The sequence below is a fragment of the Mustela lutreola genome, chromosome 8, assembly GCF_030435805.1.
Source record: "Mustela lutreola isolate mMusLut2 chromosome 8, mMusLut2.pri, whole genome shotgun sequence".
NCBI lineage: Eukaryota > Metazoa > Chordata > Mammalia > Carnivora > Mustelidae > Mustela > Mustela lutreola.
Genome location: NC_081297.1, coordinates 9,788,736 through 9,932,914, shown reverse-complemented (window position 1 = coordinate 9,932,914; position 144,179 = coordinate 9,788,736).

The window sequence follows — 144,179 nt, the reverse complement described above, 5'->3', positions numbered from 1 at the left end:
GTGAAGAAGAGAGACAACTCATACATTTTGTATGAACTACATATGGGCATGTGACATTCTGAGGAGGAAAGATATTCTCCTAGCTGGTCTCCAGGTTTCTAGAACACTAAACTTCCAAAATAATGCAAATCACAGAAAGAGAAGAAATCCTGTTGCTTCAAAACAAATTTGCCCTTCGACAAACTGTTTTTGCACAACCATTACTTGAACACTAAGGATTGGAAAGCCCTTTTTAAGCTTAATCCGTTGAGATTCAAACCATTCACTCGAAGCACAGCTGCTTATTTTAAAGTCCAAAGACTGGGACATCTGGATGACTTAGTCAGTTAAGCATCTGCCTTTGACTCAGGTCATGGTCCCAGGATCCTGGGATCAAGTCCGGCTCCCTGCTCAGCGGGGGTCTGCTTTTCTCTCTCCCTCTGCCTGCCACTCCCCCTGCTTGGGCTCTCTCTCTCTCTTTCAAATAAATAAATAAAATATTTAAAAAGATAAAAATAAATAAATAACTAAAGTCCAAAGACAAGTCTAATCTTTATTCTTTTAGAAGTATTCTCCACAATGATACAAAGTAGAGGAAGGCAGTCTTTCAACTTACTAAGTTGAGTTCTTAAAGTTATTTCGTGCATTATGATTCAAATTGGCACAAATTTTCTCATAAAATATTTTTTTCCATAGAAAATAATTAGAAAGAATAATACAGTTATCTACATTTATTATCTTTTAAGAGTAAAACAAGTAATAGACACCAAAACTAAGTGGAAAAACTGTGATGGACATTTTCTTTGGCATTTTTCACACATCTACCATCTCTACTAAATGTGAAAAATAATCAAGATTTGGCATTAGATATTGGGTGTTTGACATTAAAAGGCACACCATGAATATATTTTTTTTAAGTTTAAATTTTCTTTGCATGAGTCACAGAATTAAATAAAACAGTAGTATTTTCGAAAGGACAGTAAAAAAAAAAAAAACTAACGGTAGCCAAGAACCTAGCAGACAGTAGTAGTTAGACACCCTAAATGTACAGACCAAGTCAAAAGAGAACATAGAGATTTCCATTCTCATTTTTTCTCACATCATAGATCTGCCTCTCCTACCAAGAAACACTGTTAATAAAAATGAGGCTTTGATGAGGCACCTGGTTTGCTCAGTTGCTTAAGCATCTGTCTCTGATTTCAGCTCAGTTCATGATCTCAGGGTTGTGAGATCAAGGCCCACATGGACCTCCATACTTAGGAGGGAATCTGCTCTCTCTTCCTCGCCCTCTGCCCACACCTCAGACCCCTGCTCAGGCATGCCCCCCCCCCCACTCTCTCAAATAAATAAATAAATAAATATTTTTAAAATAAGGCTTTAACTAATAATATAAATGGCAATATCCTTCTTGATTATTATTTATTGAATTCACATGCTTATTTCAGCTCATAACTAATGGGAAAAGAGAGAAACAATACAACAATGGTTCATCCATATAAAGAGATTTCTGTTTCCTATTGAGAATGACACATTGGGTACATGATTCACAAACCATGTTTCTTTTCTTTTTCTTTTTTTTTTTTTTTTAGGATTTTTATTTATTTATTTGAGAAAGAGAGAGAGCACAAGCAGGGACAGACAGCAGAGGGAGAGGGAGAAGCAGGCTCCCCACTGAGTAAGGAGATTAAAATGGAACTCAATCCCAGGACCCTGAGATCGTGACTGAGCTGAAGGCAGACACTTGACCCACTGAGCCTCCCCGGCACCCCTGAAACCATGTTTCCTTTTTATTTTCCTTTTTTTTTTTTAAATATAACCTTATAATTTTTCATAGGCACAACCTTACAATACAAAATTTTTGGAATCTCCAAGTTGGGCAGGGTAAAACCATGTATCCTTCCAAATAAATGCAGAGTTGATGCCTTCATTTGTTTTAAAATCGATTGTTAATTGTTTACTTATATCTGTGGGATGGAAGACTTTCCAGAAGCTCCTGGTATAACTTTTCAAACTGAGGTTCCGTTATACAACTTTAGCTTCATATATAAATGTAAAACAATTAAAAGAAACAAAAACAATTGTGGCAGAATCTCAAGAAGCATAAATCGCACAATAGAATGGAGAAAAAAATAGGCTTTTTACAGCATTAATGTATAAAATATAAAACCAGCCTCTCTAAACAGGCACTAATTAAAAACCTGAGGAATTGTTAATGAAAGTACATTCCATTTATTAAGATTCTATTATCTAAGAATCCAAACTACATTTTTCTTTAACACCTAAGAGTGAGCTACAGCCATTACCCAAAACATATTTCACCCTAGAAACAAATCCATCTACAGCTCGGCTTTGTCACAATTATCATGCTAATGGATTGATAGAAATTTCCCCTTCTAACAGTAAGTGAAAGAAACTGAATGAGCCGACCGTAATACTACAAGCACATGCACTGAAATGTTTATGATGATACACCAACAAAATAAGCAAACTCTACTGATCCCGTGTCTTGTCTAATGAACGTCCCTGAGCCCTTCCAATATATCCATCTCTATCAATGTAGACCTGAATCTGTCCCTCCCTCTCTCCCCATCTATGGACACGCATCTGAAGATTCAGATTTATCTTAGTTTTTACAATGAAGTTGGCCCTCAACAAAGGGAATATAAAGAGACTTGAAGCTTACATTGGGGAACGGTCCATCAACATTTTTAGCTCAGTTCTTCACCTGACTGACTCCAGTCAATTGCGTTTTGACCTTTATTTAATACTTCTTTGATTCCCTGGCAAGCGACAGCCATAATCTAGAAGTAATATTACTGCTTCTTACTTTTCCCCAGCTCTTTCAAAGTCTGAAATCTGAGCTGGATCTCTACTCGATGATGCTAACTCTCTGGTTGGCTTTGCCTGGACAATGCAAGGACAGCCAATCAGTACCATGTTATTAAATCTGATAGCGCCGTGCCCACTTGAGCCTCCACCTATTATCCGTCACACACCATCCTCTCCCCTCCCCTTTGCTACCAATGCTGTGGTTACAGCAGGGGATGTTTTGTGAATCTCAGTGGGCCTTTCTTGTCCCTGAATCTCAGTCATCATTAATTTGGCACATTTACCTCTGATAAAATAGCTATGCTAATGGCTAGTATGTTCATGAAATATGGCCAGAAACTGAAAAACAACACTGTGACAGTCTGAATAGATTCCTTTACCAATTTGGTTTCACAGCAATTACAAAGAATAGCCCATTCCATACTATTTAGAGCACCAGGATCTTGATATTCAACATGTTCTTAACTTTTCTTTCAGCAGTAATACACTTAGCATTAATAATTTGGGTGGCATTTCTAAAAAAAAATGTCAAAAGACATATTGAATCACTACACAGAAGTTGTGTTATAAATGTACTTCTCTGAATTTCAGATGAAGAAAATAAAAGGTTTTATTTATTTTTTTTAATTTTTTTAAAGATTTTATCTATTTATTTGACAGAGAGAAATCACAAGTAGACGGAGAGGCAGGCAGAGAGAGAAAGAGGGAAGCAGGCTCCCTGCTGAGCAGAGAGGCCGATGCGGGACTCCATCTCAGGACCCTGAGATCATGACCTGAGCCAAAGACAGAGGCTTTAACCCACTGAGCCACCCAGGCGCCCCAGAAAATAAAAGGTTTTAAATCAGATATCATACAAATTTCCAACCATCCAAATGTAGTATGTTAATGAAAAAACTCAATTTTCATGTTTATTAAAGCTGTACTCCTTTTGTTATGTCTGTGGATGCAGCAATCACATCCACAGATGCTACATTTTTTTAATGGACTCAAGTTTTACTACAGATAAGAAAAAAAAATCTCTACCATAGAGTAATAGTGTACATATTTCCTGGAGCCAAAAAGGGTGGTATTTTAAAAGATAAGATGACTAATGGGAACATCGGTCTATTAAAAGCTAAGTATGTAAGTGTAATATTAGAATATGCTTAGTAAATGATATATTCTTATTTACGATGATGTATTATACCATATAACTTTAATTACAAAGCAAAGAGAAAATATGAATAAATATAACAAACATTAAGAAGCATATTTAAGCTCTCACAAACTTAAGGGGAAACTATAGGGTAAAAACCTAAAAGTAGAGAGCAAAATGGGTTGACCAAGAGATTGCTAGGGAAGATTCCAGGTCTTGATAACCAATGAGAGTTTGAAAGCCCATCAGGAACAGAAGAGTATTTTGACCTAGGACAGTTAAGTTGACATTTAGATCTCCCACGTAAAGCCAGGGTTTTGGTGGCTACATCTTTGTTGAGAAGACAGACCAGCAAAGTCGGCCACTGGTCCAGGAGATACAGACAACAGAGAAACTTGATTATATTGGTTTGTTCTTTTGGTGGGAATAATATGGTCTGTCTTGAGAATTCATGGTCTTAGAGCTACTATCAAGAAGTTTGTGGTTCCGGTGTGTGCTTCCATCAACATAAAGATTTTATCCTTACAGCAGGGAATTATACATCAAAATTAACAGCAAAAAGCAGTCCCAGCCTGAATTAATTGGTAAAAACAAATAATTTTTTATAAGGGAAACACTTTCAATGAAAGTCTCATAGTTAGTTAAAGTTGATCTCACATAGGATATAACACGATTATACCCCCAAGAACCTCATACATACAACCACTCAATAAAGATCATAAATATAAAAATTATAAATAAATATTTCAATGGCAAAGATATAAATACAGTATCATGATATGAGAAAAAAAGAAGCCACACATCAAAAGACCATAATTATTTCAGAAAAGAACACATAGACACAAAAAATGAAAATAGATCTGATGAAACCAGAATGCATACAGTAACAAAATTCTAGTATACAGGGGAAAAAGTGTATCATTCACTGAAGGAATAAGAATCCTTCTACTCATCAAAATCATAGACTGCCTAGCGGCATCATCATACAGCTATCTATAAGTTCAAATGTGCCCAGCTCTAGTGTTATGCAGTAAATTTTTCAGTATAAGATGCCAAAACACTGGGGCGCCTGGGTGGCTCAGTGGGTTAAAGCCTCTGCTTTCGGCTCAGGTCATGATCCCAGGCTCTTTGCTCGGCGGGGAGCCTGCTTCCCCCTCTCTCTCTCTCTCTGCCTGCCTCTCTGCCTACTTGTGATCTCTGTCTGTCAAATAAATAAATAAAATCTTTAAAAAAAAAAAGATGCCAAAACACTGACAGTATTAAATCTAAAACTAATTGACAGTGACATTTGTTTCTGAAATGACGTTTAACGTCAGACAGTATCTACGTAATAATTATCAATTATCACTCCAATTTTAACATATACAACTAAAATTCTAGACAGACATAAGAGGTAAGGAAAAAAGTATATGAGAATGGAAAGACCATTTCTTAGGAACTTGGGGTCATTATACAACATAAGAGTCAACTTGCAAGGCCTCTGTCTATGCATGAACACACAATTTAGCAAGTGGTCATGTTAGTCTACTTTAGTATAAATGCCACGTAACATTTTTAACCAATAAATAGAGCAAATATATATGTTCTTATTTATCATAATGGCAGTAAGGCTGAAGTAGCAAATCTTACAGTGGTGTTACAATTTTTTTAGTTTAAGGGAAAAAAATGAACCTATGAAAACAAAACCATTATTCTTTACCTCTTTGACATAAATTAGAAATTCCCCAGAGGGGAAGCCTCACAGCCTTATGGGATAAAAGAGGATATAAGTCATTTGTTATGAATCTGTGATAAATATGTTCTCCTCCGGCCCACTTATTCACTGAGACATACATTGGTATACATTCGTTTAACTTATTCCATTAAAATAGACATTTCCCCAAAAATAATGACCCAAGGCCAATCTTCCTCTTAATGCAATCATGTCTTTCCTGTAAAAATTGAAAACAAGTGTAGTTTCTGGGGAAGCTTTTAATTACTAGGAAATACCCTGACCCTTCTCACCCTCTATGATCCAGCCAAAGTAAGGCCCTTGTCTTTTTTATCCGGGTTTACTGAGACACACCTGATAAATTAAATTATAAGACATTTAAAGTGTTTGACGTAATGATTTGAGATCTGTATACATTGTGAAGAGATTCCCACATTGAGTTAATAATACATCCAACATCTCACATGTTTTACCTTTGTGTGAGAGAACATTTGAGTTGTATTTTTTTAGTATGTATTCCATGTTATACATTAGGTCCTCGGATCTTATTTATCATGTGACTGAAAGTTTGTACCTTTTTCCAGCCTCTCCCTATTTTTCCAACTCCGTAGGCCCTGGAAACCTCCATTGCACTCTGTTTCTTTAAGTTCAACTACATGATATATGGCTGCGTGTATATGATTACATAATACCCCAGGGTTTTTGTCTTTTTCTGTTTGTCTTATTGAACTTGGCAGAGTATCCTACAGGTTCATTCACGTTGTTGAAAATGACAGGAGTTCCTTCTTTCTTAAGATTGAATAATATCCACTGGTACCCAATTTAAAAACATAGGCAAAGGACCCAAATAGAAATTTTTCTAAGGAGGACATATAAATGACTAACAAGAATGCAAAAAGATACTCAGCATCACTTATCATCAGGGAAATGCAAACCAAAACCACAACGAGATACCACCTCACACCTGTCAGATTGTCTAATATCAGAAAGCCAAGGATGACCAATGTCGGCGAGGATGTGGAGAAAGGGGGGCCTTCGTGCACTGCTGGTGGGAATGCAAGCTGGGGCAGCCACTGTGGAAAACAGGATGGAGGTTCCATAAGAATTTAAAAATAGGGCTACCATATGACCCAGTAATTCCACTGCTGGGCACATACCCAAAGCAAATGAAATCTTTATCTCAAAAAGATATTTGCACTCTCATGCCCGTAGCCACATTTTTCACAATGGCCAAGGTATGGAAACAACCAAAGTGTCGGTCAAGGAAAGAAGGAATCAAGAGAACTGTCCACAGTCTTGACAGAGTTACTCTATTTTAGGCATTCAGAGAAGTGAATCAGTGATGTTGTTTGATGAACTTTGCGAATTATGTTAGTACTTTATAAATGAAAAGACTAGTATAGAGATATTACATGTCCTGCTTCATAAGGCTCCTCCTAATAAATGTGATAAGGTAAAATTCCTAATATAAAGTGGTAGAAGCCTTGCTGTGCTTATCAAAACTAAAATGTGATTTCCTGGGGTGCCTGGGTGGCTCAGTGGGTTAAAGCCTCTGCCTTCAGCTCAGGTCATGATCCCAGGGTCCTGGGATCGAGCCCCGCGTCTCTTCGGGCTCTCTGCTCCGCAGGGAGCTTGCGTCCTCATCTCTCTCTGCCTGCCTCTCTGCCTACTTGTGATCTCTGTCTGTCAAATAAATAAATAAAATCTTTAAAAAAAAAAAAAAAAACTAAACTGTGATTTCTTGATTTCTTTTCCTCCCTTATCAGTTATGCTGCTTAGGCTTAAATGCTACAAAAAATTTTTAAAGTTTCTTTATATATAAAACAAAGAAAGCATCGGAGACAAATGACATGTTGCACAGGCCTGGGAAAGGAGCATTTCACGGAGACAGAAGAGTGAGTGGAATATAGGAAGAGACATTTCAGGTTGCTTGCTCTAGGTTGCATAGTATCTTCTGAGTGTTTGGAAAACTTAATTAATTCTGTGTTTACAGAATTGCATCAAATCTGAGTGGTCTCCAATTAAAAGATACAATATTATATATCATGTAGAAAAGCAAATGCTGTTCTCTAAACTACGACACACTATTAATTGATTTCAAGAGATGTAGGAGTGTGAGGAAATGTGTGTCTTAGAGTAAGTTAATTGGAAATTGTTTTTGATTGTCACATTGTGCTTCTTTTTTAAGAACATTGTGAAACTTGGGCACTCTAGGAATTGGCTTCACTTTCTATACCCCACAACCTTTGAGAAATCCCTCCTTCTCAGAAAATGCAGAATTGTTAGGGGTAGGGGTGAAATGCACTAAAGATGCCCAAGAGGAATCTCAAAAGAAAATCAAAGACGCAAGAAGGGGGGTACACCCAATGGAGTCAGAGTTTTCCAGTCAGAACTCTGGAGAAGCATGGTGAGTGGACAGCATTTCTGCCTAAAGCCAGAGTGCAAAGTAGGCCATGAGGAATGGGGAGAAATACCAGAGGTTTTGGTGAGTCACAGGGTCCATGGAATATGGGGGTAAGGCAGAAGCAGACCTGAGAAAAACGGTTAGTCATGATGACTTGGAACCCCTTGATATATCATTCAGGAAAATGAACTGTGGAATCCTTTTAAATTATTTTGTATAGGTTTTGCACCATGCTTTTTAAAATGTGATCTGAGTTGTCATTTCGAAATCATTTTAAAAAACATGTAGCCTATTGCTGCCACTAACGCATATATATTTTAACCACAGAAATGGAATAAAGTAAAAAAAAAAAAATTAGAAATCAGATAGAAATTGCAGAGTAATTATTGAGTTCCTTTTTCACTTTAATGTCCCCTTACTCTCTTGTCATCTCCCTTTTCCAGAACAGCTTTTTGGAGAAATGGCCACATTTGCAACACAACCCTACTAGTTTCACGTTCAGCTATGCCATCACATTTTGGAGATGTGATGTTTTTACTATTGTTTTGTTCTGTTTTTTTTTTTTGTTTTTGTTTTTTTTTTTTATTTCATGTGCATGGTTGGAGCTAGGCTCCATCCTGAGGAGCAGAAGGGAGTGAGTAGATGAATGAGAAGAATCCATTGCCACCAATACCAGAGAAGAAAGGCTAATGTTACTCAAGACCCGGGCCTGATCCACACAAATCCCAGGACCATGGAGGTCTTGTCCTCAAACAACTCTCACCCAGCTCGTTCTTCAGGTTTCCTTCCTCTCCTTCCTCTTCCTCCTCCGACTCTTCTTCCTCCTTCTCCTCTTTCTTTTCAGGTTTATTGAGATATAATTGATAGAAAAATTCACCCATTTGAGTGTAAAGGTAACGAATTTTGACATACGATCATATCATCACCACCACCATGATGATCAGAATACAGAGCACTTCCATCTCCCCAAAACCTTCTCCTGTGCCGCTCTGTAGTCATTCCCTTCACCGGGCCCAGCCTCAGGAAATCACTAATCTGTTTTCCATTCCCTTAGATTTTGCTTTTGCTAGATTGTCATTTAAAAAAAATCAGACAGAGTCTATACAACCTTTGGAATTTGGCTTCTTTATCTTATCAGTATGCATTTAAGATTTATCCCTTAACTTGCCATTTTTATGGCAAAGTAGTATTTCATTATATAGATAAACTATTTGCTAGCTCATAAATATTTGAGTTGCTTCTAGTTTTAGGCATTACAAATGAACCCCTTCTCAATGTTTGCATGCATGTTTTTGTGGGGCCATGTGTTTTTATTTCTCTTGGGTACATATCGGCAGGATTGCCAGGTGATAGAGGTGGCTGTCTGTTTGACTTTGTAAGTGACTGTCATACTGCTTTCCAGAGGGGCGCTATCATTCTACATTCCCACCAGCAATCTCTGAGAACTCCTACTGCTCTGCATCTTTTCCAGTACTTAGCATTGTCCATTTTTTTTGTAAGCTATTCAGGTAATTCTAATAGGTATGCAATGTCAATAGGTTTTTGAAGATTATATAATTGAGGAGAATTGCAGGAAAGCAAAATCTTATCAACAAATACCTCTTCTGGGGCGCCTGGGTGGCTCAGTGGGTTAAAGCCTCTGCCTTTGGCTCAGGTCATGATCCCAGGGTCCTCGGATCAAACCCCGCATCGGGCTCTCTGCTCAGCAGGGAGCCTGCTTTCTCCTCTCTCTCTCTGCCTGCCTCTCTGCCTACTTGTGATTTCTGTCAAATAAATAAGTAAAATCTTTAAAATAAAAAATGTGTTCTGTGATGAGGTCTGTGCTGCTGACTGACTTTATTTCATAATCATTTCAAAAGATTACAAAGAAAAAAGTAGCAATGAGATGTGGCATATAGGTTATTATTGGAAGATAATGAATGGGTGTTTCCACAAAGGGAAAAGAAAAAAAAAATTGGAGATTGTTTGTATTCCATTAGAGCTACAATATCTTTGTCTTCTATCATGAACTTGGTTGTACTTTTAAATAACACTGACTTTAAAAATAGTAAGAGAGTAGTTAGATCTTTTGAAGCTGTTACTTAGCAATAATTTTCTGGGTTATTGACAGTGATAATAATAGCAGTAATGTTAGAGGTTAACTGGACACTTAGGTAGACAGGGCTGGGTTCCCCAGCAAGAAAACAAGGAGCCAGGACAGCTAAGACAAAAATCACATTTTACAGCTTGGACAAGACTGCAGTAGTATGTTGTCTAGTAGCCTCTGCAAGCAAAACATCCTGAAACAAAACAATTAACCATAAACCACTGGTCACTATCACAAGTTGAGGCAGTTAGTTTCCAGATTCAGCCCAAAAGATCAGCAACACATGAACGATAACCTAATAGGTACACAGGTACATGATCAGAGCCCTGATTGGCACACCTTACCAGCCAATCCACAGAGGGCCCACACTCAGGATGCTCAAGATAGTTCTTTGAAAGAGTTTATAAAAACCCCTAAATCTGAACAGCAACGCCCTTGGGTTCTCTTTCTCTCTGGGAGCTTTGCACCATTGCTCAAGAAAATTTGCATTGCTGCCCACCACTCTTCGTCTGGTCTACCTCTTCATTCTTTGAAATGGCATGACCAAGAAACATGGGCACTAAAAGAACAAAAATCCTGTAACAGTAATAACATATCTAACCTAAAGATATTTTTCCAGAAAAAGAGAAATATTAAAATCAACTCTAGTATATACTGGCAAAGGTACCAAATAAAATAATTTACATTTCTCCCTGTTTTGTGTCTCTTAACTGAATTTAGAGCTACTATACATATACCTTTCTTAGGATGGTACTATATTTATGTCAAAATTTTCAGTTTTTCAAAGCATTTGTTTCCAACAACTTACTGAAATTATTGCCATGAACTATAGATGCAAATAAGGTAAAATGTCCCCTATTTGAGCCTGAATATTATAACAGAATAAAATTCCATTTCCATACTATAAAACTTTAGTGAATGGTCAAAGAATATACTCTTAATTCTGTTTAGTCATGTTTCAAATTTGCAAATACTGCTCCACCTTGGGGGGGGGAGGGAAGAACCAAAAAATTCACCTTGGATTAGGGTCAGGCTTATCACAATTAAAAATTTTTAAAAAGATAATTTTTTTAAAGATTTATTCATTTTTAGAGAGAAAGAGAGAGAGAGAGAAGAAGAGCATGGGGGAGGGGCAGAAGGAAGGAATCTCAAGCAGACCCCCTGCTGAGCACAGAGCCTGTCACCGGCCCATCCGGGGACTCTGCTATCATGACCTGAGCCAAAATCGAGAGTCTGAGGCTCAACTGACTGAACCACCTAGACATCCTCCCCCAAAATGATAATATTTAAAGGCAAACATGAGGATGAGTTTGGGAGCAGAAACAGAAAACAGAAAGTGAGATAAGGAATATGGATTGCCAGAGTTAGATTTCAAGCCCCAGGCAATGGCAGATCAAGGGAATTAAAAGAATGATTAGCCTCATGGGCACACAGGCTCCACAGTCAGAAAGGCAAAGTGCTAGAAAAACAATGCCTGAAGATCCAAATCTGACTGTGATGCAGCTAAGAATCCAGACAAAGAATGGAGTTTGAAACTGGATGAATCCAATTTCTAATTCTGGCTCCTTCACTTATCAGCGCAGTGACATTAAGCAGGTTATGAAAATATTCCTTGCATCAACATCTCCTTTCAGTAGTAGGATCATGTTGGCCTCAAAGATGTGTTAGGAAGTATTCCCTTTGATTCTATCTTTTAGAAGAGACTGTAGAGAATTAGTATAATTGCTTCCCTCGATGTTTGATAGAATCCACCAGGGAACCCATCTGGACCTAGCGTTTTCTGTTCTGGGAGGATATTATCAACTCAGTTTCTTTAATAGTTATGAGCCTATTTAGAGCGTCTATTTCTTCTTGTGTGGTTTTTAGCAGATTGTGTCTTTCAAGGGGTTGGTCCATTTCATCTAGTGTTTCCAATTTGTGAGCACAGGGTTGTTTATAATATTACCTTTTTAACCTTCTGATATACATGGGCTCTGTAGTGATGTCCTTTCCTTCATTTCTGATGTGAATAACGTGTCCTATCATCTTTTTTCTTCATTTGCTGAGCTAATTGATTTCACTGATTTTGGCTCTAATATTTATTATTTCTTTTCTCCTACTTCTTTTTCTAGTGTTCTAAGGTAGAGGCTGAGATCATTATTTTAGATATTTCTTCTTTTTCAACATACATTTAGTGCTATATATTTTCCTCTAAGCATTGCTTTTTCTACATACCACCCATGTTGATGTTCTATTTTCTTTCTTTTTTTCAATGTTTTTATTTATTTATTTAAGAAGATAGTGAGAGAGAGAGTCAGAGGGATAGTGAGAAAGCGAAGCAGATTCCCCTCTGAGCAGGGAGTCCAATGTTGGACTCGATCCCAGGATCCTGAGATCATGACCTGAGCCCAAGGCAGATGCTTATCTGACTGAGTCACCCAGGTGCCCTGATGTTTTATTTTCAATTTCATTTAGTTCAAACTATTTTTTAAATTTCTCTTTGATTCATGTGTTATTTAGAACTGTTTTGTTTAATCTATAAGTATTTGGGGATTTTCCAGCTATCTTGTTGTTACTGATTTCTACTTTAATTCCATGGTGGTCTGAGAAGATACTGAATAATTTCCATCCTTCTAAATTTGTGAAGGTATGTTTTATGGTCCAAAACGTCTATCTTGATGAATGTTCCATATGAGCATGAGAAGAATGCATACTCTTCTGTTGTTGGATGAAAGAGTTGATACCTGCCCATTATATCCACTTGACTTATGGCACTTCAAGTTCTACTATATTCTTACTGATTTTCTGCCTGTTCATATCTGATAAAGGGGCATTGAAGTCTCCGACTATAATAGTGGATTCACCTATTTCTCTTTCTGACAGTGTTTTTAGGCGGATAACACATAAAGAATTGCCGTGTCTTCTTGGAAAATTGACCCCTTTATCATTACACAATCCCCTTTTTATTCTTGAGGCATTTTCCTTACTATGAGGTCGAAAGTAGATTCTCCTGTTTTCTTCTAATTAGCATTAGCATAGCAAATCTTTCTCCATCTCTTTACCTTTTTTTTTTTTAATTTTATTTATTTATTTATTTGTCAGAGAGAGAGAAAGAGAGCACAAGTAGGCAGAGTGGCAGGCAGAGTCAGAGAGAGAAGCAGGCTCCCCACTGAACACGGAGCCTAATGCAGGACTCGAGCACAGGACCCTGGGATCATAACCCGAAAGCACTGGCTTAACCAACCAAGCATCCCAACCATCACTTTACTTTTAAACTACATGTATCTTTAAAGTAGGTTACTTATAGACAATATATTGTTGGGTCTTGTGTTTTGGCCTACTCTGATAATCTCTCTTTTAATAGGCAAATTCAGACTGCTAACATTCAAAAAGTGATTACTGGTACAGTTGAATCAATAACTACCATATTTGTTGCTATTTTCTATTTTTGGCTCTTGTTCTTGCTTTTTGTCTCTGTCTTCCACATGTTTTCTGCATTTGTTGTTTTAATTATACGTTTTATATGACATTTTTTTTTATTTGTTAGAGGCTATCCTAGAGTATGAAACATGCACTTAAAACTACTTTAAGACCACTTTCAAATAACACCACACTGTACCACAGATGGTACAAGTACCTTATAATTGCAAACTATTTCTAATTCTTCACTCATATCCCTTGTATCACTGCTGTCATTCATTATACATAGGTATTCATAACCATATGTGTATGCCTTAAACACACACACAAACATACCTAATTGAATATGTTGTTATTATTTTATTTTTAAAATATTTTATTTATTTTTGAGAGAGCAAGGGAGATCACAAGTAGGCAGAGTGACAGGCAGAGGGAGAGGGAGAAGCAGGCTCCCCGATGAGCAGGGAGCCCAATGCCGGCTTGATCCCAGGACCCTGGGATTATGACCTGAGCCGAAGACAGACACTTAACTGAGTGAACCAACCAGGTGCCCCTGTTGTTATTATTTTAAACAAACTATTGTCTGTTAAACCAATTAAAAGTATGAAAAGATAATGTTTCCTTTTACCCTCACTTATTCCTTCTCCAATGACCTTTACTTATATAGATCTAAGTTCAGATCTACAACATTGTTCTTCTCCATTGGCCACACATTTTCCTAATTTTTGTTTGTTTTGTTTAAGAAAGTATTTCTCCTTCACTTCTGAAGGATAATTTTGGAGGATACAGCATTTATGTTGGTGGGTTTTTTCCTCTCAATATTTCAAACATTTCATGCCAGTTTCTTCTTGCTTGCATGCTTTCTAAAGAGAAGGCAGATGTAAGTAACCCTTATCCTTGCTCTTCTATAGGTAAGGTGATTTTTTTCTTCTGGCTTCTTTCAGAATTTTTTTTTCTTTGATTTTTTTTTTTTTTTTCCCAGTTTGAATGCAATAATCCTCAGTGTAGTTTTTATTGGAGTTTATACAAGCTGGTGTTCTCTGAGCATCCTAGATCTGTGATGTGGTGTCTGATTTAAGGGAAATTCTCAGTCATTATAGCTTCAAATATTTTTTTTTTCTGTTATTTTTTGTTGTTGTTGTTCTCTTTTGGTATTCCCATCACACACATGTTATACCTTTCATAGTCACCTCACAGTTCTTGGATATTGGATATTCTGTTCCTTTTTTTTTTTCTTTCAATGTTTTTTTTTTTTTCTTTTTGTTTTTCCATTTTGGAAGTGTCTACTCACATGTCTTGAGATTCGGAGATTTTTTTTTTCCCCTCAGGGAAAAAAAAAATTAGTGCTCAGTCTACTAATTAATCTATCAGAGACATTTTTCATTTCTTTTACCATTTTTGGTCTCTAGCATTTCTTTTTGATATTTTCACAGAATTGTCTTCTCTTTGTTTACATGGTCCATCTGTTTCATATGCTGTGTACTTTACTGAGTAGAACAATTAAGATATTAATCATAGAGGGGTTTGAAGGGGCGGGGGGGTGGGAGGTTGGGGGAACCAGGTGGTGGGTATTAGAGAGGGCACGGATTGCATGGAGCACTGGGTGTGGTGAAAAAACAATGAATACTGTTATGCTGAAAAGAAATTTTTAAAAAATGTGAATCACAAAAAAAAAAGATATTAATCATAGATGTTTTAAATTCTTGGTCTGTTAGTCCCATATTCCTGTTTTTTCTGACTCTGGATCTGATATTGGCTCTTTTCAAAGTGCGTGCGTGTGTGTGTGTGTGTGTGTGTGTGTGTGTGTGTTTGCGTGTTTTGCCTTTAGTGTGCCTTGTGATTTTTTTACTTGCCAGCCAGACTTGAACCACTGGCTGAAGGGAAGTGTTATAAACAGGACTTTGGTGAAATGAAGTGAGGGGAGGGAAACGCAAGCATTTCAGTTTCCGGAGACCGGCTCTCTGACTTCAGGTGTGCCTCTGCATCGAAGGTGTAAACATCACAAGTGCTTCTTAGTTCTCCAGTCCCCTTCACATAGGATTGGATGGCTAGAAGGGGACAGAGTTGGATATTTACCTCCCGAGGTCAGTTAAGCTCTGGTAAAACCCCCGTGGTTGAGATTCTGTTAAGAAAAAAGAAAGAAAGAAAAGAAAGAAAGAGAGAAAGAAAGAAAGAAAGAAAGAGAGAGAGAAAGAAAGAAAGAAAGAAAGAAACAAACAAAGAAAGAAAGAAAGAAAGAAAGGGAGTTTCTCTTGAGGGCAGGCCTTGTTAAGAACAGAATATTCTGATGTATTTCAAAGTTGTTCTTTACCCTCACCCTTTACTATTTGCAGATGTTTTTCTGATATATTTTATGAGAAGCTGGTCAAGCTCCTGGAGGTAAAACTCACAATATTGCAGGGCCCCCCAGTGACTGAGCTCCCCTGGAGACTTTAACCTTCAGATTAACCTTCCACGATGTCTCCAGAAATTTGTCAAATATAGTTCAGGTTTTCCTATGTTAAGAATGGTTCCCTTGGAGGCTTCTGCTCCAGTAAACTGTGATTCTTTAAATTCACTTGTCTGCCTCCAAATTGAGGGCAGTGGCTTGTCCTGTGACCTTACTTCCTTGATGGGGCTATTTTGCAATTTGTCCAGATGTTCACTTTTTTCTAGGAGGTAGCTGCACCTTCTAAGCTTTTTACATGCTGGACCAAAAATGAGATAGAACCCCTGTCAGGCTCCACACTCAGCAGGGAGTCTGCTTTAGGATTCTCTTTGCCTCTCCTTCTGCCCATCCCCTAATTGTGCACATGGGTGTATGTGTGTGCTCTCTTTAAAATAAATGAGGGGGCCTGGGTGGCTCAGTGGGTTAAGCCGCTGCCTTCAGCTCAGGTCATGATCTCAGGGTCCTGGAATGGAGTCCCACGTCGGGCTCTCTGCTCAGCAGGGGGCCTGCTTCCCTTCCTCTCTCTCTGCCTGCCTCTCTACCTACTTGTGATCTCTGTCAAATAAATAAATAAAGTATTTTTAAAAAAATAAATTAAATAAATGAAAAGATCTTTAAAAATAAATAAATAAGTTCTTAATAAAGAAATAATGTAATATATAATATATAAATATTAAATAAAATATCTAAATATTTAAATTAATTAGTATATAATAAATCAAATAATAAATATTTAAATTAATTAAATAGTAAACATTTAAATATTGACTAATTTATTTAATATTAAATAAATATTACATATTTAAAAATATATAATATAATATAATATAATATAATATAAAAATAAATCAAATAGGAGCACCTGGGTGGCTCTGTTGGTTAAGCGTCTACCTTTGTCTCAGGTCATCATCCTGGGGTCCCAGGATAGAGCCCCTGCATCCAGTTCCCTGCTCAGCAGAGCGTCTGCTTCTACCTGTGGCCCTCCCCCTGCTCGTGCTCTCTCTCTGTCTCATTCTCTCTAATAAATAAAATCTTAAATAATAATAATCATGAATTAACCTACATTTTTAATCAACTTCCTCCTGATCATTGATTCTTAAGACCCATGCTTTCCAATCTGTTCACTCTTCTCGGTCAGATAACTCTTTAATAATGCTTTTACTGAGGGACTGATGTTTGATAAACTCTTACAAATTTCTGAAAATACCATTATTATTGTCTAATTTGGCTGAGTTTAAAAATTCTTTGTTTCAGGTATTTCCCTCATAGGAGTTTCTATCTCTTCATTGTTTTCTGGCCTCTTTGTTGCTGATAATTAAATCTCCTGCTGCTTCTCCAATTGCCGTTTTTATCAGGTGACCTGATTCTCACCCTGCCTCTTCCCGCCCATCCTCCCACTTCCACTTGTCACTGCAGCCCTCCTGCCCTTCCTTCCTCCCCCTTTTTTTTTTTCCTTCCTTTCTCAAGATTACTATTTTCTAGTTTCAATAAATATGTTTGGATTTTTCTGTATTTATCCTACTCAGTCTTTGGAATCCACTTTTCTTTAAGCTGGGGACTCTGTTTTTGTTTAGTTCCTAAAAAATACCATACGTAAGCTTTCCGGTTGTTGGTTTCACTCCATCTTCCCCATTCTGCTTATATAAGTTAGGGGTCTCCAGAAAAGCAGACCAACCGTATATATCAGGAGAGAGAGAGGGATATTTGTTTTAGGAATGTGGTTCATGCAGTTTAGGGGGCTGGCATGTCAGAAATCTACAGAGGCAAGATGGCAGCCTGGGAATTCAGTAAGAGTGGATATTGCAACCCTGAATCTGAAATCCCAGAGAGTAGGACAGCTCCCTGGGAAACTCAGGTAGAATTGATTTATTACAGTCTTGAGGAAGAATTCCTTCTTTCTTGGAAAACTGCTCTTAAAGGCCTTCAACTGGTTGGATGAGGCCCACCCATATTATGGAGGTAATCTGCTTTACTTAAAGTCATCTGACTGTGATTATTAATCACATCTACAAAACATCTTCACAGCAAAATTTGAACTGGTGCTTGACCAAAAACTTGACACTACACCCTAGACAGTTGACATAAAAATATTAACCATCATACCCTTTCTGCAAATCCAATAAAAATGTGCTAAAATACCTGTCTATTCTCCATAGAAATTGATTACTGTTTCATATTTTTTTTTTTTTAAGATTTTATTTATTTGTCAGAGACAGAGGGAGAGAGAGCGAGCGAGTACAGGCAGACAGAGAGGCAGGCAGAAGCAAAGGGAGAAGCAGGCTCCATGCCGAGCAAGGAGCCTGATGTGGGACTCGATCCCAGGACCCTGGGATCATGACCTGTGCCGAAGGCAGCTGCTTAACCAACTGAGCCACCCAGGCGTCCCACTCTTTCATTATTTCTGCTATATTTTGGCTGAACCTTCCAATTCATGAATCCTTTGGCAGATGTTTTTATATTTTGTGTATGTATATATATTTAATATCAGATGCTATGTTTTTCATTTCTTTAAAAGTTTTATTTGAGAGAGAGTGCGCATGAGCAGGAAGGATGCGGGAGGGCAAAGGGAGAAAGAGGAGCAGACTCCCCACAGGGCAGGGAACCTGATGCGGGACTTGTTCCCAGCATGATCCCAGGGGATCATGACCTGAGCTGAAGACAGATGCCTAACTGGCTGAGCCACCCCGGCACCCTCTGCTTTTCATTTTTAATACATAAATAGGTTTTTAAAATACATAGTTTTGGTTTTATATCATTTCTGTTTTTGTTTCATCACCTTTGTTTATTTTTAAGAAACAAAAATGTTTTATGCATAACTGTTTCTTTTAAGGAATTATTTTATCATTTTGAGCATTAAAATTCTATTTAAAGTGTTTTTTTTCAAGGTCTGTAAATAAATGCTGTATCTGAAATTAAATCTGTGCCTATGGATAATTTTGTAGTGTTCTATTTTTTTCCTCATACTTTTGAAATTTTGGCTTAATAGCTCATTTTAAGCAGAAAAATTTGTTTTGAATTTTTTTCCCCACTCTCGCTTTCTTATCTAAAAAAATTGGATATTACCTCCACCTGATTGTTTATAGCTCCTAGGCAAAAACTAGGTTTGGGATCCTTCTCTGCAATGATATTGAGATATTTACACATTTATTGGCAAAATATATGCTGTTTGTTCCACTCTCTTGCCATTAGAATTAATTTGTCTTCTGGCCTATCTGGGCCCAAAGTTTCCTATGAAGTCATGAACCCATGAAGTGTCAGTAATCCCAGGCTCTCCTGTGCATTAAGAACCACCCTAAAGCCCTGGCTTTAAGTGTAGGTCTCTGTCATGTTAGGTCACCTTGTATGAAATACTTAGGCTTCATTCCCTGGCAGGAGCCAAGCTCCTAACTGCCACTGCCTGCCATTGTTATAGCTCTCAGTTTTCTGTACTCTTTGCATATGCAGAAATGCCTATCCTATTTATGAGGCTAGATATAGCCTACTGATTATCTCATTTAGACAGTATCTTTCTTTCTTTTTTTTTAATATTTTACTTATTTATTTGACAGAGAGAGAGAGAGATCACAAGTTGGCAGAGAGGCAGGCAGAAAGAGAGGGGAAAGCAGGCTCCCTGCTGAGCAGAGAGCCTGATGTGGGGTTCAATCCCAGCACCCTGGGATCATGACCAGAGCCAAAGAAAGAGGCTTAACCCACTGAGCCACCTGCGTGCCCCATCGTTTAGGTAGTATCTTTTATTGTTCTACATTTGTATCATTTGGGAAAGAGAGTATGCCAAAGCATTAATTTATTGTGCCATATTTTAAAGAAGTATTTCTTGATGATTCATTAGTATCACAATATTCTCTAATCTCCCAAAATTTTGTAAGCTGATATATGGACTGATTTTAATTCTCTTGCCACAAATTCACACATTTTCTTCTTTGTGGTTACCTAACACCCATATGTCTTTCAGAAAGAATGTGTTATCAATAAAAGAATTAAAATGCTATACTAGATGGCAACAACTTTCTCTTTCCTTTAGAAAAATACTCTTTGGGGGGGGGGGGAAGAAAAAGAAGAAAAAGCCCCAATTCCTAAATGTAGCAATTTTGAAAAACCATCCAGCTTGTTAAAATGGGATCATAGCAAAGCTATTCATTTTCCAGACTTGTAGCTTTTATTGTCATCATCCTCATTAAATAGCATATAATTGAGTGTTCCTTTGGTATTTGGCACTGTTCTAGGTGTTTTAGTATTTAGCTAAGGAATTAATGAACAGTGGAAGCAAATCAGTACATGAGGATTTTATCTCTCCAACAAATAGCCAAAATACACCCAGGGCAGCTTTTTGGAATTCAGATAGCCCAATGCAATATAAAATGTTGTTAACACCATCACCTCTCTGGTGACTATTGCAGCCCTAGAACAGTGCCTGTTCCAATGTTCATGATCATTTATTGAATAATTAATTCGACAAATGCTTAATGAGCATCTACTTTGGGACAAGTACTCCACCAGATGGAGAGACAAATTACTCCATGTCAATATCTCTGGTATGTGTCTCTTTATAATCTCTCTTAATACAATGAGTAGCTTATATTATTAAGCTCTCAGTGAATGCTTATTGAAATTAATGAGTGGATCAATCAATAAATAAACACCTTTAGAAGAGAAAAGCAATATAATATGTGGTTTTGTTCCTCTGACACAGTATATTAACCCTTTAAATTCCCAGCACAAAGTCATCACATGGAATATATTAATTTTCCCATTAAATGCCCAGCCTGTTTACTGACCACAAACTTACATTTTTTAAAAATAAATTTACAAACTTACTTTCCATTGTTCCAGGGCTCAGAAGGTAACAATAGTCCCAGAACTTTCTTACCCTTAGAAGTTCCAATCAAAGCAATATGAGCAGAAATGATTCAGTGTGTAGAAGTACAAGTCTGGAATGTTCTCTTTTCTATCTCCAACCAACTAGAAGAGTGAAAAAGTAGCTGGGAACCACATGTTGAAAGAGACAGAGCTACAGGATGAACAGAGGGATCACCAGATCAGTACTTGGAGGAGAACCACGTAAGTGGAAAGACACACATGACCTTTTAGGTCCACTAGGAACAGACCTTCATTGTGCTAAGCAATTGAGGTTTTAGAATTGATCTGTTACAGCTGTTAGTGACACTTTAATGAATCAACTCTCCTCCCAAGGACCTGTGACAGTGCAAGAACGGAACCATATGATCTCTTCATTATTATATGTAGATATTCTATCATTGCATAGTTTAGCCAAAAAGGATTAATTTTTATATATTTTTTCTTATTTTCTTATAATTTATACCACTAGAGATTAAATTCCACAAAGAACTAGGAGGAAGAATGCAAAAAAATAAGAGGAGAGGTTGACCATTTTGTCAGGTTATGTGAGCTGATCATTCTGTGTTTTATTTTTCCTTAAACACACACACACACACACACACACAAACACACACATACACACACTGAAATGAAGCATTACTAATGGCCCTGTCATAGGAAGACTGCGGTATTATAAAAATGTTTGCCACCAAATCAAATCTGAGGGCATTTGAGTCCATCAAATTGCCATTCATCTCTGAAACTGACTGAAAGCACATTCAGCAGTAGCAAACTGCTTGTAGGCAATAAACCTAGCGTGGTGTTTCTTGTATCTCTGCTTTTGCTCTACCATTTCTTCTTTCTCGACTGACCTCGCCTGCATCTTCGATGGGTTACTAATTCTTCATCTTGCCTCAGCCATTATCTTCTCAAGGCTGCCCCCTCAGGGTTGGGCTCAGTGATCTTCATACACTGGAATTATCTTTTTCTGTTTGTTTCACACATCGGTAGGTCCATTAATGGCATGTATCATGTCCTACTTATCATTCAATTTCTGATACCGGCACTGTGCTTGTTATACATACCCAGGCCTTAGTGACATGTGTGCATGACCAAAAGAGCTACAGGATGGGAGGGCTCACTTTGGGCTACAGAGGGATAAGAAAATATGAGTATAGAGGTACAACCCATCATCTGCTTTTAAAAAAACAGGCTGTCTTTCCACAGTGCTGTGGAGAGGCAAAGTACCCCAGAAGAAACACTGCTATATTTAAGGGTGTTAAGGAGTTACATAAATATTTAGTGAAACTCTCAAGAAATACCATGTGAACTAGATAAAATATATATGTAAGTTAGTGGGGACAGTGAAGACTAGAAAGGCAGATTATGAACAGACTGTGAAGGACCTTGAATTACTGGCCGTCTTATACCACTTGACCTTCATTGATTTGACGTAAAAGATACTTTTTTTTTTAAATTAAAAAAAAATTTTTTTATAAACATATAATGTATTATTAGCCCCAGGGGTACAGGTCTGTGAATCGCCAGGTTTACCCACTTCACAGCACTCACCATAGCACATGCCCTCCCCAATGTCCATAACCCAACCACCGTCTCCCTACCCTCCTCTTCCCAGCAACCCTCAGTTTGTTTTGTGAAATTAAGAGTCTCTTATGGTTTGTCTCCCTTCCGATCCCATCTTGTTTCATTTATTCCTTTCCTACCCCCCAAGTCCCCCACGTTGCCTCTCAACTTCCTCATATAAGCGAGATCATATGATAATTGTCTTTCTCCAATTGACTTATTTCACTAAGCATAATACCCTCTAGTTCCATCCACACCATTGAAAATGACAAGATTTCATTTCTTTTGATGGCTGCATAGTATTCCATTATATATATACACCACATCTTCTTTATCCATTCATCTGTTGATGGACATCTAGGTTCTTTCCATACTTTGGCTATAAACATTGCTATAAATGTTGCTGCTATAAACATTCGGGTGCGCGTGCCCCTTTGGATCACTATGTTTGTATAAAAATATGTTTTTAAAAAGATTTATGTATTTTAGAGGGAGAGAGAAAGAGCAGGAGCAGGGGGAGGCCAAGGAAAAGGGCAGAAAGAGAGAAGCAGACTCTCTGCTGAGTGCGGGGCTCCATCTCATGACCCTGAGATCATGAGATCATGACCCTCAGGTCATGACCTGAGCTGAAGTCAAGAACCAGAAACTGAACCTACTGAGCCACTTAGGAGCCCCAGCAAAAATACATCATTTTAAAAGATTTTAAGAGAAATGGGGCATCTGTCGTATCATCTAGGAATTACTAACAAGGGATTGTACTACAATGAGAAGAATGAGATTAAAAGATAGGAGTGCAGGGGACAGATAACAAAGTAGATTAAGTTGAGGGGTCCAGTAATAAATTTTAGTTTTTGGTAAAAATGAGGCAGTCAACAATGGCACCATATTTCCAAATCTGAGTCCTCGGGGAAGAGCTGCCTCAACTTATCAGCTGGGAATACTTTCAGCTGCACTTAACAGGAATCCTAATTTATAGCGGCTAACATGGCTAGCAGATTACTCTTGACTGTTACAAGGGGTCTGAAGTTGAGTGACGGTTGACATGGATTCCGTAGCTCAACAAAGAGACAAACAGAGATTATGTGAGTCTCTTGGCCTGGCCTTCCTAGACACAAAGTGGAGGCTGAAGTGTTAGCAACACATCTGTATTTGAGAGAGAAATGGCGGGGTGGGGGGGCATTCAGGAGCTGCAGGTGTCTTTTTTCTTTGACCAGAAAAACAAAAACCTTTATAAGAATTATATCTCAGCATTGGCTAAAGCTGTATGATTTGGGCATATCAAGCTCCGTGAGGACACTAAGAAAGTTTTTAAAATGTGTAGCCTTCAAAGTGTGAAGCATCAGAGAAGAAGAGCGTTAAGAGTGAGAGTCTGGGGCGCCTGGGTGGCTCAGTTGGTTAGGCGACTGCCTTCGGCTCAGGTCATGGTCCTGGAGTCCCAGGATTGTGTCCCGCATCCGGCTCCCAGCTCCATGGGGAGTCTGCTTCTTTCTCTGACCTTCTCCTCACTCATACTCTCTCTCACTGTCTCTCTCTCAAATAAATAAATAAAATATTAAAAAAAAAAAAAAAGAGTGAGAGTCTGTGGTCAGGTAGTCTGTGGCATCCACGGGAGCAAGGGGATTCAACTTTTGAGAGAGTCCATGAGATGGAAATAATTTAAGCAGAATTGACAAAGAGATTTTCAAGGACTCTTATAGATTTGTTAGAAGAATCTTCAGGTCTACTACACTAAAATAACACTAGATATTTCTCTGTAAACTATCCTAGATGTTCCAATCAATCAGCTGGGAAGAGCATTAGTGGACAGAACAGAATACAGCTGCATTTCTAGGCTCTCTAAAACCTTCCTGTCCAATATAAATATAATGTGGGCCACATAGGCTGTTTTTTAAAAAATTTCTGTGGAGCATTATTTTTTTAAAAAGCTAAAATGGGAAAGTTAATTTTAATAATATGTTTCATCATATCAACATACACCAAATATAGTCATTTCAACACATAATCAATATAAACAATTAGTATATTTCACTGTTTTTTATATTTAGTCTTCAATATCCTATGTCTATTTTACACTTATAGCATATCTCAATTTAGACCAGCTATATTTCAAGGACTCATTCAAGGACTTGTGGCTAGTGGCTACCGTATTAGTGCATACTAGTAAGTGAAAGAAACCAGTCTGTAAAGGCTACATACTGTGTGATTCCAACTACATGACATTATACAAAAGTCACAGCTATAGAGACAGTGAAATGATCAGTGCCTGCGAAGTGGTGTTGGGGGTGGAAGACGAACAGGCAAAGCAGAGAGGATTTTTAGGGCAGTGAAACTATTCTGTGTAGTTGTATAAGGGTGGATGGAAGTCCTTATACATTTATCGAAACCAAACCATACCTTTGGTATGAGAATACCAAGAATGAACCTTAAGGTAAACAATGGACTCTGAGTGATTATGATGTATCAGTTTAGGTTTCTCTGGTGAAAAATGGGTGGCTCAGTGCGTTAAGGCGCTGCATTCATCTCAGGTCATGATCCCAAGATCCTGGGATTGAGTCCCACATGGGGCTCTCTGCTCAGCAGGGAATCTGCTTCCCCCTCTCTCTCTGCCTGCCTCTCTGCCTACCTGTGATCTCTCTGTCTCTGTCTCTGTCTCTGTGTCAAATAAATAAATAAAATCATTAAAAAAAAATGTGTCACTCTGGTGAGGGATGTTGATAACAGGGAAGCTATCCACGTGTGGGGTAGGGGGTATATGGGGAATATCAACGCCTTCCCCTCAATTGTGTTGTTATCCTACAACTGTTCTAAAAAAATGATACCCGCCCCCCCCAAAAAAAAAAGTCACAAAAGAACAAGAGAAAAGATAGAGGAAGTCACTCTCCTTGTTTAAGCATTTCCATACAAATGACACAGTCCGAGAGTGGACTGAATCTATTATAAAGAAATCTGATCTGTTTTCTTATGCAATGTCTCATAAAAACAGAAAGTCATAGGGTAACAATTTTGTGGATGTTTTAAAAACAGCTCCAAAACGATCTTACTTTGTTCCTGCCTGTTGCGGAAGGCGGAGTGGAATGCAGTTTTGGAAACCATGAAGGGCAGGGACATAGATTACTCTTGCTGAGGCCACAGGGTTGACTGCCAGTCCTATCCTCTGGCATGGTCAGGTGAATTCAAAGACTTTAGGCTGATGATAAATACAAAGGGACCCTCACTGATGCTAAAAAAGGAGACAATGAAGCCAACTACTTGGTAGTTGTTCTATTTTTCCTTGCCACAAAGCATTAGGTGGGGCTACTGTAAACAACGTGGCTGGTGTCTTAAGAGACAGGGCTCTGGCTTCCTGGAGGCTTCAGATCACGGTAACTGGAGCGCTAAGAGAGCAGGCTATGAGGCTGTATTGGTCTGGGACTTGCTGCCAGTATTCCTAGAGATGACAGTCATTCATCTGACTAAAATCAACTAGTCATTAGAGGAAATCAACTAGTCATTAGCGGAAGTCCAGCTAGAAGTCCCCAAACATGTCCTCCCGGAATCACCACTCGTCCTTCCTCCTGGAGAAATCTGACTTTTCTTTCAGAGGCACCCCAAAATAACACCTCCTCTGTGAACTCCTCCCTGATTTCTCCCGGCAAAAGTCTCTTCTTTTACTCTTCTTTTTCTCTCTCCTACGCCAACCCAGCTACAGTAAATAACTGTTATATCACAGAAATTTTAACAAAATGTCCACTTTTATTTATACACTCCTAGTTAAATATACAAAATCCTTAAGAGCATAAATGTAAGATAGCATCTTTAGCTATTGTCTTTCTACTGGTGACTACATCGGATCAGTTGTAGGCACTCAATTCATATGAATATTGGTATAATTTTTAGACTTGTATCTAACTTCATAACTTACCATTAGGAATATCAAGCTTTCTGTTAGTAACGTGAGGCAAATTATTTTTCCTACCTTACTGCGTTGTGGTACAAATGGAGTGAAATGTCTATTCATGACAGACTTTATATAAAATGTTAATTCAAAAGTCACTCTGTCTTTAAGAATTACTGACTTACAGAAAGTGTTGCTGTATAACATAATCCTAACAGCAAACACCTGTGTAGTGGCTACCATGCACCCAGCTCTGTTCTCAGAACTTTCACAGTTTTGACCACTAATTCTTACCCCAGCTTGGAGGCAGTTCTATCATTATCACGTCCATCGTGTACTTTAGAAAGTACAAGTAGTTCAAGTCACCTCCCTAAGCTGGCAGAATGACGCAGCGGAGTCAGCATCAAGTCAGGCCTGCAGGGTTTGACAACAACGGACCATCTTTCCATGATAACTGGATGGCGGGGAGGTGGCCGTGCCTCCCAGCAGTCATGCCAGCAAAGCTGCCAGCCCTTCCTCTCATCACCACTAAACAGGGTTCCTGAGGGACCAGCCAAATCCAATGGACTCTGCATTTCATCCCTGGAGAAGCATGCTTTTCATCAGCCCATAAAGGACAATTCAGATAGACATCAGAGCAACAGGTATGAGAGAGAGGAGACTGTGACAGGCTTTCGGGGATGGCGTGGCCTCCTCTGAACACTGCGAGTCACAGGGAGTCGAAGAAACAGAGGGGAGTTTGTGTCTCCTTGAAGAAGCTATTGTGCCTGCAGGTGACGCCGAGAAGCTTGAGTTCTATTTGTGTTTCCGCAGCAAGTTGAATAGATTTCTAAATTGTGGCTTGTTTTGTGGAAAAGTTGTATAATCATGGAATACTAATGCTGACAATGACCTTGGTTTCAAGTTGAACAGCTTCATCACAGAGTCCATGCCTGGAGGGACAATGTATCTTTTTTATATTTGTTTAAGTTTTTGTTTTTACAATAACAGCATGTGGTCGAAATTTACACCATCTATGGGATTCACCATTTTGAAAACGCTGCAGCCTGGAAATTAACCGCAACAAGACTTTACCTGCCCTCACTGAAGTGGCCATGTGATGTATGTTCAGTGAATTTGACAATTTTAATCAAATAGTCATAAATATTGGGAGCAGATACAGGAGAATCACAGGTCACAGATCCCAGAGAAGTGAATGAGGGTTAAGGTAGGAAGAGATATGGGGGAGATTTGGCTTCAGAGGGACTAATTTTTACCCTGGATATATTGCTGGGTTTCTATCTTTATGATTTCCCTTTGAGATAATGTGGGATTTAGGAATAAAAATACCCTATGCCATATGTGAGAGACATGTTGTACTTTAGAAATCTCAAGTGATATAGGTTTGCCTGTCAAATGAATGATATAAGGACTTCTAACTGGCACCAGAAAGCAGTCTTGCCCTTAAATCTTCTCCTCTGGCTTGAGCACATATGCTCAGAACTAGTCACATGTGTCTTATGCCTTTCTCTGCCTTAGCAATTTTTGAGGCTCCGAGTTTTCTGCTTGGATGGTGCACAGTTCTCTGCTCCTTATCAATTTGGCAGCTGAGCCCAGCTGCCTTCCCCTTCCAGCAAAGCCAGAGCCGCTCTGCTCTCCTCCCTCCCCTCCTGGAAGCTCATCATCCAAAGCTGACCGGGAGCTTCTTACAGTGACATCAGGGGCTTACGTCGAAATCACTGATAGAGCAAAGTAATAAAAATGGAGATGATTTTCTGCAGAGCTAACAAAAAGAGAAGGAATTTCTAAAGATGATGGCAAGTCTCCGCTGTGTCAAAGCTAAATGAGGCAGTGATCAGAAGGGGATTTCAGAAGTCACTGCTTGAGTTCACAATATTGGCTACTTGTAAATGGACGAAGACAGTCATAGAATGGGAATCTAAAATACTTACCTGGTTTTAGTTAATAGACAATACTTCTCCGAAGGGGAAAACTCCAGGAAGAGATGGCCTTTCTAATCCATAGGAAAGGGAATGAGTGTTTTTAAAGAGCAGGTAGACATGAGGTTTTCAAAGTTTCATCTCAAAAATCATGAAGAAGTTCCCACCAATATTGTCACACAGGCAATGTAGAGGTCACTTCCTGGCATTCAAAGAGCGGAGATATTAGTTATATGTGCCCTGAGAGATTGACTTATCTGATATTCTATAGTTCACAGTGGTAAAGTCACTTGCCCAAGGTCATAATTTAGGTAACGACATAAATTAGGTTACAAGGACATAATTTAGGTTACTCTTCTTAGGTAATAAGAAGAGTTATCATTTCATGACTGCAATCTTGAGAGTTTGAACAATACACTTAGGCCTCTTGATCACACTGAGAATCCAAAGCCAAGATATACTTTTTTCAAACAAATTATGATTTACTCAATGAATGTGTGTGAACTGTATTTTACGCCATTTTAGAAGTGGGATATGTGAGAGGTATCCTCTCCAGAAACCCCTGGAAATTTTGTCTGGTATCCCAGAATCACTGGAACTTGCCTTAAGGATGTTTTCATGTTTTCTGACCCTTTCAGAGACGCCAGGACATGAATTTAATTCCCCAAGGTGAATGGTAAAAACCCCAGACATGGACATTTATAACACTGCCCAGAGCATGCCAAATGTACGTACGATAGAGGCATGCAGAGTTCATCATTTCAACAAAAAAAATTGCCATAAATCAGTATAACTTAAATGGCGATTTACTCAGTAGGACCTCTACAGCACACAGAATGTGTACTTTGATTGGCCAGAAAGCGGAGCCTGTGGAACAATTCACATGCATTGAGAATAAGACTTGGAATTGATGTGGTCTTTTATATTTTCAAAGTCTCTCACAATCATGCATTATTTAGATTCAGGCTGAGCTTGGGACCTGACACCCCATGCTGAGCACTCCTTGGGGAAGAATGAAAGCCAAAAATAATACGCACCAGAGTTACGGGAGGTCCTGGCATCCCAGCCCTATCTAGACCTCAGACTGCACAGGATTGCCCAGTTCAGACTAGGATCTTGATTAATTTATTTATTCCCCTGATACCATCTGAGCTCTGTTATGTGACAACTGCTATTCTTGATGTTGGCTGTTCAATGGTGAAAACACAACAAATAAGGTCACAGACAAGGTCTTTGACTTCATGATGCTTATGTTCTAGATGGGAAGGGCAGGTAATAAGCACTTAAACACTCAAATAGGATTGTTTCAGATAGTGAGAAGGAATGCAAATAGGAAATCTGAGTAATGGGGTAGAGTGAGACTGATGGAAATGGGTGAGAGCAGTCACTTTCCTTTAAACAGGGTAGCCGAGAAAAGCCACTTTGAGACAACCGTTAAGGTTTAACCTGAGTGATGAGAAAACAGCCAGAGGAAGATCTAGGGAAGAGAGGACCCAGGGGGTGTTTTAGAAAGAGAAGGAGCTTGGAATGTTCCAGGTCAGGAGGAAGGTGGCTGCTGTGAATGCTGCAGAGAATGAAGGTATAATAAACATTGGTTGGTTTCCACAGACCTTTCCTCAATAGACAATTTCTCACCCAGGACATTCTGGTGGGAAGCAGAATTTGCTTCTTGCATGGACACTAAGAACCTGAATTTCTTGCTTCTACAGTGTTTCTATACCAATGCTAAAGAAGGTAGGAAAGGTCATGAGCATGTGTCTCAGGTGAAACGAATTGGCCATCCCTTATATTTGGAGCTAGAAATGTATTACAAGATCTAGTAGCGATAGGGGTATCAGCAGAGGCCTCTAAACTCTAAGATAACACCCATGGAGCAAGCTCATAGAAGGCACAGCTATGTCCCATGAGAATGCACCTAGATATTACTGTTTTGTTTTTTTTTTTAACATTTTATTTATTTATTTGACAGAGGGGGAGAGATCACAAGTAGGCAGAGAGGCAGGCAGAGAGAGAGAGGGAAGCAGGCTCCCCGCTGAGCAGAGAGCCTGATCCCAGGACCCTGAGATCATGACCCGAGCTGAAGGCAGAGGCTTTAACTCACTGAGCCACCCAGGTGCCCCTAGATATTACTGTTTTAAGATCCCTCTTCTCTTCCCAATTCTCATTGCCTGGTTCTTTAGAGTTCCCAGTAAATCTATGAACATCCTAGTGGTCTTCCACACACTTTTTAAAAGACTTTATTTTTTTATTTGACAGAGAGAGACAGAAAGCACAGCAGAGGGAGATGGGGAAGCAGACTCCCTGCTGACTGGGGAGCCCAACATGGGGCTTGATTCCAGGACCCTGGAACTGGCTAAGCCTCACAGGTATCCCACAAGTTTTATTATATGCTTGAATCATTGAGTTGTCTTGGTTACTAGCAACTTAAAACCTTTTTCAGATTGACATAAAAATTGATTCCAGGAGTGGATGCATATAACATAATGGAGGAGAGCAGGAATTTGTTTTCCGTCTTGGTTAGAGTGGAAGGCAATAAAAATCAAATAGTATTAGGGAATCTTACCTTAGCACTTCAAGGCAAGCAGTGGTGAAGAAGCTAATTTAATTATTACCTGTGGTCATCAGAAATCAAAGGCAGAACTTTGGGGAACTAAGTGGATCCTTCTAGGAAGGGGCCCTGAATTCAAAGATTATAGATGTGAATGGTTGTTTCTTCTTTTTCTTTCTTTCTCTCTCTCTTTCTTTTTTCTTTTCTTTCTTTCTTTCTTTTTTTTCTTTTTTTTTTTTTTTTTTTGAGAGAGAGAGAGAGAGTGAGAGAGAGCATGAGCTTTGTGGTGGGAGCGGGAGAGACAGAGTCTTAAGCAGGCTCCACTAGAGCACAGAGCCCAAGGAGGGGCTCAATCTCATGACCCTGAGGTCATTTCCTGAGTGGAAAGCAAGATTTGGATGCTAACCATCTGAGTGCCCCAGGTGCTCCATGAATGGTTGTTTCTAACAATGCTGGGAAACTAAAGAAAAAGGACCACCAATCTGAAGTTTCTACAACTTCCAAACCAGTTATGGACAGATTCCCTGTGTCTATGCTAAAAGGAATTTTTATGACTATTTTAAGGAGAATCTCTCATTTCTTGCCACGTGGAGGCTGAGATATCTTCTACCTTATTGCACCAGAAAGCTAATCTAATGGGCTTCAGAACTTTTTTTTTTTTTTAAGATTTTATTTATTTATTTGAAAAAGAGAGACAAAGTGAGAGAGAGAGCATGAGAAGGGAGAAGGTCAGAGGGAGAAGCAGACTCCCTGCAGAGCTGGGAGCCCGAAGTGGGATTCGATTGCAGGACTCCAGGATCATGACCTGAGCTGAAGGCAGTGGCTTAACCAACTGAGCCACCCAGGTGCCCATGGGCTTCAGGACTTCAAGCTCACTTCAATTTACAGTTTCACAAGGTCTCCCCTGAGAATTTTAGGACATTTACTTGGAAAGTATAGATCACCTTGAGTATTGGAATGGCATCTGAAGGAAAGCTTAAGGGGATTCAAAGCTCTCTGAACTATTCCTGCCCCTGCCCTTGGCAACACCCAGCAATCCTTGATTCTCTTTGTGAAAGAGCAGACTCCTTCTATTATCTGGAGTGATTTACCTACTCTTCCAAAGATGTTAGCTATTCAAGGTCATCTGCAAGGGAAGACAGTTGTCCTCATGGCTCAGTGGCAACAAATTCCCGTTGCTTCAAAACTATTCATGAGAACCAAATCCCCAGGACCAGTAAAACGCAAACTTCACTTTGGGAGGACAAAGCTCACAACTCTCCCAAACTATTAAAATTTTATCTATTTATTTTTTATTTTTGAAAAATACCTGAGCAATATACATGGAGATAGACTCACACCAAGAGGGTAGATTATTATTTTGGATCAAAGTGAATTTACCAATAAGATTCATTCATCAGGGATTTTTGACTGAGGGTTCTAACTGGGATAGATAGAGCTGATTATGTATTTTCACAGGGTTAGTTAATGGAATCCTAGATGTACTAGTGACTGTATTTCTACAGGGCCCCAAAAACACAGCACCAAATTCCCTGCCTAACTGAAGAATAATCCTAGAAAGGATTTACAGTAAAGAGTAAAGATGGAAGCAAGTATCAGTAGGTGACCTGCTGATAGAGAGCCCTAGGAAAATATAGTTTTAGGTCTCCTAGCCAGGTATGCTTGCTAACAGCGAGCCCCAGACTTGAGAAACTACTTCTTAGAATCACAAGAGTGCTGGATCAGCAAAATGTCCACAAATTCCCCTCTGTCCACTCTTTAATTAACCATTTAAAACGATAACTGTACTCATTTTCACTGTGGTGTTCTCAATCTAGCCACATAAACTCACTTAAGTATAGCAAACCTTTTTTCTCATTCCAGACACTTCAAAGGCTTATAAAAAGTTGGAGTATGGAGCTCTTGCCTAACCACTGACATACCAAGAGCAGGTTGGTGGGGTCAGTCTGCCTGGTTTCAAACAATAAGAAGATCCTTTAAGGAAATGAAGAACCGTAATAATACTTACTAAAAGTTGGTCTGATTTTTATTACCATTCATCAGTAATTCTAAAATATCAGTGATGAAATATTCCTTTCTGTTAAAACCTTTTCGTTAGTTTACATTTGAAACAATTGTTACCATTAAATTTTAATAATATACAAGCTTTAAATTTATATACTTTTACCTATTCTTTAATAAAGATTTTATTTTTATCTGGAAAATAATTCAGAGCAACCTGTAAATACCCAGCCTCTGACATATGCAGACTTCTCCATATATATTTGTTCAAAAGTCAGTGTATAAATGTTTGGAACCCTTCAAATTGGTTTCAAGTGCAATTTGCACCCCCAGCCCCTCCTGTACTACATATCCCTGCATTTAAACCCTAGATTCAAATAAACAACCTGTCACAAGTGATCACGAAGGCAAAGAAACTGACTTTGTCTCTTCAATTCTGCCTGTGCAAACACTGAAGTTTTCATTTGTGTTTAATGTGTGCAAGAATGAAATAGAATGCCAACTGTGAGATGTAGTACTTTTGTGTAGTTGGTCTCAATTTCAGTTCATACATGAAGCATTTTGCTGAATTTCAATAATATCTTTAAAACACAAATTTATTCTTCCTTTGACTTAATTATTTTACAACTAAGGAACAAGCAAAACTATCTATTATACTGATAATTACATGGTTACTATGGGAAATAATTTTATCATTCACAGGAAGGGTTATTAGTAAAAAAAAATTCACTTTGAGGGCACCTGGATGGCTCAGTCAGTTAAGTGACTGCCTTCAGCTCAGGTCACGATCTTAGGGTGCTGGGACCGAGCCCTGCATTGGGTTCCCTGCTTAGCAGGGAGTCTACTTCTCTGCTTCCCTTTGACCTTGCCCCCACTGCTCCTGCTCTCTCTTAAATGAATTTTTTTTTTAATTTAAAAAATAAAAAAGGAAGAAGCACTTGTAAAGTCTCAGTGATGACATTATGCCAGAAATCTTCTGGTATATATGAGAAATAATCAAAACAACTGCGAAGAGGAAAGTGCTAGAATCCCAACACACACCTGAGACCAATCTATGGTCCCTGAGAAAAGCCGAAAGATGGAATCACTCCAAAGTGTTGAGAAAATACTTGCGGGATTGAGGCTCGTGAGCCAGCTCTTCAGGAAGAATTTCATGACTGTATTTGGTATCCCAGAGCAGCTGCGCAGTGGAAGAGGTTGCTGCTGAAACCGGCCCCCTGATTTTCAGAGGAGACAATAAGATCTTGAGGTGGTGGAGGTTGACAAGGAGCCACCACACTAGCAGAAGCAAGGGGTGGTGGGCGCCTGGGTGGCTCAGTGGGTTAGGCCGCTGCCTTTGGCTCAGGTCATGATCTCAGGGTCCTGGGATCGAGTCCCGCATCGGGCTCTCTGCTCAGCAGGGAGCCCGCTTCCCTCTCTCTCTCTCTCTCTGCCTGCCTCTCCATCTACTTGTGATTCTCTCTGTCAAATAAATAAATAAAATCTTTAAAAAAAAAAAAAAAAAGAAGCAAGGGGTGGTGCCAGACATGAGAGGCGGCAGCCCAGCACTTCCCCATCTGTGAATGCCTGCTCTTGGGTTCACAGGACCAGATAGATGTACAACCCCTTGACTTATATAATGGGAGCATTCCATGTTGGCCAAAGAACAGCCTAGTTGAAGAGACCTCATCGGAGTCACAACTTCTCACTTAATTCTCTGAGATGAGTCACTTTATAAACTCAGAATCAAAGAAGAGGGTGTGGCAACTTTGAGTCAGAGCTCTGTAATACCTGAGGGACACCCTGGGAAGAGGGCAATCCCGGAAGAGCTTTCAGTGTGTCTCTGAAGATCCTGCCCACTGCTGCTGTCTCCGCACCAAGCTGAGACTCGAGGGACTCATTGGATCAATACAGCCTGGGGTGGAGTGAACCTCACAAGGGGGTTCAGAGTATCTCAAACCATTCCCATGCTTATTTCCTGAGTTTCTAAGAGTGATTGGAAGAGCTACCTTCAGGGAGAGCTTTTTGATCTCTTCAGCAAGGAGCTCCGATAGGAAGAGACAGAGAAACACAAAACTATCCCTGTTGCCGAGGGAACTGCTGAGGCTCGTGTCCTCACCAAGGTCTTCCTAGAGGGAGGGTAGCTAACACCATACGAGCTGCACTTTCTTTTTCTTTTCTTTTCTTCCTTTCTTTCTCTCTCTCTTTCTTTCTTGAGAGAAAGGGAGTAGGGAGGGAGAGGAAGAATCTTAAGCCAGTTCCATGCCCAGCATGGAGCCGAATTCAGGGCTTGACCTCACAACCCTGAGATCATGACCTGAGCTGAAATCAAGAGCTGGGCATCAAGCCCAACGGAGCGCATCCCCACCCCCCACTGCATTTGACTCTGATTGATTAGTGCATATAACACAAAGATGCTGAGTTATGGCTCATTTATTTGGGTTGTTATTCTAATTCTAGGTGCTTTTCTGGATATATCTCTTTGTTACGACAAATCAAGAAGAGTCCTGGAATTTAGTATGCATTCCTTATGTCAGTTCAGGTCCATCTTTGCTACCAAATGAGCTACTAAATCTTAATTTTCCGGGTTTGTTTTTTTTTAATTATTTGATCGCAGACCAAAACTCTCTTCTAATGTACCCAGTCATTGGGTTATTTTCTTCTCATCCTGTTCAAAGACATTACCTCCTGCCTATATGCTTAAATTATAGCCTTAATAGCCTTAAATGTTGTCATTTTCCAGCATTGAATTCTAAATCCACTTCTCTTCTAACTCAATGCACTCCCTTTGGGTGTCTTTATCCATCCCTCCAGATTCCATGTCTATCCAATTCTTTCACAAATTCCAAGTCTATAACTCCCATCCAAGTAAGGATCCCCCAGGAACACGCGCTTCCATATACCTGATGGAACTCCATTTAAGTCCACTACAGACAGATCGACTTCATCACATTAAAAATGAAACCTGTCATCGTCCACTCCAAACCTTCCTTGTCTCAGGAAACAGCACCCATACACACATTGGAACAATCTGTTCAGCCAGAATACAGAAAAGCATGACTGCCTCTCCAGGATCAGGAAGCCCAGGGCTCCAGTGCCTGCTTTGCCTATAAATTTCGGCATGAGGTCTTATGCAAGTCATGAACATTCTGAACATTCATAACATCCAGCCTAGACTCGATTGCTTATAAAATGGGCTATTTTTAATTGAAAGGCCTACGTTTCAGACCTGGTGTTACCACTTAACTGTGAGACTTTGATGGGAAGACTTTGATTGTGACTGACAACTCAGACCTGATGGCCGTTTGGGCCGGAAGGACAGCATCCTTAGGTCTCAACATGCTCAGCCCCACAGTGAAGCTTTGTTTGGACCCAGTTTCATTCAGCACCAATGCCCTGGAAAATGATCAGAGGTATTTTTGAAAGTTAAATGTGCGAGGGGAGAGCTTTTTGAGCAGGGTAACCCCTTCATTTACTTCCTTCCTCCCTTTAAAGGCTTTCAAAGAGTGTAGGGATTTAGTGATTCTTTTTTTTTTTTTTTTAACTTAAAGTCTTTTCAGTTCCAGCACGTCTAACTCTTGTCTCATTATAATTCCACATATTTCTATGAAAGAAACCTGACAGTGACAGAACACGTGAGGGAAGAATGTGGGGGAGGAAAGAAGCAGAGAAAGGAGAGGAAAGGTGATGTGTTCATGCCCGAGCGTCCTCAGTGGGCTCTTGTGGGTGCTGCTTTCAGAGGCCGGCATCTCAGCCATATGGTAACACAGTCTCTTGGCATCATCTTCAGAAGGCATCTAGAGCATTAATAGAAAATGGGATGAAGTCATCTCAGCTTAAATAGCAGAGAAGTAGCCCAATTTCACCCTAAATCCAGGAAACACTTAGATCCTTTACAGGGAGCTTTAACTGGTGCTGAACATCTGTATCTCCACCTGTGTTCGCTGCAACCCATGACGTGTGTTCTTGCTAGAGGCACCACATTCTTCCTGATTCATTCATTCACTCATTCCTGACTTCATTCCAAAGAGTACATTGAAGGGTGCTATCAATGGACGGGGTGTCTGTGTCTCCCCCCCAAACCCCATCATATGTTGAACCCTAACCCCCCAAAGTGACCACATTTGGAGGTCTAGCCTTTGGGAGGTAATTAGGTCATGAGAGAGAGAGTGTGGAGCCCTCATGAATGGGACTAGTGTCCTTATAAGAGGAGGCCAGAGAGTGGTTCTCTCTCTTTTCATAGTGTGAGGATCTGAGAAGATATCAGCAGTCTGCCAGGAGAAGAGGGTTCTCACAAGACCCCGCCAGGGCTGGTACCTTGATCGCAGACTTCCACCTCCAGAACAGTGAGAGAGAAAAGCTCTGCTGTTGATAGGCCACCTGGACTAGGCTACCTTGTTATAGAAGCCTCCGCTGACTAAGACGAAGGGATACACATTCCACCGCCTTCACATAACCTACCCTCTCTAATGGAGAGTTTCTAGCACGGCAGTTTCATCAAACTGCCTAAAAAAAATTAGTTGTTTTCCTATGGAAATAAAGAACAAAGGACAAGAGAAAAAATTCAGTCCTGATAATATATTCCACGGCTTCCACAAGCTTATCGTTTCATATTCTCTGTAAACCTACCTACCTTTTAGACTCGTGTGCGATATTGATTGATGAATCTCTTCGCAGGCTCAGTATGTTGTAAATTAAACCTGACCCTGTTTTGATCATCGTAACTGACCTGAAATATGAAGTATGATTTTGAAATAAAACTGTTGCTTCCTGATTTATCAGATTTGAGGAACAGATTAAAAGTATAATCTAGATGATTCTCCTGTTACTATTACTAATGTAGCACAAGAAAAATTTCCTCTGTGCTTAACATAAAACAGAAAGAAACATGTTTTTGTGCATTTGTGGGTAAAGGCATCTCCCTATGACTCCTGGTTTCTCTGTAGCTTTTCCTAGCTTCCATAAAGTTACCAAAAGATAAACTCCCTTGAAGGAACAATATATTTCCTTTATAACTTTCATTTCCTTAGAGTTGCTGATTTATTTATTTTGGGGGGGGGGGTACATTTTGGAGTGGGAAGGAGACCGGGTCTGACAGCTTGCTACAAACAGGAAGCTGGCAATGATCTCAGGACTGGAACCAGGGCATGAAGATACAATTGATGGCTCGCCCACATCTGATAGATTTAATAGGGATCATTTGATTCTTTCATACTTTTTAAATGATTATTCTTTCCAAAAGGAAAAGTCTACACAGGTTCAGCTTTATAACATTTAAAATCCCTCTTTTTTTTCCTACCTTGTCTTTGTGAGTCTTATCTGTACTCTTGCCTCCTCAGTTCTCTTAAGAATTATAATTGCTGTGATTATCGCTGCTATGAGAATAATTAGCCATAGCTTTTTGACACTCTAAATTGGGAATACAGAATCTTCAAGCAGCGGGGACTGAACAGCTACACCTTTCCACTTTGAAACCGAAATGGGCGCTGCCAATTGGATTCAGGTGCAATGATTCTGAGTCTTTTGCAGTTTTTACTTAATAAGGTAGAGGGAAGAGATAAGGCGGTTCACGTTTCCACATGAGATACTGAACAGAAATATCCTTAATGGGCTAATTGCCTATTATGACCAATAAATAAAAGGAAGTAAGAGAGCAGTATATTGAGAACCAGATTTTTTTTCATTGACTTATTCCATTGCCTCGGAAAATGACTGCAATGTTTTAAAAATTCAGACGAGAAAGCTATAATCATGATAGCAGACTTAAACAATCACATTACCCATTCTCCCTTTTACCATTAGAATGTTCTAATATTTGAATGAAATGGGATTTTTCTTCTGAGTATAGATAAGTTGAGGAAGCGCTGAAATACCTAGAGGGGATAGCATATTCATTTACATAATCATAAGGTTATATTTTATGTTTATTTTGATAATCTAGTGTAGTCAGTTTTACTTCTCCTAACATTTATATAGCTCTTTTATCTGAATCCAAGAATGATTCAGGAACATTGCAAAAATAATCAAACAATGAAGAAAATATAAAGAGGAAAATAGAATTTATCTGAAATTCTTCCTTCCAGAGATTACTGAAATTCGCACTATGGATAATACTCTTCCCCATAAATGAGGTCATGCTATACATGATTTATAAACCATTTTTGCTTTCAAGAATGAATGGCAGTTAATATATACTGTATAGTCACTAAAAATAGCATGTTTATTTCACCCTAATAATTTATTTAGCCAATTTTCTATTGCTGGATACTTAATGTTTGGCCTTATAAACAATCCTTGAGAGAACATATTCAGAACACATTGAATTGTTTGTAAGTGCAATCATGGACTTATAGGGCTACATGGTAGTTTATAGAAGACCTAATCCAACAAAGGTTCAAGAGTTTAAGATATTTTCTCAAGGTTATGAACTTAATTAGTGATAGAACCAAAATAATCTATTTACTGAACGCACAAGGTGAACAGGGGATCATGAACAAATGATGTGGTGAACAAAAACGTACATTTCAAGAACAGCAAATGGGCCATTTGGAACTCATCAAGCCTGTAGCATATAAACTGTGGGCCATGTAAAAGGTGCTTAATAAGTATGTAGTTATTATATTAAAACATGCCACTCGATACCAGAACTTTTACGCCAGCATCTTAATTCTTGCTCAGTCTCTCATTATGTCCATCCATCTTGCTAAGAGTTAATGAGTTTAAGAACCAAAGCTCTTTATGGCATACCATATTTTTTTTCTTTTCCTTTGCAATTCCTGCTGAACTTAAAACGATGCCAGACACGAAACTGCTATACCTTGTTGGTAGAATAATCAATGGGTAGAGTTTAGACACCATTCCGTAGAGAACTGGAAGCTGTTAACTTTGCCAAACAGATTATTAATAAATTAGAACCAGTGTACCTTTACAAGTTATGAATAGGATGATTTACAAGGTAAACCTAAAAGCAATCTTGGATGTGGCTAATGGCTACAGGACTGGAGAGAAAGGCCAGCTGGGAATGACAGGGAAGGAATAACTGAAAGGACCAGAGCTTCGGCCCAGTCTGCCTGGACTCACCGGGGAGTTAAGGAGAAGGAAGTTTGAAACAGTGCTACTGCAATGAGTCTCGAGTTTTTGCTCATATAAAGTATGAAAACTGAACATGGGAAGAGCTTCGGTAAAAACAGATGTTTTCATTTTAGATTTATGGAATATTATTCCATTCTTGCTTAGTAACTAATTCAACCCATTCATTGGGCAAAGGATGCCCTTGCTTAGGCTGATGAACCTAGGATGCCAGGTTCACAAGTGTATGGATAAAAATCATATTTTCTGGAATTCTAAGACTTTAGAGACCATCCAAAATAGACAAAAGCACTTGACAAGCATATAAATAATACATATTTAAACTACTGGTTGCTTAATAAATATTTTCAATCTCTCTGCTTAATAATTTGTATTATTTTATTGATTAAATGTAGATTGCTCACCAATCTATATATTTTTTGATTTATATGTTTAGAATTATAAATATATTAAAATATATGTTTAGAATTGCTTTGGGCATATTAAAGACTCAATATATTATAACTATGTATAAATCCATTCAAAAAACACTTACTGAACACCTGTAAGTGAGCACATATAAGTGCTCAGCACACTATAGCTGCTTCTGAATTAAGCATTCACCTTTTAAAAAAAGTCCTCTCTTTCCTCTTTCCTCCTTCTTTCCTTTGACTTGGATGTGATTTCTGACTTGAACTGTTCACCTTCCGGGGTTGGCACCCTCTTCTTTACCTGGCTGGACTGCTTTTCCCTGAACATGTATAGAAATCCCCCTGCCCATCCTTCAAGTCTCTGCTTAATTGTCATTGTCATGGAGAAAGCCTCTCTAACGACCTCTTCCACCACAACCTAGCACTCCAATTCCCTTGTTTTCTCTTCGATTTTACTGTCCTAACATTTTCACCACCTGACTTATTGCATATGTTTTTACTTATTTATTTTGTTTATGGCCCTCACCCCCTTCCCACATAGGGAGCATGGATTCTGTCTACTGTAGTCGGTGTCGTTTGCCTGGGACCCACCACTCAAACACTCAATAATTGTCTGTTGAATGAATGAATAAAGGAGAAGAAAAGGAATGATAACCACTGATTAACTCTTGTGGTATGTCAGACGGTATGCTACACACTTTGTACACCTGTTTCACTCAGGATAACCCTAGAATAAAGACTTTATTATGGCCACTTTAAAATTTGGAAAATGAGTCATACCTCCCTAAAACATGGGGAGAGTTCCTTTTTGTTTCTACTGAGGAGGCAGAAATAAATGCCCATAGAGAACGAGTTCTTTTAGTAGAAATTCAAACACTGAGAACTCTACAATTTGTATGGGTTTGATTTCAATGCAAAGAGATCTGTGCCACAGTCCCTTGGGATGCTTTTGTGTTGAAGCCCACACAGGCTCTGCTAATGTGATTTGGCTTGAATTATGTACTTGTTAGTCAACTGGAACTTGTACATTTCATCTGGTGCTTTGCCATATAAATTACCCTGTCTTCACTGGACACAAGATTATGTACTAGCCTGACTGCCCTTTTAAATTAAACATTACAAAATCAATGAGGTATCATTAGGGTATACTTCCTGAATTGAAAAAAAAAAAAAATCCTAAGCAAAAGGTTTTTATGGTTCTTTCTGGGTTGGGGCTGGGTTGGGGACTTAATTTTTGGACCTACCAGATTGCATGGGCTGTGTTTTTATTGCTCCCTACACTGTTTTCTCTTATTGATGAATCACCCCAAAATGGCAAGCAGTGGGTCTGATATGAATATCCCAGCTTTTCCTATTGCTACAAAAATATCCATTAAAATATGTCAAACCCAATCAATGTTAGGGAAGTTAAGCAAGGGTACGAGGTTATGAGAACGGAAAAAACAAAAAACCCAGATCTGTTTTACAACTGAAATCTAGAAAAATTATAGCCATAATATGCTTCTTTTGTAAATTATATGCATGCTGAATTGGAGTCTCTTTGTCCATGAGGAAGTGATACAGGGAAAATGTTCCTCTATAGGATTTGGATATTTGATTCTATAATGTTGGAAGAAAGATCTCTGGTTAAAACAATTATCTATGCCATTCCATTCTAATGAAAAGACCCTTGTGGGGTCTTGTGTCACTCAACAGGTCTGACCCTTGGAATTCTTTGTATGGTTAAAGAAGTATTGGGTTAGAAGTCAGTGGTAGAGTTGAGACTGTGATCTAATTTTCTTACAGTGTGTCCTTGACATACATATGTACACTACACGCATGTACATGTATATATATGTATAGATATATGTACATATACGTATGTACATACATATGTATGCATCTACTGTGAATGGGGAGCTATATGCTATAATTTTGAGTATAAAACATTGTACACTAATATACATTTATTTTTCTTGTTTCTGAAATTAAGAATTAATTCTCTTAATGCTTAATTCACACATCATATGATCACTGCCAAGGATTGTGGGCCAGGTGGGTAGAGGAGAGAAATCGCGAAATGAGAAGAAATGAGGGAAGTAAATCAAGAGAAGTTTTTCTAGGAGCAAAACCCTGTAAATGGCCAGAAAGCAAATAATTTTTATTTTATTTTGACATAGTTTACAAGTAACTACCAATACCAACAAAGAAACTACAACCAATTCTGGCTAAAATACATCATGAATGAATGCTAAAAAGAAGTCGTACACTAAGAGATGCAAAGTTACGCAAGTGTTAGACAGGATCACATCTGTATGTGGACAGGTCTACCAGACACGGTGTGGTAGAGAGCCCAGGGCCAAGGTTCACAATTAGTGGAGTTGTAGCCACATACCAGAAGTTTTATGTGTTTTTATATTCCATAATTTTTACATTATTATTGGAAGTTTTTCATTGTTGCACAAATAAAACTATGCATTTCACGTATGTGGCGAAAATATGAATCCATCCACTAAAAAAAATAAAAACAAAACAAAACAAAAAAACACCCTGAATTTTTCCACTTGAAATTCTGCTTACAACTGGGGCACACTATGTAATTTCTGGATTCACTCTTTTTGACTCTAAAATGAAGGTCATCTCTCAAGACCCTTCCAACATTCTTTGATCCAATAATTCTGTTTCAGTGCACTTGGTTGAGATGAGAGGCAAAGTGTAAGAAACATCATATGGAAGGGAAAATGATGTGGAAGAAAGAAAATGCAGACATCCCAGGAAGAATAACTTGCAGAATGTGGGTTTAAGGATGAATAATTGTATTAAATATTTCCCGAATCCAACCATATTTATCTCTGCCCACTCATACTACGTCCCCAGAACAGATCAATAACAGGTATTACCACTTCCCAGAAAGAGTATTAGAGTTTCTGGAGACATTTTTACGGTCCCAGTGCTTGCGGTGGGTGCTAATTGCATTGAATAGGCCATGCAGTGATGCGAGATGTCCTCAAAGATATGGTTTCCCACGTCACACAAAACCTTCTCAGGCTCCTTTAGATACTTCTCTAGATGAAAAGCCCATTTATAATTGAGACCCTAACTCTATTTATATGTAAATACTATATTATTATATGCTTTTCATGCACCTTAAAGTTTACCAGAACACAACTCACATGTAAACTGAGGAAAAAAATGTATTTATTCCCTTCGGAACTTGATCAAGAATTGTTCTCCACTTGCAGAAAAGTGTGCCAGGTAGGACAATTACATTCATGGCACAGAAGTAACTAGAATAATGTACCTGTGTTTGCCTGCATGAGTCTCCCACATTCCTGGTTATTCCACACACAGATGCGAGCAACCCAAAAACTCCCTGTATCTTTTAACAGAAGTGAGCCCAAGCATCTACATGTGAAAACGCATGTTATTTTATTTTATCTTATTATTTCTCTCAATTGTTACTTTATACGATAGTTACATATTAATTTTAAGGGGGGTATGGTGGGTTCTCTCATCGATGACTCTCCCTTCAGGATGGTGGACAGGGATTACAAAAGAGTCCGTATAAAGAAGGGGGCACTGGGAAAAATAAGGCTGAGAATCACCATTCCGGAATATTCTCTTTCCATCTGCCTTTCACAGTATTTTCTTTCTTTTATTTCTTCCAACTTCCAGGACAAATATAAATGATTACACTGAGAAATCCTGCTGTCATCTGGAGACGCCAAGTCCATGTATATAAATCTAAAGGCAGCACCTCATCCTTCAAACAACTGTAGCGGTAATTTGCCCGTTTCATTCATTCTGATCTAGACTGAGACTCTTTGGTACCTCTTTGCTATTTCCCTTTTCCCCTTTGATTTCCATCCCTCACCACCTAATTGGGGTTGTGGTTGAGACCCTCTGTGTGTCCTGTCTTTTGCTCTAGTAAACATGGCATTGATGATGATGGAGCTCTGGCTGGGAATCCTTAAGGACAGAAGGAATAGTCCATTAGGGACTGTAGAAATGTTCATGCTAAAAGGACATCACAGAAACTGGTATTATGGCCATTATAGCAATAAAGAAGCAACGTTACCATAACTCTCAGATGCCAGGGCCCCAAATCACATAGATGTCTTGGATATGCATGGGACCTTTAGACTAGACAAATGTCTGTTTCTGTTCTTTTTGCCCACCTCCCCACTGAATCACAGCATTTTATTCTGCATCACAGCATTCCTGGGACTCTGGGAGCCAGACCCATCCTCTCTCATGCCTCTCTCTTGAACTTTGAGTTTAACCCCTTTTAAATAAAACGAAAAACTGTGGTGTAGCTGACATCAGTGCCAACCTAGAGGCTAAACCAGTTTTCTCAAAATGTGCTCTTATCATGCCATCTGCTCTGAGTGATAATCCTCAACTTTCATTTCTTATAAAAATATTTTTGGCCTGGTTTCTGAGGCTATCAATAATCTCATGCTTGTATATCTAACTGACCTATCATTGACTTCTCATTCCAACTCATTCTTACTTCTTTTAACGTGCTACAATTATTTCTAGTTCCAAGTTTCGGACCTCATACAGTTTTTTCCTCAATGCCTGCCCTTGCTTCTCTCCACGTACCCTTAAGGTACTTTTACTAAGAGCCCGGCTTGAGTCACACCTGCCTTCTGCAGTTTCCCCTGGCTGAGTAGTGACCACACCGATTTCCCCTTTCTCCACAAATCCCTTTGGCATTTACTGAAATTGTTACTTGAACTACTATATTAACTACTTCTTCTATCTGAGGCTTAATTAATGCACTTAGTGCTGGAAGGCCTTATGCTTTTCTTGTATGCTCTCTTAGTTGGCACAGAGCTGGTATTGAGTTGGTTAACCGAATAAATTGAGTTGAATAAATCAGTTGAATAAATAAGTCATTGCTAAAATGAATAGTTATTAAAAGACTGGGAACCAGAAAAATGAACTCAATCTTTGGTGAAATTAGGAATTATTTCTAAAAAACAAAGCATAATACATGAAATGGATAGGGATGAAAAACTGAGAAATGACTTATCGAACAGAAAGTAGTTTGTCTTTTTTGATGCTTGGAAAGATTTAATAAAAAGAATGAGGAGTTCAAAATGTTTGAAAGTCTAGGGAAGTCAAGGTCAGGGAAATCCATTACTAGCTTTAAGGAAATCAGAGAATTGCAACAATTAAGGAAAATAGGCACCGAAATGCATGACTGTAATTGAATATCAGGAAACCACCAACTAACCTTTCTATCTTTCATCTGCAAAACACAGGTATCGGCTGTGTCTATTTCTGTTTTCTTCTAATACCAAATCTTGAACAGTGGCTCTTAGTGGTAAAATCTAAATTAGATGACGGCTACTACAAAATTCTGGAACATGCATGCAGCTTCCAGCCAGCTTGCAGGGGAGAATATTTGGAGGGAATGGACATGAATATTGATTTCCTGTGTGTGTGTGTGTGTGTGTGTATACACGTCACATTAGTCAACCCTGAGCATCTGCAGGTAGAGAATTCCAAGGAAGAAAAAACAAAACTGTCTTCCTGGAAGCCAGTCAGAGATGTTCAGAAAATTGAAAAAATCAAATGTAATAGAGTGATTGTGGAAACTGAAGAGAAGGAAATGAAAGTCTGTATAAGTAGAAATGCAATAATGAGATAATAATTTACTGCAGGAAAAAATCATAAATACGGGGCACCTGGGTGGGTCAGTTGATTAAATCTGACGTCATCTGGGGTTCTGACGCCAGAGTCCTGGGATCGAGCCCCATGTCAGGCTCATGTTCAGCCCGGCACCTGCTTCTCCCTCTGCCCCTCCCTCCACTTGTGCTTTCTTGCTTGGGTGCTCTCAAATGAATAAATAAGATCTTTAAAAATAAATTATAGGGCGCCTGGGTTAAGCCACTGCCTTCGGCTCAGGTCATGATCTCAGGGTCCTCGGATCAAGTCCCGCATGGGGCTCTCTGCTCAGCAGGGAGCCTGCTTCCTCCTCTCTCTCTCTGCCTGCGTCTCTGCCTACTTGTGATCTCTCTCTGTCAAATAAATAAATAAAAAATAAATAAATAAATAAATTATAAACATTACAAAAAGTAAATTAAAAATATATTATGAAATTAAAAAAATAAATTATAAATTATATCATATAAGAAGAAATCAGGGATGTATGACAAAATATCCATCCATACAAAGAGGAAGTAATTTAATATTTACTAACTAGTGAATATGTCATATCCAAATACTGATTCCTTAGAAGTTTGGCGGTTTATTTTTTTCACAAAGGTAACTGGTAAAGAGTTAAAAGATTTTGTGTTTAGTGATTAGAAAGATGGGATAAGAAGGTGGAAACAATGGACTAATTTTTTTTTTCAATATGATCTTTTGCTGTTGAATGGCATTTTAGCTTTTATTTAATGTTACATTAGTAAGTAATACTTTGACAAAATAAAAGTAAATATGATTTTATTTAAATTTGGGGAGTTTAAGAGGCAAGACTCAGGAAAACATTACTGGAAGACGTATCAGTAAGTAGAAAACACCCTGATGGGAAAGTGTAAGGAGCCATCTGTCTGCTGATGGCAGGTGTTCTAGACTTCCCCTTTCTGAAATCGGATTACTCAGTGAAGTCAGAACTTCGCTGAGAGTCAGATAATGGGGAGTAGGGTCAACTCATTATCTGCAGTGATATTTAATTTAGAGATCTCATGTTCTATAACCATTATGGAGCAATTCTGTAGTAAGATTTTTCCAAGCCATCCACACTCCAGCAAACAGTGAATGCTGTCTTTTTTTTTTTTTTTTTTTTTTTTTTTTTGGTCCTAAGTCATTATTCATTTATAGAAAGATAGCATTTTATTCCAAGATAAGATATATACTCTTCCATGTTCAATATTGAAAAGTTACAGACAAGGGGCGCCTGGGTGGCTCAGTGGGTTAAAGCCTCTGCTTTCGGCTCAGGTCATGATCTCAGGGTCCTGGGATCAAGTCCTGCATTGGGCTCTCTGCTCAGCGGGAAGCCTGCTTCTCTCTCTCTCTCTCTGCCTGCCTCTCTGCCTACTTGTGCTCTCTGTCTGTCAAATAAATAAATAAAATCTTGAAAAAAAAACTATAAAAAAGAAAAGTTACAGCCAAAAGGAATATTTCATCTAGCGTTTGGGGTAATTCACCTTACAAGAAAAAAACAAGTCTATATATTTATTCAGTGTCAGTTAGCTCTAATCCTTCAGTGGTTTCCCAGTGCTCTGGGGTAGAGGCTCTCATCCAGAATGACCTCAGAGTCCTAGCAAGTCTGGCCTCTGCCTTCCTTGGCTGTTTCACGTGGCTCTGTCTTTCCTTCAAAAGCAGCAGTGCTCTTTTTCACCGGACGGGCTTTTGCCTGTACTATTTCTTATTCTGAATTACTGTTTGTCTTCTTTGCCTAATTAATTTTTACGTATATATTTTTATAAGATTTATTTATTTTAGAGAGAAAGAGAATAAGCATGAACAAGAAGGAGGCTCCTCAACCAGACTCCCTGCTGAGCAAGGAGCCCGATGCGGGGCTCGATCCCAGGACCCTGAGAACATGACCTGAGCTGAAATCAAGAGCTGAATGCTTAACAACTGAGCCACCCAGGGACCCCTGCACACCCCTTAAAAAAAAAAAAAAAAGTCGAAATCAGTTTTAAGTTGTTTTCAGGGATGACTCTCCTGACCAAATTCCCCATCCCACACCAGACCAGACCAGGCCTCCTGATGTTTCTAGAACACTGTCTTTTTTCTTCAAAGCACCTAACATAACTTATCATAATACATTTCTATCAGTATTTGACTGATATCTTCCAGGCCAACCTACTACAATACACTGCTAAGACTGTATCTGCTTTGTTCCACCATTGTTTCCACAGAATCTAGCACAAGAGGTGGCATATAGTAGGTATTCAATAATATTTTTAAAAATGAATGAATAAAGAAAATTTTGTTTTAAGGTTGAAGACTGTTGAATAAGATATGCCTGAGCAAAGAAGTCTAATAATCATTTCATTATTTGAAAGGTATTATTATTTCTAAGATATGTATTTGATTTAAAAAGAAAAGACTCATAGAGCGGTAACATTCAAAAGAAATCACTCAGTTCTCTTTCTTTTCTTATAATGGATAATATCTGATCTTCATATTTAAGACACAGAAATAAGCACTTGAAACAGTCAAAGTACTTGTTAGTAACATAGTTAGCTTCCTTTATTTGCTCTAGTTTAGACCAAATTTCAAGGATGTCATGATGGGATTTCAATTAAGGCGCTCTGAAAAATATATAATAGAAAATAAAAGTAAATTATTTTACTAAAATCTCAGTGCAAGTTTGCAATTGATGGTGGATATTTAAATGACACTTCTCATAAAAATAATCCAAAAGCCTCTTAGTTGTTGATTCCAGAAAACTCATGGCCATTTGTCAAACACTGTGGTTTGAAAATGACTCTGAAACAGAATGGGTTCGTGACATTGGTGCATAGGGTACTTAACGATCATTATTATGAACTTTAACATGATTTTTATTTTCTTACAATGATACACTATTAAATACTTAGAGCAAGAAATGCAAAGGGAGAAAGATGATAAGAAAACTTTATGAGGGCGCCTGGGTGGCTCAGTGGGTTAAAGCCTCTGCCTTTGGTTCAAGTCATGATTCTGGGGATATTGTGATCGAGCCCCAGGTCAGGCTCTCTGCTCAAAGGGAAGCCTGCCACCAGCCGCCCCCCCCACCACCTACCTCTCTGCCTACTTGTGATCTCTCTCTCTCTGTCAAATAAATAAATAAAATCTTAAAAAATAAAAAAAATAAATAAAAACTTTAGGAAGAAATGTATCTTGATATTTAATTTATTCATCCATTTATTTATTTATTTATTTATTTTTAAGTGCTGACTGTGTGCCAGGGAATATCTGAATCCCTGGTTGTTTTTTCTTTTTTCCAGACTACCAGATTAAAGTACTCATTACACCATCACCTTCTGCTACTTAACTGAGAGCATATTGTGTAACTAATAAGAAACGACTTTTTTAATAGAAAAAAAAAAAAGCCTTAGTTCAAATGGCAACTGTAAACATTTATTTGGTCAAAATACTGATTCTACCCAAATTTAGTTTTCTAAGATTTCTAAGATTTTCTAAGATTTCTAAGATTATCTACCTGATGGGTATTTTTTGTGGAGATTAAATAATACATTAAAAGTATTAGACTCATAGTAAGGGGAAAGTTTGGAAAAACCTTGAGATTAAAGTGATGCTTTAAATGTGAAAGGTTAGAAGTAAAAATCGCCTCACCGCCTCTATCTAGTCTCTTGAGTCATATAATCCTATAACCTCTTTTTTCAGTGTTTAAATTTAAAGATTTCTTCAGAGGGTCAGATATAATAACTATGACATTTCTTAATTAATTGCCATTTAAATCCAATAATAAAGCCGAGAACATCTGCATTTTTGTTCTATAAGCAGTACCTTATTTTAACGAATAATACACATTGCTCCCAAGGTTTCTTGATTTTCTTGAATGCGGTTTTGAAAGCAGTGGTCAATAACAGAAGAAATGGTTTGTCACCAGCTGTGTTCAATACCTACAGGCCATTAAAATTCTCCTGATAAAATTCTCCTTTGGTGTATAAGGTAATACATTTGTCAGACTGACGGATATAGATATAATTTATAGATTTCTAAGGAAGCAAACATGGAACATGCATAAATATAGATTTCTGCAAAAAGAAGACAATGCAAGAACCAATAAGCTATATATTTCCAATAGACTCTTGTAATACTCTGATGTGTTCTTGACCACATTTAATTTGACAAACGCTTTTAGCTTTTAGAGTTAATGTTTCCCATTGCCTTGTAAAATTAACATCAACTTAGAGGGAGACAAAGACATAATAAATAGCATCTGTTTCACAAAGCTGTTTAGCGGACAAAAAACTTGAAAAAAAAAAAAAAAACAACCCATAAGACGAGACAATATAAATGTATTAGCACACACACACACACACACATATACACACACCAATTTTAAGGCTAGTTAAATCCACAAGTCTGTTTCAGCTCAGCTGCAATTCAAGAGGGAAACATTTTACATCTGCCATTTGTCAAAGTTTATTTTCGTACCTGATAATTGTCTGGGTGTAAATGTGTAAATACGGTTGTGAGATAACCAATCAAATCAATTAAAAAACTGAAAGCTGGCTGGAGAGAAAGAGGACCCTGAGAAACAGTCAGGATATATTTGCATGGAAAGAGCAGAGTGCAGATGAGTCATGTATCTAGATAATAATTTAAGTAAAAATCATTTTTGAACTGTTTTTTCATTATCTTGAAATATCAGATCAGAATATCAGTGGGAATTTTAAGGCCTCAGTTATCTGAATAATGGCTTTTTTTTTTCTTTTCATTTGTGTGTATGTGTGAGACATGCACATGCAAGAATCTAACACTATTCTTTGCACCATCAGTTAAAAAAAAGAAAAGTAGGGGTGCCTGGGTGGTTCAGTAGGTTAAGCCTCTGCCTTCAGCTCAGGTCATGATCTCAGGGTCCAGGGATAGAGCCCCACATCGGGCTCTCTGCTCAGCGGGGAGCCTGCTTCCCTTCCTCTCTCTCTGCCTGCCTCTCTGCCTACTTGTGATCTCTGTCTGTCAAATAAATAAATAAAATCTTAAAAAAAAAAAAAAAGAAAAGTATAGGGAAGCATCTAGAGTTAATCCTTTCCATTATGTTACAATGAAAATCTACTAGGTATGGCTTATCATCATCGCCTATCATTTTAACTCAGCACCATTGTCCCAATATTGCCCTACACAATACCATGGAGGGAAAAAAAGAAGGAAAAAAAGGAAGGAAGGAAGAAGGGAACATAATGGATCAGTGATGCTGACTTGGTTGGAAGTAGAGCTGCTTGGCAATCAAATTACTCTTAAGAGTTCACTGTTACTCTGTATTAACATAATGTCTATTAAATGGAACGTGTTTGGGTTTATTTTTTATATTTTAAGTATTCGAAGATACTTCTGGATATTGACTTTCTGATTGCTGAGTTCTCCTCTGTCTGTACTGTATGTACAAATCCAATGATAATGTGAATATTGACAAAGAAGTTTAATAATTGAACATAAAGCTTGGGAATTACTTCATACAGATTCAGGCAAAACTTAAAAGTATATTACAGTTGTTATGGCAAAGAAAATTACATGTGAGGTAATAAAATTTTGCAAGGAAGGCAAGTACTAGTATTATAGAGTGTGAAAGATCCAGGAAAGGATCTCAGAAATCGTTAGTTTGTCTTGAGAGAGGAATTCATCAAAACTGTCCCACCCAAAGAAAGAGCAACTAACATGTCCTTCAGTTTAAAGTGCTAGCACTTCACAGTCCTACTGAAAAGTTATTTTTTCAAAATCCTTCATGTAAAAAGAGAAAAAACAAGTGGTTGGATTTTTTTCTTTAAATAATTATTTTAATGTACATGTAAAGTGCTCATTTTAAAAAGAATATGTGACAGGATTGTGGCTGTGACATTTAAAAGTAAAGTATATTCAGATGATGCATTTTTAGAATTTCAGTATTTTTTCCTTACATCAATATTCAAACTCAACACAACCTTAATCAAAACAATTAGCATGGGATGTTAGAAACACAACACAAATTGGCCTTAAAATTAGTGAGACGTTTTGTCTCCAAGCCAGATGGATTAACAGGTCAGAATTTACCTTTGTGCTAGAGACTAAGAAAGAGAAAAGACAGAATATAAGAAAAAATGATTTTAAAGAAACTGGACATCAGGCAAGAGAAGACATGATTCCTGAGAACAAGAAACAAATGAGATGCTCTTGCATTTCTCTGGTTTATGGCCAAGTGAGAATTTCTAGGCCACGGCATTTGATGGGAATTATGGCAATGCCCAGTGATCTCTTCGAGATGAGATGAAACTAAAATTCTGATTAGGAAAGACACCTACAATGTACAAAGAAAGACAGAGTGAGAGAGCTGTACACAGCGAGGAAGCTCTGAAGATCTGCTGCAGATCCACTTGGTTCTTCAGCCGAATGCTGAGGAGTGAATGGATGTGAGCATATGAACTGTGGGGGAATATGTACCATTAAAAGGATGAGAAGGAAAAATCCCTCGGACTCAAACATGGCTAATGATGATTCCTCTTCCTACCAGCCAGAGTGAGAAACCTCATAGTTCACAGGGTGTCACATGGAACATTCAGGAAAGCTTTGCCTCGGTAGTGGGACAACATTAACCCCTGGTGAGCACTGCTCTGGTCCCCCATACCAAACATGAAAAAGCAAGACCTGAAAGGATCCATTTATTAGCAACTTAAATGAATCACATCTGGATCCCACAGATCAAGAATATTTATAGGAATTAAAAAATACCCAGTATATAATGAGTAAAATCTAATAAAAAAATTACTAGACATACAAAAAAGATGAAAACTATTTTTCATAATTTTTAGAGATGGCAGTCCATCAAAGCTCACTCAGAAATGATACGGATAACAGATTTAGTAGATAAGAATATGAAAAATAATTATTATAACCTAATTTAATATGGTCAAACACCTGGGAGAACGATTGAGAATGTTACATAGAGGTAAGGACAATAATAGAGGAAAGATTTAAATTTGACTTCTAGAGATGAAAATTACAATGTCAGAAATGAAAAATAGCACATTATACATTACAGTGGGTAAGATTAAATGCATAACAATAAAAACTAAGAAAGAGAAAACAAAACAAAACAAAACCAACCCAGAACATCATGATTTGTGAAACAACCTCAAGCAGTTTAATTAAAATCTGTGAAGGAAAATGGGCCCCAAGAAAAGTATTTTAAGCAGTAAGGCCCCAGAGGCAGCTGGATTGGTTAAGTGGCTACCTTTGGTTCAGGTCATGATCCAGGGTCCTGGGACCAAGTCCCTTGTCTCCCTCTCCCTCTGCCCGCTACTCTCCCTGCTTATGTTTGCTTGCTCTCTCTCTCTGTCACATAAATAAATAAAACTGAAAAAAAAAAAAAAGGAAAGAAAGAATAAAAAAGAAAGAAAGAAAGGGAAAAAAAAAAAAAAAGAAGTAATGCCCCAGGAGTACCTGGGTGGCTTTGTCAGTTGAGTGACCAATTCTTGATTTCAGCTCAGGTCATGATCTCAGGGTTGGCACATCAGGCTTAGCAGTGAGTCTACTTGAGAGTCTCTCCCTCTCCCTCTGTACCTCCATGTCTCCCACCCCCACACTCTTTCTCTTAAAAAAAAAAACTTAAAAAAAGTCCCAAATTTCCAAATTTAATAAAAGCAATCATCCCACAGATTCAAAAACTCAATGATCCAATAAATAAATATCAGAATGGTAGCAGATTTCTCATTAGAAACAATGCATGTCAATCGACATTGGAACAACAAATTCAAAGTACTGAAATAACTAAAGCAAAAACAAAATAGCTTAGATTTTTAAATGCAATCAGAATATCTTTTATTTTTTTTTAAAGCTTTTATTTATTTATTTGACAGAGAGAGGGAGGTCACAAGTAGGAAGAGCAGCAGGCAGAGAGAGAGAGAGAAGGAAGCAGGGCAGGGATCCCAATATGGGGCTCGATCCCAGGACCCTGAGATCATGACCTGAGCTAAAGGCAGAGGCTTAACCCATTGAGCCCCTAGGCACCCTCGGAATATCTTAGGAAAATGGGGCACCTGGGTGGCTTAGTTGGTTAAGCGTTTGCCTTCGGCTCAGGTCATGATCTCAGGGTCCTGGGATCGAGCCATGCTTTGGGTTCCCTGCTCAGTGGGGAGTCTGCACACCCTCTTCCTCTGCCCCTCCCTCCACTCGTGCAACTCTCTCTCTCAAATAAATAAGTAACATCTTTCAAAAGAGAAATAAAAGCAAGTTAAGTGTCTTTTAGACAAAGAAGAGTTGAAATAAACCAATTATTAAATTGGGTTAATAATTTAACCCAATAGGGGTACACTGTATGAAAGGTTAAAAGCAGAAGGAAATGGTAAGATGAAAATACAGATCTATACAAAGGAATGAAGAGCAGCAGAATTAACAATTACATTGGTAAGTATACAAGGCTTTATTTATGATTATTTAATCTCTTTAAAAGAGAATGGACCAAGAGAATGAGAAGAGAAGCTACAGACTAAAAAAATTTAAAAATAAATAAAAAGTGGGAAAAAAGACCTAAATAGATCTTTATCTTTGAACATAAAGAGATGACAAATAACCATATGTAAAGATGATCCATATTATATATCATAAGGTGTTTTAAATTAAACCAACAATAAAATACTACTGTACACCTATTAGAATGGCTAAAATCTAAAACACTGACAATACCAAATTCTGGCAAGGATGTAGAGCAACAGGAACTTGCATTCATTGCTGCTGAAAGTGCCAAAGTGCAAAAGTGTACGACTACTTTGTACTGGCTATTTCTTACAAAACTAAACATACTCTAACCATGCAATCTAGCAATCTCTCTCCTTGGCATTTACCCAAATGCACTGAAAATTTATGTCCACAGAAAACCCTGTACGTTTATAGCTGCTTTCTTTATAATGAATTTATTTATAATGGCCAAAATTTGGAAACAACCAAAATGTCCTTCAGTAAGTAAAGGGATATATGAACTGTGGTTTTTTTCAGAACAACCAAATATTATTCATTACTGAAAAGAAATGAGCTATCCAACCATGTAAAGACATGAAGGAAACTTAAATGCGTATTTCTAGGTGAAAGAATCCAATCTGAAAAGGCTACGTACTATATGATCTTGACTAAATGATATTCTGAAAAAGACAAGATGATGGAGACAATAAAAAGATCAGTGGGATCCTGGGGGTAACTGGGAGGGAAGGATGAACAGGTAGAATACAGAAGGTTTTACAACAGTGGAAATATTATATATGATACTGCAGTGGCGGATGCCTGTCTTCGTCCATTTATCAAAACCCACAGAATATACAAAAACCACAGGATGTACAATCCTAAGGTAAAGTGTAAACTATGGACAATAATAACGTGTCACTGTAGGTTCATTGACTGTAACAACCCCAATATACTCTGGTATAGGATGTTGATAGTGGGGGAAGCTATCTAGATAGGTGCAGAGAAAAGGGGTATATGGGAACTCTCTTGACTTTCTGATGGATTCTGCCATGCATTTAAAACTTCTCTAAAAAACAAAGTCTGTTAACAATGAGAGAGAATAGATTATTTAAAGGCAAAAATAATCATTTCCTGTTATATAATATGTGTGTAAGTAATTACATGGTGAGAATAGTTCAAAGAAAGGGAGGATAAAAATAGAAGTATATTGTCATAGGATATTATATATGAAGTAATTATTCACTTAAATATAGAATTGATGAGTAAATGACTTATAATACAAATACAATTTTGTAAGTACTAAATCAGCATAACAAATACTTACAGCCAATATAGCAACAGATTAAATAAAATGCAATTATCAGAAATACTCCATTAAAAATGAGGCCGAAAAAAAAGAGTGTAGGAGTGCTGACAACGTTTACTCCACCATGCCCTCCATCTTGTCCATGCCCATGCACTGACTTACCTCAGGGCAATGCATTCCAGGCCCCATGGAGGGTAATGTATGCCCTGACTGGAATGAGGGAAGACTTGTTCTGGTTTTCCCTAAAAGTTCCACTTTAGGTTAACTAGTAGAGATGATTAGGGGGCCAGATGCTGCCACTTTAGATAACTATCCTGTGACCTCACCACTATGCTCGTCACTCTATAAAAATTAGGCATTAGGGTTAGGACTGGCAGAGAATGGCTGTGTCCTGCCTGGATAATCCACCTACCTGACCTCCCCATCACTAAGTTATCCTGAATGAAACTCTGGGTAAGTGGTATGGAATGGCTTTCTTCATTCTTTAGTCTTAAACTACCTTCTCAGCTTGAAGGAAACTTTATAGACCCTGCTCCATGTAAAATATAAAAATCTAACCTTATCAGTAATCATAATATCTGATATTGTCTATATATCCCAAATTAAAATGCAGACATTATCATTTGCCTAAAAAAGTAAGGCCCATTAAAAATTGACCTAAATATAAAGACACATATAGGTTAAAAATTAAAGAATGGGAAAAATATACCAGTAGGAAAACACCAAGGAAAAGAAAACTCTATTAATATAAGAAAAAGTAGATTTTAGAGTAAATAATATTACTGAGGATAAATATGGCCATTTAATATGATAAAGGAGTTAATATATCTACAGTATTCTAAATAATTATGAACCTGATCATAGAGCTTCATAAGTCATAAAGTAAAAATGGAAAAAAATCATGAGGAGAAATAGACAAATCTACAACTATGCTGAGGAATTTTAATAACTGATTCTCAATTATTGATAAAATAAGTATACAGGACATAAGTAAGACTATAAAAGTCTTCAACAATACTCAACTAAATTGACCTAGTTGATATTTTCAGAATATTCCAACCCAAAACAACAGAATCAATGAATACAAGAATCTATGTACTTTTTCAAATGCATACCAAATATTTACTAAAAACAAAATAGTCTGGTCCATAAGACAAGTCTCCATAAGCATATTCATACTGAAATCACATAAATTATGTTATCTATCAGAAGACATAAAGAGATGGAAAAACATTCCATGCTCGTGGATTAGAAGAATAATGATCTTTAAAGTTAAAATGTTTATGCTGCCCAGAGCAATTTACACTTTCAATGCAATCCCTATCAAAATACCATTGACATTTTTCACAGAGCTGGAATAAACAATCCTAAAATTTGTATAGAATCAGAAAAGACCCTGAATTGCCAGAGGAATGTTGAAAAAGAAACCAAAGCTGGGGGTGTCACAATACTTGACTTTAAGCTATATTACAAAGTTGTAATCATCAAGAGAGTATGGTATTTGCACAAAAACAGACACATAGATCAATGGAACAGAAAAGAGACCCCCAGAAATGGACCCTCAATTGTATTAACTAGTCTTTGATGAAGTTGTGTTAACTAGTCGTTGGTGAAGCAGGAGAGAACATCCAATGGAAAAAAAAAAAAAAGATAGTCTTTTCAAAAAATGATGCTGGGAACCTGGACAGCCAGAGCAGAAAAATGAAGCTACACCATTCTCTTAACACCACAGGTAAAGATAAACTTAAAATGGATGAAAAACCTCAATGTGGAACAGGAGTACATCAAAATCCTAGAGGGGAAGATAGGCACTAACCTCTTTTACATTGACCACAGCAACTTCTTTCAAGACACATCTCTAAAGGCAAGGAACTTCTTGGATTTCATCAAGATAAAAAGCTTTTGCATAGCAAGGAAATAATCAACAAAACTAAGAGACAATTCATGGAATGGGAGAAGATATTTGCAAACGGTGTTTCAGATAAAGGGCTGGTATCCAAGATCTATAAAGAAGTTTTCAAATTCAACACCCCAAAAATAAATAATCCAGTCATAAAATGGGCAGAAGAAATGAGCAGACCCTTATTCAAGGAGGACATACAAATGGCTAATAGACACATGAAAAGATGTTCAACATCTTAGCCATCAGGGAAATACAAATCAATACCACAATAAGATATCACCTTAAACCAATTAGAATGACCAAAATTATCCAGACAGGAAACAAGTATTGGCAAGGTTCTGGAGTAAGAAAACCCTTTTACACCATGGGTGGGAATTCAAGCTGGTACAGCCATTTTGGAACAGTATGGAGGTTCCTCAAGACATTAAAAACAGAGCTACCCTACAACTCAGTGATTGCACTACTAGATATTTACTCTAAAGATTCAGATGTAGTAAAAGGAATGCACCCCAATGTTCATAGAATAAAAAGAATATGCACACCAATGTTCACAGCAGCAATGTCCATAATAGGCAAACTGTGGAAGGAGCTGAGATGCCCTTCAACAAATGAATGGATAAAGATGTGGTCCATATATACAATGGGATATTACTCAGCCATCACAAAGGAAGAATACTCACCATTTGTATCAACATGGATGGCACTGGAGGGGATCATGCTAAGTGAAATAAGTCAAGCAGAGAAAAAAATTATCATAATCATTCACTCATATGTGGAACATAAGGAACAGAGCAGAGTACCATAGGTGAACGGAGGGAAAACTGAATGGGAATAAATCAGAGAGGGAGACAACCATGAGGGACTCTGGACTCTGGGAAACAAATTGAGGGTTATAGAAGGGAGGGGTTTGGAGAGATGGGGTAACCAGATGATGGGTTTTAAGGAGGGCAGGTGTCGGGATGAGCACTGGGTATTATATGCAACTAATGAATCATTGAACATTATATCAGAAAGTTATGATGTACTATAGGCTGGTTTAATTTAATTAAATTAATTAATAAATTTTATTTATGAATAATTTATAAATAATTATATATTTAAATATTTATATATCAAATATTTTAATATGAATATATAAAATATAATATAAAATACAATATAAAATAAATATATGATACATATCATATATGCGATTATATAATATATAATAAATATATTATTAAATATAAAATAAAATAATATAATAAATATAATATGATATAATATTAATATTACATATTATATAACATATTTAATATATAATAAAAATTACATGATATATAAAATATATGCATTATATAAAACATATATAAAATATAATATAAATATAGATATCAAAAATAATCAATATATTTAAATATGAATATTTAAAATTTATAGTTATTTTTAAATAATTAATAAATTAAATGAACATAAAAATAAACAAATAAATGAATAACAGAAAAAAACAAAAAACAAAAAATTCTTAAAAATTTAAAATGTTTGGAAATTAAATAACATACTTCTAAACAATTTTGAATTGAAAAAAGTAAAAATGGAAATTAGAAAATATTCTGAAACAAATAAAATAAAACAAAGCAGGTTTATTTAAAAAAAAAGCAATATCCTCAGCTTTTCTTTCTGAGGATAAATTTTAGAACCAATTAAATCCCACATAAAGAGAAGAAGGAAATAGTATATAGCAGGGCAGAAGTTCATTAAATAGAAAACAGAAAAATAGAGAAAAATGAATGAAACACAATGCTGGCTGTTTTGATAAAATCAATAAAAATAATTAACTTATTTATGGGAAACAGAAGGAAATAGACACATGATCTGTACTAGCAGTGAGAATGGTGACATCATTAAAGACTATAGAAACAAAAAAGATAATTATAAAATATTATGAATGACTGGTAATAACTTTGAGAACATAAATGAAATGGGAAAATGCCTTGAAAGCCTTTAGCTACAAAAGCTCCGTCAAGAAGAAGCAGACATCCACAATAGCCCTGTGTGTATTAAAGAGGTTGATCTTAGAGCTCCACACGTGTACCTTTACCTTGCATTTGTATGTTTCGGAGAAACGGCTTCTTTCCTTAAAGCTTACGAACCAACTTCTGCTCGCTTCAGACTTTTCTTCTCCAGCTTCCTCACCTCTCTCAGCCTTCACAGAATTGAAGAAAGTCAGGACCTTGTTCTAGATGAGGCTCTGGCTTACAAGAATGCTGTGGCTAGTTTGATTCTCTATCCAGACCCCTAAAATGTTCTCCATATCAGGAAGAAGAAGGCAGTTTTGCTTTCTTATCATTTGAGTGTTCACTCTAAGTAGCACCTTTAGTTTCCTTTAAGAACCTTTCTTTTGAATTTACAACTTAAATAACTGGTACAAGACACCTAGATTTTGGTCTATTTTGGCTTTCAACCTGCCTTTCTCACTAAGCTTAATTTATTTCTAGCTTTTGATTTAAAGTGAGAGACCTCAGCTTTTCCTTTTACTTGAACACTTAGAAGCCATTGTGGGGTTATTAACTGGCCTAATTTTGATATTGTTGTGTCCCAGGAATAGAGAAGAACAGAGAGAGGTGGGAGGGGGGACAGTTCACCGTCTGACATGGGCATGGTTCAGCGTGCCCTGAAACAATTACAATAGTAACATCAAAGATCGACTGGCCTAAAAAAAGTAATAATGCCAAAAAAGTTTGAAATACTGCAGGAACTACCAAAATCTGATGCAGATACACCAAGTGAGCAAATGCTGTTATGAAAACAATGTTGACAGACTTGCTCCATGCAAGGTGGCCACAGACCTTCAATTTGGAAAACATGCAATATCTGTGATGCACAATGAAAGAAGGTATGCCCAAACCCACTTCTGCATCATTCATGGGTTTGCTAATATTAATCTGCACAACAAGGTAGGTAAGTCCTCATTGCTAGGACTAGAGGTCAATCATGAGCTAAGTTTTGTGTAGCCAGTACCAAGAGTTAGACTGAGATGGAAAGAACTGGAAGATACAGGAAGTCCAAGAAGGTAAGGATCAGGAAGTTGACTGGGGATCTCACCATGCATTTAGTGTTTCCAAGTACTTTGTTAGTTTGTCACAGAAAATTGAAAAACGATAAAAAACCTAGCTCTTGCTTCCAACTCTCAGAGTAGACAGTTAGTTAGGCTTTAGCAGGATGCCTGGAGACCCAAAAGGGGGAGTCAAACACCATTATCAGGAAAGTTAGCAAGCTGCAGTCTAAGCGTTCCACAAATGGCCAAAGAAACCATATCAGATAGGCCCAAGGCTAAGAAGGTTGGAGACCCAGACCAAGTAAGGGAGAAAAAGCATGAAACCCTGCTCCTACAGAAACCCCCTCCCCAAATAATAAAAATCCCATCCCTTAGTTCACAGCTGCCAATAAGAGATAAAGACCCAAACCCTGGGCCAAAGCCCACTATTTATAGCCAAGTGCCCACTGGTCTTCAGTGGCACTAACTGCAGATTTCCCCAAAAGACCATCAGCATAAACTGCTGATAAAGCAGAGCCAAGTTTATTACTGCTGCTACATAAGGGACTATATCCTCCATAAGATTCTGCATCACTTTTTAGAGGAACAGGCAGTATATTAGTGAGGTTTTATCTAGAAAAGGAGGGGGGGGGGTCTATTAGTGGGTTGGGAAGCTGCTGATAAGGCTGGAGTAGAGTTTATGACCTAATAGTGTGGCACTGATGAAAAAGCCAGTTGAGGGTTTTAAAGCAGCACTGGTTATCTTAGTTAAAAAATCTCTTGGTCTAAGGGCTTTTGAAAGTCCTCTATTTGAGTAAATGGATTTAGGGGAGATTTCGTGAAATGAAGTTATTTGCAACCCTTTATCTACCTGGGTAAATGTTTCCTGAATTTTTTTTTTTTATCATCATGTCTTTATTAGATATATCAATACGTGCATTTGGGTAGTATATTATGTTAATGTTGACAGTCAATGATGTAAGTGCAAGATAGTTTTGCTCTCAGTAGTGGAAGTGTTTGAGTAAAGGAAAGGATTGCCTAAGAAGCAGTAATATCTAGTGGTCAATTATCTACAGGGTACAAAGAAAAGGACAAATCAGGATGGTCTGAGGGTTGATATTTTGAAAACATTGACCCAATTGTGATATTAGAGTTATAACTTAAAGGTAAAAAGAATTTACAACAAGCTTTGAGGGCAGAAATTGTTGACTTAAGTATTACTAAATTTACGTAATTATTAACCATTCAGAATTCAATGTGTATTCACTATTATAATTATAATGCATTACAGTCACCACAAATCATTTTGGAATCATCGTAGGTATAGATGATGAAATTTCAAAAAGTAAATTGTGATGCATTAAAATTCAGGTTAATAGTAGAGGCTATACATTCATTTTAAGTGTTTGTGATGTGGTTTTGGAATATAGGTGAGGTTCGGTGGAGTGAGGTCTGGAGCTCATAGCCAAGAAAGAATTATTGAGCTGTCTTTGGTGCCAAACAGTGGTTTAAGACATTTGGGCAGAGAAGGGCTGTAGCCTGGGGGTTGGGAGACGTGGCTGATTAAATATGAGTGAGCTGGCAAAAGCAGGCAAAAGGGAGGTTTCAAAAGAACTTTCATGTGCTAAAGAGGCCATGCGAGATAATGGAGGCCTGGCGGCCAAGTTAAGGTTGTTTACCCCACTAGCAAGGCAACAGCATTAAGATGGTTGGGGATTCCTGGAAGAATGTCACACCTACCCCACCCATGAGTGGGGAGCAGGGAGGCTGCAGGGTATCTCTTTCCGCTCTGTCTTCTGCAAGACCACAGCTCGCTCATCGTTTGTATATATAATCACAAACCAAATCTCTCTTTTAAGAATGTCTGGTGACTTTTCCTATACTAATTTATGACTGTGGTTTTGTATTAAATGAATGATACACATGACTTTTACTCCCCTATGTTTTGTATTCCCTGTGGGTATCAGAGAAAAACTATACTGGACAGAATTAAACAGGGAAGGAAGACTTCATTCAAGAATACTGCAATACGGGACTGAGATTGAATGCAACCCCACTAAGACAAAAGGAAGGATGATTTTTAAGCACTGGGAAAAGTGAGAAGATTATAGGGGAGAATGTTACAGAGGAAGTTAGTCAACCTGAGTAGGCTCTTTGCCCGTTGTCATTTGTCTAAAGTTCAGGCAACTTCTTGGTTAAGGATTGAAACATTTGTATCCACTATGCACTTTAGAAAGACCAGCGCCTTGTGCAAATTAAACATTTCCTAGAACTACAAAATGGTAAAAACGGAAAAGATAGTAGATCTAATCCGATCTTTCTCTCTCTCTCTCTCTCTCTCAATGAATTACAAATTGCTGTAAATAAGTTACTACACATATACTACAAATATCTATATGACAATTTCTAAACAAGGTCTTCGTGCTAAGAAAAGTCTGTTTTAGTTACTTAAGAGTATTTTTAAAAAATGAGAACATGGGCTTTGATCCCGCTGGATTTTCCTTAGATCTTGAAAGGCTTCATAGTTACTAAAAGTTTAAATCAGCTTGAAAGATAAACATCTTCAAGGGTCTGGCTCATCCCATTTTTATACCCAAGCTTTCTGCACCTTGTAACACAGAAATTCATTCTTCTTTCTCAAATTCTGCCTTCTTTCAGAAATGATATTTTTCAGTTGGTTATTTCTAAGACAAATCAATCTACCCCTATTAAGAATGGAAACACTGCAACACCTTCTTTAAAATAGAGAAAGAAAGAGAGGAAGGAAGAAAGAAAGAGAAAGAGGGAGGGAATATATAATTTCCCTCCTTTCTTCTTCCCAATTGTGTTACCTCTTCCCATCAATTAATTCTAACCATTACAAAGTCTTGCCATATGAACCTAATGATTTTATATTAAGGAATATTTCTAAAACTATACTAAGCCCTTTAAACGATTTTGTTTACCAAGTATTTTTTAATGTGAGAAAATAAGTCAATATTATTTTAAAGGCAATTTTATCAAAGCCTTAAAGAAACTCCACCGTTAAGATTTACATAAAAAATGAATCATGCAAAGGAACTCAAGTTGCAATATTTGTAACACAAAGATTTCTGTCAAAAAAAAAAAAAAAACAGTTGGAAATGACATGCTGTTTGCAATGTAATTGTTACCATTCACTATAACAGAAAAGGCAAATGCGAAGAACTAAAAGGCTGACAGCCTAGTCATTTAAAACTACAGGTTGTCTCAAGAAAGACAATGGTTTTGAAATTCAACTCAACCCATGCCGAGAAGTTGCTAGCTCTAGGTATCAGAGAATATTTAACACTTTAGTTGAATCAGGGTTTCTCCTTATGTTTTCCTCAGAACATCTCAACTAACCAAGGAAATGTTAGCCTTAAAAAAAAAAAAAAGAAAACTAAATGAAATATTAAAACGGGCACTGGTTTTCTCTCCTGTTAGCTTCTGGAATCTGAATTTTTAATGAGGACATTTATTTAAATGTGTATGATCAACAGAGCTGTAAAACCCACAAACAATTTGTTTCTTCTTCTAAGGGGGGGGAAAAATCAACAAACCAAGCCAAAACATTAATACACTGCGTATAATTGTCACAGACCTGCATATTTGCTTTTTTTCTTTTTCTTCCTTCTTAAAACAATTTCAGTTTCTATTCCGAAGCTGATGTCTCACCTGAGCGATTCTTAGGCTTCTGTGTGTCCTTCTGGGTGCACTGCTTGTCACTGACAACAATTCTCTGCCTGACTAAGCTTTCCTCAGGCACTGTTGACCACCCCCTCAACCCCCTCCCCTCCTCAGGACATTTACCCTTCCCTCGCCTGGCCTTGCTGGGCCTGCACAGTAACAAGAATACTGGTGAGTCATTTTAGGGAGACTCACCCACCACTGATACTTGATCACCTTCCATATCGGACCAAAAATGCCCCAAGGGATGTCTTACCATGGTCTGCCCTCACAAGAATCCCATCAGATTAGCTTGGCAAGATCACCCTGACCCTCGACCTTAGTGATTCCCCATCAGCTGACCCTCTCATTCTGTTCCTTCACCATAAATCCCCACTTGAACCCAGTTCTATACTGACATCTGCTTTCTTCTATGTAATAGTTTCTGACTGAAATTTGTTTTTATCATTCCATGTCTGCTTTTCTGTAACCCCCCACTGGCAGCATTACCTTGGGTAAATTCAGCTTCTTTGGAGGCCATCAGTTGGGTTGTGGCTGCTACAATGATCTTCACAGACAAGAGGGTCCAAGAGTTGGCCAGTCAGTCTTCAGCTCCTGCCTTTATGACTCCACAGTCTTCTGACTGCACCCAGAGAAAAGATTGAGGTGTCACAGTCTACTCTCTGTTGAACTTCTCCCTCTGTGGCCCTTTGTCTTTCCCAGCCTTGGAGCTCACAGCTACTCAATGATCACAGGGATTAAGCCCACTGACTGCTTCCCCCCTCCATCCTATATCTGTATTAGCCTAAATTTAAAGGCATCTTAGATATTATCCAGCCCATCTTCTAATCTACCTCTATTTTATGAATAACAAAACTGCAACTCAAGACTTTGTGTTTCTACTAAATGGCAGATTTACACCCTTTAGCTTCAATTTAGGGTTCTTTCTACTAGAAATTGACATTTTCTAATGGTTTGTATTCTTTTTCATTGTATTGGTATTTTATCCATTGTCACTAAACAGAATTGCCTTCCACAACATAACATTGCTCATGCATAGTATCCCTTTTTCAGAGATGCTAAAATAGGATCTATGATGTCAGAACCATGTGAGTGAATTCAAGACCTGTTCTCCCAATTATCTGTGACCTCTCCTCCCCTCATTTTTAAATATGTTAAAGAGAGACTGGAGTTATTGCTAGTATTTAATTAACATCACAAGTTATAAATGTGATATTGTAATATCCTTGCATGAGTTCTTATACAGATGTTTTGATTGACTGCTTTGTATTTTAAATTTCAGATCTCATCAAAATGCTTATAAAACAAAATTATAATGAAAATCACCAATATATACTTTGTAGACGAAAGAGCCTGACTAGCCCAAGATACGTTGGTTGACTGCTCCAAGGAAAATCTGTGACTGTGATGGGATTTGTAAATGTCAGAGTTCAAAGTTAACACAACATGGTACTCACAAAATCTGTTACACACACACACACACAAAGCTCAGCATTCTCACTATCAAATTGAAGACAACGTAAGCCAGACTTTATCCTTATTTTCTTTATGTACACAGCAGTTTACTCGGTACTGGATTTTGGTCCGTTACTAAGATGCAGTATTTTTGGATTTTTGTAGTGACAGATTGTGTTGTATGATGAAACTCTTGTTACATTCTTCTTTCTTTTTTGTTTCCAGGAAAACCTCATCTTTAAATAACACTCAAAACGATTGGCATTGTTGCACAAATTACAAATGAGTAACCATCACTGTAAGGAATTTATTTGAAAAGTAAAGTTCATCTCTTGTTGCAAGCACTGTTATTTCTCCTTTTTCTTCTTCTTCTTCTCTCTCTCTCTCTTTTTTTTTTTTTTTTTTTTTTGGTATACATCTTCTTGCCTTCAGCTAGTAATTCCCCTTTGAAGTACCATGGAAACAAGCAAATATGCCTCATTAAACTTTCCTTGAAGGAGAAAAACTGAGAGAATTTTTAAATTGTAGAGTAGATAAAAATAAAACACATTTCTTTTAAGGGTGATTAGATTGTCCTTTTAAATTCTTTAAAGAAAGGTACCAGAGTTGTCAGGGAAAAAAAATGGGCCACGTGTTTTCAAATTTGTGAACTTGTGACGATTTTAAGAAATGGACAGTTTATTCTATTGCTTGAATAAATACAGAACATAATCACTCTCAATTATATTTCATATTTGGTCCTAAAGGACATTTCAGGTATGTTGTGAAAGTAAAGCGATCACTTCTGATAATGCACACATGTAATTATGACGGACATTAAAGAACTTCTCTATTAACACGCTTGTTTGCGTAATGCTTTTTGTTAAGAAAAGCAGCTTTATTTACTCTTGTTCTACAGTGTCCCATGAGTTAGGAAATGGGTATGTTTCTTTAACAGATGAGACCAGAAACAGCTGGGTAGTGAGTTGTTTCACAAAGTGAGTGAAACTCCCAGGGAGGCAGGCCCTATTGAATTCTGGAATTCTCAAGTCTTTCAATGGTCAAAAAAACAAAAAAACAAAAAAACAAAACAACAACAACAAAAAAAAACCTCTTTTGTCTCAAGGACATTTTAGCTCTCCTCCAAAATTGAAATTAAAATCTGCAAATTCTTTTCATATTAAGGGCTGACAGTCTCACATAGCTTGGAACTTGGGAATGAAATAAAATATTAGCTTTCAGGAGTCTTAATTTATTCTCCCACTATCGGAATAAGCCTAATGAATGAATCTGAGAATGCACAGACCTCACATTTCCTTAGAATCTCCCCCTCTTTATTCTGCCAACTTGTATTGTGTACTCTTCACTGAGGCAGCAACTATTAAGAACGTGTCTCGAATTAAACATTCAATCTTTGAAAAACTGAATGACGTTTTTAATGGCACACTGTGAAGTGAAAGGAATTATTGATTTTTGTTGAGTTAGTATTTTGTACATTGAAATCCACGTTAACAACATGAATCAATATATAACTTTCATCTTACTGTTCTGAGGGTTTTTTCTTTTTTGTTTTCTTTTTTCTTTTTTTTATTAAACCATGGTTATAATTCATTTAGCGACATGTTAATTTCCTATCTGTCTGGATTGAAAGGTGTCTATGTTAGTGATGTATTAATTGAGGCACCTAAAAGGTATACAGAGACCTCTAACAGATTAAACAAACACAAGTGCTTTGAGCTATATTCCATGACAGGCCCAAAATGTGATCTGTATACAGCAATCCACCCTGTAAATCTAAAACGTGCTGTTATGCTTCAGCAATTGGTGGCTATTGGGACTTGCAGATCTGTTTTTTATTTTGTTTCTTATAAAAAGGGCATGAGGGAGTAGGGAGTCATTATAAGATTTGCAGAGTTTATGTTTCAGATCTATCCAAACCCTTAACTGATGATTATGGTCCCGGTCCACGTTGTTGGCATTGGGCATCTGAATAACCTAAAGGTCAGTCTAGATTAAACTGAATAAGGTAGGTGGTGGCTGGGGGGCTCAATCCGTTAAGCATCTGTTTCTTGGCTTCGGTCCAGGTTATGAGCGCAGGGTTGTGAGATCGAGCCCTGAGTCAGTTTTGTGCTCAGATTCTCTCTCACTCTGCCCCTCCCCCTCGTGTTCTCTCTCTGTCACTCTCTTAAAATAAATAAATACATCTTTAAAACAATAAATTGAATAATGTAATTGAAAGTTACTGGTAATGGCTGAATAAATAAACCATTTCAGTATTACCAAATTTTCTTTTTCTTTCTCTTATCTATTTCCCTAGTTTGCCTTCTCATCCATAGTCTCAATTCACTTGTGCTCGGAAAGACTTTTGCTTGGTTATGACATTCCTATACGGTCCAAGGGCAGGCAACGCCAAGATGGACCACTTAGGCCTGGAGATTATTTTGAGTTATAAAGCAATCAAAATCCAGCAGATTCAGGAAAACCTCTTTACCTCCTCCACAACTGCCTAAAAAGAATTTAGATAGAGGACCAGCTCCAGGAAGAGGGCAATCACCATAGACGCTACATCATGATATGAACCAGGTAGTGTGGATAGAGAGGAACTCAGCAAGGCCACGTTGATCAAAGTCTTTTCTTTGTTGTCGCATGGTTTCTGAGTGACCAGTTTACTCTTTTTCATCTTCCTGTGAATTGTGTTCCTTCCCTTTGAAATCCCAGACCCCTACCCCTATCCCTTAGTTCAAGATGACATACATACCTCATTTTGCCTGACTTTGAAATTTCCATATCTGTGTGGATTCCCTGTATGTACACTACTAAATTAGACTTTCTCCTATTAATCGGTCACATGTCAATTTGATTTTTAGTCCAACTAGAAGAACCTAGAAGGTGACAGGAAACCCTTGCTCCTCAACACTCCTTATTGAATGACAATACAATAACATAACAATCATATTAGATATAGTGCATTATTATACATGAAGAATAGTTTTTCTTCTCTGATGATCAAAGTTATGGTGTTTTTCTTTTTTTTTTTTAAATAAACTCAAATAGATTTCACTTCTTTTCAAGTATTGATAACATGAGAAAAAAAAATGTATTGAGTCTGCTTGTCATTTAGTTTAATCTTACAGGATTTTTTCATCCCCAATTTTATAATCTAATGCCTAAAGAAGCACATCAGTATTTTTTTTTTTTAAGATTTTATTTATTTATTTGACAGAGAGAAATCACAAGTAGTCGGAGAGGCAGGCAGAGAGAGAGAGGGAAACAGGCTCCCTGCTGAGCAGAGAGCCTGATGCGGGACTTAATCCGAGGACCCTGAGATCATGACCTGAGCCGAAGGCAGAGGCTTAACCTACTGAGCCACCCAGGCGCCCCACACATCAGTATTTTTTAAATCGTTGTGCTTGACACTGAAAATTTACAAGTTTTACCCTATAAATTTACTTACTTTCTTTTGTTTTGACATTTGTAAATGTAACAAGAGAAAGAGACATTAGCAGCCTAGGAAGATTTCCAGAAGAGAAGGAAAAAACTCTTTACACCTATGTGTATCTATCGAGGAAATGTGTCTTTGTGTGGACTTCAAGAAGGAAGTTACAGTGTAGATAATGTCCTATACTAATTTTGACATGGCATCATTTGCATAATTAACCTAAGTTTTACAGAATTGTTCAAGTTCTTTCGTTGGTATTTTACTTTCTGTAATTTATTCATTGAAACATACACCCATGCTCAATGCTACATGTGATTTCAAATCATTCTTATTATCAATATTTTACTGAGTTTAAAAACGATCAGTTAAAAACAATCTTTTTAATCCACTCTGATTCTGAATCTCAAACTTCAGAGCAAATTCTATGGTGAAGAAAAAAAAAAAAAAAAGCTTGAGGAACTAGTACAGCTCAGAGAGAGATGATCAGGATCAGGAAGGGCTTTACGAAGAAAGTGCTGCCCTAGGTAAGTACAGCAGCAACTCGCCCGACAAATGGAAAGAGACTGTCTGAGAACAGAGGGATATCCTCAGTGGAGGAAAGTAGATGGACCCAAGGCAGGAAGGCATAAGAGAGCGTAAGCTGGGAGAGGATGCTGGTTGGGGGCTGATTTCAGAGGACCTGGCAGGGCTCAACAGGGAGTACAGGGGAGGCAGTTGTAAGGAGCTTGGATTCAAGAGAATGGCTTCTTCCTAGATGTCCCATTCACCATATTTCTGTCTATCAAATATTCACTCATATTTTAGCGATTGGCTGTGGGGTTCATCTTCTGCAGTTCTCTAAAGTCCCTCCTCTGAGTTCCTGCCTTTTTTTATTCATACTTCCAGTATAATAGAGTAGGAAAAAAAATCATCCAGAGCATATTGAATCTGACCTGTTGTGGTTTAAATTATTTGTCCTTGAGATTTTTTCAAATCTGCATGGATGGAACTATTTCACTTGTTAGAACTGTTTCATAGCATTCAACAGTGTGCATTCATTTCTACAGAACTTCATTTACTTTCCATTTTTTGCAACTGTTTGTGAGTTGATGCTTTTTCTTGTTCTTACGTTTCCTTGGTAATCAGTTAGGTTAAAAATTCTTTTTGACATTTTTATTATGTCTTTCTGTTATTTGCTTTCATATGTATGCTCTATTCTCTACTGCGTTATTTACATATTTATTAGTTTAAATGCTTTTATATATAATTAACTAACATATGTTTATTAGTTTATATATGCACAGTATTTTACCTTTGTTTTATATGCTGTATTTTCTCCCAGACTGTTCTTTGTACTTTTACTATATTTATGGTATATTTTGTTATGGAAGGTGTTCATATTTTGATATCATCAAATATATCACATTGATTAGGGATGATTAGGAATGAAAAAACTGTCAAGTCTTTTCCATATGAATCCATGTTGTGGATAGCTCATATTTTCTTCCTAATAATTTCATAGCTTTATTTTTCTTATTGTTTTAGTTTCCTTATTTTTGCATTTATATCTAGATGGAGATTATTTTTCTTTGTAAAAAAACAAACAAACCCATAAAATTAGGTCTTCATCTCACATCAAATGCTCCTAATACCCTTTTGACCACGCCATTCTTCCTCAGTAATTCGTAACACCATCGTTTTCATATTCCAAATTCCCAGCTATGTTGCACCTACTTGTGGACTACCTGCTTTGGTCCAGTGATATACGTGCTTGTTTATGCACAAACATTATACAGTTGTATTACACCTACCTTTGTGATACATTTTCATATTTGATAGAGCAAGTATTCTCTTGTTGTTTTTGTTTTGTATTTTTTAATCATCTGGGCTGGTTTTCACATTTAATATCCCATACAAATTTTTGAGCTAGCTTTTTAAGTTCATGAAAAATTCCTTTTGAAATTTTTGAACTGAATTGCACTGTATCCCCAAGGTAATTTAAAAAGATTAATATCTTTTAAATATCAAGTCTACCAATCCATGAGGATTGTCTCTTTCCACATATTCAGAGATGAATGAATGAGGACCATTCCAACACATGGAGAAATTCAGCTCTGCAAGAAACTCTTTCTTTGGTTCCTGTGACAGTACAGAAAGAGCCTGAACAAACGTAATGCTAGCAGAGTGACAAAACATACAAGAGGAAAGGAAGGGCTTGTGTAGAAAAAAAAAAAAATTAAAAATTCAGAAAGACAGTTAATGGCTCGAGTTTTGGGGAAATAAAATATCCATGTTTGTGCCATGTAAAGACCTAGACTCAAGAGAAATGGGAACATTCATTCACTGGCACCAGGAATTCCAATAAATAACCCACCTTTGGTCACGGGGCAGCAAGCTGTCAAGGGAACATGTTCTGAGTCAAGTTGCTTAAGAACTTATTTTTTAGAACCCACCGATAAGTTAATAATACTTTAGATGGAATTTGACTTCAGAATTCTCTCAGGGAGATAAACTGCTTGACCAGAAACAAAAGATGAGTACCTGGTTTCTTAAGTCCGAGGAACTATAAATATTGTATTTGTTACTCTAAGCACAGGTCTGATTGCTAAGCAAATAATTTGGAAATGAACTTTATTCTTTTGTCCTTGGACCAATGGAAAATTAACAGGATGCAACATTCTAGTGGAAAGGGCATGGAATTTTTATCTCATTCCCATACAAGCTGGCATAATGGCTTGGGTATTTTGCAACTCCCTTTCCTTCGGTGTTTTCTTCACTACAAAATGAATTAATGAACAAGATATAAAATACATAAGAATTCTGTAGTACAAGCCAGGCATCAAACAAATCAAATGTCCAATAAATATATAAATTCCAAGTTGGTCTTGGTGATAGAGGGATGAAGATTCTACCTGCTAGGCCTCTTGGCCTTCCCCCAATTTTGAGGCATTTCTAAATAAAATCCAGGTCCCTGTAGTTCTCACTTTCTAAGATTTTTCGCGTCCTGTTGAGAGTTGTTTCTTTTCTCCAGAGTTCTCTTAGATGATTGTGCTCTGTAAGAGGCAGTTCAGGACCAAGCTTTCATTGATGCCGCGCTGTTGGGCTAGGTGATCCCATGACTGTCCTATCCATCAGCACTGCAATCAAGGTTGCTTCAGGCTTTGTGATGCTGGATACTGGCTGGAAATTGTTCAGTGGGGATTTGAAATTTAGCCCATTTTTAGATTCCTTTGGGGGAAAATAAAACAAAAATTATTCAAGTTAATATTGGACCAGAAATATTTCAGGATGTCTCTGATACCTCACCACCCTCTGGAGGAAACCCAGCCCCTAGTTTCAATAAGAGAGACAAAGTTATCTAAAATTTAAAGCTAGACTATATTCTCCCTGATGGAGGGAAACATACGTATCTTCCCTGTCATTTTAAAATTTATTTATTTTGAAAATCATTGTATTGAGGTATAATTCACATACAAAACTTGTACATATTTAATGCATGCAACTTAATGACTTTGGAGATAAGTGTACATCTATGAAACCATCTCCATAATCTATGCATAATCTAAAATAACCATCACCTCCAAAAGCTTCCTCCTACTTTCTTTTCCTCTTCCTTCTGTTTTTCCCTCCTGTTATTCCTGTTATTTGGTGATAGGAACACATAGGATTCATAGTAAATTTAAAGAATACAATGCAGTATACTATGGGAACTGTGCTGTAGCGTATGTCTCTAGGAATTATTCATCTTGCCACTTAAAACTTTATACCCTTTGACTAATACATCCTGATTTATCCTTCCTCTAATCTCCTGGTGATCACCATCCTAGTCTGTATTTTTAAGAACTTGACTATTTTATATTTCTCATATAAATGATATCATACAGTATTTGTATTTCTGTATCTGGCTTATTTTATTTAGCATATAACATCCGCCAGGTTCATCCATGTTGTTGCAAATGTAAGACAAATTAGAGTTTAAGTCAAAACTGTCTTAAGAGCCAAATATTAACTCAGGGCGCCTGGGTGACTCAGTCGGTTAAGCATCTGACTTCAGCCCAGGTTATGATCCCAGGGTCCTGGGATGGAGCCCCATGTCTGGAGCCCTGCATCCCTGAGCAGGGAGCCGGCTTCTCCTTCTCCCTCTGACCCCTCTCCTCACGTTGTGCTCTCTTTTTGGCTCTGCTCTCGTTCTCTCTCAAATACATAAATAAAGTATTAAAAAAGAGAGAGATAAAGAAGGTTCATTACCTAACAATAAAAGGGTCAATTCACCAGGATGATATCACAATTATAAACATATTTGCGCCCAACATATCAGAACACTTAAGTATATAAAGCAAGTAACTGACAAATCTGAAGGGAGAATTAGACAGCAGTATAATATTAGTAGGAGACTTCATTATCCCATTTTCAATAATGGATAGATCATCCAGACAGAAAATCAACAATGCAAGAGCAGACCTGAACAATGAAGACCAAATGAACCTAACAGATATCTACATTACATTCCATCCAACAGCAGCAGAATACACATTTTTCTCAAAGGCACATGGAACATTCTTCAGGATAGATCCTATGCTACATCATAAAACAAGTTTCAATAAACTGAAGACGACTGAAATAATTCCAAGTATCTCTCCCAACCACAACAAAATAAAACTGGAAATAATAAAAGGACTATGGGAAATTAAACAAGACCCTGTTGAACAACTAGTGGAATAGAAAAGAAATTAGAAAATGTCTTGGACAGAAACAGAACGCAATATACTAAAATTATGGGTTACAGGTAAAGCAATTCTAGTAAAGAAGTTCCTAGTGATAAATACCTACATTAAAAAAAAAAAAAAAAAAAAAAGGAAAGGAACTGGGTGGCTCAGTCAGTTAAGGGTCTGACTCCCGGTTTAGGCTTGCGTCATGGTCTCAGGGTGGTGAGTTCAAGCCTCACATGGGGTTCTGCGCTCAGTGTGGAATCTGCTTGTCCCTCTCCCTCTATTTCTGCCCCTTTTCTCTCTCTTTCCTCATAAGTAAATAAGATCTTAAAAAAATTATAAAATAAAGTAATAAAGATAGACAGAAAGATCTCTAATACCTCAAGAACCTAGAAAAGGAAGAACACACTTAGCCCAAAGTTAGCAAACAGGAGAAAATAGTAAAGATTAGAGCAGAAATTAAAAAAAAAAAAAAAAGAAAGAAAATAGAAAGTTACAAAAAACTTATGAAACTAAGAGTTGTTTTTTCTTTAAAGGTAAACACAGTTGACAAACCCTTAGCAAGATTAGCCAATCAAAAAAGAGAAAAGACTCAAATAAATAAAATTAGAGGAGATATTACAACTGATGCCACAGAAATTTTAAAAAGTACATATAAAGGGTGATTATGACTAATTATTTGCAAAAAATGGGAGAATCTAGAAGAAATGAATAAATTCCTAGAAACATCCAACGTATTGGATTGAAACAAGAAGTGAAGTGAAAGCCTGGATAGACCAATAGCAAATACGGACATAGAATCAGTAATCAAAACCCTCCCTCCAAAATAAAGTTCAAGACCAGACTGCTTCACAAGCGAATTCTAACAAACATTTAAATAATTAAAATAAATCCTTCTCAAACTCTTCCAAAAAGCAGAGCAAGACAGAAAGCACTTCCAAACTGACTTTGTAGGCCAGCTTAATCACTTTGATACCAAAGCCAGACAAAGCACCAGAAGAAAACTTTCTCTTTCCAGTACTTCAGTAATAGCCCAGTACTTATCTCGCTCTTTGTTTGAAAGGGTCACGTAAAGGCCATAATATAGGTTGCCTGAGATGCTAACTCGTTATTCTCTTTAGTTATAAGAAACTACAATATGCACTGGGTGCAAATGGTGTTTGAAATGACTGAACATGGCATCCATTCTCGTGACCCTCATTACAGAATACTGGACTGGGAAGGATAGATCGCTGTCCAGAAGTATCAAATGCAGAGCCCTGGAGAACCTGGTTTGGAAAGTTGATTCATACTAAGCAGATTTCCTCCTTCAGGAATGGGAACTGAGAGAGAACACGCTTATGAGCTATGGGATGTCTGGCCCCGCTCAGTCATTAGTATGTGTAGTGACAAAAGTCTGTCATTATAGAGAAGTGAGAAGGAAAACAAGGAGATTATTGAAAGGCAGACAGAGATATATATATATATTTTTTCTTTTTACATTGGGAAAAACCTCACAAGAATATTTCCTGTTTGTGAAGAGTTCACAGTGTGATCTGGAAGGAAAAAAAAAATAACAATGACACTACGAAAATGAATTTGGACCCTTACTTAACATCATACATAAAAATTAACTACCAATCAATCAGAGACTTAAATGTAAAGCTTAAAACTAGAAGAAAGCATAAGGAAAAACTTCATGGCACTGGATTTGACAATGATTTCATATACATGACAGCAAAACATAGGCAACAAAAAACTGACAAATTAGACTTCATGAGAATTTTAAAAAAGAAATACTTTTAAAAATGATATTGATAGAATAATAAAGCAACCCACAGAATGGGAGAACATATTTTCAAACCAGATTTATAACAAGAAATTCATATCTGGAATATACAGAGAACTCTTAAAATTCAATAAGAGAAAACAAACAGCCCAGTTCAAAAATTGGCAAAGGACTTGAATAGCCATTTTCTCCAAAGAAGATATACAAGTGGCCAATAAGCACATGAAAATATGTTCAAATATGTTCCCTAACCCTTAGGGAAATGCAAATAAAAACCACAAGGACATATTACTCATACCCATTAAAAAACAGAAACAAGTGTTGGCAAGGATGTGGAAAAATCAGAAACCTTGTGTATTGTTGATAGGAATGTAAAATGGTACAGCCATTACAGAAAACAGGATGGAGATTTCTTAACAATTTATACATAAAATTACGATATGATCCAATAATTCCACTTCTATATATGTATCCAAAATAACTGAAAGCAAAGTCTCAAAGAGATATATGTACATTCATGTTCATAATGGCATTATTTACAATAGCTAAAATGTGAAAGCTGCCCAGTGGCCACCGATGGATGAATGGATAAACAAAATGTGGTATAAACATATAGTGGAATATTATCCAGCCTTGAAAAGTCTTACTGTATGCTACAACATGCATGAAATTCGAGAACTTTATGCTAATTGAAATAAGCCAGTCAGAAAAGAATTAATACTATATTTTTACACTTATATAAGGTGCATATGATAGCCAAATTCATGGAAACACAAAGTAGAATACTGTTTGACAGGGTCTGGTTGGGGGGTAGGGCATGGGAATGGGGAGTTAGTGTTTTATGGAGATAAAGTTTCAGTTTTACAAGATAAAAAGAGTTCTGGAGGCAGTTGGTGGTGATAGTTGCATAGTTGCACAACATTATTTTTATATATTCTTATAGCAGGGGGAGGGGCAGCGGGAGAGGGGGAGAGAGAACCTTAAGCAGGCTCCATGCCCATCGAGAAGCCCCACACAGGGGTTGATGGCACAACCTGAGATCATGACCTGAGCCGAAATCAAGAGTCGGATGCTTAACCAAGTAAGCCACGCAGGTGCCCCTACACAGCATTACTGATGGATTTAATACCACTGAACTGTCTACTTAGAAATGACTAAGATGATAAATTTTATGTTATATTTATTATACCACAATAAAGAAGTTGGAAAGGGAATATTACACTGTAATGTGACTAATATGAAGATGGACTGATTGCTGGTTTGGGAGTAAGTAGATGGGACATTTTAACCAAAAATGTTGAGGGGATAGGATGGGGTTGACCGCTGCCCTTGGCAAATCCAGCGAGAAGAGCTGTTGTCCCACACCCCACTGCAGGCTCACTCTGCAGAAGTTTGCCTTTGCTGTGTTTCTGTGAAATGCTGTATGAGAATGATCATTGTTGACTTCAGGAAGACGGTCACTGAGAAGACTGTGCTGCTAGTCCTTATCTCATTCACCAGAGAATAATGGGATCAGATCACATGTGATCTGCTTTGAGGGCCCCAGCACAGAGTTTCCTAAACAAGGGGGACAGCTAGAAGCAGCCTTAGCAGTCACCTAGTCTAAGTGGAAAACTAAATAATTTAGCCCAGGTCACTGAGTTATCTGAGAACGGATGTTTGAAGCCAATTCTGTAGCCGTAGGTCTACAAAGAGCTCAAGACGTGGCACACACAGCATGTGGACAGCTGGCGAGACGTTCCTTTTAGACACAGGCTATTCTTGCAGGTGATATTTGAGAGCAAACCTTGGTGACAGGTGGCACTCTGCCTTTGCCATATCTGGGAATTAGCAAATTAATAGGCCAAGTCTGATAAAAGTAAAGTGTGGGTCTTGATGGGGCAAAGTTAAATAAGTGTAGGAGTTAAGCCACTGATAAAGAAATGGTAAAAAAAAAAAAAAAAAAAAAAAAAAAAAAAAAAAAAAAAAAAAGGGTTCTGTCTGAACAGTGACTTAGGACATCAACGGTGCACATGAAATGACATAACCAATTTCTCTACTCACTAGGCCATAGGTAGCCTCCCAACCTACCGCTGAATGATACGTTCTGCTCTCTGACTTCATCTACTTCTCAAACTGTTACTGACATCAAAGTAAGGCCTTAGCTCTTCATGAGATACCTCTGCAAAAACTATTCACTCTCACTCACATATCAGCAAATATTCTATTCTTCCGGAAAAGACAAGTCATTTAAAAATCTTAAATAGATTCTGCTGTACAAACCAGAATTGCTGCTTCAGGATATATTAGAGTCTTTGATATCACTTGTGTAGAGGATGCATTTTTCATAAAATATCATAGAATGGAGCTGGTTTCCATCTATCCCTGGATAGCACAGAGGATATGAGTACGATACATATGTTAATATATGAGCGTACGGTACACTGTAATATGCTTGATCGAAATTCAGCTATTCTTTTAAAACCTGATCAAAGCAAACAGGAAATAGGGATACGTTAGAGAAAAAGAATAAAAGAGAAAAAGAAATTATCAAGGACATTGCTTCTGGATGATTCTATCAGGTACTAAATTTAGAAGAAAATGATGTTATTTCTCTTTATTTCTATTTCATCTTTCCTTTATTATCCATATGATTCCTCCAGTTTGCATATCCTGTTGTTACTATACTCGAAGATAGAGTGTATTTGAATAGTCAAGCTTTGAGGAATAAAGAAATATATTGGTAAATCACAAGAGATGCATGGACAGAGCACATAGATAGGATGAATGGAAGGGGTTTGGTCGGAGTAGAGAGCAAAGGGGGAAAGGGGAGGGAGGCAGAGACAAAAAAAAGAGAGAAATAGAGAGAGGAGAGCCAGAGAAGAGAATATGCAATAGGTAAAATTTATCTTCTGCCACCCAGTCCCCAGTGTAAGTTTCTGAAGGGCAAAGAATGTTCATTACCAGAAACTGAGATGTATAGACAAGGTTGAAAATGTTCTTCTCCAGGGACACTGACATTATTTTAAGTTATTTACTTTGGGACCACTTTTAATTTAAATAGTAGCTGTTTCAATTTATTAGCTGAACAAAGATTCAAATTCAAGTGAGGGATACTAATGTAGAACAATGAATTTGCAGTCATTTTGTACCTGAGAAAAAGAAAAAAAAATTCATCATTTCTGTGACTTCAGGAGAGAAAGCATTGCTATAGCCTTTGAGAAATGCCCCCCTCAAAAATGCACTAAACATCTATTTGCGTTTTATGTTTATGTAATACCTTTTGGAGATGTAGTAAAATATTTTGCAATACAAAATCTGAGCATTTAAGTGTTGAGTGTCAATGTAAAATTCCTCTTGTTGAAACAGAGGTATATTTTCCTGTCATTTTAGTTTCAACTCCAAGATTTTTAATAGTCATGAATTCATTTTTTTCAAAAAATGTGTATTTGCTTATCATTTGTCTACCACATACATTGTATTTTTCTAAGTGCTGGCATAGAGTAGGTTTTCATACAGACACCGCCCTTACTTTCACGGAGTTTACATGGAAGATGGAGTGCACACTGCAGGATACAGGTTATCTACTATATTCAATACATCCTGTGTGGTATAAGAACTAAAAAAGAATCTTAAAATCACATAATATAGTTGAACAATCATTTCTTTGAACCTCCCATTGGAAAGAAATAGAGAATTTGTTTTAGATTATCCTTTGCTAATGGTTATCATGTTTCTACTTAAATATACAATAATAAGTAGCTCACTAATTTGCAGTTGACATACTGTTTTTTATTCAGTTCTATTTAGAAGATGTTCATTATATATCTATGGTAGACTGTTGGGTGCCCCGATAGCCATTCTCCTCTGATTTTATAGGAATAGAGACTTAACTGACACATGGCCATATACCTGAATACTGAATTTCTTAATCTATGTTTCACTAAGGTATGTCCATGTGACTAAGCTCTAGGGAAACAAATGAAGAATAAATGATACATGCTATGTCCATGTCTTGCTATTAAAACAGTTAGATGTGCACTGCCCTGTACCCTTTACTCCTTGCTATTGGCTAGAGCTATCAAGGACAGAAGGAATTATTTTGACTCTGGAATTCAAGCTGTCTATTCAAGATGGCAGGACTGTCCCTTTAGTCCTGAAGCCTCTACTATAGCTGACAGAGAAATAAGCTTCTTTCTTATTCAATCTATGATGTCTCTGTTACACTGTAATTTAGAGTATACCCCAACAAAAACAACAATCACTTTGTAATAGTAGAGGGAGACAGCTTTCCCTTCATCGGCTAGCTTTTTCAATATTTTACAACAGTTAGAAAGCCCCTCTTTGTTTAAATTATTTAACAAGTATTCAATGAGTGCCCACTACTGCAGGGAACCACGTTAGGAGCTGAGAAGAATGGTGGGATGGAGGGAGGGAGCAGAAGAGGGAGGGTTGGGGAATAAGGTCCTCTGATAATAGCTCTGAGAAAGTCTCAGACAAGTCCAATAGAGCCCCAGAGCAAAGATGGACTATAAAGGAGTCCTATGTTGGGGAGAAATGGCCAGGCTCTAGGACTCCTGGCAGGCTCACTCATTTGCTGGGAGCTTGACCTCAATGAGAACTGCCTGACCTCACTGTGAATGTTGTGGTGGATTTCAAAGCTGTCAGCTAAGTTCCTCAGCGCAGTATTTTATTTTATTTTATTTTATTTTATGTTCCTCCCACAGGAGGAGATTTGGAGAGCACATTCCTATGACTTCCACATGTAGATTATGATAATAATGTATATAGCACTGTAGGATATTCTCTTCTCAAAAAGTTTGAATACTAGTTTCCCCAGAATTTTTATTTTATTATAACCAAATAGTAAATATTAATTAACTACTATAAGAAGAGAGAAAACTATGGAAGCACGAGACATAGTCTCTTGCCTTAAGCTTATATTTTAGACAGTAAAAAAACCAACATATAATTTTAAAAGTTATACGATTTGTATCTACTTATTGTCAGAAATACCCTATTTTGGGTATGATAATGAAAGAAACATTCACAAAGGAAAAGGAGGTTAAGATGATAAAAATACAGTGAGCTTAAGTTGGAAATCAAAATTGCAAGGAAAGTTGTGGAGCAACAAATAGACCAGCGCTTACAGGAACAGTGGAATGGTTCCTTCCCTCACTATAGACACAGATAAATGATGGATGAATTATGACCACAGTGATTTTATACATAGCCAAGAAATAAGAAAAGGCAAAGACAGGAGCAAACAGGGAACTCAAACACATTGTAATGAGCTTGAATTGAAGCTTTGGCAGTCTAGTGGTATATAAGATTTAGATAAAGGTTGAAGGAGCCAGTGGCTGAGGTGTTGCCACAAAGTCCTTAAGGTTTTAGGAGATAGAGTTGTAACTAAGCACTTCATGAAGTTAGGATCCACTTAACATGAAAAGCAAGCTACAAAATACCTCTGACTGGCCCAGAGAAGTAATAGTAATACTTGCTACCTGCCTTTGGATTTGCACAGAAAATAAAGATTAATGAATAATTTTACAAAATGATTTCATGTGAATTAAAAAATCCCTGACCAGGAGGGGAGGTTGGCTCTATAATTATGATACCCTCATGATATTGACATCAGCATGGGAATCCCAAGCTAAGAGTCAACGTACTATCAGATTTGAAGCAATGCCATAGGTAAAGTCATATCAGGAATAAGCCAAAATTATTCTGAGGAGATACATTAATAATACCCAAGAGCACATAGAAGAATGCATAGAGCACATAGAATCCCTACTGAAACTAAACTTACAGTTAAATTATAAACCATGTAAGAAAAACATCTACCAGGAAGGAGAATGGGCAGATATAACAAATAAGAAATTTAAAACCCAAAATCTAGAAAAAGAGAACTTAGAAGCTTACATTTTTTAGCTCTAAAAGGGATAGAAATTATAATAAAAGAATGAGAGATTTGGGTGCCTGGGTGGCTCAGTGGGTTAAAGCCTCTGCTTTCCACTCAGGTCATGATCCCAGGGTCCTGGGATTGAGTCCCCCCCCCGGGATTGAGTCCTGCATCGAGCTCTCTGCTCAGCAGGGAGCCTGCTTCCCTCTCTCTCTCTTTGATGCCTCTCTGCCTACTTGTGATCTCTCTGTCAAATAAATAAATAAAATCTTAAAAAAAAAAGAATGAGAGATTTAAAAAGTTCGTATATGAAAAAACAATCAAAAAGGGCATCAAGAAATTAAAAGTAGTCACTGAAGTTTTAAATGGATTATTAAAATACAGATAAAATAGAATAAATGGATGATTCAAAGATCAGAGTAGACATAGCTGAAGATGTTTGTGAGCTTGGAGACAGATGTAAGCAAAATACTGCGGCTAATCTTAGAAATAAAATGGAAAACATAAAAATGTGGTTAAGAATCCGGCAGGATGGACTTAGAAAGCCAGGTGTCTATTTACATAAGAGTTCTAATGGATAAATATAAAATAGATACTATTTGAAGGGATGAGATTTTTCTAGTACTGAATCTTTAATTCAAGATGAAAATGAATTTTTTATGGAAGTGCATTCAAATATTAGAAAACTATATAATGTAATTCACCACATTAACAGGTTAAATGGGAAACATTTGATGATGTAAACAGATACAGAAAGATCATTTGATAAAATTAAAAATCAATTCATGAGAATCAGACACTTACAGTACACTAGAATAAAAGAGAACTTCTTTTACCCTGATATAGTACATCAACCAAAATCAACCTTAATTATGAAACATTAGAAGTCATCTGATCAAATGAATACAAAAATAAGCCAATGATGATTCCTATGACTACATTTATTCAACATTGTGCTGCAAGTCTCAGATAATACATTGAGAGAAAAAAGTAAAGGAAGTAAAAGGTTGAAGAATTTAAAAGGAAAAATCTAAACTTAATAAGGCACTATCTAGATAGAAAATTCAAAAGAATATATGTAAAATACAGGAGTTGTAAGAGTTAAGTAAGCTGGGTAAAGATCAGTCCACATGGACCAATATTGTTCTAATATATCAGAACCATCAGTTTAAAAATGGAATTTAAGAAATCCCCTTCCCACTAAGAACAAAATGCATAAAGGATAAATCTAAGTTAAACATTCCATATGTTTATGAAAAAGACCCAGAATATTAAGTTCCAGAATGGAAAGATTCTATATCATAAAGACGATGCTTCTTTCCAGATTTATAAATGTGATGTAATACCAATTACTATTAGTTATACTTTCCTGGAACTTGGCAAACTGATTAAAATGTATGTGAAAGATTGGCCCATAAAAATGTAAGGTTTATCATGAGGTACCTGACATACGACTTATTGTAAAGCGGTGGTATTTAAAACAGTCTGATGTTGCTCTAGGGATAGATAAATCTGCTGGCAGAGCAGAAGTGTAGGCTCGGGAACAGACTCAAACATGTAAGGAACCTTGAAATATGACCACGTTAGACATAAATCTTGTTTCCTTCTCAGAATTCCTTGACCTTTCTCTCTTTTGTCTCTTGAATGGCTAGTGGGCATCCTCTCCTCACCAGATGGTGTTGGTTGCTTTTGAACTGGAGTAATACACCCTACTGTGCGGTGTGGAATATGGCTTTCTGAGAAATGGCTGAGGGTTGGAAGTGTAGCCCCGGTGTGCAGAAGCTTGCTCCCTGTGCTGTGCACATCCATCAGTGGAAGCACAATGGAGAGGGAAGGAGACAGGCAGATACCTTTCCCCCAGTCTTCCCTCCCACGGACAGTTCCAAGGTCATCCCACATAGCAGTCTTGCTAGAGGAGCCTAGAAGGAGCTGTGTGGCTGAGCAGTGAGTTCCCTTGGAAGCCGCACAGCTGGACTAGCAATGCGGGGTCTGGTCTTGTTTCACGTCTTACCCTACTTCACTTCTGTTTTTTCCTCGCCCTCATTACCTTGGCTTGCATTTTACAAATGTAGTGTTAGCCCTTCATCGTAGCCCAGACTGTGCTTTCTGGTAAACCTTGGCTAGGAAGTTGCAGGTGGTATTACAATAGAGAATTTTTTTTTTTTAAGATTTTTATTTATTTATTTGACAGAGAGAAATCACAAGTAGGTGGAGAGGCAGGCAGAGAGAGAGAGAGGGAAGCAGGCTCCCTGCCGAGCAGAGAGCCCAATGCAGGACTCGATCCCAGGACCCTGAGATCATGACCTGAGCCGAAGGCAGCGGCTTAACCCACTGAACCACCCAGGTGCCCCTACAATACAGAATTTTAAGAATCAAACAATTCCGTACATGAGTTTCAGGGGAAAGTGGATACTTATTTCACACCAAGCCCCCCCGACTCCCCAAAATAGTTCTGAGTAGTTTAGAGACATCATCATGAAAAGTAAACATTTAAAATCTGAAAAATAAAACACAGGAAAATATTTTTTATTAAATTAGATTAAGGTATATTTCCTGGATAAGTCATCAAAGGCAAAGCTTAAAGAAAAATATAGACACATTTGAATTCATTAAAGTTATGAATATAAATATAGATATAATATCTGGTTTTTAAAAAAGATTAGGCAAATAATCCTTACTACATAGGATATATAGAGAAGTTCTCTAAATCAAATGAAACAAACAAGTGTCCATCTGTTGTGTTAGCTTTGGAAATATTGAGAAGAGGCCGGATTCCGCATCTCTCCTGAAGGCAGTGTTGAAAGGATGTCCTAAGGGACTGGATGTGGAAGAAACTGAAGGAAGAAACTAAGGATGGTTGTGAGATTTCTGGCCTGAGTAACTGAAAATATGGTTGCCATTAATTGATTCAGAAGCCTCTCAGGGAAGCACACGTATGGGAGATCAACATTATATGTCCGGACATGTGAAACTACAGATGTCCCTTAAATACCTAAAAGGAGAAGTCAAGTATATGCTTGGATATTTGAGTTGAAGCTACCGTGAAGTCTGACCCGTACCTATCCACCTGCCGTGACATGACTGGTATTTAAAAGCACGTGATGGGATGAACTCACCAAAGGTCATGAATGTTTGCGGAGCAGAGAAGAGGGTCTAGTCTACGTAGGGACTGAGCATTATGATGCTTTAACACTACGAGGCTAGAAATAAGCAGAAAAATATCAAAGGAAACTAAGAAGGCATGAACAGGTTGGGTAGGAAGAAAAAGAGTATAGCATTCTGGAAGCTAAGTTACAAAAGTGTACCCGGGAGGAAACGATTAGCTGTGTCCAATGCTGTTGATTTGTTAAGAAAAAAAAAATGAGTAAGAAATGACCCCTTTATCTGTTGGAGTAGAAATCACTGATGATCTTGACAAGAACACTTCCAGTGTTGTGACTGGTGTGGAAGTCTAACTTTTATGGATTGAAAAGAGAATCACAGAAGAGACACTGAAACAGGAGGAATGGGCAATGCCTCCAGGAATTTTGCTTTTGACTGGTAGCAAGTAAATGGCGAAAGTAGGTGAGGTTAAAGTAGACTCAAGAGAAATGTGTTTTATTGTGAGGAGGCAATGACCTGGTTACAATACATATATGGACACACATGGGGAGAGGGAGAGAGAAAAATTTTTATGTGGTTTATTTTTTTTATGTGTTGAGAGGCACAGATAAATAATTTTAAAAAATACAGATATCCAATATTTCCAGTATTATTTGTTGAAAACATTATGCTTTCTCCACTAAATTATGTATCCCTTTGTAAAAAATAAATTGAATCCATGTGTAAGTATATTTGTTTCACTGATCTATTTATCAATCTTTATGTCAAGAGTACATAATAACTCTTGGATTTCAGATGGTACCTCCTTTTACATGTAATTTGGGTGATTTTAGGTCCTTTGCATTTTCACATGAATATTAGATTAAGCTTGTCAATTTGGATTTTTATTGGGATTGCACTGAATGAGTAGATCAATTTGGGAAATTGTCATTTAAATAATATTGAGTCTTTTCAATCAATAGACATGTTACATTGCTCAATTTATTTATAACTTCTTTAATTTCCTTCAGCAATGTTTTGTAAATTTGTGTGCAGGTCTTGCATATCTTTGAACAATTTTTTCTCAAAGCACTTGACATTTTTGGTGCTATTAAAAGTTTTATATGCAATATAAATTTTACTTTAAAAATGAAATTCTGCCCCTTAAAATTAAGCCACAGATTTTTATTTCCACACAAAGGGAGGAAATATCCATTTAAAATAGATCTCAAGTGCAGTAACCATTTTTTAAAAATGTGGTAAGAGTACTTAACATGAGATCTGCCTTATAAGTGGTAGTGCTTTCCAACTCAATTACTAATTATTCATTCCTGGTATATAGAAGTACAGTTGGGTTTTGTATACTGATCTTGAATTCTGCAATCTTTCTAAGCCCACTAATTAGTTCTGGTACTATTTTTCTAGATTACATAGAATATTCCACATAGATGATTATGTGTCTGAAAAAAAACAAAAAAACCTACGTTTCTCTTCCTTACCAGTCTGAATGCCTTTTGTTTCTTCTTCTTGCCTTATTGCACATGCTAGAAACTTACTATAAGTGAAAAGAAAGTGAACTCTCGCTACATCTCACTACATCTTTTCCTTATTTCTCATTCTAGTAGGAGAGCATTCAGGTTTTGGCCATTAAGTATGTTGTTAGTTATAGGTTTCTTGCAGATGTCTTTAGGTTAAGAAAGTTCCAATCTATTCCTAGTTTGCTGAAGGATTTTATTAAAAATCAGTGTTGGATTTTATCAGATGTTTTTACTACCCCTTTGAAATATGCATGTGCAAAGTTTTTTAAATCTCATAATATTGTTAATTACATTGATTTTTAAAATATGTTAAATAAGTCTTGTACTGAGATAAATCATGCATTCATATGTATTATTTTCATATATTTTTGGATTCCATTTGCTATTTTGCTATTTATTTGCACAAGAGATATTGGCCTATAGTTTTCTTTTAATGTCTTGGTCTCATTTTGCTCTCAGAGTAACACAGACCTCATAGGATGAATGGATAAGGATTCCTTCTTCAATTTTTCTGGAAGAGTCTGTGTAGAATAAGTTTGTTAGACTTTATCATTCTGCCTTCTGGGACTGGAGCTTTAGCTGTGGGAAGGTTTTTAAAAACATATTCCATTTCTTTAATGGAAGAGTCAGGTTAGCTATTTTTCCTTCAATAAGTAGTTTGCATCATTCAAGGAATTTGTTCATTTCATCTAATTTGTGGAGTTTATTGGCAAAATAATTCATAATGAATGTTCATAATATTCATTATCCTTTTAATCTTTGTAGAAGCTTTTGTCATGTCTAGTTCCTGATTTTAATCAATTGTACTCTCATTTTTATTGTCCTAATTTGTCTGGCAAGATGTTCATCAAGTTGATTTTTTCAGTTTTTGTTTCATTTATCTTTTCTATTGTTATCTGTTTCCATTCCATTTATTTCTCCTCTGATCTTCATCATTTCAATTCTTCTGATCATTTCAGGCTTCATTTGTTGTTTTTTTTTTTTTTCTTTATAATTTTTAAGGTGAAAATGGAGGTCATTGATTTGAGAACTTTCTCTTCTTCTAATGCAATTTTTTTAAAGCTACAAATTTTCCTCCAACCTCTTCTGTAGCTGCATCTCAAAATTTTTTTGTTTTCATTTTCATTCAGTGTGAAATAATTTCTAATTTTCTTTTGAATTTTATCTTAAATCTAGGAGTTACTTAGAAGTGTGTTATTTAAATTATTGTGTTATTTGAGGGCTTTTCCAAATATCTTTCTGTAATTAATTTCTAATTTATTTGCACTGTGGTCAGAGAACATACATTTTGTGACTTGAGTCCTCTCAAATTTGAGATTTGTTTATGGTCCAAACAATGGTTGATCAAAATAAATTTTGCTTGTGCCCTTCAAGAAAAATATGTATTCTGATATGGTTAATTAGGGTCTTCTATGAATGTCTTTGATAAGTTCATTGATAAGACTGTTCAAGTCTCCTACATCCTTACTGATTTACTGTCTGTTGTATAAATTATTAAAAGAGGGGTGCAATTTATTTCTTCTTGATGTTCTATATTTTTTTCTGCATGGGATTTGCTTTATTATCAAGTTCATGCAACTTTAGGATTATTACTTACTGTTGGTAAATTGACACTTCTTTTATTATCAAATGATCTTTTTTCCTATTATTATTCTTTGCTCTGAAAACTGGTACTAATACAGTCACTTCCACTTTCTTTTGAACATTTTTTCCTGCCTCAATGATTTCCTTTAATTTTCCTTATAATGCAGTTTTGCAGGTAATTAAATCTTTCAGTTTCTTCTATGTCTGTGGAAGTTTACATTTCACCTTCATTTCTGAAAAATGCTTTTGCTGGGTATAGAATTCTAGACTGATTATTCTCGTAGTAGTTTAGTGATGTTCCACTCTTTTCCTATGTGCATTGTTCCCAAGGAGAAATCCACTGACATCTTTTTCTTCATTCTCTATTTTCTTTTGCTGCTTTTATGGTATTTGTTGTTGCTGCTGACTTGTTTTTTGTTGTTGTTGTTGTTTTAATTACTGGCTGAATGTAGTTTTATTTTGATGTGTCTTGTGGCAGTTCTCTTCAGGTTTGAAGAGCTGAAGTTTGCTGAGCTTCTAGTTCAGTGATTTTACATTTTTCTTTATTTTAGTCCATTCTATTTATCTTAAGTAAACTTATTATTTCAAATATAGAATCAGAATTAAGATATAGTGAAACTGTTTTAATATTTTCTTCCTTTAGGTCCTCAGTCTCTTAAAAGATGCTTGGCATCTTTTACACAAAATGATTCCCCTGAATAATACCTATCCTTAAGTACAACCATTTTTATCTCTCTTCATGTCAGAATTAAGAAGATTCTGAAGGTGTATTTCACAGGATAGATATAATGAACTATCTTGCTATTAATACCATTTCAATGCAAACTTCTGTTGTTAGGTGAAGATAAATTGTATATTTTATGCCTGTTAGCAACATCTGAAAATGAGCATGAAATTCCTAGATACACAATGATTTAACCTATCTGAATAGGATAATCCTAAAAATAGGATTATCAAGCAGAAAATACAAATGTATAGAATGTATCCATGGGCAGAAAAGGTTCTATAATATAAGTAAATACTAGGTTCATGTTGAAGACTTGACCTGTACAACATAGCTGAACTATCTGAAAGTCACCATTTATTATGATATAATTCTAAGGGCCAGAAAGTGAAAACTCTTTGGATACTATCAGTTTATGTCTTTACATTTTTATTTTTTTTGTGAATGAATGTTGGGGTGGGACAGGGAATAAGAATGCCTGGCAATAGTTTGTAGAAAAGTGTTCAATGAACTTCCATACCTACCTTTAATGAAATTGCCTTGAGGGACTCAATCATAGTCCTTCCCTGTTTCTAGTCCCTACAAAAGTGCTCATTTTATTCCCCTTATGTTTTTTTTCTTCTTCCCTTTATGACCTTATTAGCAATGGGGCTTAATTGAACACATCTTCTTTTAAAATGATAAGCATTTCCATGTCTATTACATTATCTCTAGGATTGATGGAGCAAAAGAATTCAGTGGAATGCACTGTTTTTCCAGGTGAATGAAAGCTAAAGCTCTATGATATTCTCCCCCACTGAAAATGAACATGCTGTCATTGCTGACTTATAATTTAAAAATACCAAGCCAAATTCTCAGATGATAATTCTATACTTTCTTTCTCTTAAGCTTGTAGTAATGAGTCTATAAAATGTACCCTTTGGTTCACATATGTACTTAGAGGCTAAATTATATCATAATCACATTATAATAAAGCCTTATAAGCAGCTCTCATGGGAAGTTAGACTGAACTCTTAGGTCAGAGCTCTTAACGTTGTTGAATAATGATCTCATGTATTTAGATAGTATAGTCAGTATTCAGGTACCAAATCCATAGGAAATAACATGTGCCTTTTCTATGTCTTTGTCTCATGGAATTCTCTGTTAAGTTTCTTTTAAATTCAGTTTTTTCTCACTCCAAATGATAACAGTACCAAATATAATTCAAGGTACCAGAGAGTTTAGATGTTTTCTATGTCTTTGTCCCTCAATCCATCCTACAGTGTCCCACTTGGCTTCACTTAAATATACACTTAATCTCAAGAAAAGGATTTCACCAGATTTGGCAAAGTGTACTTATAATATAGTACTGTGTTCTGGCTGGACTATCTGTGTATGATTCTAGTTATTATTTTATTATTATTATTATTACCACTTAATCAGCAATAACTAGGTATCTAATACGGTAATATACACTTTATAGTACTACTTCATTTAATTCTCTAAAGAACGTGAGTTAGATACTATTGTCCTATACAAATATAAGAAAGTTGAAGTGTTTAAAAGTTAACTTCTTGAGGTCTATTAGATACGAATAATACTCCTTGAAAATATGCCATATTGCTTCTGGCTAAACTTGCTTCCATAAATCCACTTTACAATAATATATAACATATAATCAAGAAGAAGAAACTTCAGTATAATTTTGTAGTTCCTATCAACTTCTAGGGTCATGCATTCAAATGGACATGCTGTCCTCTGAATCTGGGTTAAGTCTCCAAAAAATTTATAGAGTGAGGCTATGAAATTTTTCTCTCTTAAGACTCAGAAGCAGAATATTGGGCCCATGTATCTACACAATTATAATGGCTCATTATTTAATGAAGGGAAAAATTTTAGAGGATATTTTGTAAATGATTAAGACATGATTCATTTTGAGCTAACTTGGTTCCCAAACGTGCAAACTAATCAGGCTGCTTGCAAAGAAATTTAATGTCAAATGATGTACTAAACAGGTATAGGGGAGATAAATAGAAAATTAAACATAAAATGCTAAGCATGATTAAAATGACTATTTTATGCCAAATCTTTTTAGAGTATTGGAAGATAATTAAAAATACATTGGGACAGAATGTACAATAGTGACTTTATATAGAATCCATAATATAGAGTCAAGTCTTTGTCACTATCCACCTGCTTGTTTCATAAGGTTGATGTCTCTCTCTCTCTGTCACACACACACACACACACACACACACACACACAACCATTCTCCAGGAAAGTGACTTCACCTAATGGTTATAAAAATAGTAAGTGTGGATTTTTTTTTTTTGCATATTTATGTCATTGCAATTAAATCTTTTGCAAGAAGGGTGGAGAAAATGTTAGCTGATGGGGAAGAAAGTGGAAAGACATTTAAATTTGAGTATAATCATTGCCAAAAAAAAAAAAAAAAGAAAGAAAGAAAAAGGAAAAAAAGAAATAAAGAAAGAAAGAAAGGAAAATAGCTGCCATCCAGGACAGTATGCATAAATCTTCCAGGTTGCAGAGAATGAAGAATAGTTGCTTCTGGATCAATGCACAGTCATTTAGTGGGCCTATCAAGCTGACAGTGAGAGTACCAAACCTGATACACATGAATGCCCAAGAAGAGTGTCTCTGGATGTCAGCCTTGTGTGTATGTCAGTGAAAGAAGAGTACAGAAGTATCAAAGCACACTAACACACCACTAGTAAGCTTATTTCTGTTACAAATACAAAACCAAAGGTTAACTACAATCTACTCTTTGAAACGCATGCTATGGCACTGGTGGCCTTTAAGGCACTGACCCACACATACTGGGATGGTAGGAAAATAATAAGAGTCTGAGACAAGAGTGAGAATTGCATTGCACCTGAAAAATGTAAAACTCATTTGAATGGTCACAATTACCTAACTTTTGGCTTATTTATTTTGTATCTAGTCTCTACCACCTCTGAAGAATTTGTTATTATGGCCATTCAGTATTTAAATGGCCTAAAGTTCATTGAGTGGCCTGTAGTCATCTTTACAGTTAAAGTCCTACAAAGGGCTGTGCTGTCCATAGTGCTGATTTTTACAGGTATAAACTAAATGCTTTAGTTCAGTGATTTCAGCAAAATGTGGGATACTGACTTCACAAAATCCTTTCATTTATACCAAGAAAACAATCCTTTTGTGTCTTAGTTTAAAATATATGTACTGATAAAAGCCAGTGCTGTTAGGAAACTAGTTTGTATGTTGCAGCTGTGGAACAAATGGGGTTTTCATTTTCATAGTATTCTTAGGTACTTGATAACTAATGTATTATACTTTAACCGCAGACCAAAGACAGCACTCCATTATCCTATATCATTTAAATATACACCTATGTATTCTAGATTACACTGTTTCCTCTGAACCATAGCAAGTGCTCGTATAAAAAATCTGCTGACCTGCCTGGAAGACAATGATCATTATCCTTTTTCCTTAATACTAGCATGGTGAAAGGTTGATGGTATTTTAGAGGGGCTTATAATTACTAATACTAACATATTATTTATATATCTGGACTTTTTATCAACAAATATTCCAAAAGTTCGTCAATGGTCTTGGCAGTGCTAGGAATGCAGTTAGTGCCTGAGAAAAGCATAATGTAAATCCTTAGGCTAAAGGGATCTGGGAAATGTATATGGTTCTATGTTAAAGCCACAACTGTTTTTGCATAGCAGTTGACCTGTCTATGAGTCATTACTAAAATACTAAATTAAATCATACACACTAGTGATTTGAGTGGAAATACTTGCTCTTAAGCAGATAGTATCTTCTTTACTTTCCACTGGCTATATAAGCCAGCTGATTGCTCTTTCCTTGTCCCTATAGTTGACAAATACATAAGATATGACAGAATCCATAAAAATAGCTATGCCTTTGTGCTAATAATCCCACTTCTGAGAATTTGGAAACATAAATCAGCCTGATCAAAACCTCCTGTATAAAAATTATACACACACACACATATATATATAGAATATTATGTATATATGTGTGTACATATGTTATATTTGCACATATATATATATATATAATCTAATAATGTCTCATAATGAGGGACTTTATGTAATCAGTGAAGCTGTACAAACCAGGTAAATTATTAAGTATCCATTAAATTATTCTTATGAGGATCACAGAAGTTTGAGGTATGTTTATACCATTTTAACTAAAACAGCAGAATGCGAGCTGTTATGCATAATACCTATGCACATATTTTTCTTTAAAATTCTTGGGCTCTGAATTCAGGCTACTTGGATGTGAACTCTGGATTATAAATTTATTCCTCATGGGATCTTGGACAAATTACCTATCCTCCTTGTATTTCACTTTCTTCAACTGTAAAAGGGAAGCCAGTATTAAATAATAAAATATGTTGTTATGAGGGTTAAATAAGATGATTCTTATAAAGCACTTTATGCAGTAACTCTAATAAAGCCGACATATAATAATCATTTACTTGCCACCTTTTTTATAATGAGGAATGTTTATAGTAAAAGATTTACTCTCCTATATTTTTCTGAGATAATATGAAAGGAAATAAAAAAGACTGACAAAGTCTGAATTCTCTACAGAGAAGGTGTCAAGTGCATGAATATTACCATTCTCAGAGCTGGACTCATTGTTTTTACTCAGGAACCTTCTTTCCTAGGTCTGTATTACTTGAAGGAAACACTGTTGAATAATTGAATGCAACAGTAAATCTAAACAAAAGAAATAACTAACTCATATTTTAAGATGAGAATATGACCCCCCTACACTCTGTTCACTTGTGTAATGCTAGCATCCAACAACAAAATTTATGTAGAAAGAACTATTCGTTTTATCTCAAATATAAAAGTTTGAAGATAATAAACTCAGAATTGTCTCCCCTGACTATTGCTCAGTGCCCACTATAAACAAGAATGGCATCTCTCATCTCAAAGAAGTACATGGTTTTAAAGGTTAGTTAAGTATGACAAAGAGAAAATGTCGTTTGGGAGGCTTTCAAGAGATGCCAATAAATTTCCACATTTGCTCTATTATCTCAATTGCAACCAAGAAACATGCTCCCAATTAGTTAATTAAGTTTAAGAACAAACCAAATTAGTTTAAAATGCAATTTAAACTCAAGCCTATAAATGGTAATTAAAACTGCATGCTACTGGTATAAATTTTTCAAAATATTTAAGGAGAGTGAATTTCAAAAGGATGCACATTTTAAGGGAGACTAAGAGAGGCAGATTTGTTCTAATGGTAGACTTCAAAGATAATATTTTAATTAACCCTTTACTCACGACGATTTAGAGTTTTAGATAAGAAAATAGTATCTACTCATTGTAGATGATTAGTATTAGATTTATTTGTCTCTATGTCAATGATAATAAAGCAGGGTTTTCCTAATAATAAACTGATTCACTGATTAACAAAACTAAAATATATATTGAGTAAGAATTTTAAACACTCTTAAAAATTGTTAACAATGTGGTGCACCTGGGTGGCTCAGTGGGTTAAAGCCTCTGCCTTTGGCTCAGGTCATGGTCCCAGAGTCCTGGGATCGAGCCCCACATCAGGCTCTCTGCTCAGCGGGGAGCCTGCTTCCTCCACTCTCTGCCTACCTCTCTGCCTGCTTGTAATCTCTGTCTGTCAAATAAATAAATAAATAAAATCTTTAAAAAAAAATGTTAGCAATGCTAGCTTATAAACTTTAAGTTTACTAATAATGTGTCACTTGAAGATCATCATTAATACCAATATTTAGTATTCACAAATAGCACTATTAATGTTAAAATTTCTCTGGATTGATCTCAGGCATATATAGAGAACAGGAACTTATTATTTTTTTTAAGGATTTTGTTTATTTATTTGAGAGAAAGAGAGAAAGAGAGGGAGAACACAGAGAAAGAAGCAGACTCCCTGCTGAACAGGGAGCCGAACAGGAACTTATTTAATGTATTTATTATACATCGAATTAATGGCTTTATTCTCTCTAGTCATTTGTCACTAATAAGAAAATGCCTCATTAATCAAATAAAACCTGGAAGAGTAGGCTCTTTTTTTTTCCTTCCAGGAGGGAATATAATTCCAAAAAATAAGACTATTTTTTTTAAATGTCTAGTGTGAAATGTTTATAATTTAAAGCAAGGCATGAACTAAGTGGGATCTTTCCAACAATGTGGTACTCTACGTGAGTCAAACTTCTTGACTGATCTCACTATCCTTTAGAGGAAGAAGGAACATCTAAGGTTCCTTGGGCACTGGTGGAATTGGATATTTTTTAAAAATATTTATTTTATCAAAATGTTCTTCCTTATTTCTTTGCTGATTCTTTTGATTTTACCACATTACTGTGTTTTTCCCCTTGTGTTGTCACCAACATCATCAGCGAACAGATGGAGATCCACATATACAACTTAGGCATGAAGTAATTTCTTAAGTAATCACTCAGATTTTCTTCCTTTGGATCAAGTTTCTCTCTTTTTATAGATAAGTCGTAAGATTTCTAAGATTCTGAATGTGATAAAATTCAGTTGAAATCTCTGAAGTTTCTGGTTAATTTCCTCTTTCAAATTTTGTTCACAGGCTTTGTTATTCATAGACTTTGTCATTTAAGGGATATAGATTTCTTTAATCTGATAGGTTTTATTTGAACTACAAGTATCGATTTCCTCCTAAATAATATTGTCTTTATGTCACATAAGTTACATATTCCCTCTAAACAATATTAAAGAACTAATGGGGATAGAGTTTTTTAAAAGTAAGAGCAAAAACATGTGGCTCTTGGGTGGCTCAGTCAGTTAAGTGTCTCACTTTTGATTTCAGCTCAGCTCATGATCTCAGGATCCAGAGATCAGCCCAGGCTCTCCTGGGCATGAACCCTCCTTAAGATTCTTCTTTTCCCTTTCTCCCTGCCTTTCCCTCCTGCTCGCATGTGAGTTTCTCAAAAAAAAAAGGGGAAAAAAAAAAGTAAAAACAAAAACAAAATCCCCAGCAAAATGGTTAAGATTTGGAGATGATATGATATGGTAAGAAAACTAAAATTTTGCCTGGGATCTATGGGGTTCTTACTACTTCAATTTAGAGGTGTGAAATACTATAAATTGAATGGAAGGGGTTTGAGGAAGAAGGTAATGACCATATTATAGAAAAAAAAAAGAAATATAAAAAATAAGAAATATGTATAAATATTTGTAGATATATGTATTTCTTACTTTATATACATATGAAGTTATGTGTGTATAAACTTTATATAGATGAAGTTTATATATACAAACATATATGATATAAACATATATATATCATCTTGTATGTATTTTTTTTAAAGATTTCATTTATTTATTAGACAGAGACATATCACAAGTAGGTAGAAAGGAAGGCAGAGGAAGAGGGGAAGCGGGCTCCCTGCTGAGCAGAGAGCCCGATGTGGGGCTCGATCCCAGGACCCTGAGATCATGACCTGAGCTGAAGGCAGAGGCTTAACCCACTGAACCACCCAGGGACCCCTTACCTTACATGTATTTTAAAAGATAGTCCTCATATGATAAAGAAATATTCCATTGCAATTCCTAGTCAGGATGTATGAGTAAATCCTCACAGCTTTTTTGTTCTTTTACAAACTTTTTTTTACAACAGTTTTAGGTTCATAGCAAAATTGGGAATTTTGGAAGACGCAGAGTTCCCATATGCCCTTCCCCCCACACTTGCAGAGCCTCCCCATTATCGACAGCCCCCACCAGAGGGGTACATCTGTTACAGTTGATGAAACTGCTGTTGGCTCATCATTAGCACCCCAAATACATGGTTTATTTGAACGTTCACTCTTGGTGTTGGACATTCTGTAGGTACGGCAAATTATTAAGGACATGCATCCACCATTAGGGTGTCATACAGCGTAGTTTCACTGCCTAAAAAATCCTCCATGCCCAATCTACCCATCCCTTGCCACTCCCCAAAGCCTTTTCCTAATTCCTGATGAATAGGGCTTGATTAGGTGTGAGAGTACAAAACCTCCCTCCTCCTTCCCACGCAACACTGTCTGACCGTGGGGCGGGAAACCATCACCATTCCTGCTGTGCACTGTTGTGACGGAGGAGGCTTCGCTCCGCTCACCCAAGTCACTACATCATGGGCCTAGCTTTATAAGGCCCCTGCTGGTCAAGATGTCAGATCACACACGAAAGACCGCTTTATAGAACGCTATGGAGAGTCTCCCTTTAGCAGGTGCCCCTAAAGTTTAATTACAGACTATCTCCCCACTTCTGTCACAATTTGGGTTGTGACAGAAAATTAGGTATTTTCTGCTATGTTTTTTTTTTTGAATTATGTTGCAACTATCTCCAATTGATAATATATAAAGTTCTTTCCCATTTGCCACATCAGATAGACTTCTAGTTAGTTTAGAGTTTAACGGTTTTGTTGTTATTGCCCGTTTTGTCTTCGAAGAATTGGAATTGGAGCTCTAATTAACTATGTTCTGCCTGATATACTGACTGGATCTCATGAGAAGATATTCCTTTTCAGAAAAAAAAAAAAATCCAAACAAATCAAGATATGTTTTTATTTAGGTAAACAATAAAGATAACGTTAAAAAATGTGAACTGAGAACAGAAGCATTACATGTTATGTAAAGAATGGCATGAAGTATTGAATGAAACCATGATGTGGACCCTTCATGAATCTAAAAGTAGCTCATCTTGAGTAGAGTGGAGTTATGCGGTGAAGAGGTAAGCAAACACAAGCCCCCCAAGAGGGCTACATATGGCCAAATTGCTCTCTGAAAAAACTGAATCACCTGTAAGATATACATAAGAGAATCTGATTTCCTGTTTATTCCTTGTTTGGAACATCTCCCATTTATCTATACAACTAATAGGTATTTCTCAGAATCAAGAAGTTATGTCTTCCAGAGAATCACCCCATGGTACCTTATTTCAAACTCACTCCTAATGATTAGCATACTATTTATTTTGGAATTTATCAAATTGTTCGGTTTTATTTATTAGGTTATTTATTGTTCTTTATGAACCCATTACATGTAACACTTGAGTACAACTAACTGGTTTTGCCTGCCCAGAGTAGATTTTTCTTCTTCTGATAACAGCATCCATATAATTCTTGGGAGATCATTGAGTCACAATTGCCTTTTTTTTTTTTTTTTTTTACAAGCAATCCTTTATAGAAGTATAATATGCATACAGAAAGAGCACAAGTAACAAGTATGTAACCTGATAAGTTTCCATAAACTGAACACAAATATGTAGCCATAACCTAAATCAAGAAATAGAACATTGCCGTACCTCAGAAGTCCTATTGGTTAAGGCATTAACTTCCCCTTGACTATAAATGCTATTCTGACACATGCAGTAGTTTTGCCTTTTTTTGAACCTTACATGAATAGAATCAGTCACATAATATGTGCCTTTCTGTGTATGGTTCCTCTTACTCCACATTAAACTGGTGAGATTCACCCATATCATCGCTCACAGCAGTAGTTAGTTTATTTTCCTTGCTGTATTGTATTCCAATCTATGAACATAACTCATGGTAAGTGGAATAACTTCCTCCCAAATTTGTCTACATCCTCATCCTCAGAAGCTGTGAATGGGTTAAATTACGTGGCAAAGGGAGATTAAGATTGCAGATGAAATTAAAGTTGCTGATCAACTGACTTTATACTAAGGAGATTACCCTGAATTATTCAGGTAGGTCCAGCATAACTCTCAGGGGTCTGAACACCAAAGATGAAGCAGAAAAGTCAGTGTCAGAGGGATGGTATGTGAAAAAGCCTAACTGACCGTTACTGGTTTTGAAAGTAGAAGACTGCTATAAACCAAGAATGGGGGTGGCCTCTCCAACCTGGGAAAGGCAAGACAATGGGTTGTCCTGTAAAGTTTTCAGAAAGCAATGTGGCCCTGCCAACATATTGATTTTAGTCCAATGAGATTCATTAAAGACCTCTATAATAAACTTAATAAAGTATAATAATCAAATAAATAAATAAATAAATATAATAAATTTGAGTTGTTTTAAGCCACTAACTTTGTGTTAATTTGTTACAGTAGGGATTGGAAACGAATAGAACAATAATTTATTCTTTTGGTGATGTACGCTTTTGTTTAGATTTTGACTCTTATGAAAATGCTGTTAATCAGCATATTTAAAACTCCTCTGGTGAAATTTTCTATGTACCTCTGTTAAATGTATAGAGGCATTATAAGAGAAAAATGTTCAATAACACAATATGTTTATCTTTAGCTTTAGGCAATGGTGTCAAATAGTTTTCCAAACTAGTTTGTCAAATTTACATTTTCACCAGCTGTGGATGAGAGTTCCAATTGTTCCAAAACTTTCCCAGCACTTCTTATTGTCAGAGTTAATTTTCCTTATTCTGTGGGTCTACAGTGATAATTCACTGTGATTTTAACCTTTATTTCTACATTGGGTCTACATTGATAATTCATTGTGATTTTAACCTTTATTTCCTGGATGCCTGATGAAGCTAGACACCTTTATATATTATATAATTCATTTGATCTGAATATCCTTATTTTTGTGAAGTAACTATTCATATATATTGCTCATTTTTGTAAACTCCTTTTCCATTTCCTTTTTGATTTTGTGAGGTTTTGCATATTCTGGGTACAAATGATTTAAAAATATGGGTGTAAAAACCCATTTCCACTTTATAGCTTGTATTTTCTCTGTTAATGGTATTGCTTCATTAACAGAAGTTCTGATGTTTAAATTAGTACTTTTTTTTCTTCATAGTTTCTTTCTGTAGTATCCTTCATACCGTGCAATATTAGCTTTAGGTATACAATACAGTGATTCAACACTTCTGTATTTCACCTGGTGCTCATCATGACAAATGCCCTCCTTAATCCCCATCCCCTATTTAACCTATCCCCTCCCCCAACTCACCTCTGGTAACCCTCAGTTTATTCTCCAGAGTTGAGTCTGTTTCTTGGTTTGCCTCTCTCTCGATCTCTTTTTTGCCCTTTTACTTGTTTTGTCTCTTAAATTCCATATATAAGTGCAATTATATGGTATGTGTCTGTCTTTGATGACTTATTTCATTTAGCATAATACTCTAGCTCCACCCATGTCCTTACAAAAGGCAAGATTTCATTCTTTTTTTATGGCTGATAATAGTCCACGTATATACCCATTCCACACCCCGCCCCCAGATCCTCCTTATCCATTCATCAGTCAATGGATATTGACCGTTTCCATAATTTGCTAATGTAGGTAATGCTGCTCAAACATTGGGGTGCATGTACCCCCCTTGGAATCAGTACTAATAGTAGTTTTGTATTCTTTGGCTAAATACCTTGTAGTGTAATTACTGGATCATGGGATAGTTCTATTTTTAACTTTTTGAGGAACCTCCATACTGTTTTCCACAGTGGCAGCACCAGTCTGCATTCCTGCCAACAGTGCAAAAGGGTTTTCCTTTTCTCACATCCTCACCAATACCTATTGTTTCTTGTGTTGTTCATTTTAGCCACTCTGACAAGTGTGAGGTTATGTCTCCTTACAGTGTTAACTTGTATTTCCCTGATGATCAGGTGAGCATTTATTCATGTGTCTGTTGGTTATCTCTATGTCTTCTTTGGAGAAATGTCTGTTCATGTCTTCTGCCCATTTTTAATTGGATTATTCTGATTTTGGGTGTTGAGTTTTTAAGTTCTGTATATATTTTGGATGCTAGCCCTTTATCTGATATGTCATTTACAAATATCTTCTCCCATTCTGTAGGTTGCCTTTTAGATCTGTTGATTGTTTCCTTCACTGTTAAAACTGATAAACGGATTCGCTAAAGTCAGAGGATACAAAATCAATGTATGGAAATATGTTGTGTTTCTATGCACCAATAGTAAATCAGCAGAAAGAGAGATTAAGAAAAATAATCCCCTTTACAATTGCATGAAAAATAATAGAAACCCCAAAATAAATCTAGCCAACGAGGTGAGAGACCTGTACCCTGAGAACTATGAAACATTGATGAAAAAAATTGAAGATGACACAAAGAAACAGAAAGACATTCCATGATCATGGATTGGAAGAACAAATATTGTTAAAATGTCTATACAACCCAATGTTATCTGTACATTTAATGCAGTTCTTATCAAAATTCCAATACCAGTTTTCATAGAGCTAGAACAAGCAATGCCAAAATTTGTATGGAAACACAAAAGACTGAATAGACCAAGAAGACTTGAAAAAGCAAAGCAAAGCTGGAGGCATCACAATTCTGGACTTCAAGTTATTTTGCAAAGCTGTAGTGATCACAAAAGTATGGTAAAGGCACAAAAATAGACACACTGATGAACAGAACAGAACAGAAAACCCAGAAATAAACCCACAACTATGTGTTCAAACTAATCTTCAACAAAGCTGGAAAGAATATCTACTGGTGAAAAGAAAAGTCTCTTCCAACAAATGGTACTGGGAAAACTGGACAGCATCATGCAAGAGAATGAAGCTTTCTTATACCATAACCAAAATAAATTCAAAATGTATTAAGGACCTAAATGTTAGACCTGAAGTCACAAAAATCCTAGAAAAGAACTTAGGCAGTACCCTCTGACTTGGTTGGTAGCAGCTTCTTTCTAGGTATTTCTCTTGAGGCAAGGGAAACAAAAGCAGAGATCAACTATTGAGACTTCATGAAAATATTGTGTAATGTTTCTTACTTCTGGTCAATAATTTTCTTTAAGTGCTTCACTGTTTTATCTTTCACACTTAGATGCATGATACATCTGGAATTGAAAATTTTGTGTGCTGTGAAGTAGAGATGAAAATTTTTTTTCATGTAGAGATCTAATTAATCAGTATCATTTATTAATAAAATCCTTAACCTCACCATACTGCAGTGCCATGTTTTAAATGTAGCCATCATCATCTGCATCAAGGCCATACTGTCCAATGGCTGCTTCTGGTCAATTACTGAGCATCACAGGGATACTGAGATGAACACAGGACTCCTCTAACAGGCAACTTTGTCTTGGAGATTCCCCTGCGTCTTTGCCCATATTTTTTTCCTGAGACAACCTGCAGTCTAGGTCACCTCCATTCAAACTCTTGTACCTTTCTCTTTCACAAAGGGTGAGGATTACATTCTGGCCTAACAACTTACCAATTTTTCCGGCACCTTCCCAATTTCTCTTGCATAGGCATTTTCTCTAATAAAATACTTGCATGTTTAATTTCATTTGGAAGTCTGCTTCTCAGAGGATCTGGGCTAACATAAGTGGTGCCAGAGGGTCCGAGAAGATAGGCAGTTAAGATGAGTATTTGGGATTGCCTCAAAGATGGGATGTGGTATGGATATGGATAGGATAAAGTAGTGGCTTGACTGTTAAAGGTTTCACCAGTAGTGACTTGCGAAACTGTCCCAGTGGAACAGGGATGCTGTTGCAGACTCAATGATCTAAGCATTTGAAAGATATGAAACAAAGCCTACAGATACAGCAGAGTTGGCCGGTAACTGCCAAGTTCTGTTGATTCCCTGCAGAAGAATAATGAGAGGCTAGAGGCTGTTAACAAGCAGCTGTTAATGGCTGACTGTGAGACCCAGGGAGCCCCAGTGGTGGATATAAAAGGCCCTTATCACCTGTACTGGAAGGACAGGCACAGACAAACAGCAGGTTGAAGACTTAATTATGAAAAGAGAGCTCCAGAGATGCTTAAATTTTCAGGTAAGGCAAGTCTGTTATGTGAAGGTCAGGCCCATTTAGAGGAAATATGGGATCCTCAAAATTGAATGGGTGTCCCTGAGAATGCTGACTCTACCCATCCCCCCAGACTTTCTGGATATACAGAAGTGGCCCTCCTTATCTAGTAATATTTAGCGCTTATACTGTGCTGGAAGACACCACAGATGTCTCTTTCCCACAAAGCAACAAATATCCCCTCAGGATCTGCCCCACTTTCCATCCTAGGCTAGGCTAACACCTGGGTTGAAATCCCAGCATAAATATACCCCCTATGCCTGACCTGTAAAGAGAACTTTTAAATAGAGAAATATAAGAATTAGACTGCCTGTACCAGCAGGACCTAAGGGAGTATTTCTGGGATTGAATTTTAGGTCACTTCATCAAGGGAGCTCATACTTCCAGACTGGATAAGTAGGATTTGTTGACTTAGGTGTGTTCCCCAGGACATGTGACTTACTGCCCTATAAGAACACTAGGGAATGAGGTAACGTTGTTGCTAGGGTGGCTCCTAGAAGCCTGGAAGAAAAAATGAAAATGACCAACTCTCAGCAAAGTAAAAAATGCCTGAATTAGTGTAGAACATGGTGAAGAAAGGAATAAAGTCTACGGGAGGTGGATGCCATGGTTAGTTGTATGTGTCAACTTGACTATCAACTTGACAGGGTGCCCAGATTATTTGGCTAAACATTATTTCTCAGTATGTTTGTGAGGGTGTTTCTGGATGAGGTTAATATTTAAATGATAAGTCTATCAACAGAGAATATGAATAGAGCAGAGGGCCCTCCCCAAAGTGGGTGCTCTCATCCAAACCTTTGAAGGCCTCAATAGAATAAAAGGCTGAGTAAGAAATAATTCTCTCTTTGCCTGACTTTTTGAGTTGGGACATCCATCTTCTTCCTTCAGGCTTGGACTGGAACTACACCATCCGCTCTCCTGGGTCTGGACTTCTCAACTCCCATAATTGTGTGAGCCATACCTTTCAATAAATATCTTTCATACCTATACATCCTAATGGCTCTGTTTCTCTAGAGAATGCTGACTGATACAGATTTTGGTATCAAGAGTACTTCTAGGAGAACAGAATTTTAAGGATAAGTTTTGTGAATTGTTTCTGGGATTCTGGAATTGGCTCTCTAATCTGACTAGATTTAAAAATGCTGATGAGGGGGTACCTGGGTGGCTCAGTTGGTTAAGCATCCAATTCTTGATTTCAGCTCAGGGTCCTGAGATTGCGTACTGTGTCTCAGCTCCATGCCCAGCGGGGAGTCTTCTGGAGATTCTCTCTCTCCCTCTCGCTCTGCCCTCCACTTCCCGCACCCCCCCATCCCGCTCTCAAAATAAATAAACCAATCTTCTAAAAAATGCTAATGAGTCTATTTCCAGAGGCGAAGAGAGCACTGGTGGTCCATGGTGTGATCTGGCCACTAACAGATGCAAAATATTTCCCTGGATACTCCCAATCAACCCCTTAAAAGGGCAAGGGGCTGTGTAATTGTGTATGTCACGCTTTCAGACATTTTTGGAAATCTAATGAATACAGTGAGGTTGACTAGTTACTCCTGATGCTGCTGGAATGAGAAAAGGATGAATTTAGGAATTTGAATTCCCAGCTCAAGCTCCCCATAAATTACCCAATAGCTTCTCATGGAGCCTGAAGCAGATCCTTATCACCCATAGCCTCAGGGATGAGGTTGCTGAGAACAGAAGGCAGGATCTCATCCTGTGACACGAAGCTGAGTTACACAAGTTGAACTGTCAGCCTCACAGCCTGTCTGAAGGCACTGACAGGGAAAGAAAGGACATCTGTAAACTGGAATAAGAATGTGCGGAAGGACCCTGACAAGACGGGGACCTTGAGTACCTAAATTCTAACGAGTCTTCTTTGCCAGCAGAAGAGGCCTGGGTCTGAGGAGATCAACACTGCTTTTTGCCATTGTTTTCCCTGAAACAGCTGCTATACAAAACAATGGTGTTTCTACGAAGGACTCACCCTTATGACCCTTTTTTGCTTCAAAACTTATAACTGACTTAAGTTTTAAGAGACTCCTAAAGGGGACATGCACAATGTGTGACTCATGAGGCAGTATAGTGCACTCTAAAAGAACTACTTGCATTCTCTAACTTACACAGAACTCTGGCAAGTATGTGCAGCGGTGGGTATTGAGAGTAGGGGATGATGGTGGAAGGAGCCCCATTTTGGATTAGGCTGAATTTACTTACACGGGCTCACTGAGCAGGGATTCTGTATTTAATATTACCACTCTGGGAGTTCGAAAGTTTGGCTGAAAAGTGGACCAGAAAGTGGCCCACAGTGAGTGAAATGGAAATTCTGAACCTGCCTTGGCTTAACATAGAGGATTGGGGATTTTGGAAGGCTTGGGGATTTTGGAAGATTGAAGTGGATTTGTCATTGAAGAACTACTCATCTACTCTGGGAGGGTCCAGAACACACACCTTTTACCACTACTATGAAAAATAAATTTGTGAGGAGAAATCTGGCATCTTTAAAGAGCTCTGTGATCACTCTTCTCTATAAGCCAGACCTTGCAGTGGACACTGAGTCAGTGGTTTTAGAAACCATTTCAGTCAGTGGTTTGGGAGTAATTGGATCCTAGGATGGGGGGCAGGTGGTGGCACTCAACCGACAAAGGTAAGGTAGGCATGATTACCTTAATGGACAGCAGAGTCAAAGCAGCAATCCGAACAGTTAGATTTGCACAGACCTATGGCACTGGCAAGTTGATCCAGGTGTTCCAAAAAGTGAAATGGATGGGAAGCCTACTGAATGCTCTCTTGATTTACATACACAGAAAAGTTCTAGGTTAAGTAAATAAAAGTCTAACTTGAATCAAAATAGATGAACCTCTAGTCAACTCTTCTTTTATTTTTTTTTTTTTTTGCAAGATTTATTTATATTTAGAGAGAAAGAGTAAGGCACAACACCTGCACAGAGCAGGGGAGGGGCAGAAGGAGAGGGAGGGAGAGAGAATCTCTCAAGCAGTCTCGTGCTGAGCATGGAGCTGGATGCAGGACTTAATCCCACAAACGCATGAGGTCATGATCTGAGCTGAAACCAAGAGTCAGATGCTCAACAGCCACCCAGGTGCCCCAACTCTCCTTTTAAAAGAAAAACCAACCAACCAACAAAACCAAAGTTAATTATCCAAATTTCTTCTCTCTAGGAGTACTATTTGCACTGACTCTTTTTTGTGGGGGGCGGCACCCTACTACAGACAGGCTATAGTGCTACAGCTGTCCACTTCTGGGAAGTGGGTAGCATATCGTTCAGAACTATCTATAAATCAGACTGAATTTTTCTTCCCCAGTCAGGTGTTAGGTCAGTTTGAGCCACTTATTCAATGCTACCTACTTGTTCCTTTAGGATCTGCTCAAACACAGACTTGTCTATGAGTTTCATTTGATAATAGAGTGCTGCTGTACCTGTCAAAATTATGATTCATACAATTCCGTTCATGATGATCAACTTAAATCACATGGTGTCTTGATAGCTCATGGATAAATATTCAGTTTTCACTAAGGTCAGAAGCTGCCTTTGAAGCAGTTTCCTGAAAAGGACAGAATAAAGCATCCCCCACCCTGAAATCATATGGTTTTGGTGTGATACACCTAGAGGATCCCTCTCCAGGCTCCGGAACACAGCACTGCCTTCCACATTGGTATACTTAAGTCTCATGGCCTATTTAACAGGGTAGCTTTTGTGGTAGCCCACAACTATCTGAAACTTTCCTTTGAGGTCCATGAAAAACTCTCAGTCTTAGGGGCACCTGGGTGGCTCAGTTGTTTAAATAAGGGTCTGCCTTAGATCAGGTCATGATCCCAGGGTCCTGAGATTAAGCCCCGACTCAGGTTCCCTGCTCAGGGGGGAGCCTGCTTCTCCCTTTGCCCCTCCCCCTTATGTGCTTTCTCTCTTTCTCAAATAAATAAATAAAATCTTAAAAAGTAACTAGCAATCTTAGAAAATACTCTGTGTATGTACTAGGGAAGTGCACCCTCCCCCAAAGTATATAATCCATCAAAGATTCTCACTAAGCATTACACTTTTTTTAGTTATAAGATATGCCCAATGTATTAATTCATTCTTTACTTTGGAGAGATCTTAACATACCCTGGACCACTGACCTCTAGAAATCTCACCAAGGTGGTAGAACCCTGAATTTTTGATTTTTATATTATCCCTTGGAATGAATGTTTTTGTCTTTGTTTTTTACCAAAGTGCCAAGGATAATTTCTACCTTTTTGATCAATAGGTACCATCATGACATCAACAATCATGATGAAAACAACGATGCTAGATCAGATTGATTTCCTGTAGAATGGTTAGGCAATCAATTCTTCTACAGATTAAATTGTGGTGGTGTGCCAGAGTGTTGGTGAGTGATATCGGTTAAGGTATTCTGCTGCATTTTTCAGGTGAAAACAAACTGCTCCTAAAATAAGTATATGGGGAAAAAAATTGACATTGGATAGCTGCCTGTCAAGTACCCATGTTTTTCTGCTCCCAAAGAGAAAGGGCATCTGCGTAGTACCTGTGTCATTGCAGTCCTTTTCAGCACGTGACAGTGCTTTTACTGTTTTGGCAGATAGGGGAGGTGGTAGGTGTTTAAACTTGGCCTTTCCTAACATAACAACTTTCAATTCATATGTGACAGAATCAGTATGAAAATTTTACCAGTTGCTGAGTATGTCTAATCCAGTTGTATTTCAGAAGTGGGTAAATCATCATGGAACTTGTTCTGACATCCACTGGGCTGGCTGTGAGAGAGCCCAAAGTCAAAACCCTATTAACTGTCTGAATCCAAAACCCCCACGCTCACTGGTAAATCACAGTGATTTTTAGCTCATGAGGACTTAGCATTAGTTCAGAATGAGCATCCAATAATGCCACAAGGCCTTCATATTTTCCTTTTTCTAACACTTGTTCACATGAATGAATACCTGTGCATTCTTTGGGGGCAAGTCCACAAGGAAGACTTGTAGTACAAAGGTTAGACATTGTTTTAAGGTTCTTCAAGGGGGACCTCAGTCTTCGTTAAGGCTTCTTTCATTCAGGAGGCTATGGGACTAAAATTTGGGAATTAGGGAGAGAGCCATGACTCTAAATTGTGATAATTCACGTCAGATCTCCGTTAAGTGAAGCAGCAAATTTTTGCTTATACGAATTATGTAAGACATTAATATAGTAGTCCCCCATCATGGGCAATTTTGCTTCTTTGGTTTTAGTTACTCCTGGTCAGTTGTTGTCTGGAAGCAGATAATCCTCCCTCTGATATACTGGCACAAGGTCAACAGGAGCCCACAGATACATTCACCCACTTCACCTCATCACATAGGCATTTTGAGTGTGGTACAGTCAGTTATCTTGAGAGAGAAAGAGAGACCTAGAAAGACAGAGACTATATTACAGTATACTCTTATAAGTGTCCTATATTGTTATTATTGATTTTAATCTCTTACTGTGCCTAATTTATAAATTAAACTTTATCATACATATACATGTACAGGAAAAGCGCAGAGTAAACATAGTGTTCAGTCCTGTCTGCGATTTCAGGTGTCCATTGGAGGTTGTGAAACATACCCCTGCAAATAAGAGGGGGGGGGACTACGGGAGAAACCATTTTTTATTGCCAAAGATCACCAAGGATGGAATTTTTCTGATAATTCTTGCAGTATTCCTTCTCATTACAATAATATCCACTTTATCTTTGTTGACTGCACACTGCTATTTGGATTCTGTCCCTCTGGGATCCCATCGTTCCGAGTGAATTCAGGAAGCCCATTTTGATAGCAGCATCTCCCACTGTAACTTCTAGCCTGCGGAGAACAGCCCCTGGAGATATTTTTAAAAAATTAACATTCACTTCACCACTGTACTTTCCAAAGCCTTGTCTTAAAAGGTATCCCATAGAACGTTTTTGGGGAAAATAGTTAGGGAATAGGTGGGTTGCTTATGATCAATTTCTCTCCTTGTTCCTATATAAACCATTGGATACTTTCTTCTACACTTTATGAATGAAGTTCTGTCATTATAGTTTCTTTTAATTTGGCTACTTTTGGGTTCAAGTTTCATTAAAACCGATTATGCCAAATTCTAGAACCACTATCAAATGTTCAAGCTAACAAACTGAATCTAGACGATCTACTTAGTGCATTCATAGCAACACATTTGTCTTGTCTCCTTCTACCCTGAGAATTTATTCTCAGACATATTCCTAAGATTTCTGTGAAACTTAATTGGAAAAATTTTGTAATTCTTTGAGTGTGCCTATAATATGTTTCCAGATCATACTTGGAAACCATAGCGCTAGGGTCTGCTGGGATTTAAATCTGGTTATAAGTCTAGCAGCACTGAGTGTTGTTTGGTGGAAGAGGGAGAGCTTAAGGAACAGGTTTTTTTTGTTTTGTTTTGTTTTGTTTTCTGGTTGGTTGGTTTTTAACTATAGCCATTCGTAGAAAGTGAAAATGGGCTATCACTACTGAAAATGGAAGACAGGCAGATCTGGTAAATTTCACAGAATCTCCCCATATGTTCTAATCACATTTTTCAATCACTGCAGTGACTATTTGAAGAGACCCTACAAGGCTGTGAATATTGTGAATTCCATATGTGCTGAAACTCAGCAACTGGCAAGATCTAATCTGGAGTTGGTGTTTTGTGTGTACGTGCATGCGTGTGTGTGTGTGTGTGTGTGTAAAGATTTTATTTGAGAGAGAGAGAGAGAACCGAGAACCAGCAGAGGGAAGAAGCAGAGGGAAGAGGCAAACACAGGCTCCCTGCCTAGGACTCTATTCCAGGACCCAAGGATCCCAGCCTGAGCTAAAGGCAGACCCTTAACTGACTGAGCACCCATAACCTGGGGATGATTTTTAGGAATCTCTTCCTTGTGGCTACAGGGATAAAGGATTCTTTCAGAATGATCATAGAAACTTTCTGTTCCCTACCCAGGCCTTGAATTATACGTTTAAAGCCCTGAGAGCTCATTTTTTTCCTTATTATGAGTTTACTAGTAGAATTAGAAGAAATCAAGCAACCTCACTATCTTTATAACCTTTATTCCCACTAAAGCTTTGCAGAGCGACTGGACTCCTCCAGGTGACTTCAGGCGACAGCTTAAGGAAGTGTTTTGACATAGTATGCCATTTGCTACCAGTGTTCCATTTGCCACTAGAAATGAAGTCATGAATGCCTTTAAGGCAAAACAGATCAGAGAATCAGTTCTAAATTTCTCTCCTCAAGGTTATATTCCCCTGGAAGCACCTCCATTACCAAAACCTTTGTAAGTCTAGGTTTCATTGGAAAAACAGAGCAACTACATGTATATTATAGACCGAGTTCTGCGGACTTAGAGTCTGAGACAAGGATTCTCTTGCAAGTGATTGAGGGTGTTCTTAAGAGAAATTGCCAAGAAAGAGAGAGAAATAGGATAGGAGCTGGGGTAGGGGACAAGTAAAGGTGTTATTTTAGCTAAAGGCTAACCTTAGTTTAATACCAGGAGTTCTTGAGTATGAATGGGGAATGAAAGGAATTGCTTCTCCTGAGGAAAGGGCCTCAAGTTGATAAAGGTTGATCCACGAATTATTGGGGTGGGGTGGCATTTACAGGTGATGGCAGTGCTTCAGAGAAGAGAGAAGCCGTGTCCCATTAGCTGCCAATGGTCACAGGATGTGGGGTCTGGGTGCATTGACCAGTAAAAGGGCATCTGGGCAGGTCACCAACAGTTTGTCTGTACCAACAAAGTGTGATGGGAATGAGGAAATTAATAAGGGGAATGGATTCATACCCATGTGGAAGCAGTTGGCTGTGTAAACACAGGAAAAACAGTTGTGAAATCTCAGTCCGATGCCCTGGAGGGAAAGAATGCTCTAATATCAGAAAAAGGTGTGGTCTGTTGTGACAGTGACGTGTGAACTACTGTGAAGTTCTGAAAGTCGGCTGCACCTGACTGCCAAGATCTTCTGAAGACTGGGCGGCTTCATTTCTGACTTCCACATTTCCAAAGTCCCTGTCCTTAGCGTCTAGAACGCGAGAGAACCGTATTCTAGAAAATGGGATTGTTGGTAATCTCATGGGACAACAATCAACCCAGCACAATTGTCAACTAGGTCAAAGGTGATATTCATATTTTCAAACCTTATATATCATTATTGATCGTTATCTTTCTCTATCAAGTCATTCTGAGAGGTTATGTTAATGTTTCCTACTGCTGTTGTGACTCGGATATTTTTTCTTTGGGTTATATCAACTCTTTCATAGATATCAAGGCTGTGTTATTAGGTGCATAAAATTCAGAACTGTATTATCTTCTTGGTATGCTGATACAATTTTGCTATAAAATATTCCCTTTTATCACTAGTAATGCTTCTTGCATTTAAGTCTATTGCATCTGTTACAATTGCGACACCAGTCATCTTTGATTATTGTTCACATGGTATATCTTTTTCCATTCTTCTTCTTACATTTGGAATGTGTCGTTAATAAACAACATTAAGGAGATGTAGTCTAATAATCTTTATTAATTGGATCATTTGTCCCATTTGCATAAAATAGGATTACTGTGTTTTTATGGTTATTGCTACCTATTTGCTTTTTATTCTTATTTGTTCCACTTGCTTTCTCTCTGACTTCTTTGTTCATTAACTTATTGTTATGATTCTATTTCCCCTCTATTAATGTATTGATTTTAAATTACTTTACTCTTCCTTTACACTGCACCCTAGAGATTACAACATGTAGCTTTAATTTAATACAACTTAATACAAACTGGTATTTTTATCATTTTTCAGGCAATGTGAGAACCTCAAATTGTAACGATGTGTCTTCTCCCTCATTTTTTCTTTTAAGTGTCATTTTTTTAAAAACTTCCTAAGTTCTGCTTATGTATGTTTTTACCTGAAAAGTCCTTATGAAATCATTGTCTTAATTTTGTTTTCAGTGTTTTTCTTATCTGTTTACTTTTGTTTGCTTCTGTTTTGTTGAACAAATCTACAGGTTTTAACACAGGCATAGATTCATGGAATTGTCACCCATTCAGGATATAGGCTTGTTCTGTAACATGAAAACCTTCCTCGAACTACCCCTTCATTCCACCTTCTTCTGAGCAGTGCCGTAATCACGTTGCATTCTCCATCACCATAGTTTTAACACTCACAAGACATTCTTGGTAGCGCTTACACAGTCAGTTTTTGTTTTTTTTTTTTTTTTAAAGATTTATTTAATTATTTGACAGAGAGAGATCACAAGTAGGCAGAGAGGCAGGCAGAGAGAGAGGAGGAAGCAGGCTCCCTGCTGAGCAGAGAGCCCGATGCGGGGGCTCGATCCCAGGACCCTGAGATCATGACCTGAGCCGAAGGCAGAGGCTTTAACCCACTGAGCCACCCCGGTGCCCCACATAGTTACTTTTTATTTACACTTAGCCAGATATTAATCCTTTCTATTATACTTAATTTTTTCTTTCCTTATCACTTTTCTAAGATATTTACATTCTGCATAAAGAACTGCTTTTGGCATTTTTTAAAAATGCATGTAGAGCTGTTTTTTTTTTGTTTGTTTGTTTGTTTTTAGTTTTAATTTGACCAAAATTGGTTTTTAAAATTTTTTATTTTATTTTTGCGTTTCTTTTTTTTTTTTTAAGATTTTATTTATTTGTCTGAGAGAAAGAGAGAGAGAGAAAGAGGGAGCACACAAGCAGACAGAGTGGCAGGTAGAGGCAGAGAGAGAAGCAGGCTCCCTGCCAAGCAAGGAGCCCGATGCGGGACTCGATCCCAGGACTCTGAGATCATGACCTGAGCTGAAGGCAGCAGCTTAACCGACTGAGCCACCCAGGAGTCCCTTGCCTTTGCTTTTAAAGGATATTGTTGTTGGGTATAGAATTAGAAGTTAGTGGTCATTTGTTTTGAGTACTTTAAAGGCAAGCATTTAAATTCTTTTAAAATTTCTTTTATTTTTAAGTAATCTCTACAGCCAGTGTGGGACTTGAACTCACAACTCCAAGGTCAAGAGTCATATAATCTACCAACTGAGTCAGCCAGGTGTACCCCTTTAAAGACAGCATTTTATTATCTTTTGGATTTCATTCTTTTGGTTCAGTAGTTGATATCATCTAAGTGTTATTTCTTTAAAAGCAATGTGTTCTTTTTATCCTGGTTGTTTTTAAAATTTCTCTTAGTGTTTGGTTTTCATAAGGTTTACCAAAATGTACATATAGGTAATTTTCTTTTCTTTATTTTCCTTCTTTTGTGGTCTATTTGCTTCAGCTCATACAATTTTTGTTGATCTATCTTTAGTACACTAATTCTCTTCTGATTCTTATCTGCTCTAAGGTAATATTTAATTTTTGCTTTCAATATATTGCATTTTTACTTAATATTTTTAATTAATTATTTAGCATTCTCATTCTCTGGAGAAATTAACCTTTTTTTTTGGTGAGGCATGCCTTTTATTACAAGATTTTTTATTTATTTATTTTTTTTAAGTAGCTCTACGCCCAATGTGAGGCTCGAACTCATGACCCTTAGATCAAGAGTCACATACTCTGTTGACTGAGCCATCCAGGCCCCCTATTATTAGAGTTTACAAACAAGAAGGATTGGTGGGGGCACCTGGGTAGCTCAGTGAGTTAAACATCAGCTCAGGTCATGATCCTGCGATCCTGGGATTTAGCCCCACCTCAGGCTCTCTGCCAGGGGATGGTCTGCTTCTTCTTCTCCTTCTGCTGCTCCTCCTGCTTGTGCTCTCTCTTTCTCTCTCAAATAAGTGTAAAAAAAAGAGGAAGAAGAAGAAGGAGGAGGAAGAGAAGAAAAGGGAGAAGAGGAGGGGGAAGGGGAGAAGTATGGGCGGATAGACAGAGAAAGGAAAGAGAAGAAGAAAGAAAGAAAAAAAGTCTTTATTTGTTGTTTTTGGTTCTAGGCGTACCGGGTAATTTTCAGTTGTGTGACAGATATCATATTTGATGAACTGTGGGTTATAACGACTTCATCTTCCTCTAAAGAGAGTTTATTTTACCTTGTGGTAGTATTTAGGTTTGGAATATGGATAGACCACCTTAATATCAGCCGGGGTTAACTGCGTTTGGGGCCAGATTACGGTTTTGGGGGGCTCTGGTTCATTACTCCATTCAGCACACAGCTCTCCAAGAATCTCAAATGAGAGCCTCAAGCGATTACTAGGCTCATCCAGGTCTTCAGAATAGGTTCTTAATTCAATTATTTGTCTCCTTTATACTATTAAACAGTAAAAAAATCTCTAATCTGATTCCTAGGGTCTTTCCTTTTAGCTTTTCAGTTGCTTACTCTATGCATTTTAGGAACATGACAACTTCCTTGTGCAAAAATCTACCACATACAAAATTCATTTTTTACTCTTCCCTTCTTACCAGGATTTTAGTGTCTTAAGTCCTAACAGTCCCGGCAATCATGAGCTCCAAAATTATCTTTCTACCTCTTTGAGACGGTCAAAAATCTGCTGGCTCTTTGTTTCTTCACAAGGTTCAGGTAATATTTTTTTTTTTTTAAGATTTTATTTATTTATTTGACAGCTAGAGATCACAAGTAGGCAGAGAGAGAGAGAGGAGGAAGCAGGCTCCCTGCTGAGCAGAGAGCCCGATGCGGGACTCGATCCCAGGACCCTGGGATCACGACCTGAGCGGAAGGCAGAGGCTTTAACCCACTGAGCCACCCAGGCGCCCTTAGGTAATATTTAACTTCTGGCTTCTAGCCACCTGCATTCCCACCAATAATCAGCAAATGCCCTCAGAGACAGTATGGCTCTGAGAATGTAGCAGAATGTTTGTCAGTTCTCTTTCTAAATTCATATTTCTGAGATTGGGTTTCACTTGACTTTTATGACCACCGTTGGTCAAATAAAGTCAGGGTCCCTTATGGAAAGTTCCAAAAAGAGCACAGCAGGACTTCAGCTACAGACAAATGTGGCCCCTCAAGTCCTCTTGCCTCAATAGCTCTCAAAGACGCTTTAACATTTCTTGTATGTTGTTTCACTTCTTCACTTTAATAGCTTATATTTTATATTTCCTGTCTTACATTCTTAAGAATGTGAGTCCTCCATAAGTTACTACACCTTGTCAAAGTGTAAGTCCAGCTTGCACTGCTCGTGAGATTATCAGTACTGGGCCCTGACTTTCTTGGTTAATTATGGGCAAAGAAATCAAGCAAAACACATCAAGTCCTAGAAATATAAATGTGATCAGGATATTAGGATGAATAAAGAAAGTTTAAACTGGACATTTGTTTGAAATGATGGCTCACTAATAGGGCACCTGGGTGGCGCAACTGGTTAGCCCTCGGACTCTTGGTTTCAACTCAGATGGTGATCTCAGCGTCATGAGATCGAATCCCGTGTCAGGCTCTGTGCTAAGTGGGGAGTCTGCTTGAGGTTCTCTGTCCTTCTTCCTCTGCCCCTTCCACTTGTGTTCTCGCTCTCTAAAATTAATAAATAAATCTTAAAAAAAAAAAAAAACCCAAAAGCTCACTAGTTACTGCAACTCAAAACAGCCAACCCATTCCTGTGAATTCTACAGTTTTGTGGTTGTGGTTTATCTCCTTAATCAATAATGAAAGTTCTCCCTAAATTATTAATGTATGTGCTTATAGTCAGTTTCTACTGCTGACATCCAAGGAACCTAACCAGTTCACTCAAATATGTACACCTCCATGTATATATCATATGTCTCCACAAGATTATGAAGCTATAAAGACAGAAAATATTTTATTTCTTTGTAACACATTTCTGAAGCTTGTAAATTATGTTAACTGCATATGTGAATTAAAGTGAATTTTATATTTCATTTCGGATTCCCAAATTAATAAAATATTATATCATCCAAAGTAAATAAAAACTGCAATTCAAATAATCCTATAATGTAAACCATGAAAATAAAAGAAGTCAAAAGCATTGACATAATGTGTTTACTTATGAAGATGATTATGGTTCATTCTAAAACATTGCCTTTCTGAAGCTAGTAGTCAAATCTAGGCATAATATGAAGAATACAGGAACTAGTGAATATGTGTTCAAAATTATATTTTTACCAAAGAGCATGAGTAAAACAGGGAAAGGAGAATGACCACTTTTACTTTAAGAATTAGTAGCAACTTGGAAATTAAAATTTGTTCCTAATGCTGTGTATATTTCATGCACACAGAACTAGAACAGACTGCTGAAATAAAAGTAGAGATTTCTATAAACATAATAGGCTGTATTAAGCCAGCCATTACGTTGGATACGATTTCCATTTAATGTCAGAAATTGGCTTTTGAAGATGGCACTCTAAAAATCAAAGCTTTCAATTTTCGCAGCTTCTAAATTGATTAAGGTAGAAAAAGAAGTAAGTGTTAAAGAAACATTCTGAGAATATCATCATTCAAATCTCATTTTTGAGGGGTGGGGGCAGGTAGTGCTTTGTTTTTATCACATAAGGAAAGGAAAAGGAATGATTGGGACCAGCAATAAAAGGATAACTATGGCAGGGAGGGAGAAGTATTCACACCGGAGCTCTCTAAGCCCTTCGCTATTAGAATATAAATGCTACATCTTGAAATAAACTAGAAAATGAAGGAATCTATCTTTCTCTTTAAAGTGCCAGATCAGAAGAGGCGAGCCTTTTTCTGAGAATCAGGAGAGCTGCCTTCAGAGGTTTCTGTGCTCAAAAATGGGGAAAGCACTGATGTGGAAAGACTGATATTTGAATCTCACGAAACTGGTTTTCAGCACCAGCAGTGTTAATAGAAAGAATATCAGAGGCTCCAGACCATCCAACCTACTCGTACAATAAATTTTTGCATGGGCAGCTGGGGAAATCTAATTCTAAACTTACATAGGAACTCTATCCGATAATATTTTTAGTATATGAATATGCTTTGCTCATGTAATTTTTTGGTTTCATTAAGTCAATAAGGGAGGACTGTTACTTGTAGTAAATTGGAGGTGGGAAAATTAATAGCTAACACTAGCCTTCTTCAGCCTTTACCAGTATGATTACTTATTTAGATGAAGTTACACTTATGCAAAATTCATGTTAAAGGCTGGAGCACCACTCTCAAGCATCTCAACCATACGTCATGATCTCTACCTACCAAACCTCTCATCTCTGTTGACATTGGCCACAAACCATATCTAGCCTCCGATCTGGCCTTCATTTCTGGTTTTGCTTCATTCGAACCTGTTCTTCTAACTGCTGAGTCATCTTTCTAAGCTAATTTTTTTTTTTTTTTCTTTCACCTACCTGTTAAAATCCTTCAACTATGCCCTATTTCTTTTGGGAGGACACTCGAACTTCTTAAAATAGCCTCTCACAATTTCCCAACACAGCCATGTAGTGATTTTGCTCTCTTTTAGAGAACAAATGAAATCAACAGATGTAACTTTTCAAAAGCCAGATTAGCCAGAGTCTGCATATTGGTTCGGAAGAGAGGGAATTTTCAGGGTCTGGAAGTCTCAGCGTCTTCTTCCAGAGGTTTCTCAGCTAATAACATATCTGTGTCTGGAAGTTTCTTTGCTAACATTTCTCCTCATTTGGAAATTATTCTTGCGTTTTTGAAAATGAGATAAGTGCATTACATATGTGTGTGTATTTCATTCATTTTTCATATTTCACTCACAGCTAGGCCTTGGTGTTCCCTTGCTGAACATAAACCATTTCACAGAACAACTCAGACAAGGCTGCCGTGGGAGCAGGATGAAATGAGGCCAGAAGCAAGACCGCTTCATATTTCTGTCTATTCACAGACATAAACAAGGTCACTGTGCACACACAAAACATCCGCCACCTCCCGGCAAATATGAGTGCCTGTTGCTTTTGTAAATTAATTATGGCCTGATCCTTGCTTTAGTCTGTCCTTTTTCTAGAGGAGATTAACGTATCTAATCATAGAATTATTCCACTTCCCAGTTATTACCCAAGGCAGAGAAAAACCCCTACTTCCTTGAGTCCTCCCCCAAATCACCTAAGGAAGCCCACATTCTTTAAATTCTTTCTCTCACCTTCTTACTGAGGTTCCCATAGTTTCTCATGTTGCATGGTCTCCCTAGTTGTTGCAAGAAGAATGAAATGTAATTTATTCACAAATATAGATGTGTTGTTTCTAGCGGTCTTTGACTTGTATGTGTGTGTGGGTGTGTGTGTGAGTGTGTGTGGGTGTGTATGTGTGTGTGTGTATACATACATACATACAAACACACTTATTGAATGGTTGAAAACACCCACTGGTTAAATCCGGAGTCTTTAAGCTCTATAAGCCAACAGGTCCCTAACCCTGATGACACTGATACAAAACTCTCTGAAATGGAGAAATTTACGAATGTGAGCAGCATAGAGAGAACTCTTCTCCCAAAGTATTCCAGAACCGCCCGCACCCTCACCCAACTCACAAGATAAAGAGAAAAAGGAAGAAAAGAATCTAGAAACATGGATTCAAGGGAAGGGAACACAGCAACAACATTAAACAGAGCACCACAGTTTGAACCAACTGTTAATTCAAAATTTACTAAAATAAGTAAAAAGCAAAAAAGTAAAAGGGCTCTGATTGACTATTATACTTGAGCAATACAGTTTCTGAGTTAATTCAATAATCTGCTAACATGCACCAATGGCAAAACTTCATGCCCTTAATCAATACCAGGGCTCAACATTACAATTATATGTGGGTATCCCACTCATTTAAACAAGGTACACCTTATAATCATAAGTTAATTAAGTTAAGGAAAATTCCTGGACCTAAGTTAGCTGCCAAAAGAGTACATCTCATCATGACTATTAGAACTACATCTTAATGTGTTCAAACAGGGCCTTCAAGGATTGAAACATTATTTAAGACCAATTAGTGAAGGAGTGATTTTCCCCAATGCATTTCTATGTGATAGCCGGATTTACTTGTTCTTATACATGGTAAGTGCAAGTGGCGCCTCAGTGTGGATTATCACAAGCTTAATGTAGTGGTTCATGCATTAAGGTTCCCGCAGCCAATATAATTTAAATTACTGACTCCATCCAATTAGCAACTATTTTGGTAAGTATTTTACTATTATAGATATGACTAGTATGCTCTGTTCTATGCCTAACTCAACAGTTTCTCCGCTGCACTTTGCCTTCATAAAGAGACATAGTATACCTTTCCCCAGCTACACACAACGTACCCAAATAGCCTTGCCGTACACACGACCTTTTGCAGGCAAGATCTTAACTGCTTCTACCTTTTTTCAGAAGCTTGGGTGTTTCATCACATTGATGACATCCTCCTTGGAGGTGATACATCTGACACATTCATTCAAGACATACACATACTCACAAAGAAGATCTTGAAAAGGGATTGGGGCATTACTCTGCACCTAGTACAGGTTTTGCCACTTTGATCAGCTTCCTGAGCATTCACTAGTAAACACAGGACTGCGCTTCCAAGGTCAAGACTGACCTAGTAAACACAGGACTGACCCTTCCAAGGTCAAGAAACTGCTATCAACCTCTCAGTACCCAAAATGTTAAAACATGCTCCCATTTTTCAGGATTTTTTTGGGATATGTAGGCAAAATATATTTACTGTTTATAGATTTTACTTAAGCTCATTTATAGTGTTACTTGCAAATTGATTCACCTTGAATGGAAGCCCATCTAGAATCTGTCCAAAATTGTGTACAGGGGTGCCCTGAGAGTTACCTGCATTACAGAAACTTTAGCAAACTCCTTTCATGCCTCTTAGAGTCTCCGGATCACTCACGATGCTCATTAGTTGTCTATGGGCTTCTGTTGCAAGAAACTTCCCTGCGCTATGCACCAAGAGAGTGTCAACTGTTGGTTATCATATACTGGGCTCCCTGGAAAATAGAGATTCTCACCTGATGAGACCTTATGGCCATCTGCATCCAGCTATTCTTTGTACATTAGGTCACAGAAGCTCAAAATAGCCATGGAGGCATCCTTGCTATATGATAAAGCCAAATCTGAGCCCACTGGCTTATTGCTGTCTGCTTGAGGTAGCAGCTTTCTTTATCTTCAGTCTCCTGACAACTGTCATGGTGCTAGAGATTGCTCCTCTCTTGGATCCCATGCTAGCTGGACAGCTCCTTGGGATCAACTGAGTTAACAGCACTGGAAATTCACCACACCGCTGCTTGTGCTGGAACCCACAGAAGAACTGCTTTTCATTGCTTAACCAGGATGCTCCTACTCCAGGATGGGACCCAAGGATCAGCCCAACCGGACTAATATTTGTATCTTAGTACTGGTTATAGTATCTTAGTACTGGTTGTCCTGGCCAAAAGTCAGCCCCAACTGTACATTATTTTATAGACTACCAGGACATTGGCAGTGGTTTGTCTGTCTGATCTAGCCAATGGCAGCAACAGTTTCTGTCCAAGCTGCCCATTCTAGGGAAAAGAACTTGGGGAATCCCTTGTCTCACAGTTACTTAAAATTAAGTAAAGGTTTTATGTACCTTTGCATATACTAACCATAGTGTAAGACCTTGCTAAAGGATTCCTTATCCACTTCGGAGTTCCAGACATTATTGGATGCATTTAAATTCTCAGAATATACCAAGCTGAGCACTTCAACATTTCAAGACATTCAAAGGAACCTGCACCTCCCTGATGGTCTCAGGCTGCAAGCCTCACAGAGAGAACCAGCATGGCTTACTTAAGCAAGTTCAAATTCAACTCAATTTAAAAAAATGGCACATTTCAGTCATCGGTTAAACATTAAGGGTGAATTGTAATAGACTGCCTTTTTTTTTTTCTTTTTTCTTTCTTTTTTTTAATGTTTGCTGATAGCCTTTAAGCTTCACTCTTCATCTTCCCCTTCTCCATATCTGGGCAAGCTGACAAGAAAGCCCTTCGCTCTTGGCAGGAAGTTCAAACCCTGCAAGTCCCTGGCCTTTGTGTAGGAGCCACCATACAGGCCCTATACTCTATCTTCAAAAAAAAAAAAAAAATTCCCAAGCTAATATGCTTTTCTTTTTCTCTCAAGGTATTTTTGGCAAAGCAGGAAAGGCTCTTCTGCTCCTTGTCCAGCCCCACCAAAACCTCATATGTAAGTAACAAATACTTTCATATTCTGTTGGTATGTGTCTGGCTGTATCATTCATGACAGCTGAACCAAATTTTGAAAAGGAGTCCATGCTGTGTCTTCAGAGTATCCACAACATGGTCTACAATCCATCTTGAGGGAATTTTTGTGAAAGGTACAAGATCTTTGTGTACACTCATTTTTCTATGCATATGAATGTTCTGTACCATTCTTGAAAAAACTTGTCTTTTTCCATTGAATTGCCTTTGCCCCTTTGTCAGAGATCAGGTGACTAGGTATGTGTGCAAACAGTTCTAGACTCTATTCTTTTCCACTGCTCTAGTTTCTCTTATTTTGCTCTACTACATCATCTTCATTACTGTAGCTTTAAAGTAAATCTTTAAGTCAAGTAGTATCAGTCTTCCAGCTTGGTTCTTCAAAATTTTCTTGGCTGGTCTGGATCTTTTGCCTTTCCATATAGAATATGGAACTGCAGAATAAGTGTCAATATCTGCAGAATAGCTTCTTGCAATTCTGAATCTCATTTCATCAGCATCTTGGGAACACTGAGTCTTCCCACCCATGAACAGAATATTCTTCCATTTACCATTTCCACTAGAGTTTTGCAGTTTTCTACATACAGATTATGTATATAAGTATTTATATCCAAGTATTTGATTTTACTTGTGCTAATGTGAATGACATTTATTATAAATTATTCCATTTATTTAAACAAAAACAAAAACAAAAAAACAATTCACTCATTCTTCCTATCACCCATCCCCTGCCTCTGGCAACCACTGATCTGTTTCTGTATCTATGAGGTTTGGTTTATCTTACTTTTAAATTAGATTCTACACATAATAAGAATGATCATACAGTATTTGTTTTCTCTGTCTGACTTATTTCACTTAACATGATGCTTTCAAGGGTCATCCATGGTGCAAATGGCAATATTTCATTCTTTCATATAGCAGAATAATATTCTATTATATATATATACATATATATGTATCTCTTTACCCATCGATCCACCAATGGACACTTACTTTCCATATCTTGGCTACTGTAAATAATACTGAAATAAACATGAAATTACATGTATCTTTTCAGGTTAGTGTTTGTTTTCTTTGAATAAGTACCCTAAAGTGAAATTGCTGGACTGTATGGTAGTTCTATTTTTTTTTTTTAATTTTTGAGAAAACTCCATACTGTTTAAATAGTGGGTGCACCAATTTATATCTCTATCAACAGTGCACAAGTGTTTTCTCCACTTTCCAATCAACACTTGCTGTTTATTGTCTTTTGGTAATAGTCATTCTAGCAGGTGTGAGGTGTTACTTCACTGTCATCTTGCAACTTCCGGATGATTAATGGTGTTGAGCTTCTTTTCATGTAGCTATTGGCCATATCTGTCTTCTTTGTAGAAATGTATATTCAGATACCCTGACCATTTCCTAACAGATTATATGTGATGTATGAATTCCTTATCTATTTTGGGTATCAGTCCCTTATCAGATACATGATATGTAAATATCTTCTCCCATTCTGTAAGTTGCCTTTTCATTTTGTTGATGACACCCTCTGCTTTGCAAAACCTTTTCAGTGTGATGTAGTCCCACTTGTTTGTTTCTGCTTTTGTTGCCAGATTTTAAAAAAATCATTTTTGGGGTCCCTGGGTGTGGCTCAGTTGGTTGGGTGTCTGCCTTTGGCTCCGGTCATGATCCCAGCATCCAGGGATCAAGTCCCACATCAGGGTCCTTGCTCAGTGGGGAGCCTGCTTCTCCCTCTCTCACTTCCCTTGCTTGTGTTCTCGCTTGTTCTGTCATATAAATAAATAAAATCTTAAAAAAAAAAATTGTCAAGACCTACATCAAGGAGCTTATTTTATAAGTTTATAAGTATAATATTATATATATATATATATATATATATATATATATATATATATATTTTTTTTTTTCCCTTTAGGAGTTTAGTAGTTTCAAATCTTGTATTCAAATCTTAAATCCATTTTGAGTTAAATTTGGTGTATGGCACTGGATTCTCTAGTCTGTTCCAATAGATTCATGTGTCTGTTTTTATTCAATACCACACTGTTTTAATTTCTATTATTCCGCAATAGAGTTTGAAATCAGGTTGTGTGATGCCTCCAGCTTGGGTTATTTGGGATCTTTAATGATTCCATACCAATTTTAGGGTCTTTTGTTCTATTTCTGTGACACATGCTATTAGAATTTTGATAGGGATTGCACTGAATCTGTAGATTGCTTTGGGTAGTATGGACATTTTAACAATATTAATTCTTTCAGTTCATGAACATGAAGTATTTTTCCATGTATTTGTGTCTCCCTCCATTTCTTTCATTAACACCATGTAGTTTTCAATATACAGGTCTTTTCCACACTTTGATTAAATTTGTTGCTAGGTGTTTTATTCTTTCTTGATGGAAGTGTAAATGAAATTGTTTTCTTAATTTTGATTTCTGATAGTTCATTATTTTTGGATAGAAACAACAGATCCTAGTGTATTTATTTTGTATCCTCAAAACTTAACTGAATTTTTTAATTAGTTCTAGCAGTTTTTTTGATAGAGTCTTTAAGGTTTCCTATATAGTAGGAATTATGTCATCTGCAAATAGTGACAGTTTACTTCTTCATTTCCAATTTGGATAGCCTTTATTTTTTTGTCTTGCCTAATTGCTCTGGCTAGGACTTCTAATGCTATGCTGAATAAAAGTGGTAAGAGTGGGCATTTTGTCTTGATCCTGACCTTAGAAGAGAGGCTTTCAACTTTTCACCACTGAAAGTGGTGTTAGCTATGGGATTGTCCTAGATGGGCTTAATTATGTTAAGGTACCTATCTACCTCATTTATCTTTATGTTCAAAAATAAATATGTAAGAATATTAACTATGGGATTAATCATAAACATGAAAAAATTTAAATATGTCAGTATAGGGAAATGAATGCACATACCATTTCAGATATGTGATGAAATATTGCATATCTTTCAAAAATCTTGATTTCGAAGAATAATTAAATGTATAAATTCATCTTCAAAATAAAGAATGCAGGGAAAAAATCTATGCAGAAACTAAGATCAAGCTTTAGAAAATAGGACTGAGAGGAAATGCCAATTATGTCTTCCTGAATACTGTGATTATAGGAGATTTTATGAGAAATAGGTACCCAGGTTGTATTAACTATTATTATTTTTATTAATATTTAATTTTCTTTTAATTAACTTTCTTAATTTCTAAATGCTATAAATTTAGGGGTACCTGGATGGCTCAGCTGGTTAAGGGTCCATCCTACTCTTGATTTCAGTTCAGGTCATGATCTCATGGTTGTGAGATCAAGCATTGCGTTGGGCTTGGTGCTCAGTAGGGATTCTGCTTGAATTTGTCTCGCCCTCTCCCTCTACTTCTCCCCCCTCACTCTCTGTCAGATAAATGAATAGGCCTTCAATCAGTCAGTGATATAAATTAAGCATGCTTTACTTTTATAATAAGAAGATATTTAATAATATCTTCTTATTATAAAAGTAAAGCAAAAAAAAAAAAAAAAGATATTTAATAATATAAAAATAGTATTCAGTAATGATCCTCTAAATTTACTTCTTTAGAAAATAACCCTGCCTCCAAAAAAAGGAGCAATTATTGAATTCTTAATATTTTAAATACTCATGATTAGAGCTGAAGAGTTAAAAACTATATATAGCTCACATGGAGGAAACCTTAGCCACAGAGAAAAAAATGGCAAGGATGAGTAATTTTTCCATTTCATTTAAAATTTAACTGGCCTATTCAGCACTAACAAAGAGGAATACTTAATAATAAAATAAGCCAATCTTTACTGTGTAAACACTGGAATGTGATTCATACACTTACCTTTATGAAAACTAGCTTAATGGTAAAGATACAATAAAGGCTCTGCAACTTGGAGCATCTGCCCTTCTGACTTTTGATGTGGGGCTTTTATTTGAAATTATTACTTATCTTTTCTGTCCATGGTGTTTTAATATATTTTGACAATGTTGAGATTCACTCCTTATACCTCAATTTCAGGTGCTTAAGAGGGAAATGCTTCTATCTTTGAGATGCTAATGAGAGCCCTACAACAAGAATTTTAAGTATATCACATAGTCTGTAGTTTAAGACAGACTATTCCACATACAACTTCCTAATATGATGAAAAAATAATCACCATTTTAATATGATATGGCAACAAATACACATAAGCTTCATTTTATTTATGAAATTACTATTTGTATGTTGGAAATGAAATGGTACTTTGAAAGTTAAAGGATACTCACTCTAATATCCTAAGGATTTGATAGGGAGTTTCTTTAACTCTCACGATGTGAGAAAAATAGTCTGCAATTGAAAAATTGCTTTCATCTATTTAGAGTCCTGTAAGACTCTCATTGTTTGTGTTTCTCTTTTGATAATGTGATTATGAAATTTGACCTTCCACTTAGAAATGAGAAAATCGAATCATGAGTTTATAATTCTTCATATTTCTATTAGAATATTGCCTAAAAGAGGGAGATGATGTAAGTGATTTCAAAATTATGGAATTTGACCTTTTTTTTTATTGCAATGATTAACTGTTGAGGCAGCACCTACTTACACAATATTCAAAGTGATACTTTTGGGACAAATAAGTCAGTATGTTTCATGTCCATATTCATTAGTCAAGACTGGTTGAGTTATTCTGCAATAATAAAGAAATCCAAATTTTCAAGGCCTTAAGACAACGACAGTTAATGTCTTACGCAGGCAAGATTTGCTGTGAGCGGAGGCCACATGGCAGGACAGATAACCTTCAAGTGTAAGCGACACGTTACTCCTCTACGCTACCACAGGCACTCACAGTGGTCAGTACAGTAGAACAGGAGAGCTGGAGATTTGTGTCCCAGTAATGAAATAATTCTGCCCCAAGTGACACACATCATTTCCATGGACAGTCCCATATCTATGCCTAATTTCCAAGTCAGGATATGGAAGGAAATGGGACACATTTGGCACATACCAGAAAGCATAAGTAAATCCAAGGTGAACAGGTGTAATATCTACCATGCTATCTAACTGTGATTTTCCAAAATCAGAAGTATTCATCATTAGTAACTAAACATAGGTTTTCCTGATTCGTTATTTGCATCTTATGGGGTGAGGGCTCTAGGTTTTGCACATGTGCTTTTATGTGTCAACACATCTCACTGACATGGAAACAGAGATTAATATACAAGCATGCTGTATACAATTCTTCTAACTGTAAATGTTACCTAGACTTTCCCCTCATGAAAAACACTTACACAGAAAGACTTTGAAAAACTGATTATTCCCTTCAGTTGCCTAGTGTAAGTGAAAGCACTGATTTTGTAGAGAATTCTGAGTTTTAATTCTAGATTTTTGGAGGGACAGGTAGCTTTTCTATATAATATATTGAAAAAGCCCCCATTTTATTGATGGAGAAACTGAAGCACCAAATAACAGGTATACCCTTATGTGAGACATAAAATGGCTGACATTAGAGACCACATCAGCCTGTCTGTTCATATTGAGTTGAAGCTCTTTATTGTTTTTTAAAGTTTAATTCAAATTAAGAGCTCATCCTATGATACAAAATAATAATATTAATAACATTTACTATAAAACACACCATAAAAGCAGGAAGTGTGGATGATTCAAGTTTTTTTGAAAATAAAATATTTTATGTAATAATAATAGGTACCAAAATGTATTAGGATAAAGCATATCTCTCATGAAACACCAACTTATAATTTTATATTGGTAGCAATTTCTACCATAAAAGTAGTAAAACAACTTTTTATCATAGCAGACAGATTACGTGATTGGAGTTGTGAGGTAGACTGGGTACCATTAAACAAGAGTTTCTATCACCTAAGGAATCACTAAAGTTCTTACTTCACTGACAAAACATCCACCTCTATGACTCCAAACAAAACAATTTTTCCACTGCCAAATTTTCTTTACAAGTGTTTAAATATTTTGTTTTGTAAAGTGATAAAACAAGGTTAAAAGGCGCTCTCCCACCCAAAGAATTACAGATTAGAAAAAAGCATGTTTCACATTGTGTTAATGGTCTTACACCTGGTATTTTTTTGCACCTACCCTGAACTATATTCGCAAATCACATGTATTTGCCTGTCTTTTATTCCCCATAATGGTGATGAGGTTGTTTTATCCACTAAGTTTTTAATCTGGGGTCATGGCATCTTTTCCAGACTCTCAAATTTGTTTTCATGTCACATTCCCTACGGCTTAAATTATTTTTGTTCAATGAACTACCAAGAGACGGTAGAAGACTGCCTCGGTAAGTGTTCAAATAGTTCACAGTACACGTGAAACACTTCAAATTTTCTTTCCATGCTAGAATTATTAAAAAATGGTATTAAAATATTTTACAAATACTCTCCAAGGATCCTTTAGAAACAGTTAAATTGGAACAAAGAGATATGAGGGGAAGGAAGCTCGTGTTTATTGAGCTGTTAATTTTATATTCACACCAGCCTGGTGTTTTGTAAGCCTTTCCTAGCATAATTCTTACGAACAAACATGTACACAGCTGTATCTGTAGGCAGAATTAACACAACTCAGGATTGTTTCCCTTCAAAGTCTGTGTTCATTCCAGTACGTTCAGCCATGGGAAGGATCAGTCCACCAGTGATGCCACAATTAGCACAACCACACTGCCTCCTCCTTTTAGACTACAGCAACTACGTCAACATCAGCATTGGAACCAGTGAGCTGCTACCGTATTTCAGGCAATCCTCTTTAACACACATTATGTTCATTCTTATGAGTCTATGAACTAAGTGTCACCATCCCTTTCCCCACTTACAGATGAGAAAACTGTGATTTAGAGAGTTGGGAGTTGGTTGTCCAAAGTGACACGGCAGGTAACTACGTTAATGGTGAATCTGGAATCAAAGCCCTAGTGTCCTGGACACTACTTATCTGTGATTAAGATCAGTGCCTCATAAAATCTGAAACCACTGCTCAGGAAAAACTCAGCATCCAAACCGACAAGGAGGCTTTGTTTCCTCATTTGCACAGTTGCACGTGACTGACAAAATATTTGTCCATTTGAAGGAAAGGGACTACTCTGGAGGCTTTCATGAATAGCAAGAAAGGGCAACCCTAAATGTTCCCTCTCTGTATGAGAGACAGAAATTCCTGACCATCGTAAATGACTATTTAAAGGGAAAAAAAGGACCGTCAGATTCATGTGCAGGCTGTTTCGGGATCTTTTATGGCTCATTAGCTTTTCTCATCCCTTTCGTTTCTGTTTGACTTCTCTGTGACCATTTGTTCACAATTAATCAAACTGTCCAGTGGCAAGGTCAGGGAGCGTGCCTGAGTTGACACAAACCTACCAGCTCTACTGTTAAAAACAGCCCAGTGCTCCTGTCCCGCTGACAAGTGGGTTAGGAAGAGTCTCTCCTATACAAAAAGGTTGGTGTTTTTGCATTTCAGGATTGGGCACAGGTCTCTCTTCACTGGAGCGTGACGCCTCAGCAGAGACACAAAACTCATTACCCATCCTTAACCAGAACACGGGTGGCTCAATTCCACAGCCTTCTGCACTTTTCCTAGCTGGTTGCTTGCTATGGTAATAACAGCAACTATTTACTGCGCACTGTAGCAAATGCTGGCTGTGTCCCACCCATGTCCCTCAGGCCCTCCCATGTCTGCAAGCTTGGCTGATGCCAATGGCAGTGTCTGCCTCTCCTGCTTGAGGACTGTTTTTCCCATGATTCTGGGTCCTTCTGCCCACAGTCACCGTGGGCCAGAGGTGCCAGGGAGCTCATATCCTAGGAGTAGCCCTCAATCAACCAGTGCTGGGAATTGCTATGTAAAATCCCAACTCACATGCCTCTGAGCTGGTATATACTAAGAGGTGTGATTTATATTATTCCCTGAAAATGCTCTGTAGGATTAAACTCCCATTGTCTGCTGTGGAAGTTGGCTTAACAGCATACCTTTTATTGGGTGCCTTCCTATTCCCGTATTTCTTCTCCACTCCCACACTGGTAATCCTCATGCGTTTCAGATAATGAAATCATACTTGAATCTCTGTTTCAGGGTGTGGATGTGGATGAGAGGAATTCCACATTAGGAAAAAAAAGATACGTACAACGTGCCAACACTATAATAGTCAATGAGCATGCAACCATGATTGGAGACCTTACAGTTAGGATGAAAGGGTCAGATCTGAAGACAAGGAGGAAGTCTCATTGGATGACTAAGAATACATTTTGTGAATTCAGTATAAAAGGGGTTTCAGGCAGAGCGGGTAGCATGAATAAATGCATGGCTGTTCATCACAGAAGGTTGCTTTATTCTTTATTTTAAAAAATATTTATTTGTGTTAGAGAGAGAGAGCGAGCATGAACAACCATGTGTTGGTGGAACAAAAGAGGCACAGAATCTTCAAGCAGACCTCCCGCTGAGCATGGAGCCCAACTCTGGGCTCCATTTCAGGACACTGAGTTTACGATCTGAGCCAAAACCAAGACTCAGAGGCTTAACCAACTGAACCATCCAGGTACCCTGGAGCTTTAAATGTTCCCCTCCCTCCCAGCATTCAGCCCCAATTAACTTCTCACACTGCTGAGGAGCTAATTTTTTTAAGGAAATATTGGTCAAGGGAGGAGAAATTGTAACAAAAGAGGTTTGAAGGGTAGGAGTGAGACCTGATGACTTGTTAAATTATTTCCTTGACATTCACCAGAGATTTATCTCAAGATCTTTCTTGATACCCAAATGCACACATTTTACTACAGTAAATGTTCTCAGCTACTAAATGGAAACCATAATACTCGCCTTCCAGAGTTGCTACGAAAACTAAATTAGACTATTATAGCTTTGTTGAGATGAGAATGAAGAGAGATTGATGTTCTTAGCAGAAACTACTTATCTGTGATTAAGATCAGTGCCTCATAAAAACCACTACTTACTCTAGGTCATGGACTGCTGAGGTTCCTCCTAAAAACTATAAACAGAGAATTATATGTCCTACCATTTTAAGGTCTGCTTGCTCTTACTATGGGGCAATGTTGAGCATGATAACTCATCTCAGACTCTCACTTATTCAAAATACGCTATTATAGAAGAGATGGCAGTGAAGTAGTGGCTAACATTACAGATTTTTGAGTCGTTACTGAACTTTGGAAATCCTCCAGTGGGCCTCCAGTGCCAAATAAACTAGGTTTAAAAGGCTTATCCCGGCATTCAAGGCCATCCATCATATTCTCCCAATCTAATGATGTACCTTCACAGCCATCATTTTCTATAAAGACAACTAAGATTCCAACCACTATAAGAAAACTGCTATTCTCTAAGAACATGGTGTGTTTTTTCCTCAAGCCTTTTCTCTCATCACTGCCTTCATTTAGAATGACAACACTTCCTCCCATGCTTCTCTCTTTCCTCAAAGCTTGGCTCATTCATTTCCTCCCTGCAATACCCTTTATACTAGTCCCTCAAGTCAGGGGATGCTCCCTCCACTTTTTTTTTTTTTTTTAATGTCCCTTTCTGCTTTTTATTCTGGTACACAAATTTAGGTTCATGTTGAGTCTCTCCCACTAGAATGTAAATCCCTGAGGGAAGATGAGATCTTACATGTTGCTGTATTCCCCAGAGTATTATGGCATAACACCAGGCACACTGTAAGTGCTCTTTACCTATTAGTGAGGAAAAATTCAATACTATATTCATCTCCTGCCCCGGAATCTCAACAAAGTTCTGGAGACCTTCTAGTTCAGTCTTTATGAGGTCCTCCTAGAAGTATAATTAAGTCTTCTAGTTTCCAAGGGAAGGAAACAAATTTCAGGTTCCTCACCAGATAATAATAGTACATAAGTTTTATGCTTTATTACCTTCAATAAAATCATCTTATAAAGAAGCAGCACAGAGATTAGCACAGGAAAATTGCTCAACACATATAAGTAGGTCTAATTATAATTATCTTCATTTTTGTTTTTTAATTGAGTGTTGAACAATATTTGTTATTTACATTAAAGATTTCTTTTTTAAATGCCATCTGGAATTCCTTTATAATAAGAGCATTCTAGAAAGTGATTACCAGGGTCTTTTTGGCAGAATATTAGGAATTAAGGAAGTTTAGGGTTTTCAGAATATTTAAAAATCCACATTAAAAAAAATACAAAACAACAACAAAACTTTGTCAGACAATAAAAAAAACAGGGAATTTGTTTCCAGGAGACCTGCCTTGAAGAAATGTTAAAAGAAATTCTTCAGGGAGGAAAAAGACAATAATATAGATTAGAAAGTCAGATCTACATTAAGAAAGAACGCTGAAGAATGAATAAGCAAAGGTAAACTAACTATTTTTGATTATTCTTTACGTAACAGATGACAAATAGTGGCAACAAAGTGTTTGACTTTGTATGTTTGCGCGCTCGTGCACACACACACACATACAACTATATATGGTTATACACAGTTAGATATAAGTGAAATAAGTGACAGGAGTGACATAAAGGATGTGAGGGAAGAATTAAAAATATTTTATAAGTACTTGCACCACCTGTGAAGTGGTAGGGAATTACCTGAAAGTGGACTGGAGTTACCTGTAAGCATATATTGTAAATTCTAGGGGAACTGTAAGAAAAGTAATCAGGAAAAGATATAATAGATATACAAAGAAGAGGAAGAAAATGCAACCATATAAAATGTCCAATTAAAACCAGAAAAAAAGTACAAAACCACATAGAAAACAAACCAAAAAAAATAAATAAATAAACAATGAAAAATAAAATTTTTTTAAAAAGTAGCAAATTTGGTAGATATTAATACTATTATATCTGCAATGGGAATAGATAAATTCACTATTCTAGTTGGAGACTTTAACTTCTTTCTATCAGAAATGAACAGATCCAGCAGGTAGAAAATTAGTAAGGGCATAACTGAACTCAATGATGCCAGCAATAAAGAGAATATGATGCACATTTATAAACTACTTTATCCAAAAATGCATTTTCAAAGTGCTGGAACAAACAATCCAAAAATTTGTATGGAACCAGAAAAGACCCCAAATCCCCAGAAAATGTTGAAAAAGAAAAACAAAGCTGGGGACAACACATTGCCTGATTTCAAGCTATATTACAAAGCTGTGATCACCGAGACAGCATAGTACTGACACAAAAACAGACACATAGATTAATGGAATAGAACAGAGAGCCCAGATATAGACTCTCAACTCTAGAGTCAACTAGTCTTCAACAAAGCAGGAAAAAATATCCAATGGAAAAAAGACATTCTCTTCAATAAATGGTGCTGGGAAAATTGGACAGCTATATACAGAAGAATAAAACTTGACCATTCTCTTACACCATACACAAAGATAAACTCTAAATGGGTGAAAGACCTCAGTATGAGACAGGAATCCATCAAAATCCTACAGGAGAACATCAGAAGTAACTTCTTCGACATTGACTGCAATAACTTCTTTCAAGACACAGCTCCAAAGGCAAGGGAAAAAAAATGAAAATAAACTTTTGGACATCATCAAGATAAAAAGCTTCTGTACAGCAAAGGAAACAGTCAACAAAACAAAGAGGCAAATCACAGAATGGGAGAAGATATTTGCAAATAACACTTGAGACAAAGGACTAATACCCAAGATCTACAAAGAACTTCTCAAACTCAACACACAAAAAACAATCTAGTCAAAAAATGGGCAGAAGACATGAACAGACACTTCTCCAAAGAAGACATACAAATGGCTAACAAACACATAAAAAAACGTTCAACATCATTAGCTATTAGGGAAATTCAAATCAAAACCACAATGAGATACCACCTTACACCAGTTAGAATGCCAAAAATTGACAAAGAAATAAACAACTAATGTTGGAGAAGTTGTGGAGAAAGGGGAACCCTCTTACACTGTTGGTGGGAATGCAAGTTGGTGCAGCCATATTGGAAAACAGTGTGGAGATTCCTCAAAAAATTAAATATAGAGCTACCCTATGACCCAACAATTGCATGACTGTGTATTCACCTCAAAGATACAGATGTAGTGAAAAGAAGGCCCATTTGTACCCCAATGTTTACAGCAGCAATGGGTACAATCGCCAAACTGTGGAAAGAGCCGAGATGTCCTTCAAGAGACGAATGGATAAAGAAAACATGGTCTATATACACAATGGAATATTATTCAGCCATCAAAAAGGACAAATACCCAACTTTTGCATCAACATGGATGGGATTGGAGGAGATTATGCTGAGTGAAATAAGTCAAGCTGAGAAAGTCAATTATCATACAGTTTCACTTATTTGTGCAGCATAAGGAATAGCATGGATGACATGAGGAGAAGGAAGGGAAAAATGAAGGGGGGCAATCAGAGCAGGAGATGAACCATGAAAGCCTATGGACTCTGGGAAGCAAACTAAGGGTTTTAGAAGGGAAGGGTGTTGGGTGGGATGAGTGAGTCTGGTGGTGGGTATTAAGGAGGGCACAGACCACATGGAGCCCTGGGTGTTATATGCAAACAATGAATCATGGAACACTACATCGAAAACTAATGATGTACTGTATGGTGCTTAACATAAAAAAATGCAGAATATATATTATTCTCAAACTCACATGAAACATTTAGACCATCAAAACACCTTAACATATTTATAGTAACAGAAAATATATAATGTTGGCTCTTAGACCACAATGAAATTAAACTGGAAATTAATAATAAAAGGAAAGCTGGGAAAATCCCCAAATACTTGATGATCATACAACAGATTTCTAAATAAGGTATGGTCAAGGAACAAATGATAAGAAAAACTTTAAAAATATTTTGAACTAAAGGAAAATGAAATGAATCAAAATGTGTGAGATGCAGCAAAAAGTAGGGCTTAGAGAGGAATTTATAGCACTGAATGCAAATTTTAGAAAAGAAGGAAGATATAAAATCAGTAATCTAAACTTCCACTTTAGGAAACTATAAAAAGAAGAACAATTTAAATTTAAAGTAAGCAAGTGACAAAAATAATAAAAATTAGAGCAGAAGTCCATGAAGTTGAAAACAGAAAAGCAATAGAGAAAACTGATAAAACTAAAACCTCAATCTTTGAAAAGATTAATATAATTAATAAGCCTCTGGCCAGAATAACTAGCAAAAAATAGAAGACACAAATTATCAGTATGAGAAATGACAAAAGGGGACAGCACTACAGATCTCAGAGACGTTAAAATGATGAGTATGAATAACTGCTGCCCACAAATTTGATAGCCTAAGAGAAATGGACCAACTCTTTGAAAGATATATAGTTTGCCAAAATTTATACCACAAAAAGACAGAACATCTAAATAGGCTCACACTTATGAAATAAATTGACTTAAAAAAAAATAAGTTTTCAAGACAGAAAGTACCAATTCTACCAAACATTTATGGAAGAATTATTCCGATTTTCTCTCATATATTTCAGAAAAAAAAGCAGAGGAAATACTACCTCTAACTCATTCTGTGAGACCAGAAGTACCCTAATAACAAAGCCAGGCATAGAACTTACAAGAAAACTATCAACCAAAACTTTCATGTACATAATCCTCAAAAAATTAGCAACTTGAATCCCATAACACATAAAAAGAATAACCAAGTGATATTTATCCCAGGTGTATAATGTTGGCTAAATATTGTAAAACTGATTAATGTAAGCCATCACATCAGGAGTTGTAAGAAGAAAAATCATATGATCATGTCAATAGATGCAGAACAAAACCTAACACCAATTCATGGTAAGGATAAAAACCTCTTAGCAAACTAGAACTAGAGCAGAACACTTGATAAAGAATATCTAACAAATAACAAAAAAGTAACCTACTATTAACACCATATCCTAATGCTGAGAAACTCAAAGTTTTCCCACAAAGATTAAAAACAAGGCAAGAATATTGCCTGTAACCAATGCTTTTCAACATTTCCTGGAAATTCCTAGGGAATTCAATGAGACAAGAAAATAAAATAAATGGCATCCTGATTGGAACTGAAGAAATAAAACCATCTTTGTTCACAGGTACACAAACTTCTATGAAGAAAATCTGAAGGAAGTGATAGAGAGAAACTGCTAGAACTAACACACAATTATAGCAAGGTTTCAGGACACAGACTGGTATACAGAAGTCAATATCTTTACTATATATCAGCAATGAATAAGTAGAATTTGAGCTTAAAAAAATCCATAACCATTTATAGTAGCACTTCCCAAAATTAAATACTTAGCTATAAATCTAACAAAATATGTATAAAACCCAGAGGAGATGAATGAAGAACACCAAAAATGAACTAAATAATGGAGAGATGTTCCATATTCAGGGATAGAAAGACTCAGAAAGACTAAGTGTCATCAAGAAATCAGTTCTTCCCTGCTTGATTTATAGATTTAGTACAATCCCAACCTGAATCCTAACAAGTTATTTTGTAGATATTGTTAATATCATACTAAAGAGTTTATAGAGAGAAGTAGAATACCCTGAATGGCCATCACAATAATGAAGAACAAAGTCAGAGAACCGATACTACCTGACATTAAGACTACTGTAAAGATACAGTAATAAGGCAGTGTGGTATCAGTTAAAGAATAGACATACTGATCAGTAGAACAAAGTAGAGAAGACAGAAGCAACCCTCATAAACAGTCAGCTGACCTCTGACAAAGTATCAAAAGCAATACAATGGAGATTTCAATCAACAAATGTTGGAACAACTGCACAGCTACATGCAAAAAAACAAAAAGAGAGAGAGAGAGAGAGAGAATCTAGACACAGACCTTAAACTCTTCACAAAATTACAAAAATTAATCCCCAAAAGATTAGAGACATAAGGGTAGAATGCAAAATTGTCGAACTCATGGGTAGCATAAAAAAATCTAGATGACATTAAGTATGGCATTACTTTTTAGATAAAACACTAAATACAAGGTCCAAGCAAGAAATAAACCGGACTTTATTAAAATAAAAAACTGTGCTAGATGTGCCCGCCTGCCTGGCTTAGTCAGCTGAGCATCTGATACTTGATTTTAGCATAGGTCATGATCTCAGGGTTGTGAAATCAAGCCTTGACTCAGGCTCCACTTTCAGCAGGGAGTCTGCTTGTCTCCCTCTACCTCTCTGTCTGAACACCCCCAATCACATGCACTCTTTCTCTAAAATAAATAAATAAATCTTCAAAAAATAAAACCAAAAAAAAAAAAAAAAAAAACTTGCTCTGTGGAAGACAATGTCAAGAGCATGAAAAGGCAAGCTTCCGACTGGGAGAAAATAACTTGCAAAAGGCACTTTAGATTAAGGCTGTTCTCCAACATACACAAAGAGCTCTTAAAACTTAACAACAAGGAAACAAAGAACTCAATTAAAAACAGTCAAAAGAAGGGGCACCTGGGTGGCTCAGTTGGTTAGGCATCTGTCTGACTCTTGTTCTCAGGTCTGGTCTTGATCTCAGGGTCGTGAGCTGGACACAATATTTGAACAGATACTTCATCGTGGAAGATATACAGATGGAAAATAATGATATGAAAAGACGTTCAACACCATGTGTCATTCCACAGATCAAAACAACAGTAAGATACCACATATCTAACTGATACCTTTTAGAATGGTCAAACCCCAAAACAATGACAAAACAACAGGCTGTCAAGGAAATGCAGCAACAAGAAATCTCATTCGATGACGATTAGAAGGCAAAATGGTACAGCCACTTGGAAAAACAGGTTCAAATTCAACTTACTTTTACTATATGATCCAGTAGTCATGTTCTCTGGTATGTATCTAAATAAATGGAAACCATAAGACCTGCACACAGATATTTATAGCACTTTTTTTCATCACTGCCAAACTCTGATGCAGCCAAGATGTCCCTCAGTGGGTGAATGAAGAACTAAACTGTGGTCCATCCAGATAATGGATTCATATTCAGCACAAGAAGAAACGAACTATCAAGCCATGAAAATACATGGAAGAAATTTAAATGCATATCGCTCAGTGAAAGAAGCTGGTCTAAAAACGCTACATACTGTATGACATTCTGGAAAAGGCAAAACTACAGATATTCAAAAGACTGGTTTTTGGCAGTGGTTCAGAAGGACAGAGGGATTGCATGAGCAAAGCACGGAGGATTTTTAGGGCAGGGAAACCATTCCACATGATCTAACCATGGTGGAAATGTGTTATTATACATCTGTCAAAACCCAGAGAATGTACAAAACTAAGAATGAACCCTCATACAAGCTATGGACTTTGGGTCAGTAGGATGTCAGAATGTGGGTTCGTTGGTTGTAATCAAATGTTGGTTGTAATCAAATCCCAGCAGGGACATTGATAGTGGGTAGAAGCTGGGCATGGGTGGGGACAGGGAACTCTGTAGTTTGGGACCTCAGTACTTTCTAATAATTTTTATTGTAACCTTAAAACTGCTCTAAGAAAATTAAATTTATGAATTAAAAAAAATCTTTTCTAGCACCCCAAATCCTTGTCATTTGTGGTGAAAATATTTCTTTAATTTAAATCTTTGTATCTTCATAATCTCTCAATAAAACAAAAATATGCTATTTAATACAAAAGACACGTGTAAGATTTACAGTCTTCAATGCATAGAGATTGGTTTTTATTATATCAGATGATTTAATTGACTCCTGTTTGGATTTAAGGGATTGGGGATAATAACCCCTAATGAAGTCAGCTCCAGTTGCTCAAAAGAAAAAACAGACAATAATTATAGGATTGCAACAAAAGGTCATATAAATTTAAAATAACATTAACTAAAATTTGAAAAGTTATATAGTAAGTTTATGAAAATCCATATATTCTTCACATTTAGAATTTCACATGTATGTCACTTAGAGAATGGGTGCTTTTAGTCTGATTACACACTTTTAAGTGACATGTCATGACTTTCATGTCATATATTTTAGTATACATTATTGAATGAAGGCACTAGCTTGTTTTTTTAAAGATTTTATTTATTTACTGGACAGATAGAGATCACAAGTAGGCAGAGAAGCAGGCAGAGAGAGAGGAGGAAGCAGGCTCCCTGCTGAGCAGAGAGCCCAATGCAGGGCTCCATCTCAGGACCCTGGGATCATGACCTGAGCTGAAGGCAGAGGCTTTAACCCACTGAGCCACCCAGGCACCCCAAGGCGCTAATTATTTTAAAAACTAGTTATTATCTTAGTTGTCCCAACAATTCCAAAAATTCCATCAAAGGAGAAGAATTACTTAAAATCATCAACAGATGATTCCCAAGAACAAGGAGTTCCTTTTCTAGAGCTTAAACAGAATTCAACAAAGGAAAATTCAACCAAAATATTTTTTGAAAAAGCTTTTGTTTTAAATTTTCAGTTTAAAAATTAATATTAAGGGTACATTTTAGTGTGTAGTGAATTCACAACTCCTTTAAAGTATGTGCCTTCAAATGACACTGTTTATAGGTGTAATTTGTATATCAGTTATCATTTTATATGTGTATTATAAAAGTATGATTTTTAAAATTTTTTCAAATATTCAGTAAAGAGGGAAGTTTGTGCTGCTTTTACAAATGCATTTTTTATTATTCAAATGGTGCTGAAAATAATTCAAGATGTGGGTTTACAAGAGTGAAAAGTATGCCAGCAAGAAAATCTAACTTTTTGAGTTGTATCTAAAAGGTTAGTACATGAACAATCAGTTGATATTTGCATGTTCTAATACTGAAAATAAAGCAACCGTTCCAAGTCTCATCCAGAAAAAATTTAAGCTATGCTATTGACCAAAAGGGCAGAAATTTTTCAAGATAATGTGACACATCAAAATATCTCTTTACTGATAACATGTTAGTGGCAGAAAAGGTGAAATTGTTTACTAATTAATTAGTGAGAGAATGAGAGGTGTTAGGTAGAAGTCTAAAAAGTGTTGAAAGCCTGAGAAAACATATCACTTTGGGAGAAAAATCAAAGTATGAGAAATGTGTATAAAGAAGCTGAAAAGTAGAAAATACTAGAACTTGATAAAAACAGTTAAAAAAGCAATAATAATAATAATAATAAATTAGTCTAAGATATTGCAAAGACTGACCCCAACTTCCTCTCTAATTACTGAATTGTATTTTTTCTGTATCTTAGGACGGCATACTCACTAGAGTGTTAAGGGATTAACTAATGAAGTTACTAGACCATTGGCAATTACTTTGGAAAATTACTGGGAAGGTGATATGTTGGAAGACTATTAAAAAAAATAGAAGCAATTTTATTTCTGGCATTCAGAAAAAAACAAGAGCAATAATCCACAAACTCATTGGCCAGTTTTCCCAACCTCAATCTTATTTGAAAAAACAAACAAAGAAAAACCTTATACTCTATTATTCTGCAATTTAAAACAACCACAACCACCGCCACCACCACCACCACAAGGAATTTCTAATGGTCAGCAATCTGGATTCATTCAGGAAACTAAGGATTGGGGAAAATGTTTTGTTTTCAAATAAACAGATAAGAATTTAATTGTGTCAGGGCGCCTGGGTGGCTCAGTTGGTTGAGCGTCTGTCCTCGGCTTGGGTCATGATCCTGGGGTCCTGGGATCAAGCCCCACATCCTGGCTCCCTGCTCAGTGGGGAGCTTGCATATCCTTCTCCCTCTGTCCTCTGTTCCTCCCCTCTCCTCAGCCCTCCTCATGCTCTTTCTCTCCCAAATAAATAAAACCTTAAAAAAAAAGAAGAAGAATTTAATGGTGTCAAGATTAGGAATGTGGGGGAGTGGATAATGGGAAGACAAAGCTTTTATTATTAAAATGAAAGGAGGGCCTGCTGTCTTGAAATCACTGAGGTATTTAGAGGTCACATTTGTTTACTTATGTGCACCGCTTCGTGAGTCTAGAATTGGCAAGGCATTCAGGACAAAGAAAAATGATAAATGACATGACATCATTTCCAATGGGGAGGGTAAGACCAGAGGGACCGCAAAGATTGGTGTGAGGTTTGTTTAAATGGGATGTCCTCTCAAATGATCCAAGAGCGAGTAGGAGCCAAATATTAATAACAGCTGTTGATGATATGTGAAAAGGAGGTGTTATGAACACCAATCAGGACTAAGGCAAAATAATAATTCTTCTAAGGCCCATGGAGAATTGAGAAATAGGCAGGGCATAACAAATGAGATTCAACTTGGAAAATGTATCAGGAGAAAAATATTCTGAAGCAGATAAGGACAGGAAGAAGTTGAAGTCAGAGCTGTGGAGGAGTTATTTCCTCTAAAGAATGTTTTATCCTATCTATCTATCTATCTATCTATCTATCTAAGTTTTTATTTAAATTCCAGTTAGTTAACACACAGTGTGCTATCGGTTTCAGGTGTAGAGTTTAGTGTTTCAACACTTCCATGTAACACTCAGTGCTCATCACGACAAGTGAAATTTTCTTTTCTTTTTTTTTTTTTTTTTTAATTTATTTGACAGAGATCACAAGTAGGCAGAGAGGCAGGCAGAGAGAGAGGAGGAAACAGACTCCTCACCGAGCAGAGAGCCCGATGCGGGGCTCAATCCCAGGACCCTGGGATCATGACCTGAGCCAAAAGCAGAGGCTTTAACCCACTGAGCCACCCAGGTGCCCCCCAAATGCAGTTTTCAAAAGCTGCATGCCTCCAAAGAGGGTTTCTGGTTAGCCCAGTGAGAAATTCCCACTTTGTGTACAGCCTATCTTATTCATAACTCAATAAGTTCTCTCCAGAAAAAGTTTCTCTCCAGAAAAACATTAAGAGGAAAGTTTATTATTTTAAAGATGGAGATATTGTGTACAAAGAGATGAATTGGTTGTTTTACGGGTTGGCACCCTTCTCTGTTCCAGGGAAGATGTCCCCATGCTATTAAGATCAATTCATAATTTAAAAATGATTGAGGTAAATCATCTGACACACACTTCACTGAGTACATATTAGCTGCTGATGATGGATGATTACAACATAGTCCTAACCCCAAGAATCTAAAAACATCTACTAGTACTCAGTGAAAATGGGGTTGGGGCTAAAGAGCAGATATCAGAGACATTCATCAACCCATGGCATGTCTTCACCAATCAGTGGCTGACTCTTCCATTTACATTCACGGAAGGATCCTGCTGCAGAGATGCATGGGTTACTTTATGCAATCTGGGAGCATGCAATTAGCCAAACACAAAAATGAAAATATAAGCTACAGAGAATAGTTTCATACGATAATAAAATGGGTTAAGGTGAGTATCTTCAGATCAGTCAGGGCAAAATAAAACCATACTCTGTTCTCAAGTCTAACAAACTGTTTCTGCCAATAGTTTCTAAATATGATCAAAGTACCTCATAAAGAATCATTATACTGAATCTTCTTAATATGGATTGAACAAAGACGAAGTATTCAGACCTTACCCTCAATGAGTAGTTGGGTGGGTGCAAAGACACACACCGTTAGAGTCTTAGATTTGAAGTTTAGAAGTCCACTGCAAAAAGGCAATGACTCGTGTTCATTTGGGCCGGGGTCATCACTCTACTTCTGCAAACAAACTGGCAATTCCCCAAAACCAAAATCACTGACTCTGAAATTCTGGCCTAATCCAGACTATGGGAGCCTCTCAGGGCACCGCCCTCCATTTGTCCGCAAATTGTCCTTCCCTCGCAGGTACCTTGAAACATTTCCTTAGCTAGTGATTTTCTGCTTCTATTAAATTGACTCCTGAACATTAGGGAAACTAGGGCCAGATGATTCCACGGGCATGGAAATCAGGCATTTCTTGTTGGTCCTTTGGCAACATTTTATGTCATATCCTCCAACCAGCATAGAATGGATTTTGTATGTGCAAATGTCCCTTGATGACTGTATAAATAAAAGAAGGCATTGTGGGGAAACAGGTGCAAAAGGAATGAAGGGCAGATGAGGATAGCTCATACAATATATTGTATAAAAAGTCAGCGTGGCTAAGTATTGGATTTATGCTCCCCCCACTAGAAGTGCTAGGCTTAGTTATCATGAGTATTACCAATTTGACCACACATGCATTTTGAAACCACTTCCTTATTGTGCTGCCATGTATTTGGTTGAGAATATCATTATGAATGCAGAATGGAGTGGAAACAATCTAACAAGTAGGAACAACCTCTGAAACTCACCACGCAGCGGATAAGAGAGGCGTTACAAATACAAAACAGCAGAAATAATAGTAACAGCTATTAATGATATTTATTACAATTATTAATAGTAACAATAGTAACAATATTATTATTTCCCTAACGTTGCATAACAGAGGTTAACGAGACATTGCAGGTACGTAGAGGCAGCAGGACTGCCGTCCAGCTGTGGCTGCTCTCTGTTGGGAGAATTTCAGCTGAACCTTTGTTTCAGCAGTCAGAGTCCAATCAGAAGACAGAAGTCAAAGAAATATTAACTATAAAGAAGTATTAACTGAGGCATAAAGAAAAATATAAATAATAAAGGACTAGCAGGTATGGTCAACAACCATTACCCCTAGGGCTCAGACAGATTACCTACAGCAGGAAGGACCAAATCTACGAGAATCCTCTCTGCCTTCCCTGCTCTCCGTGGATTTAGACGCAGACCTTCATCAAGAGGGGGAAGCTATGGCCCACTGTGTAGCAGAGAAGTCCCCCGAGGTGCCACACAGCACAGATCATTGCAAAGCTACCCTCTGGAATGCCAGAGCAAACCCTCCATGGGGAGATAGATGTCACTGCAAAACTGAAATGGATCTGAAATGCTCCCACTGTGTCTATTTATATAATATAATCATAATGAAAATAACACAGGGCTTAACATTAGAATATTTATGTTCAAATCCTCTCCCTGTCTTTAACAGCTGGTAATTATTTATCTTTTTTACCTGGGTTCCCCATCTCTAAATAATGTTAGCCACCCTCCTCTAACCTCATGATAGCCACCCTAATCCTCACTGAAGATTAGAGGGTGGAACATCTGCAAAAGGTGCCAGTAATTATAAATCTCTACAGAAATAGTAGTAGTCAAAGCAGAAGAGCAAACTGTGAAACTCTACAAATCCTTACCTGTGCCTTCACATCCGTTCTGTGGCAAACCACCAACATCTTCACATTCACTCCTTTTTAAATTAAATTTAATTTTTTTAAAGATTTTATTTATTTATTTGAGAGAGAGAGAGACAGTGAGAGAGAGCATGGGAGAGGAGAAGGTCAGAGGGAGAAGCAGACTCCCTGTGGAGCCAGAGCCCATTGTGGGGCTTGATCTCAGGACTCCGGGATCATGACCTGAGCCGAAGGCAGTTGCTTAACCAACTGAGCCACCCAGGCACCCACGTTCACTCCTTCGTAGCAAGAAGACCTCACCTGTCCATTTAAGGAGCCTTATGCTCATTTCAGGAGGCTCTCCCGGCTCCCCGCCTCTGCTTCTCACACCACCTCACTGAGTCTCTCACAGACCGTACAGCCAGGCAGCAGAAGTGGACGGACACGCCACTGATCCATGTCCAGCCTGAGAACAAAGTCACACCGTTTCACTAGGCCTCCCATAAGAACAACAGCTAACATGAGTTCAGCACCTACTAAATGGCAAAGATGCTTCTCAACACCATGTCTTTACTTCTTTAATAATCACAAATGCCCTTTAAGGTAAGTATTATTATTATCATTCCCACTTTACATATGAGAAGACAGTGGTTTAGGGTTCTTAGCATATCTGCCCGAGGTCCCACTGCTGGTTAGCTGTACAGCTAGAAATCAAATCCAAGTTTGGCTTCAGACATGATGTTCTTTCTTTCTTTATTTTTTAAAAGATTTTATGTATTGGACAGAGAGAGCAAAAGAGACAGCCAGAGAAGGAACACAAGCAGGGGGAATGGGAGAGAGAGAGGGAGAAGCAGGCTTCCTGCAGAGCAGGGAGCCCGACACAGGGCTCAATCCCAGGACCCCGGGATCGTGACCTGAGCTGAAGGCAGCCCCTTAGCGACTGAGCCAACCAGCCCCAGATATGATGCCCTTTAGCTGCCCCCCAATCTTAGTCACCAGTGAACCCTGCATATACTCTCCATAAACCTGTTTGCCTGTATCTTTTAATCCTGGACAGCTTTCTTGAGACGCCCTCCCGGCCCGTAGTTAAAGCCAGACAATCGCGGACTTTCTCATGTGGAGAAATCTGAACTTCTGCAGAGGAAAACCCACCCCAGGAAGCCTGTCTCCTGCAAAATTGGAGAGCTATTTCCTTCCATAGCCCCAGTTTGACCCCAGGGGCTCCATGGGGACTATCTTATAACTTTAAGAGCAGTAAAGTGCATCACTCCATCGTCTTTGCTCTCTTGGCCCAGTACGCAAGGTAGAAACCCAGCAGCATCTGTCCTATCTCAAATTTTAATCCCCGCTCTGCTTTGTGTTTCTCATTTCCTCCATCAAACTCCCACCATTCTTCTCCCTCTCCAGGTTTTCTCCTTTGTTACATGGATCCTCGCTAAGTTATGCTTTTCCATCGTTTCTATCTTCATTAAACAATCCTTTTACAAAATCTTGGCTAACTGTACAAGATAGAATTAATATATACTTCTGAGGCTCTGGCTTGAGGTTCCTCAACTTCTGCCTTCATGTCCAGATAATCTTTTCTCCATCCTTATGTAAATTTCCTTTGCAATACTCATCTTTAGATATACTACTGCAATTGAAAGCTTTGATCATTATCTCTAATGTGTTAAAGACTTTGGCCCCAGACTTCTAGTTTTCCTTCTTCCCTAAAGCTTCTCATGGCCAATGCTTAGGGTCTTCTACAATGATCTTCTTTTCCATTGCCTTGACCATGCCCTCTCACAGTTACATCTGAATTCACATGAACCCATTTGTTACTGAGTAACAAAGTTCCCCACAATAATTACTATTTCTATTGCAGAAAGCTCCTCATCATACACTAAAAAGAAAAAAAAAAAAAAAAAGCTTTGGCACAATACAACAGGAGGTGTTTCCTTCTTCAAATAAAATGTGATAAGAACATGATGTTTTTCCCTTCCACCCAGTAGCACACTGGGAAGACAATAAAGGAGTAGTATAATTACGCCC